The 116,783-nt window shown below is 35.0% G+C and overlaps 3 protein-coding genes and 4 pseudogenes across 4 annotated transcripts; 2 read left to right on the plus strand and 5 right to left on the minus strand.

The window, feature by feature from the left end:
* Positions 1–7,577: 7,577 nt before the first annotated feature.
* Positions 7,578–12,510, minus strand: LOC120177297 (annotated as a pseudogene).
* A 25,322-nt stretch (positions 12,511–37,832) lies between these two features.
* LOC120177298 lies at positions 37,833–39,330 on the minus strand (annotated as a pseudogene).
* Positions 39,331–39,874: 544 nt separating this feature from the next.
* Positions 39,875–49,191, minus strand: LOC120177145 (annotated as a pseudogene).
* A 3,051-nt stretch (positions 49,192–52,242) lies between these two features.
* Positions 52,243–55,439, minus strand: LOC120177144. The gene is made up of 3 exons (XM_039183372.1): positions 54,724–55,439; positions 53,673–53,759; positions 52,243–53,539 (listed from the first exon to the last, which is right to left on the minus strand). The coding sequence occupies exons 1-3, from the start codon at positions 55,054–55,056 to the stop codon at positions 53,102–53,104; spliced, it is 858 nt and encodes a 285-aa protein (XP_039039303.1). The 5' UTR covers positions 55,057–55,439; the 3' UTR covers positions 52,243–53,101.
* A 10,662-nt stretch (positions 55,440–66,101) lies between these two features.
* LOC120177214 (NADH dehydrogenase [ubiquinone] 1 alpha subcomplex subunit 9, mitochondrial-like) lies at positions 66,102–66,937 on the plus strand. The gene is made up of 3 exons (XM_039183434.1): positions 66,102–66,143; positions 66,445–66,565; positions 66,661–66,937. The coding sequence occupies exons 2-3, from the start codon at positions 66,454–66,456 to the stop codon at positions 66,885–66,887; spliced, it is 339 nt and encodes a 112-aa protein (XP_039039365.1). The 5' UTR covers positions 66,102–66,143; positions 66,445–66,453; the 3' UTR covers positions 66,888–66,937.
* A 20,445-nt stretch (positions 66,938–87,382) lies between these two features.
* On the plus strand, positions 87,383–89,706 carry LOC120177325 (xyloglucan galactosyltransferase MUR3-like). 2 transcript variants are annotated; one of them, XM_039183510.1, is made up of 2 exons: positions 87,384–87,796; positions 87,857–89,706. In XM_039183510.1, the coding sequence occupies exons 1-2, from the start codon at positions 87,614–87,616 to the stop codon at positions 89,417–89,419; spliced, it is 1,746 nt and encodes a 581-aa protein (XP_039039441.1). In that variant the 5' UTR covers positions 87,384–87,613; the 3' UTR covers positions 89,420–89,706. The 2 variants fall into 2 exon arrangements, with proteins under 2 accessions (XP_039039440.1, XP_039039441.1); XM_039183509.1 differs by having other exon boundaries at positions 87,383–89,706.
* Positions 89,707–90,270: 564 nt separating this feature from the next.
* On the minus strand, positions 90,271–97,912 carry LOC120177299 (annotated as a pseudogene).
* Between the last annotated feature and the right edge of the window lie 18,871 nt (positions 97,913–116,783).

Below are 116,783 nucleotides of genomic sequence, written 5' to 3' on the forward strand. Positions count from 1 at the left end.
TGGGTTTTATGGGTTGTAGTATCGATATTGTTCTTACACTATCTATACTATGAGTATCGATACTGTGAGTACCAATCTATGATTACAGTGCCAATACTATCAAAATACCAAATGATTCAAAACATCACTCGTTGTATCCAAATATCTCTAGATTGTTATAACATATACATTAGTAAAAAGAGGATGTATAAGTTGTCCCTCCAATTCAAGGGGTATTGAGGAGAATTACGATAAAAGCGATCAGAGTGTCACTACTCAATAATGAACCAGAGTTAGGTGACAGGCTAGCAAATAATACAACAAGTGAACAACAAAATCAATAATCGTCGTTAAATCATGAAACACATAGAGATCTCCTTAGAGACATAAATGACTAAAATAACCTTAAGTGCTAATGATCGAAATAGAGCAACTTAACAAAATTATAAGAAATAACAGACTAATAAACCTTTGCATAATGTTCTAGATGAAAGAACAAGTGAGATAGCAGCTAGTGAGGGGTTGACCTCACTTTAGTTGTCGAGCTACACTAGTGTGTAGTTAGGCTACCTTAGTTGACCTAGTGGGGCATTGTCAATGTTGTGTGGCCTTAGGGCCCTTTGATATGCTATGTAGTTGCATCAGTCCAGTACATCAAATATCCTTAAAGTTTGGCTTGATGGCTGTGTGTGACTAAGCCAATGCTTTAGTTGAGCGGGAATTGTAATGATGCTATGTGACACCGAGTTTCCCTCCATGATATACTTGATGGCTATGTGAGGTCGGGAAATCATTTATCAGCTTAGTGGAAATTTTATCGATTCTATATATGACACCGGGTTATCTAAGTTAACTAGTGTCTGATGGCTACATGAGACTAGATACTAGCAGAGTGTTGCGTTCAGATAATGCACAATAGTATTGTACGCACCATTTTTTACCCTGCGAATAAAAAAATTGGTTTCATACTTTTAAAAATGTTATTGGAGTCTTTGAAAAGATTTGTGAAATGTTAGGAGTCACCACCAATCAATTTTACGGTGCGATTTGAATACCTAAAATCGAGTAATTTTAATAAAATATTTTATTTTACCAAAAATAACAAATTTAGGGTCTGGGAAAACCAAAAAACGTGTTCGGGGGCACAATTACATGTGAGGAAGGGTTAACACCCTCACCACGCCCGTAAAAACGACGCGTACTTGACCACAAATATTTTTATCCCAACTTATACATGCACTTAATGTATTTTTAGGTTAACAAGGAAATTTTAAATTCTCAAAACGTATTTCGAATTCTCTAGCGGCCAGGAGAATTAAAATTATGCTCGAAAATCCTAAAAATTCGCAAATTAATCTATATAAAATTTCAAGGGTAAAGTCTTTCATGAGTGATTTCAAATATTCCCCAACGTCTAGAAGGATATTGAAATTTAACCCTATTCAAGAAGACACCTCGATTTTCATGAATCATGCTAAAACTCAGAACTTACAACTCTTTAAAATACCTCAAAATTTTCTAACGCCTAAGAAAATTTGGAAATATTCATCAAAGTTCAAATATTCATATGATATTGTTTTTATGAAAAATCAAAGATGCGTTCTCTCATTAAATGACCTCGAAATCCTCCAACGTCTAGAAATATATCGAATGCCAAATTAATTTGAGAATATACCTTGTTTAAAATAATGTGACGATAGTATACAAAATGTATGACATGTTTATTTAATCTAGATGCAACAAAATAACTGTGCACAACACACAAAGGTTCACTAACCGTTCACTAACTCTAGTCCTAACATTGAGTTCTAAGTTCTCTTACTAAGTCTCTAATAACAAACGAAAGAGATACAAACTAAACCTAAGAGGGTCTAACATATTCAACATCTTAGAACGAAAGAAACCTTTTCGAATATTATAATTTTATAAAATAAATAATAACAATTTTTATTATAACAAATGACCTTCGATGAAAATAAAATAAATTCGAAAGATTATGAATTGCCGACAACTCGAATTCTTCTTGAATATATTCATTTTATTAGTAAAATATGATTAACATTTTTTTTTATGAAACGAGGGTAGAATCGAGAGAATTCAATTCATCTAACGTCTAAGATGAAAGGAATTCCCCTCGGTTCATCCATATTCCTTGTTAAAAAAGAATAAATAGATTTGCACAACCCCGTAAAACATAATAGTACGTATAAAATTAATAATTCAAGTATACACACAACATTATAATACGTTATTAATTTCACGGAATACATTAATATGCACAGAATACAAAGACACAAAATATACAAAGAGAAATTCATGCGTGCTTCAAAGGCATTTAAAAAAATATATGATATTTATAAATTGATATAAGTAATAATGAAAAAAGTTGCCTTATATAATTATACCTAATATAATATAAAATATGTATGTATGTTTAAATGTTACCATAACTAGAATAATATACATGTATGTACATTAGGAAGAAGAGCAACAGCACACGTTAATTAAGGTAGCAAAACAAAACTTAAAATTAATAAAAAAAACTTACCATACAAATTATACACACCAGCTAAGATATACTTGCCATAATATATATATATATATATATATATACATACATATATATATATATATATATACATATATATATATGCTCATTAATGTACAAAATAAAACACGCTCATCTAACTCCATTATTCGAATGAAATAAATAATAGAACAAAGTAAAATAATGATTAAAATGTAAATGCATGCGCAAAATAGGGGTATGAGGGAAAATAAACCAAATATTATCATTAAGCATAAAAATGGGAAACAGCACGATGAGGACATCAACTCGAAAATAATAAAACGAAAATACACAATTAGTGACCTAAATGTAAAATGACGCTAAAAGTTCAGAGACCAAAGAAAAATTAACCCCTAAAGTCTAAGTATATCCCATTTTTTTTGTTTCAGATCATTTTCGATCTAAATACAAAAATAAACTTTTTTTTACACTCCCAACTCTTTTCTTTTGACTTACGACCGGCCACCACTCCGACCATCGTAGGTGGTGGTCGGATCAACCTAAAACCTAAAAGCTTCGATTTGACAGAATTTCTTAAAACTTCAGTCAGGTTTTAAGGAACACTTTTCAGAGAGTGCACAAGAACAGACTAATTGAAATTAAACTAATTTTAGTAATATACATGTATTGTATTGACACTTTATTCAGCATGATGGAGACATGGTAATGGCCGATGAGCTTGTCCAGAAAGCACCCCAAAATCGGTCTCATAAAATCTTTAAAGGGACCCTTGCATGTATACACATAATTATAGTGCAGGTTCTTGTTTCATTTTAGATTTTTAGCCATATTACAGAACCTTTTGTCAAATTTAAAGTTTTAATGTTTTTTGGACTTGAGTTATTAGTAGTTTGATTATTACTGGCTTTCATGTCGCATTTGCTAAACATGCGCACTAATGTTGTTCATGACTAAACTGTAAACTCTATTACAGTTGAAGTTTTATGGGATTCAATCATGTTCCTATGGGGTGGTTATTTTAAGTGTAAAACATGGAAATCTCTTTAACCTTCGTCAAATTTAACATTTGAGTATAATTTCCGATGTTTCTTCAAAAATACTTATCTCTAAATAAGTTATTAGTATGTTTAAACAAAATTTATTGAATGAATTTAGTAATAAATATAATTTTTTTAAAAAATTTAAATCCGAACAACTACGTTTTCAAAATATCTGTTGGAAAAGATGTGTTGAATTATTTGATGAATTTGATGATTGAATTTTCCTTAAATATGACTAGACCAGACAAACTTGATCTGAACCCGATTACCCGAACAAATTTATTCGACCTAATAACCGATATTAAACCGAACATGATGATCAAATTTCATCCAAAATCCGAAACATATCCGATCCAAAATTTAGTTGACACAATATGAACCCATATCCAATTTGACCTGAACCGAAATTAACCTAAATCGAAAGCAACCTGAACCGAATTTAACCCGATCCAAAATTAATCCGAATTGATAGCAATCTGAACCAAAAATCTATGTATACTTGATTAGACTTATAACCGAATTAAGCCTAAATGATAAGATTAACAAACAAGAAGATATATTTTTACAAGAATATATCAATAATTCTACATATACTTGATTACACTCATAACTAATTCAATCCGAATTTACCTGATCCAAAGGTTGACCCAAATAGAAAATCAATCGATCCGATATTGACCCGATCCGAAAATCAACTGATCCAATATTAACTTGACCTGAAATCTAACCTATCCGATATTAACCTAATCCAAAAATCAATTGATCCGATATTGATCATAACCGAAAAACAACTGATCTGATAGTCACTCAACCCGAAAATTGATCCACCCAAAAAATGACTTGACCCACTACCCAACCCAATTTAGCATACACTTGAATGAAATCCGAATCAGACTCGATCCGACCCAAATAAAATTAAACTTAATATAATCTAGATCCAAAATGACCCGACCCAAACCCGATCTAAATGAACCGTTTTCCATCTCTAAATATGACATGTATTTAAATATTTTGAATTAAAAATATATTGTGTGGATTTTTTAAAATTCAAATATTAATATTATAATGTTATATTTAATGATTTATATTCAATTAAAATATGAATATATATTCGATTGAAATATAAACATATTATTTATAAATTTATATTTGATTAAATACAAATATATTATTTATAAATTTACATTCAATTAAAATACAAACAAATTATTATAAATTTATATTCGATTGGAATACAATATTGTAGTTTCGAAATGATTATTTTTCTTTGAAAACCTATAAATATTGTGCTAACCTGCTAGGTTAAACCCATGTTTTTTTTTCAAGTTCAAAAGTTAGCATCTAGTTTTTCTCCACCAGTTTTCACAATCTAATAATGTGAAATAATTCAGAAAAAGTTTTTCTCCTATAGTTTTCCGGTGAGATAAAGGCAAAAGTATAGTTCGTGCTCTCTGTAGTTGATCATCTAGTTGTTATATCGTAGGAGACAGTCAATCAATGATCTCGAGTACCAAATGAATGGTCGAAAATATGTCTTAAAGAAACTGTGTAGTGACAGGCCTTAATTATTTATGATCAATTATCTATCGAATAGAGCATTATTTTCTATACTGATTTTTATTATTATTTAAAAAGTTTGATTTCGTTTGTTTTGTCTTCTCAGATGTGATTATAATCACAAATTGTTATACTTCTAACATTCTTAAGACATAATAAACTAATTCTCTATCAATGATATTGGAATATTGTTATCATTATGTTTCTATTTTATTCTCGGATTAATGATTTTATCTAATAATCTTAACACAATTTTTTCTTATTTTGCGAGATGAACAAATCCATTGAGCTCAATTGACCTACATTCAGGGACTTTCCCTACATCCATCTCCTTCCCTTGCCCTTGAAACTGACTCCCAATCTCTGAAAGGAGGATATATATATATATATATTCATCAAAATCTGAGCCGCACAGTTACCACATCTCGATATTTCCATGCATCTTATAGACACCTAATAAGGTATTCCATATCACATCGTATGATTTTATTGGCATGTTCATTATAAACTCTTCATCCTCGCTGAGATGGCTAAATTAGAGGGATATTGTCATTAGAAAAAAATAAGGGTTTGAAGTTCATCTAATTTTATTTAAAGATCTGGGTACTTTCCATAGTACCTTATAAAATTATCGTGTGATTAAAATGATTTGAAAAAATTCTCTGTCTTTCGAATAATTTCACTCATTTGTTTATTTTTAGGGCAAGTCGTCATTGCTTTTCAACGACTTTCCCATTGTAATATTTTTTTCATCCATGCTAATCGACAGTCGTCAAGAAGAACCAACGTCCTCCAAAATCGTCTAGAAAAACTCACAAGTTCTCTGCTTAGGCAATGCTCATCTGCCCAAAATTTCCACCTACCCAATTTAGTAGTAGGATTATTTATTAGGATAAGGTTGAGTATTTCCAACAACTCTTCACTTCATCTAATTTTGTAACCAATTATTTTATTCTGGATGCAATTGAGGAAGTTATAACACCGGACATAAATGTCAGTCTATGTAAACCGTTTAATCCAGAAGAGGTTATAGCTGCATTTAAAGACATTAATCCTCGAAACACATCAGGACCTAACGGTCTTTCGGATAGCTTTTTCTGGCTACATTGGAATCTTATTGGAGAGGATTTGGTTGATCTTTGTCTACAACTTCTCCGAGGTGAGATGGATATGTCCTTGGTGAATCGTATGGTACTGGTGCTAATTCCTAGGGTCAAAGAATCCAAGTGTATGAAACACATACGTCCCATCAGCCTATGCAATTTGATTTATAAGATTGTATCCACGGTATTGGTTAATTGCTTAAAGAAATCTATGCAATTATGCATAAGTGATAATCAAACAACTTTCCTACTAGGAAAAAAAATCTCTGATAATATTATAGTATCCCACGAGCTATTACATTACATGAAATCTATAAAGATTGGGATAAACACAAGAGTCGCGTTGAAATTGGATATTAAAAATGCATATGATAGGGTGGAATGAAGTTTTTACGAGGGGTTATGACTAAACTAGGTTTCAATCCTAGTTTTTTAATTTGATAATGTAGTGTGTCACAACGGTCACATTCTTAGCTCAGGTCAATGGCTCTCTCACCAATGAATTCACCCCTTCAAGGGGTTCAAGATAAGGGGATTCGTTATCACCATTTCTCTTTTTGTTCGTCACTCAAGATATGTCTGCTCTATTTCATAAAGCACAAATGACTAGTTTGATCAAAGGGATTAGAGCTTCTCTATGAGGTTCCTGAGTATCGCATCTTCTATTTGCAGATGACAACCTAGTCTTCTTAAAGAATTCCACGAGAAAGGCTAATTAAATTAAAGAGATTATAAATATACATACGACTGCCTCTAGCCAACATATGAATCTGGATAAATTCGTCCTATATTTTAGTCCACATACGATGAGAGAGTATTGTAATCAAATAATTACTATACTAGGTATTCAAAAAGTTGATTGCTTTGGTCATTATTTGGGACCCACTTCACATAAACATAAATAAAACTAGTACGTTTGGATATATGAGGGATAAGGTTCATGCACGAGTTATTGGATGGACAAAGCGATTTTTATCTTATAGGGTAGGGAAGTATTCCTTAAATCTGTTGCTCAGGCTTTACCACAATATATGATGTCTTGCCATCTACTCCCTAAACACTTGCTTAATGAGATCTCTGGCACCATGAGATGGTTTTGGTGGACCAAAAAGATTTCTGAGCTTGATTGGCTGCTAGCGGCATGTTTTACAATCTGTACATCGAAAACTTAAAAGTGGATTTTAGTAAAAGAAAAACTTGATTTCTAACCCTAACCCTTAGTATTTATTTATAGGAATAAATACTTAATTACAAAGCAAAACTAAACAGTGTAGAAATTTATTTTAATAAAGCTTTCTACTTTTAATCAAAGTGTGTTTCCTACTTTCCCAATAATTATATATTAATTTGTACCACTTTGAATTCGAGTCAAACTCTAACACCAATCATCTGAATTAGACGATCAAACACATTGGCCCTTTCAGCTTCAAAAGATTTCCAGTGGAGAAGACATTTATATATGGTAAATGCGGCAGTAGGTTTTCCTTGACTGAACCCAATATCTTTTGAAACGCAATTGATTAGTGCATCAATGTTCTCCTGTTGAGAGAATGGCAGAAAATATAATTGACACACTACAAAATAGAGAAGGCTTGAAGATACAAAAACCAATTGTAGGAACACATACGTGTTGGCGTTCAAGATTGGATCTTCGCGGTTTGCCATCAGTTTCTGCACCAACCTTCTTCACTGGAGTCACACTCTGTGGTTCCTGCAGTAACAACTCTTGCCGATGGTCACACTATAGAACCTAGAAAAGTATAATCAGAAGTATTAAAATCAGATATGTAACATACATTTGATTTGTTCAATTCATACATATGGTGCCCATTTTCCAAATTCTGCAAATTTTCAAAGCGTAATGGGAAACATCAACATAGTGACTAATGAAACAGGATAACAAAAAAATAATGCTATATTTTACCGGAGAGACTATAATTGGTGGAAGCTGTGATATCTTCTTAACATGTGAATTTAACAGCGTTTGCTGCCTCAAAACTTGGTTTTCAGATTCTATGTCTGAACTCTTTTCTTCAAGACTGCTAACAAAGAAGCATTGATAACAACAAAAAGGGGAAAAAAAGGGGGCAAGAAATTAAAAAATCAGCTCCAGCAATACACATGCAAATGAGCTCTATGCCAGATTTTGGTAGTTAACCGCAAGAATTTATCTAAAAAACTCTTTTTTCAGTAAGGGCACAAACTAACCTTTGCATAACAGTCTTCAGTTGAACTACTTTTGATTCTGCATCCAAAGCTCGTTTCAGCCTCTCTTCGCTTATCTTGCTTGTCTCTTCAAACTTTTTCTCTGTTTCATCAATTTTCTTTTCCAACGAACTCACCATTGCCTGTAGATATTCAGCGCATGAGAAATATAATTATGAATTAAGTGCTCTCTTAAAGAACAACCTCAAGATACCCTTATATTATCATATGTTCACTATATCTTTATGCAAATACAGATATTCGACAGCCTCATCACCTTCAGTTTTTCATTCTCATTTGTAAGCTTCTTGAGCATCACGGGATCCAGAACTGGAACCTCCTGAATTATTGGGACTATCTCAGCAGCCTTTTTGGCAGCCTTACGTTCCTTAGCATGCAATTCTTTGGTTTCTTTAAACTGAAGTTGTAAGTCTTGCAAAGCAGACTGTAGCTTTGCATTTTCTTGTGTTTTAGCCTCTTCCACGTCAACCTACACAGTAAGACAAGAAAGTATAAATTATTAGAAGAAAATATTAAAACTAAATTTAAATGGAATGCTTTTCTAATCTGAAATACCATCCAAAAGTGGCAAGAAATACAGCCAGGAATAACATAAGAACCCATAATAAAGCACATCAATAAAAAACAATCTTTTGATAGAAGCCAACTAGCCAAGCACACAATGCCTCAGTTATGCTTACCATTGCCTCTAATGAATTAGCTATGTTTTACCAGATACAACACAAACAGTGAAAAAGAAACATGCACATAACAAAACAAAAGAAAGAAACTAGCTACAGTTGATGTATTATCATGCTTACCCTCAGGGCCGGCCCAATACATGTGCGGGCGATCGCACAGGGCAGCAATGTTTCTGGGGCAACACGTTTCAATGGCGTTATTTTCTCTTCCCTCTCTCTCTCCTCTTCCTCCGCCATGGCCGCTTTCTTCTGCCTCTCTGCAACTTCAAACGCGAATCTGTTTCTCTCGTACGAGAATGGGAGCTTCTTCAACTTCGTCTAAGTCGACTTCGCAAGTGATTCGGCATGTTGCTTCTTCAAATCCGAAAGTCGCCGACTCGTCATCACCAGAGAACGAGGCAAAAACACCAAGCTCATTGACGCTCTGGTTTATACTTCCACTTTCTTCCTTGATTTCCCCTTTTTAAATGCTTATGATGATTTTATTAAGTTCCTTAGAGTTTCGCTTTTATCACTTTTTATTTGGAACTTGAAAGAAAAATAGTTTATTTTTTACCATATATTGAAAATCGTTCACTGGATTCTGGATTTTGGAATAAAAATCCATAGTAATTCTTTCCTCGGTTATCCTAGTTTATATGAATAATGATATTAGAAGGGGAAAAAGTGATTTCTTGAAATAAGATTTCCCCCTTCCAATATGAACGTTGATAAATTTTAATCGAGATTAAAAAAAATTGAATCTTTTTCACAAACGATTTTTAATTCAAATGCACTATGTATATCTATCTAGGTGCACTTAATAATATGAACTTTGTTTTGTGGTTGAAAAATTGGAAATTTCCTCTGAAACTACTGGTTGTTCTACTTCTTACTAATGCAATCCTCAGATGCATGAGATATTTCGAAGAATAACTATATTCCAGATTCATGAGATATTTCGAAGAATAACTATACCATAGATGCATGAGATATTTAGAAGAATAACTATCTCCTGCAGAATTCTGTTGGACTCTGCTGACATCTCATGAGGGTCTTAGGGATTGTAGCATGCGGATTAATCTTAGAAGTAAAAACAAAAAGAATATCTCACATGGACCATGCTTCAAGATTTGTTCCTGATTCAAGGTAGTAGCTTGTAATTGAAGATTGTTTACAACTGTCAATTGACAATGCTCATTCCTTTCAGGTACCTGTTGATCATGTTGATCAAATTGTCTTGGAGAAAGCTCTATCTGCACCGGTTGTTGCTGTTGCTTCACCTTCTGTTGTTCGGTATGTAGTTGATCCTTTTCCCAGCAACTGTAGACTGTCTCAAAATGTTTTTCCATTTGTTAATATGTTATAGAAGATGTTCTTCTATTGAGCTTATCTTCAGCCAGCTCATTATCCGTCTTGTAGACTTTTTGCACCATATAATTGGAATTATCATGGTAGCTTGACCTTGCACTGTTTCGGATTATAATTGTTTTAAAAAATTTATTTATGTTTTGTCTATTATACGGTATAAGAATAGGGGCATAAAATTATTATCTCACTCATGGCATTAAAACTCATTGGACCGGCCTTGCATACCCTCATTCGTTTCTCAAGCTGTAGCATCCATGTCAGTTCCTCAACTTTCTTTTCGAGTTTGTTCTTTGCAGCTTGCAAAGCTCCAGTTTCCCTAGCAGCCTGCAAATAAAATAATAACAAAAAACAGAGGGATGCATAAATAAATAAATTTTCCAAAGACTATAGATGGCAAGTTTTCCTCTCCATGCACATTGTGTTGCAATTGCTGCTTTCTTCAACTTCAGATGATGTGACTGGGCCAAGTACTTGCGACATTGGCTAAGTGCAATAAAAGTCATTCCAAGATTTTCTTTAAATAACTATGAAACAAAAAGAGGTTCAGCCACTGAAACCAAAATTGGAAAGGTAAAACAATTTTCAAAACATCAAACAGATGCAGTATGATAAAAGAGCAATTTTTTTTTTTTGATAGAAGTTGGAGGTCTCATTAAAAACTCCCTTCATATTCTTCCACATACTTAGAAGTATGTTGAAGAACACTGGAAGGGAGAAAAGAGTACCTCATATTTTATTAAATAGAAGACCAAGTACAAGTGGTAACACCGAACCAATACAGACCATATCACCTAAAAATCTTACATCTTCAAACAAAAAGCCCCTAAGTCTGTCTTCTAAAGTGTAGCTCATTGCGAGCAGCCATCCCCCGCATACCCGTTTGAATGGAAGCGGCAGAAGAAGACAATTCTTTATAAGCTTTCCTAGCAAGACGCATACGCAAATCTCTCTGGATCCTCAAACTGGCTGCTTTTCTTCTCATGCATTCGTAAACTTTGCGAGCAAGTTGTCCTGAAATCAGCAGGGACAAAAACTATAAACAGACACATAATAAGAAATGCTGTAATAGATAGTAAATTTGGTTAATTTTTGACTGCTACACCCAGAAATGCATCAACAGGAATAAATACCTCTGCTGACGGATTGAATCTGTAATGCAGATAGGCGAAGCATAATGAAGCTTCTGCGAGCTAAATAAGAACGAATTTTCCTCTGGATAATGCAAGAAGATCTTCCTAAGATTTCGGTCCTACGAGTATCTAATTCAGCCATCTGACCAGCCCTCAGAAAAACCTTTGGCTTACCAATCTGCCAAAAATAAAATGGCATCATTATGATCTATCCCAAAATCCAACTACACTCACACAGATGCATAAAACACTTGAGTAAACAATCATGAAACAAATGGATGCATATACAATTTGTTCAAAAGCAATGGATGAATTCCCACCTGGAGGATGCCTATTCTATACGTATGCATGCTACATGATGCTAATTAACATCTTCAAGCAAGAAATTAAAACACTAATAAAATTACAAAATATTGAGCACTTATAACATCAAGTTTGTGGCTTGAAAGCCAACATGTTATATCTGCATGTGACAAGTGTTTTGCCCTTTACTAGCAGTTGTTAGCTTTCAGGAATTTTCAAGTGCACTAGAAAGAGGGGAAGCTTCCGGGATTGTTTCCTAGAAAATCGAAACTTGAGCTGTTTACCCAATAACAAGTTAAAGTCTTCACCAATATACTTAGTGAACCTGGTACTAATGCAAGGAAACTCAATATACTGACTGCTTGAATATCCATCAGACATTTACCTGATAGCCTTTCTCTAGAAGCTTTTTGCAAGCAGCAACCTGTCAGAACTAACAAGAATAATGAACAGGTAAGGGTACAGTTTGGAACAAGCATCTCGACAGCAAAGAAGATTATTAACTGTACCTTCCATCCAAAATTCAGGTGCAAGGAGGCCGAATCGGTCTACAGATTCATCAAATAGTTTTCTAGTAGGGTATCCAGCACAGCTAATCCTGATTGCCTCCATAACACCCTGAAGTGACAAACAATGTGGATAAGTATGAAAGCAGTTCTAATTAAACACCAAATCTATATATCATTTCAACCTCATAAAATCATTCTTACCCCACACCGAAGTTGTTGCAGAACATTCTTATTCTCAAATATTGATGGCTTAAGAAGATTATTGGGCTTTACACAACGTATGTAATGTGGCTCAGTCGAACTGAGGTTTCAAGAAATGATTGTAATTGTTTCTGTGTAATACAAAAAAAAAAAAACGAGCATCTGTAGTCCATTAGACTGTGCGAAAAGGTAAATGATGTCCATTTAAGAAACTGAAACACCAGCACACCTTAAATCGAGAACCTATTGATGAGAATTTGGACGATTTGGAAGATTCCTCAACTAAAGGTGGAAATAAACCAGAAACAAAGGAACATTTAGAAGCACTCAAAAGGGCCTGATGTTCGGCTACAACATAATCTTTGTTCTTGTCCAAGAACAACTCAGTTTGATAAGTGGCCTGAAAAAGAACAATAAGAAAAATCCATTCACCTAACTTCTTAGTTGTGTTCGATGACATGAATTTATTACAAAGTGAAAACAAACATACGTCACCAGCATAATGGCAAATTGTGAAGTCGCTACGAGACAATTTGGGCTTGCTGGACCGCTTATGATTGTTAAACGTCTGATAAAGCTTCTGAGCAAATGTTTCATGCGTTGATCTCGGAAACATGCTTTTAAAATTTAGAAGGGGAACACACAAGATAGAAAATTTACTCAAATTTTGAAACCTCAAAAAATAAGTACATGTAAGCCATATCTTACCAAGCCTCATCTAGAAAGCAATTATGCCACCTGGTTTCTGGAACAGGAGAACAGGGAAAATAAAAAACATATAACAAACAAATAACTGTATGGACTATCTAACACTTTTGATTCACTGATGTGATTAATGAAAGCCCACCCAAATCTAGGAATATGATTGTTAAGAAATTTGGAAAAACCAATTTAATATATAGACTTACAGAGAGAGAGAGAACAAGAAATATTTCTTTGTGACTAGTGGAAAGGAAGAGAGAAAAATGAGAGCGCAGAAACACACGAAATGGATAAATTCTTAAGAAGAATAACGGTAGTTTCTCGAGCACAGCGATAACAGGGATTACAGTTACAGGCACAAGAGCACTCGAAGAAATTTGCACTAGAAATTGCCAAATTGCAGAGATAATTACTAAATCAAAACCACCGTCAAACAAGGATTAACTATTGCAAGATTCAAATGTTTGGATATAGAAAAGGAAACTATTTTCACACGATACTTAAAATATTTATATGATTCAAGTATAAATCAACTTATAGGGGTTTTTAACGTGACCTTCAATTCTTATAAAAAAAATATAAATCAACTGAACCATTACTCATCCATCATTTTCAAGCAGCTTGCTTGAAGCAGGTATTACTTACTACATTGCTTGCACAAGAAACTCTTCTAAGACATGTTAGGAAAAATGGAGCTAATATCATTCGGTTTAGTTATAAGTGACTAGTTTTGTTTATGCTAGACTATGCTGGTGGCTAAGCTTAAATATAACTACTTCCACATCTGACAAATCATCCATCTGTTGTCTAGACTTTTCTCATCATTCTTCCCCAAATTTCTTTTATTGTTTTTCAAGCTGAGCATTTTACGATCACAATTGATGGATCAGGTTGTTCCCCATGTTATAAAATTTTCAACAAGAATAAAGTGTCAAGGTTGCCCTTGGTAGTTAGCACATTATCTTCTATAATGCATGAACATAACATTACATTTAAGCAACATCCAACATGAAGTATAGAAACAATTTTGGCACTTTGGCTTATCAAACATCAAGGTAATTTCATTTGGCAAGGAGATGACCAAAAGATCTTGGAAAAGACCACAACATTAGATAGACTATTCATCATTATCAAACATCCTAAAAATGTTCCATGGAAACAAAGGATGCTAAACATGGATGCAACTAGAATTGAAATAACTAGACAAAAACATAAGGGAACGAGAAAATAGTTACAAGCATGCGTACAGTTCAAGCAGATGTGCCTTAACACAAATTTCTTTCAATAGAGATTATAGACAATAACACAATCATCTCCAGAGATTTACACATACTTTTTCCATAACATTCTCATTTGTCACCCACTCACACTACCATTTCTATCCCACCTATACACGTTTCACTTTGCCTCAACATAACCATTTGTGCATACTATTAACTATGGTTAGATAAAGTAGTTTGTTGCTTTGGCCTAACTAGTGATCTCCTCCAATCCCTGTGGAGACGATACCCACTCACTTTATATTACTTTTTCGATTGTGTATACTTCCATATAATTTTCACGTAAATTTATAAGCACTCACTGCGCAAACAAGTTTTTAACGCCGTTATTGGGGATTGGCAACTGAAAGTTTAATAGTTTTGTCATAGCATTTTTATTTTACTTCTTTATATATTTTTGTATATTTTACTTGATGTTTTTCTGTCTTTTTCAGGCCTAATTAGTGTATGACCCGAGGACATCCTGAGGAACCAGTAACAACAATTGAACCTGAGAATGAATGACTTTTTAGACAAATGATGCATGCTCAACGTGCTCATCGAAATACGTGTAGACTACAAAACCAAGTTGTTGGCCAAGTGGAGGATTAGACAAATCAAAATTTTGAGACAATTCCAAACGTTAAGAATGCTGCTAGGCCTCGTACTATTCACGATCACTTAAATCCTATTTTGGACGATCTAAATCTTGGTATTGTGGTACTCGAGATTCAGGTAGTCCACTTTGAGATCAAAATAGTCATGTTCAATATGCTGAATTCTATAGGGCAGTTTGGGGGTATGCCTCATGAAGATGCCAGACAACATATTCGTAACTTCTTGGAGGTGTGTGATTCCTTCAGGCAACAAGGAGTGTATGAAGATGTGTTGAAGCTTAAGTTGTTTCCATATTCTTTGCATCACCGAGCGAGGGATTGGTTGAGTGGAGTTTCATCTAGCTTGATGGAGTCTTGATATGATCTATGCAAAAGTTTTTTGATCCAGTATAATCCGCCGAACATGAACACTCAACTTAGAAATGACATAGCATCTTTCTGTCAAGCTGATGACGAGTTTATGTATAAATGTTGGGACCGATATAAGGGATTGCTTCGCAAGTGTAAAAATCATGGTTTTTGTAGAAATCAGAGTAATTCTCTGTAATTTCTTATTCTTTTCAATATGACAGATTACATATTTATATACAAAATATCTCTCTAAAGTAGGAAACTCTAAGAAAGGAAAAATAATAATCCTAGGATATGATCCTTTAAAATAAGGGATTGTAGAAATCTATTTACAAAATCATATCTCTATAGGAATGATAACAAATCATACCTCTATAGGAATGGTAACAAATCATATCTCTATAGGAATGGTAACAAATCATATCTCTATAGGAATGGTAACAAATCATAACTCTATAGGAATGGTAACAAATCATCTCTATAATTCCTACACTCCCCCTCAAGCTGGAGAATATACATTGTATAATCCCAGCTTGAATAGGAATTTATTGAAAATAGGCTTTGGCAAAGCCTTAGTAAGAATGTCTGCAACTTGTTCTTCTGAAGGAATGTATGAAAGTGTGGTTGTCTTTTTGTTAACTTGATCAGCAATAAAATGCCTATCAATCTCAACATGCTTTGTCCGATCATGTTGAACTGGGTTCTTGGCAATTTGAATAGCAGATTGATTATCACACAAAACTTCAAAGTGATCCTCTTGATTAGTGACAAGTTCTTTCAGTAGTTTAAGTAGCCAAATTCCTTCGCATATTCCCAATGCTAGTGCTCTAAATTCAGCTTCATCACTTCTTCTTGAAACGACATATTGTTTCTTACTTCTCCAAGTTGTAAGGTTTCCCCAAACAAAGGTGCAGTAGCCACTAGTGGATCTCCTTTCAGTAAGGTCTCCGACCCAACTAGAATCTATAAAGATCTTAACAGTTCTGTCTTGTGTCTTCTTAAACATTAAACCGTGTCTTGGAGTTTTCTTCAAGTACTTGAGAATTCTATTTGCTGCTGCCATATGCTCTTCAGTAAGATTAGTCATGTGTTGACTTATCACATTTACAGGAAATGCTATATCCGGCCTTGTCAAGGATAAATAAATTAGTTTCCCAACTAAACTTTGAAATTTCTCTTTGTCTACCAAGGACCCATATTCTTTGTTAAATTTCAAGCTTGCCTCCATTGGTGTATCAATCGGCTTACAACCAAGAAAATCGGTTTCTTTGAGTAAATCAAGTACATATTTTCTTTGGTTGATCACAAGTCCTTCTTTTGACCTTGCCACCTCCATTCCTAGGAAATACCTTAGCTTTCCCAAGTCCTTGGTTTCGAATTCCTTATTTAACAACTTCTTCAAATTGCAAATCTCTTCTTCATCATCTTCGGTAAGAATTATGTCGTCCACGTACACAATAAGGATAGCTTTCTTATTTATAAAAGTTACCTTGATGAAAAGAGTGTGATTGGCGAGGGATTGCTTGTAGCCGTTTTTTAGGATGACTTTAGTGAACCTCTCGAACCAAGCTCTGGGTGATTGTTTTAACCCGTATAGAGACTTGTTGAGCTTGCACACCTTGTTACTTCCTTCAACAGACTTTAAGCCAGGTGGCAACTTCATATAGACTTCTTCTTCTAGCTTGCCATTAAGAAAAGCGTTTTTTACATCAAGTTGGTGTAATTTCTAATCGTAATTTACAACCAAACTTAGGAGTACTCGAACAGTATTCAGCTTCGCCACAGGTGCAAAAGTTTTTGTGAAATCTATCCCATATGTTTGTGTAAAGCCTTTGGCCACTAGTCTCGCATTGTATTGTTGGATGCTACCATTTGAGTTATACTTTACAGTAAAGATCCATTTACAGCCAACAACCTTTTTTCCTTGAGGAAGGTCCGTAACAGTCCAAGTAGCATTTTTCTCCAGTGCATAAATTTCCTCTTCAACAGCCCTTCTCCATTTTGAATCCTTTAGAGCTTCAGCTATGCTTGTGGAACCTGTTCTTTATCCAAGTTTGCTGTAAATGCTTGAAAAGACGACATCAATGAATTATAACCAGCAAATTTTTCAATAGGATGCTTGGTGCACTGTCTAACCCCTTTTCTAATAGCAATAGGGAAGTCATCTAGAGTAGGGGAAGTGGACTTACTGATTTCTTCTTCTATTTCGGCAACTGGACCCAAATCCAATTCTCGGTAAGCATCAGATTGCAAAACAGCCTCATGAATATGTTTTCTTTTCCTTGTATAGAAACGGAGTTGTTTGATTGGTGTTGTTTGTGGAATATTTTGAATGGTAGTAGGTGTATTTTCAGGAAGGGTATTTAAAGTTGGTATGGGTGAAGTAGTGTTAGGTACTACCGTTGGATCAATGGGAGTAGATACAGGTGACAAATTTGTAGGTAAAGACAAAATTGGTGGCAATTCTGAAGGTTGAGAATGAAGAGTAGGAGGAGATACCTGATGTGGCTGAAAATCCTTCCATGTCTCCCCCTGAATTTCAGCCTGAGTGAAATAGGGATCCTGCTCATAAAATGTTATATCCATAGTGGTAAAAAATCGTTTTGAAGGAGGATGATAGCATTTATAACCCTTCTTAAGTGAAGAATACCCAACCAGTATACACTTTAATGATTTAGGATCTAACTTGGACTTATTAGGAGCAATGTTTTGGATAAAAATAGTACAACCAAATATTTTAAGTGGAAGAATGGAGGAGATAGGTTTAAAATGGGGAAAGTATTGCAAAAATATAGATTGAGGTGTTTGAAATTGTAAAACCTTACTAGGCATTCGATTGATTAAATATGTGGCAGTTAATAAGGCTTTCCCCCACAAATATTTTAGAACATTAGTGGTAAATAGAAGAGAACGAGTAACTTCAAAGAGGTGTCTATTTTTTCTTTCGGCAATACCGTTTTGTTGTGGGGTGTCAACACAAGAACTAATCTGAACTATGCCCTTTTCCTTGAAAAACGCACCCAAAGACTTAGCAAAAAATTTACTGCCATTATCAGATTTAAAGAGCTGAATTTTAGTCCCAAATTGAGTGAGAACCATGTTATAAAATTGGGTAAAAACACCTGCAGTTTCAGATTTATCTTTTAGCAAATAAGTCCAAGTTATCCTACTGTGATCATCAATGAAAGTGATAAACCACTTACAATTATCAGCATTCTTCACCCGAGAAGGACCCCAAATATCACTGTGGATCAAAGCAAAAGGGTGAGAAGGCTTATATGTAGAAGGAGAATAAGTTGATTTAGTATGTTTGGCAAGAGAGCAAACTTTGCAAGAAAAAGAATTTGGCCTTTTATGAATGAATAGAGCAGGAAAAACTTTTGCAAGATAGTGAAAACTAGGATGACCTAAACGATAGTGCCATAACATAACATTATCAACTTTTTTTAAAGCGGTGAAAGATTTCGAGATTTCGGTTTTAGTAGAGACAGGAAGAATGTAGAGACCATTATGCAAGCTGGCCTTACCAATCATCTTTTTCGAGTTCAGTGCCTGCAAAGTACAATCAATATCATTAAAAATTACAGAGCAGTGCAAGTCGGTGGAAAGTTTACTAACGGAAACGAGATTGCAAAGCCAGATTTGGTACGAAGAGGACATTTTTAAGTACAATCTGGTCATTGAGAATAACAGTGCCATGTCCTTCTATTTTGCATAAAGAACCATCAGCCGTTTTGACAGCTTTACCAAAGTTTGGAAAAAATTGCAAAATAAATCTTTATTACCAGTCATATGATCCGTAGCACCAGAATCGAGGATCCAATTAGGGGACGACTGGGAGGAGAAAAAAACTGTAGCATGAGGTTTACCTTCTGGTTCTTTCATGACCATATTACCTTCTGATTGAGCAGCAGAACCAGAAAAATTTTCTAGATTTGAAATGATCTCCGGAGTAGGAGAAGAAGTTGTGGACATCATCTAGGTTGGAAAGAAACCGTAACCTAAGCTGATACCATGTAGAAATTAGAGTAATTCTCTGTAATTTCTTATTCTTTTCAATATGACAGATTACATATTTATATACAAAATATCTCTCTAAAGTAGGAAACTCTAAGAAAGGAAAAATAATAATCCTAGGATATGATCCCTTAAAATAAGGGATTGTAAAAATCTATTTACAAAATCATATCTCTATAGGAATGATAACAAATCATATCTCTATAGGAATGGTAACAAATCATATCTCTATAGGAATGATAACAAATCATATCTCTATAGGAATGGTAACAAATCATAACTCTATAGGAATGGTAACAAATCATCTCTATAATTCCTATAGTTTTCACGATTAGACTCAAGTCATGATGTTTTATAATGGATTCAATGTACCCACGAGGATAATACTAGATGCCTTGGCATATGGGACTTTGCTAGACAAATCACCTGAAAAGGCTTTTGACATTTTGGATAGGATTGCAAGCAATGATTACCAATTGCCCTCTTTAAGGCTTGGAACTGAGAGGAAGGCACATGGAACCTATGGGTTAGATGGTAAGGACTCAGTGTCCACCCAACTTTTAGCTATCACAAGTATATTGAATAACTTTAATACTCCAACGAGGTGAAAGAAATGAAGGTAACTAGTTCAGCGTGTCTGTTATGCCATTGCAATCACCATGAGAGTGAATGCCCAGAAAATCATGAGTCCATAAACTTTGTGAGAAATTGCAACTGAGGCAACATCAACCCCTACTCCAACACCTACAACCCATAATGGTGTTAGCATCCTAACTTTTCATGGGGACATCAAGGAGCCAACAATGTTAGTCACTCCACTCGACAGCAGAATATCATTGAACCCCTGGCCTGTCAAACTAAAAAAGATTTGCCCAGTATTGAGTAAGCTACCACCAAAGCAAAAAGATTCGGGCAACTTTATTATTGTATTTTCTATAGGAGAAAACTCTGTTGGGAAGACACTTTGTGACCTTGGCTCGAGTGTGAACTTAATGCCTAAGTCAATATTTTTTAAGCTTGGGATGAGAAATGCAAGACCCACCTCCGTTATTTTACAACTAGCCGATCTTTCCCATGTTCGTCCTTAAGGGATAGTTGAAGATGTCATTGTGCAAGTGGAAAAATTTGTGTTCACAATGGACTTCCTTATACTTGATTGCAAGGTTGATACTAATGTACCTATAATTTTAGGGATGCCTTTCCTAGCCACTAGTTGAATCCTTATTGATTGTGAAAAGGGTGAACTCACTATGAGAGTTGCCGACCAATGTATGACTATAAATGTCTTTTGTACTCTCAAATTTGTTGATGACTCAAAAGAATGCCAGAACATTTTTGAAATGGATTCATTAATAAAAGGGGAAACTGATCAATTTTGCCACAACAATTTCATACAGCTGGCAGATTATGAGAGGCTCATTGAATAACAAAGCATCGAGGAGCCCAAGGAATTTTTATTGGAGGTGGAGCGATCTAACTTACTCACAGCTAGACTAGGTACGCACTTTGAACCTCTTGATTTTGATGAATTTGTTCCTCCTAAGCCCTCATTACAACATGTACCTATCATAGAGCTCAAGACTTAGCTTACTTAGGTGGTAATGATACTTTACCTATGATTTTCTCCTCTAAACTTACTGTTGACCATGAATGTAGTTTGCTAAGTGTTTTGTCACATCATAAGAAAACGTTAAGATGGACTATGACTGACTCGAAGGGGATAAGTCCCACCATTTACATGCATAAGATTATGCTGGAAGAATGCCATGGCAATTCTATTGATCCAAAAAGAAGGCTCAACCCTATTTTAAAAAAAGTGGTAATAAAAGAGATCATTAAGTGGCTTGATGCTAGGGTGATTTACCCTATATCCAATAGTTCATGGGTGAGCCTTGTGCAAAGCGTCCCCAAAAAAGGGGGCAAAATTGTGGTGAGCAATGAGAACAATGAGCTCCTACCCACTTACACCGTCATAGGATGGAGGAAACACATGGACTATCGTAAACTGAACAAAGCTACCAAGAATGACCATTTACCCTCCCCTTCATCAATCAAATATTGGACTGATTAGCAGACAAGGCATACTATTGTTTCCTAGATGGATATTCTAGGTACAACCGAATTATCATAGCATCGGAGGACCAAGAGAGGCAACCTTCACATGCCCATATGAAACTTATGCCTTTCGAAGGATGTCGTTTGGACTTTGTAATGCCCCATCAACTTTTCAATGTTGCATGCAAACTATCTTCTCCGACATGGTTGAGGATTTTCTAGATATTTTCATTGATTAATTCTTCGTTTCTAGAGATAACTTTGTGAAATGCCTTGGCAATATGGCACGAGTGCTCAAGAGATGTGAGGAGGCCGACCTTGTGCTTAATTGGGAGAAATGTCACTTCAAGGTGAATGAAGGCATTGTGTTGGGCCACATGATCTCGCACAAAGGCATTGACGTGCACAAAGCCAAAATTGACATGATTGAGAAGTTGCCTCAACCGACCTCTGTCAAAGGCATTAGGAGTTTTCTTGGACACGCTACTTTTATAGGAGATTTATCAAGGACTTCTTCATGATCTCCAAGCCCTTATACACCTTACTTAAAAAAAACCAACCCTTTGTGTTTGATAAATTTTGCCATGGTACATTCACAGAGCTGAAAAAAGACTTATCTCAGCACCCATTGTTGTCTCCCCCGATTGGACTTCACTATTCGAGTTGATGTGTGATGCAAGCGATTATACCGTGGGAGTTGAGCTTGGGCAACTCCAAGATAAATTTTCAATTTTAGTTATTATGATATTCGTACCTTAAATAAAACACAATTGAATCACACAACCATAGAGAAAGAATTACTTGTCGTGGCAATTGTATTTGACAAGTTTAGGCATACTTAATAAGCACCAAAGTAATTATTCACACTGATCACTCAGTTATAAAATATTTAGTGAACAAGAAGGATGCCAATACTAGACTCATTAGGTGGATACTATTACTGCAAAAATTTGACTTGGAGGTTGTAAATAGGAAATATATCGAGAATCAAGTTGCAGGTTACCTTTCTACATTGGAAAACAATTCAGAAAGCCATGACATTTTATATATTCAAGAGGAATTCCCTGACGAGCAAATCTTATATACCGCAATATTTGTATGGTACGCTGGCATTGTTAATTTTATTGTTAGTGGAATTTTACCTTATGATTTGAACAGCCAGTGTAAGAGGAAGTTCAAGCATGATGTCAAGTTTTATTTCTTGGACGAGCCATATTTGTTCAAGCAGTGTGCAGACCAGATGATCTGCAGATTCATCCCCGAGGATGAACAAAAGGACATCCTACACCATTTCTACATGACCCCATATGGAGGCCACTTTGGAGTTGTAAGAACCGCAACAAAGATACTTCAATCGGGCTTTTACTGACCTACACTATTCAAATACGCTCATGAGTTTTGCAAGGCCTACGATTGATGCCAATGTAATGAGAACATTACCAGATGACACAAAATTCTGTTGTAAAATATTTTAGAGATCGAGCTCTTTGACGTGTGGGGCATGAGACCCTTCCCATAATCCTTCAGAGATCTATACATCTTACTAGTCGTGGATTATGTGTCTAAGTGGGTCGAGGATATATTGCAACACTGAAGAATGACTTTAAGACCTTACTCAAGTTCCTACACAAAATTATATTCACCAGATTTGGAGCACCTAGAGCCATTATCGGTGACGAAAGCACCCATTTTGATAACAAGCTAATTTATAAGGCATTGTAGAGGTATGGGGTGCGACACAAAATTACCACATCATATCACCCCAGACAAATGGCCCAGCTTAGGTCTCCAATCATGAGATCAAGCAGATTCTCGAGAAGGTGGTGAACCCTAGAAGAAAGGACTAGTCCCCGAAGCTCAATGAAGCACTTTGGGCTTACCAAACAACATTCAAAACTCCACTAGACATGTCCTCGTTCAAATTGGTGTATGGAAATTTCTTCCATCGTCCTGTCGAGTTAGATCATAAAGCTTATTGGGCTATCAAAAAGCTCAATTTTGACACACAATTAGCTGAAGAGCAAAGATTATTGGAGCTCAATGAAATGGAAGAGTGTAGGGCACAAGCATATGAAAATGCCAAGCTTTATAAGGAGAAGAATAAGAAATGGCATGATCAAATGCTTCTTCCATGATATTTTCATATTGGTCAGCAGATGCTCCTCTATAACTCACAGTTATGACTCTTTCCGGGTAAAATCAAATCAAGATAGTTCAAACCCTTTGAAGTGCACCACATTTACCCTCATGGAGCTGTCGAAATCAAAAATATATAGATGATGGAACCATTTTTCAAGTGAACAACCAGCAATTGAAGGGTTACAATGGAGCTCCACACTTGTGTGATAAGTCGACGCTCTACCTGCAAGACGCCTGAGTTTGCCCTTCTAAGCTTTTTAAAAATGCCATGACATTTTGGATTTACTACTGTGCATAAATAACGCGTAGATTTTTATTATTTTCAGTTATTTTCATTATTTTTCATGTTTTCTTTTAAAGTTTTATTTATTTTCATCCAGCATAGGTGACAGCTATTCATGTAAGGATAAAATGAAAGACACGGCCTAATTATTGAGGTTTGGGCTGTAAAATGACAAAAAGGATAAAGTTTTTTTTTTAATTTTCAAAAACCACATTTATTCTTGTAATCATTATTTTCTCTTTCCTACTTTTCACCCTTCATTAATTACTTTCACTTTTATTTTCCTTTCTCTTCATTAAAAACCCCTCCACACATTAAACCCCCATCACTTTTCATTTTTTTCTCTTTCCAATTTATTTTTTTGTCTTCAACACCTCTCTTCCTTTTTTCTCTATCAAAGTTAAAACCCCATAGCCAAAAAACTTTAAGTTTTCCTTTAATTCTTTATCCATCCGAGCAACGATAGTGCGATCTCATCCGACAAATGTGAACCTTCCCTTCCCACAGTAGTTTCTCAAAGACGCGACAAATGAAAGGTTCCAAATTATACAAAATTGAAAAGTTTTCTTCAAGCAAGGTTTTATTTTCTCTGATATGGCCAATAGAGATTTAGGGACGGGTGTATTGGATGTGGTTGCTAGGTTGCAGTGACAGAAGTTTGCAAAGCACCCAGGCAATGTCAATACCTCCATCGTTAAAGCGTTTTATGCAAATATCTCAGACCCAAAGAAACAATCCATCTTCGTTAGGAGTAAACTTATTCGTTCTACACCTTTTGCCATTAACCGCTATTTTAAACTACAAGATGTTGTTATTCATCATTCAAAGCTTGTTGAGGAGGCTGACAATGAGGCATACCAAGGTGTGTTGGTGGATCTTTGTTTTTAAAACACCGAGTGAAATAGTAAGCAAGTTAGTTGGCGTACAGTGGATAGAGACCAACTCTAACCGAAGGCTAAGTTATGGAACTATTTCATGAAGACTAAGTTGGTGCATATATCCCACAACATGACAGTGGCTCTACCCCAGATGATGTTATTGCACTTGATACTTGTGGGTACGATAGACGTTGGAAAGATCATTATGGAGCAAGTGCATACATGTTTGAAACAACTGAAAAGTGCTTTGGTCTTTCCAAATCTCATCATAACACATTACCAAAATAAATGAGTTATTAAGATGAATTCGATGAATTCATACCATAATTGAAGGTCATCACAAAGGCAAAGCTTCCCGTGCTATTGAGATTCAGTGAGGACCGAACTGAGGAGACTGTGGAAGTTGGTGTAAACATAAATGTCGCAGAAAGATTAGTTGTTGCTACTGCTGAGTCTTTCAGGCATACAAGGGCACAAGTGGAGACTTTATCATGTGATATTCGAACATTCTTTGCTTACGTAAAGCAGCGAGGCTCAGTGATAGAGTCATACTTCAAGGAAATGCTCCCTCAATGGGACCAAGATCTCCCTATTTTCCCTGACTCCATACTACAAAAAAACTAAAAAAGACACAACATCATCGAATATCGCTCAATGCGATACCCAGTCGAGCCATAGAATGATAATCCACCTGCTAGCATGCCTAAAGAATATTAGCAAGAATAAGAACCCCAACCCCAAACTGAGCCTGAGCTTTCTAAGACCCCTAACTGTTGAGGCACATATTGCTGAGATGCTTAAAAAATCTATAATGTTGCATCAATCTACCTACACATGACCACAAGGCACCTGAAGAAGTCTGCAGGGCGGGTTGTGTCTCCATATGACAAGACTCTTCCAGATGCTAGTACTTCTTATGTTGAGCCAACATCTGAATCAGAGCAGCAAAGTCCTCCCACACTGAAGAAGCACCCCAAGCATAGCACAACCACCACGACATCACCACTATAGTCAGTCAAGGTACATTGCATTGCATTGCACTACCTATAGTATTTAGTCTAGTATTTCACTTAGTTTTTATTTTTTCATTGAGGAAAATGTTTCCTTCAAGTTTGGGGAGATAATGTCCTTATTAGGACATTTGAATTCATAGGGTTAGCAGAACTAATTTGTCATGTCATTTGTAAGTTTAAGGATAATTTTTTTGGAATAATTTGATTATACCCGATGATGATATTCCTATGGCTAAAGTTGAATGTATATGACTATTGTGAATGATTTAACCAACTCTAGGACTTGATTATTTATGATTCATTAATACACGATAATATTCTTTCTATGCTTAAGGAACTTATACATTTTGTATAAAAGAACACTTGCATATGTTGTAGCATAGAACTTTGGCAATGAGATTAAAGGCTGAAATTTTACTCCCTTAAATTTTGAATTCTGTTTAGTTGTGAATAAATACTTCGACATAACTATACAGGGACACTCCTATTTTTCATGACATTACTTGGATACTTTCTTTGAATATATGGAAGCCATGGCATACGAGTGAATGAAAGTAGTCATGGAATGACTCTACTCAATAGACTAGGGAATAAGGTATTTGTTCCACTTTGTTTTCAAGTCTAGGAAAGTATGTGTGATGGGTTGAATCCCCTCGTAAAAGAGAGAGAGAAAGAGAAAGGTTGTAAGGAAATGTGAGTGAAAGTTATGCTTAGAGGATGAATGAACTGTTATGGCAAAACAAGAGTGCTTGAGTAGAAACTTTCTAACTTCGTTAAGAATAGACTGGAAACAATCACACATACACAAGCGAAGGATCTTGGCCTAGGGAGCAGTACTTGACTTCTCAATTGGTCTAGCCTGTTGAAGCCAATTTTTCTGAGGGATGAAATTTTTCCTACATCACTATCTTGACCTAAAATTTGTCATAAAATATATTTTTATTCTACTAACTACTATCTATTGCTTGAGGACAAGTAATAACTTAATTTTGAGGGTGTGATAACTCCGAAAAAAGGTTATATTTAGGGTCTTTTTTACTTAAGTTGTTGATTTTCTTAAGGCACATTTAGAACCATATAGATGCCTTTATGATCATGTAGTTGTATGTGGTGGATTTAATTTGATGTGAAATTTTTTATTTTGCAAATGGTGCTGCTTTACGAGAAAGGTTGTGTCTGGTTGATGATGTGTAGGTCATAAAGCGAAAAGGTGTGCCAGGAAAATTGTCATGGAAAACTGAGATACTGAAGCATAAAAATACTGTGACAACTAGGATAGAATTTCTTGTCACAAAAAAAGACAAAAGAGCTGAAGATATTTTTATACAAGAGCCAATTGTCCATCCATCACGTGATTCCAGCTGCCAGCCACCTAGGAAGGGACCATTACCACTTTTGTACTCCCTTTTAACATATAGGGGAAGTACCTTAGAGTACCATTATCATTTTGGCACAAAATCCTAGGTATATTCCCTTGGTATAAATAGATTAAGACACCACAAAGAAATAGGATCATATTCTTGGGAAAAAGTGAGTGGAATCCATAAGCGAAAGATGAAACTAAGCTTCCAACTTTCTTTATTTTTCTCATCCCTTTCATGGTTTTCTTCTATTTTTAAGCTTAAGGTGTGGCGAGCTAGGCGTCCGAGAGGAGCTAGCACAGCTAAGGTGGTTTGTGGTGGCGGAGGAAGCTTTTGTAGCGCGCGTTGGGAGTTTTCCTCCACCCTTATGCTTTATTTTTATTCACATTTTATGGGTTGTAAGGAACGGATGATTTTCATGGATTATTCAAACCTCACTATGAACCAACTTTATTTGGTGGGGTTTATCATGGATGATTAATTATTTCTCTTTAATGGATGATTGATATTTTTATGTTTATTACTTTTTTTGTTTATTGCTTTTGATTGCTTAAGATTGTAGAAGCTATGAGAGTAGTATTTTCTTAAGTATACCAGTTCGAGAGAAACTAAGTTAATGATCTTTAGTGTTCGAGATAAACTAAAGGAAGATCGACGTAATCAATGGGTTTTAACTAATAACTAGAGCCTAATCCATCGTCAGAGATGAGGTTAGGATTTCAACGACTAAAAAGAGTAGAGCTAAATCGATAGGTTAGATGTTGTTGCTCAGGCTGAAAGGATTTGTTGTGGTATTCTCATCTGTCAAATCCCATGACTAGAGATAGCATAGGGATTCTCGTAGTAAACTCTATCAAACAAGTAAGACATAGAAGTTTAAACCATCCTGAAAGATAATACTTAAGATTCCTAAGTGACCCCATCACTTATTCCCGTAATAGCTTATTGTGTGAGGATTATCAAGACATCTTATTTAATTCCCAAGTTATCAATATTTTCATTTGACTGCATTTTAAACAATTAATTTTACCACAACATTATCATTTGACAACTATTCACACTACCATTTATGCCTCACCTATACACATTTCACTTTGCCTCGGCATAACCATTTGTGCATACCATTAGCTATGCTTAGATAAAGTAGTTTGTTGCTTTGACCTAACTAGTAATCTCCTCCAATCCATATGGAGACGATACTCACTCACTCTATATTACTTGTTTAATTATGTATACTTGCACATATTTTTGGGTAAATTTATAAGCACTCACAGTGCGAACAAGTATCGATACTTCTAGCCCAAAATCCCTTTTGTTTTTAGAATATGAAGAACAATATTGGTATTGTTCTTCTAGTACTGATACTAATGCCCAGAAATACCTTGTTTTAGCACGAAAATACTTCTCCAACACTCTCAAACGTCCTATTGAGATCCCTAAATATTATTAGAGTGTTATATCTAATAGTAGGGTTATAATAGGACCATGAATATACTAGACAACACCAATAACTAAAATTTACAATGAACATGCTTCATCACTCATGCAAGCTAACAAAACTCACCAAGTGATCTACATGTGGTAGAGTTGAGTTAAAAGTGAGTTACCTTGAATTTCTAGACTACTAGAAACACCCAAAGCTCACCATAGAGCCAACTTCTCATTTTCTTTGTTCTTGGAGTTTTCTCCAACTTCCCACGCTAAGCAAGAAATCAAACACAAGAGTTACTAGCATTGTTTGGGAAGCTTAGAAAAGTGTTTAGAACATTTCCGAAGGTGTGAATCTCTAAAAAAAATGAGTTGATTCCATTTAGGTTTCGAAAACCCTCACTAAACTTATTTTTGGTATGCATGACCAAAACTTGATCTTATGGCCTCAAATAAAAGCTCTAAAGATGATAGTTCTAATTCTTACCTTTATTTAAACTAACTAGGATTGCAAGTCCATCAATGTTTAGCCTTTGCTTACTCTTTGGAGATGAAGAAAAATGAGATGAATGAGAATGAAGAAGTCAAGGAAGAGTGGGGAAAAGGAGAATGAGACAACGTAAGATCATCAAAAATTAAGGGTATTCAACTTTTAAATTTCTAAGTGGTATAATTCTCCCCTAGGTCACTCTACCTTTTCCTAGCATTTAAAATACCCAATTTTTATCCTAGTTGGGCCAAAACCAAGCCTAACCCATTTCCAATTACGCCAAGCTTCTCTATAAGCATTTAGGGTTGATTTAAACACTTTTGATTTAACCCGTGATTTAAGGTTACAAACTCCCTATATTTTACATCAGAGTAATTCATAATAACAATCTTCTCACCTTTTGACCTGAATATAATAGGGTTCTTTTTGTAAAGACAAACTAATATTCTTTGTTACTTTAATAAAATGATGCATTTTCTTCATTCTACACATGACAAACATTTTATTTTATTCTTTATTACTTTATTACCATATTATGATTATTTTTTTATAAATATAAAAGTAGAGTTCTTGTCCACATCTCAAACATATTTTTTCCATTTGCAGGTCTCTAGATATCAATTGTTCAAATAATGATATTTCGAACCAAAGATTTATTTTGAAAATGATACGTGTCTAGAGGAATCTGAAGGTTATAAGGATGATGAGGAATGTGAATTAAACCCTGAACTTATTAGATTAATTAAATAATAATACAAATAGATATTTCCCTATCAAGATACGACTAAGATAGTGAACTTGGGATGAAGAAGATAAAAAGAAGGTCAAGATTGACACCTCGCTCTCATCAGAAACAAGGCAGGACTTCATAAATCTACTACATGAGTTCAAAGATATGCTCACTTGGTTGTATCAGGATATGCCTGGTCTGGATATTGACATTGTTGTGCATAAGCTACCAATAAAGCTAGATTGCAAGTTAGTACAATAGAAGCTTTGAAGAATGAGGTCATACATGTTGTTGAAAATAAAGGAAGAGGTGAAGAAATAATTTGACACCGGTTTATTATAGGTGTCTAAGTACCCTGAGTGGGTAGCTAATATTGTCAGTTCCAATAAGATTAGAAGGTATAAATGTGTGTCAACTATTGAGATCTCAATCATGCGACTCCCAAAGATAATTTTCTTCTTTCTCATATCGACACCTTGATCGATAATACAACCAGACATGTTCTTTTCTCTTTCATAGATGGCTTTTCAGGGTACAACCAAATTAAGATGAACTTTGAAGAAATGGAGAAGACAACATTTGTGACAATGTGGGGCACATTTTGCTATAAAGTGATGCCATTCATATTATAGAATACAGGGGTAACATATCAATAAACCATGGTTACCTTGTTCCATGATACTATACACAAAGAGATAGATGTATATGTGGACGATATGATTGCCAAATCACAAACCAAAGACAAACATATTGGAGTTTTAAGAAAAAAAAATTATGAGGTTAAGGAAGCGCCAATTGAAGGTTAACCCAGCTAAGTGCACATTTGGAGCCACTTTAGGGAAATTGCTAAAGTTCATAGTCTATGAAATGGGGATAGAGATAGATCCATATAAAGTTAAGCTATCCAAGAATTTCCACCACAAAAAACTCCAAAAGAAATCTGAAGATTCCCAGGAAGGCTAAATTATATTATCAAGTTCATCTCTCAATTAACTGAGAAATGAGATCCAATTTTCCACTTGCTGAGAAAGTAAAACTCTGGAATTTGGGATGACAACTGGCAAGGAGTAAAGTTAAACACTATATGCCAAATTCTTAGGTTCTAGTACCACTAATCCCATAAAAACCATTAATTTTGTTTCTAATGGTCTTTGAAAATTTGACAGGATGTGTAATAGCACAACATGATAAAACTGAGAGGAAAGAACAAGCCATTTATTATCTCAATAAGAAGTTTATTGACTTTGAGATTTGATTGTTCCCGATCGAGAAGTTATTTTATGTCTTGGTGTGGACCATAAAAAGACTAAGGAAATATTTTTTTATACCAAACTACCTCGTTAATATCAAAGTTAGATCCGTTGAAATACATGGAAACCTCATCTTTAACTAGAATAATGGCTAGGTGGCATATGTTGTTGTCTGAAAAATGACAAAGTTTAAGTGAACCAAAAGGTAGTGGCATTATAGACTTCTTGGCAAGCAGAGCATTGAAATACACAAACTAGTGAAATTTGAATTCCCCAATGAGGATCTAATATGTGTATCCACTTTAGAAGGAGATAAATTCCCAAAAGAATAAAAAATGAAATTTGATGGCGCTTCAAATGTCATAGGGCATAGAATATGGGCAGTACTTGTTTCACCTGAAGATGATCATTATCCTTTTACTAGTCGACTCACTTTCAAATGTAAAAACAATATGGATGAGTATGAAACATGTATATTGAGAATTCAGGTTGTAATTGAGCATAAAATTAAGATCCTAGAAGTATTTGAGGACACAGTCTTAGATATTTATCAGCTTCATGGAGAGTGGATGATTAGAGATTCAAAGTTGATAGAATACAAAAAAATTTGTTATAGATCTGATAAAATAATTTGAAGAAATTACCTTTACTTATCTCCCACGTGAGGAAAATCAAATGGTAGATGCCCTAACTACGCTGGCTTTAATGTTCAAAGTTAATGATCAAGCTTGAATGATACCCATCCGGATGAGTATAAGGAGAAGCCTCAACTTATTGTTGTCACATTGAGGAATATGAAGATAATGGTCTCCCGTGGTATTATGACATTCTTCAATATGTCATATATCGATCTTACCCAACTAAAGCTATTGAGAATGACCAAAAAAACCTTTAGAAGATTAGATATGGGATACATACGCGGTAGGGAAATCCTTTATAATAAGGGAAAAGATAAGATACTATTGAGATGCTTAGACAAAGTTAAGGACAAAAAGATACCAGAGGAAGTCCATGAATTAATATGTGAAACATATATCAATGGGTTCAAGATGATCAAACAAATCATGAGGTTCGGGTATTACCAATCTACCATGGAAGGGGATTGTATCAAATATGCCCAAAAAATGCCACAAATGTTAGATTTATGGTGATAAAATACATGTGACTCCTTTACCTTTAATGTAATGATTACCTTGTCCTTTCTCAATGTGGGGCATGGATGTCATTAGACTAATCACCCAAAAGATTCCAATGGACATCGATTCATCTTGGTGGCCATTGATTATTTTACCAATAGGTTGAAACTACATCATATGCTAGTGTAACTAAATGAGTAATATGTAGATTCCTGAAGAAAGAAATCATTTGCATACATGGAACACCATAGAGAATCATTTTAGAAAATGCTTTGAATATGAATAATGAATGGATGAGGTAAATCTGCATGAAGTTCAAACTCAACACCATAACTCAATTCCTTATCACCTAAAGATGAATGGGGCAGTAGAGGCAGAAAATAATAACATCAAAAGGATTTTCACAAAGGCGATCGAGGCATATAGGGATTGGCATGAAAAACTACCCTTCACCCTAGTGGCTTATCATACTTCTATTCACACATCGATTGGGGCAACAATGTTATCATTAGTCTATGGGATGGAAGCGATTTTACCCATCGAGGTAGAATTTCCTTCTTTGAGAGTAATAATGGAGCTGAAACTAGAAGTTGATTGGGTTCAGAATAGATTCAGTCAGTTGAATTTGATTAAGGAAAAAGATTAAGAATATTTGTCACGGTTAGATGTATCAGAAAGGATTATGCAAGCTTATAATAAAAAAAGTAGACCTCGAGAATTTCACGAAGGAGATCTAGTACTGAAAAATATCCTTCATATACAAAAAGGCTTTCGAGGAAAATGGATGTCAAATTGGGAAGACCCTTACGTCGTGAAAAAAGCCTTTTTCCGGAAGAGCCCTAATTTTGACTAAAATGGATAGAGATGAGTTGTCTAATCTTGTGAATTCTAATTTAGTCAAGAGGTACTACACATGAAGAAAAAACAAAGGAAAAGTAAAAGTAAAAAATAGAAGATAAAAGGGATTCAATATAAAACCCCAAAAAAAAAGTCTTAAAACCAAATGAGGATTCAAGTCAAAATTCGCAAAGACAACTCAAATATCTGGATTAGGTTAATGAATGGTGGATTCCCTTGACACCTCACAATTAAGGGAGAAGTTCTCATGCTTAGATATCCTTAGTACGATCTGAATCCTTTAGACACATGTTAATCTTCAGAAAAAAACTGCTAGTGAGAAGATATAATGATTCTTATGCTTGATATCATGGGTACTTGGTTTTTATTCTTTTTTTAATGTTTATCTTCTCTTTGAAACACCGACTCAAAAGGATTGCACATTCCTTATCTTTTGTTAATAAATCAGTTGATTATATTTTATTGTTTTTTTCTTAAGCATCATGCATATAAAATATTGATTTATAACATTTTTGTATAAAAATATTATTATGCCTTACTTTGAGAAGAGTTTAGAGATGTAAGGTTTCAAATAGGTGGTTACAGAAGTACAAGTGAGTCAACCCCTCAATAGCTCATTTTGTTGGTCAGGACGTGAACATGAGTGATTTCAATCCATCAAATCCTTTCTAGAAATCCATCAAAATGAAATAGTCTTAACATGACCTTACCTTCAAGGTTAATTTGAATAAGGGGATATACCGAGTACGATTTCAATCAATCAAGTCATTTCAAGAATATCGACAATAAGGGACCTATTTCTTTGACTAAATATAAAAAGACAAATCAAGGGCAGTAAAAGGCAGAGTGGTCATCATGACTAAGCTCCAATAGTACAGGGACTAAAACCTCCAGAGCACAAACGGTAGAGAAAATTTCATCTACTCGAGGACTGTTCACCAGAAGACGATGAAGTCTTAGTTGCCAAACATGCAAAATTGCATCAAACATTCATCATATCAAATTGCATTAGGTCATTATTAGGACATATCACATATGACACATATGGAATCGTAACATATGACTTGTTTTAGTAGATCTAGAAAATCCATCTCATTACCAAAAGTAGTTGATCAATCATTTTCAATCATGAAGATCCTCATCGTGAAGGAGAAACATCATCATTATATTTAACGTCGAACAAATCACCTAGAACGATCAGATTTCATCAACATGAGGAGCAATTTCGTCTTCAAAAGCAAATCATCTAAACGTAATTAACGTCCTCAACACGAAGAAACCATGTTGTCTTTAGACACAAAACCATTTTGTAAAACTTATATTTTGATATAAAAAAGGGGGAAATGTTTTTTTGGACTAAATTAAATTTATTCTAAGTTTTCAAAAATAATTCAAAGTCCAATCAAAACCTTAAAAGAGTATTTGACCAAAAGTTTTGAAACTTTCCAACACAGTTTCCCAAAATTTTCGATGTTTTTCAAGAGTTTTGAAACTATCTCAACAGTTTCAAAACATTCCCTAAAGTTTTGATACTTTGGCTTTAACGATCATATTTTTCTAACGGCTCTTTCAAAGAGTTTCGAAACTTCCTAGTTCGAACTTTATGTGCAGAAAGTCTTTCAATGGCTCCAAACCTTCCCATACGGCTAGAAATGGCTAGTAACTCATTCCAACATATAAAAACAAGTTCAGACACTTTAAGAAGGTTACACAACATCTATCTAACATTCAAACATAAGAGAAAAGTTTTTCATTCTTTATTTTCTTTCTCTTATAAATATTTTTGTTTTTGTGAGCTTTAATTTGTAAACAGCTTCCTTTTTAGAGGTTTTCTTGTTTACAATTCTTTTTCTTTATAAAGGGGTTTTGGTTCTAGCTAAGCTTTTGAAAAGCTAGGGAGTTTGTAAAGTTATCTCTTTATCCTTGAAAAGAAAGAACAAATTAGTGGATTTTTTGAAAAATCCTAGTAAGGAGCTTAGGTAGTGAATGTAGACTTCATTGAGGGAGTTGAACCACTATAAATTATTGTACATTTTTTCTATCTTTATACTTCTTACTCCCTAAACTTCAAAAAGCCAATTCACCCCTCTTGGCATATTTCGGTTGATCAAACTTCATAAAGCCTAACACATTCAAATACGAGTAGATGTCCTCATCAAGAGGAACAAAGTCATTTTCAGACCCCTTACCCTTGAGTAAAGGACTCAATATTCAGAGCGAACATCGAGGCTAGACAAAATATGTCTTTGATCTTTGTCATATTCCTGTCATAAGACAATGGGTAAGAAAGGCATTTGTAGACACTAATTTTTTTCGAGAACCTCGCTGCCTCTAGAGCATCCATTCAGCTTCTCATTGCCGTTGACATTGTGCCACTGCCATTTTCAGCAAATCCAACTGAATCAATCAATAGTAAAAAACCAGTCACCAAATCAAATCAAAAGATATATCAAATAAACATAATCATGGAATTTTGGGGCTTTAAAGATCAACATTTCCTTCACCAATGCTACAAAGGTAGGTTCATTGTGGTAATCATCGACCCATCAGCAAGACAAAATAAAAACAAGAGGATTTCTCAGAGCAATGGGATTCGGGAAAAGAGTAAAATGAAGAGAACACGAAAACATAAAAACCCCATTAAAAGAAAAGAAGAAAAAGAATTTACCTATCAAACTCGAATATCCTTGTTTCACCCGGAGCGAAAAAAATTTCAGAGATCAAAGGTAGCTCCTTTTCATTTTGGGTTTTATTTTTGAAAGAGTGTGAAGGGTTGGTATAGGTTTTGGTGCTTGGTTTATCTAGAGGTTTAGAGAGATGAGGTTTAGGGAGCCAAGAGGGGGCCATTAGTCCTTCGCCAGAGTCATTTAGGGAGTAACCAAAGAGGGTGTTTATCTCCTCTCTCGATTGAGATAACAAAATGAAGATGGGGGAGAATGAAGAAATGGCGTGGAAGAAAAGTGAGGCTAGGACTCATTATGTTTTAGTTCTTCGTTTGTTACATGCTCGAAAATTGTTGTATTTGTGCTTTAGGTCCCTTTAACTTAAGTTTATAATTATTAAGTCATTAGATCAATTCATTTGTGCTTGCAATAACAAGGATAAATATAAGTTGTATTTGTGCTTTAGGTCCCTTTAACTTAAGTTTATAATTATTAAGTCATTAGATCAATTCATTTGTGCTTGCAATAACAAGGATAAATATAATGATGGCTCCTGTATTTTTTATTTTGTTTTGATTTAGTCCTTATAGTTACATTATGTGTATATGTATATGTATATGTATGTGTATGTGTACGTGTACGTGTATGTGTACGTGTACGTGTACGTGTACGTGTACGTGTACGTGTATGTGTACGTGTATATGTATTAAATTTTAAGTAATATCTTAATAGTTATAAATATTTATTGTTATTATTATATATAGTATTTTATGTACATATACTTTTATTAAAGATGACCTTTTAATACTTGAATCTATGTATTATATTTAATAAGATTGACTGTTTAATATTTTGGATATTATAAAATTTTCAGTTGTTTAACTAACCTATGGAAGACCTCCAAAATTTGGAGTGCCTTTCTGAGGGTTATTCGAATAAAATTAAGATTTTATATAAATTTTTAAAAGTTATAAACAATGTTTCATCTTAAATAAAGATATTTATGTATATTTATTTTTCATATAATAAAATTACTTTAGTAAATATAAATATTCATAGTGTTTTTTTTATTTATTTTAGTATTTCGTTATTTATTTATTTATTTATTTATTTATTTATTATATTATGTGGATGTATCATGTATATGTCATTTATTACTATTGGATTCATAAAATAATACATTTATTTTCTCGTTTTTCAAAAGTATTCATAGACAATGTTGTCTCGCATCGTGGGTTAATGGAATTGAGTCCACCATAATTAGATTTCAATTTCCGTTAATCCACGTAGTAAGGAGACATAGTTTTTAAATAAAACTGAGTGAATTAAATCATTTTTTCATCGAGTCAAGTGTTTTAAATAAAAAGATTCACTCACTTTCTTTAATTCATAGAATTAAAATGATAGTAATTTAAATTTTGAGTTTAAATTTTTGAAAGTTCATCATTTTAAACAACATATAATTAATGGTTTCAATTTTGGGTGTTGTGAGAGTGTTCATCATTCCCCATGTATAACTGACTTCCGAATCCTTAAAAATAAATTTTTGGTAATACAAAGATTAATTTTTTGTCTTTAAAATGACTTTTTTTAATTTAAAAAGGTATTTTAGATATTCGACCTATCTAACAAAAGATCATGATGACTCTAAATTTTAAATTAAACAAAAATCTAAATTTTTTGAAATAAATCATAATTATTTTAAAATTTATTAGTTTTAAAAATATTACGACAGATATAATTGTAATAACTTTTAACTAATATTTAATATTAACATAATGTTAATTTATAATTTTTTATTTAATATAAATATGATTTTAGTAATTTATTTATAATATTTACACATTTTAGTATTATGTTTTGAATGATAATTTTCTACTCTTAATCATTGTTTAATTGAATCTAAACCCATCACTGTTACTAATTAAATCTAAATACATTTACTCCAAAAAAAATTGAAATACTTATTCTATCAATTCCACCTCGGGTCCGAATCAAACAGTAGAGGTGTCCATATTTGTGATCATAAACGAATTTTTTATAGTTTTATCATTATCGTCATGAAATTCATAGGCCAATCCTCCATGGCTAGTCACATCGATTCCGGCCATCTCCTCGTCCGATGAGATCCTCAAAAGCCCCAGCTTATGCAGTAGAAAAAACAATGGCCCCATGGTGGCGCTCACCCACCCCGTCACCACCAAAATCTGTATCAAATGTGCACCCAATAACCGTCCTCCGCCTCCCATGAATAGCCCGTGCGGTCTCCCAGGTTTCCCTGGATATATCTCGTTCACATAAGATTTCTTCGCAAACAATCCGGTGAAAATGATCCCCCATGCACCACACCCTCCGTGAAGCTGTGCCGCCTCCAACGGGTCGTCGTATTTCAACTTCTCGGCCAGCTTGTTGAATCCGATGAGGACCCATGACGCGACGAATCCGCAAATGATCGCTGCCCACGGATCTACGACGCACAACCGCCGGTGATCGCGGCGAACCCTCCGAGTAAACCGTTGCAGACGTCGGTCACGTTCCAGTGACCCGTTAGCAAACGTTTGCCGAAGAGAGTCGTCAGAGCGGCAGAACTTCCCGCGATTGTCGTCGTGACGGCGGTTCTTCCGATGGCACTCCATTGTCCGTAGAAGGGAGTATCTGTTTGTCCGTAAGTTTTCACGATGGTGAGGAATGAACCCGGATTGAAACCATACCAACCAAACCACAACAAAAATGTTCCTAGTACGACCAATGTACCACTATGTCCACGTAATGTCACAGGCTTGCCATCACTGTCGAATCGACCCATGCGAGGACCCTCAACCCATGCGCCCCATAATCCGGCAATGCCGCCGACCATGTGAACAACACCGGAACCGGCAAAATCAATCACCCCAGAACCGAACAGAAGGTGGTCTTCTCGAGCGGCGCTTCCCCAACCATCGGCAGACCAGAACCAATGAGACACAATTGGGTAAACCAAACCAGTCAAGAAGGAAGAATATATCAAATAAGCAACAAACTGAGTCCTCTCCGCAATAGAACCACTGGTGATCCCAGCAGCCGCAATGGCAAAAGACCATTGATACAGGAAGTAACTATAATCAGCCGACGGTATAGGGAAATTGTCGAGCCCGAAAAAATGTTTCCCGATGAAGCCATTGGAAGGAGAACCGTAAGCCAAAGCAAAGCCGAAGAGGTAATAGGATAAACCGCCGGTGGCAGCATCGAGGACATTGGTAAGCATGATGTTCATGGTGTTCTTGGCGCGTACCGAACCGGCACAAAGCATTGCGAAACCGATCTGCATGGAGAATACAAGATATGTTGAGAAAAGAAGGTAGGTGTTGTCAATGGCATACGTGGCGGCAACAAACATGTTCGAAACGGCGTCGAAGCCATTGCATATGTATTCGGCGGCAGAGGTGGCGTTGGCGTCAGTTCCGAGAAGAGGACGAAGATGGGCAGCAGAGCAGGTGAAAGTTGCCATATTGGATAGTGGGTTGCAGTATAGATTCCAGTGTTTTCAGGGTTTTAAGAGCCAAGAGTCTGCACATTTCCTTTAGACTAGGATATCTAAACAGAATTAGAGACTGTAACAAAATTCCGTTAGTTTCCTCATATGTAGGAATTATGACAAGTAAAGTAGCACACTTTGGATTTTAATCCATTCAAATTATTTGAGAAAATGAGATAACATTATGCATATTTACGAAATTTCTTTTTTATACATTGTACAGTATTTTACGTCATTACAAAATTATTAAAAAAAAATTTAACAAATTTTCATTCTCATTATTCGGAGAAATGAGATTATGCATAAACTTTTAACGAGACGGGCGGCCATCACTGCTCCTAGACCCACTTTTCTCTGGTTTGTCTGTCTCTGTTGTATAACTATAAAATGCCAACTAATACACCAAAAATCATTGGAAAATAATACTACAACTTTGGCTTCGCTGCTTCCTACTACAAGGCTCGACGACTTTAAGCTCACTTCATAAACATTTGAAGTCCCGCCTACAAAAACGCTTCGGCAATGAACATCACGACCATTGTATACACTAGTGTGTAAATGTAGAAACCCCAAGTTTGCTGTCTAGCAGGCGCATTCCATTCACACCGGAGGTGTCCATTTTCCGGTTACAAAGTCCTTATAAAAGGAAGATCTTTTTGAAACAACATAGAAGACTGCAACAAGGAAATAACACAAGATAATCAAAGCCAAAGATAACGGAAATGCTTCCAATTAGTGACGGAAAACATCCATGAGTTCGTATTAATCATGCAGAGAATGCTTTCTAAAAGCTGACCTGGTACCATTGGGATAATGAAGTTTGGTTCTTTCAACACATCATGAAGTGTTTTTTTTTTCATTCACTTTGACCCATTTGGATAAACCTGATACATCGAACCACTAGGTCCTTCAGAAAAAATAAGGCGGTAATGTGTAATGTAACCAAGATTAATGAGGATACGAGGTTGATTCCTTCGTTTTAGGAATTAATTTACCAAGCATATTCATACCGAGTTAAAGAGAAACAAAACCAATATTTTCGAAAATAACATGATGTGAAAGACTGCCTAACATACACTGATTCACCAATTTCATTCTAGCAGCGAAACGCTAGCAACACAAGCATTTAACAAAGAGAAAATTCGATGTGAAAGGTAGAGTGCAAAGTACATGACCTGCAGAATTGCCACGAGGAAAACCATCAGTTGCATCCTTTTCTTCCTCTTCAATGCTTTCCACATTAGCAGCTTCAGTCGCTTCTAGGAGATTACGGAGGATTTTGGTCTTAGACAGGCAAATCCCAGAACCAGCCTGTCAAATATCAAGGACAATGACAATACCATCAAACTCTAATATGAAAACGGCCTCAGTGTCTCTGACTCCAGCAAACCACGTGATTTTAACACTTCTTTAGCATAATATCATTTGAAACATAGCATTTAAAAATTAGACTAACAGCTACATGGTACGATCTCGATTTCGAAGAGCACGTACTACAAGTAGGCAACCAGCCATTTTAATATAATACAGCATACTTGCCAACGGCACATACAGCCATTTTATACCTAATATAAGTTATCTCTATGGCAAGCACACTCAGCTAGAATTTGTTCAGTTAATTTGATGCTTGGTTTCATCATAATCATCAATTCATAACCAACAAGGCTTACCTCATAACAGAGTTCAATAGCTTCAAGGGCATAGTATCAAATTGCGGTTGCGGATTTTGTTGTGGATGCGGTTACGGTGTTGCGGTTGCGGTTGCGGATGTTGCGGACGTTACGTAACGTGTTGCGGCTGTCGTGGACGTGATCTTTTCCTCAAAAATCACAATACGTCTAAAATATTATATTTATACATTTTACAGTTATCTTTTAATATACTAATATTAATATAATATTTTAATATTTAATTTTGAAAAATAAAAAATTTAATTTCATAGATAAAAAATTATTAAAAACAAATATAAACCATAGAAGTGTTATTAAAAATGCTCATTTTACATAACTTAGAAAGAAAGAAAATACATAACTACAAATATAAAAATTCTATATCTTACGATTCATCACAAAAATGAATGATGTGACGGATCTAAAGCATTTCCATCTTCTTCATTGTCTTGGTTTTGATTCCTTCATATTCCATGTGAAGAATACATCACATTATGTGCATCATAAGATGCATCATTGGTAGGAAACATGTATGATAAATGATGACCAAAAAATTTATAAATTGGATTTTGTTCAAGATAAGGTGGATAACATGAATTTGGTTGGTAAGAATGAGAACCACAAGATGATTCACTAATTTCATTATCATTTGTGTAGTTGAACTATATGATGATGAACTTGCAAATGAATCATAAAAGTGTTCTCTCATCCTCCTATGAGTTCTATCATCATCATCTCTTCTATTTTGTGATACATTTGTTCTATACAAACATGAATTATCATCGTAAGGATATCTGGACATACCTTGATCTCCATGAAAAGTAGTAGAATAAATGTTTCCATATTCTGGTTGGTACGTACCTTCATTATCACCGCCATGATCATCACAACCACCATCATCATTGTCGTCTTCATCATCATCATCATAACTTGACATCGATAGTTGAACGTTTTCCTCATTAGATGGAGTAGGTGAACTATTCATATCTTCACCTTGAGTTTCTTCATCAGTTTTATTAAGTAACTCCTCAGTCAACCATGAGAAATTTTGTTCACTATCAAGTGTAGCATTCTCTCTTTCTTCAATCTATGCATTTAGTAGGTCATTTTTTTCAAAAATATTTTTAAGATTAATCGGATTAAAACTCATTTCTAATTCTTGTGCACTTTTTCTTTGTATGTGTCTCAGCTTCAACCTCATATTATAATGGACATAAACCAATTTTTGAAGCTTTTTATGCTTGAGTCTATTTCTCTTTTTTGTATGGATCAAACTAAAAGCACTCCAATTACACTCACAATTTGAAGATGAAGTTGTTTGACTCAAAACTTTGACAGCGATGTGTTGAAGTTGCGGTGCACAATTTCTATAATTAATCCACTATTCAGCTACAAAAAACATAAATATTAAGATATAATTCATAAAGTATTTATACAAATATCTTTATTATCTACAAAACTATATAAGATAAATTCTTTTTGTTTACCAAGGTTAGTCTTCAAAATTGCAGCTTGAGCTAATGATGTTCCAAAAGAATCCATTTTATCTTGATATAGCAACAAATAAAAAATAAATGAATTAATAGTTTAAACATGATAATTTATGAGTTTTTTCAAACAATTTAAGTATATAAAATACATATCTGGTTCATTGCAAGAATTTGATCATTCAAGTTGGGTTATATCCTCTATGTGACATTTCTAACTCCATTCATAGTTTCACGAATCACTTCACTTGTAGAATTGCCTCTGTATAGAAATTATGGATTTAGAAAATATCCTACATAAAAAATAGCATAATAAATATCTAAACAAGATATCACAATTTAAATTTAAAAGTTTTATAACGTACCAGCAAATGTAAATCATTATGAAGTTATTTACTCCATCGTCTATCAATTATTTCCCAATATTTATGGTAATAGAGACAATCCCTTTGAATCGCCAACTTTGCTCTGTCAATGACTTCATAAATAAAACACATAGTTGGTTTTTCATCGCCATCACACATCCTTAATATTTTAACCGACTGTTCTTGGATCTTTAAGATGGCACCCTTTTTTCAAAATTGTGTGGAGTTAATAACTTCTATCATCTCTAATTCAGCTGGTTTTATTGCATATGTGAACCTTTTCCATTCTGAAGAAATCACCATTTCTTTAATTGCTTGTTTGTTTCTAACAATGCTCTCCAAAGCAATGAAATTGGTAGCAAATCTAATGATCCCATGACGTAAGAGTTCTATACCTTTAGTATACCACTTCATATAATCAATTTTCCATGTATAATTGTATATAAATGAAGTGATCTTTTTTGCTTGATCTAAGACACTTTTCACACGTTTTTGTTTTCAATTTCTTCAAAAATAAGATCCAAGCAAGATGCATAACATGTTAACCAATACAAGTGTCTTCTCTTTTGCATCAACATTTTACCACAGCTTTGATTGTTGCTTCATTGTCCGTAACAAATTGAACAATAAATTCTTCACCCATTTCATCCACCATTTTGTCCATTATATCAAAATAATACTCAGCAGTACGAGAGGTAACACTGCTAGCATCAATTGATTTTTTAAAGATGGTACCTCTAGGACTATAAATCAAGAAATTGATTATATGTTGATTTCTAGTCCCTTTCCACCCATCACACATAATGGTCACACCTCTTTCTTCCCAGATATGCTTAAAGTCATTCTCCCATTCTTGTATTTCTTCGTACTCTTCATCCAAATACACTCCTGTTACCTCATAAGCTGAAGGACCCCTAACTGATTTTCCAACTTCATCTGCAACTTGAAGAATAGGTTGTAGAAATGGCGAGTCTGCAATTCTTACCGGTAAAGCTTCACGCAATATTAACTTTGAAATTGTTTTCCCTATCATTTTTCTTGCATTTTTCATAAAGCTTTCAGTGAATTTTGGTTGCTTCGAACTCTTTGATTTTTCAAGAGCGGGATCCATATTTGCTAATCTAGCTTCAAGAGATTCAAAATTACTCCACTGATGTTCCCTCCCACTTCTTCTTGAATCAACAATACTAAATGATCTACTAAAGTCTCGAGTCTCAGTAATACTACCTCCCCCAGGTTCATAAACTGACTAGTAATACTACCTCCCCCAGGTTCATAAACTGAATCTTGACCAGTTTTTGCTCTTCGGCGTTGTCTTTCTTCCCATTCAATTTTGAATCTTATATTTTCTTGTCTTGTAATAGTTAACTCCTCGTCATCTGAATCACTATTACCATAGTTTCCATGATCTCCTAATCTTATTCATTCCTCCAATTCTTCTTTTCTCTTCTGCTTCAAAGCTTTTTCATTATGATATTCCTTAAGTTGTTGAGCAATGTTTTTCCTAACTTCAGCGAGACATTTTGATAAGGTGCTACATTTCCTTCTTCTTCTTCTTCCTTTTTTTTTTTTTTTGCAACTAAATGCTCTTTCAATCTTGTTATTATTCCTTTGATAATTTTGTCACATAATTTGCATCTGATATTATTACGATTGCCTTCAACAGGTTCTCCCCACCTCCAACTGTAATCATCACTACGAGTTTCACCTTATTTACTTTTTGAACGTGGCATTTTTATTATAGCTGCATATAATTAAATAAGCTAATAAAGTATTCAAAAAAAAATAATTATAAAACTTAAAACTAACAATAAAACAGTTTTAAAAATAAAACAAATATTTAGACAACAAAATATGAATGTAACTGACTATTAATTAAATATTTAATATAATTATTTCATAACAATCATATAACAATCATAAATTCAACTTTTAAGATAAGTTTAGTTTTTGAATTAAGTAATAAACAAAATAATAATAAAATAACTTACTTACAGAAAAAGTTATTTTACAGAAAAATAAATCAACGAGTCACTCCACTATAGAGCATCTTTCCTACTATGTAGACTAACCGAAAGATCTTCAAAGAAAATCCACCACCATAGAAACTATTACTTTGGTTGAACCCCAATGAACAAACTATCTTATAACAAAGATGAGAAGTACTCTCACAACTTAGTAAATATGAAAATCTATTGCAGCATAAAGGTTTTGGGCCCTAAGTCAATGAAATTGTGCCTATCAATTTTAGTGTCCTCAATTATTTGCTTTAGTGTTCTATCTCTTACACACACTATTACTTTTTTTTTGTCTCTTACACATACACACTATCAAGGAATATATTCCTTTTCTTATTTTATTTATAATATTATTTATTTATTTATTTGCATTAGTCTGATCCCAAATTATGTAATCATTAGGGCTGTAAACGAACCGAACGCACACGAACGGAGGTATGTTCATGTTCGTTCATTTAATAAATAAACGAACACGAACATAAACGAACAAAAATTTTTTTGTTCATGTTCGTTCATTTAATAAATAAACGAATATAAACGAACACGAACATAAACGAACACGAACATAAATGAACACGAACATAAACGTTGGAAACCCTACCTTCCATTGTTCTTTCATGAAAATAGTCGACAATGCAAATCAACTAAATCTACAGTGATAGTAAGAAGAGCTGATTAGAAGTGATGAAATGTTTGAAGATTCAATATTTTGATCGATCTTTTAAAGATATTAATGATTCACACGACTTTAATTTAACGATATAACATTATCTAGTGGTCCATGATTACATATGAACAATCATTTCCACTACGTTTTTCTAATAAATTCGCCGGCTAAAAGTTTGTGACATCAATGTCAGACTTTAGTGAGGTTTGTTAATAATGGTCATTTCCGTTGGCAGAGTAGAAAATTTAACAGCATGAAGATTTCGAACGGTACAAATTGGACTACAAGACAATAACATAGATCTGAAATCCCTTCGATGCTACATATCGTAACTGATATTATTGCTAAACCACCATTCAAAATTTTAACGTAACCTAAGTTCTCCACAACTAATGTCACACAAGAACTATGAAAACAAAAGTTCATTACAAAGTGTATTTTCTACTTATTAATGGGTTCTTCCTGAAAAACTCATTACTTCCGCTATTACACTCTTTTGCAGAAATTACATAAAAACCTTTGTTTTGTTTTCTGGAAATTCTATATATTTTTCTCTTTACTGATGCTCATATACTTCCGATTGTTACCTTTATTTCCCATCTATTTCTAGAAAGAGTATAATGTTTTCTTGAGTTTTAGATGGAAGATACCAGCAATAACTTTACATATCAACTATTAAGTCAAATAAAATAGAGAAAGAGATGAAAGACCTGTAAAACTTCAGATTGCACTATAATATAACTTGTTTGAAGCTTCAGCGATCGTCTCCGCTCTCTAGTGAACACTAGGGTTTGGGAAAAAAGGGGGGAAATGAATATAGGTGTGAGGTGCCTCATGAGTTAACATATTGGATTTAATCTCCAAATAAAATTGGGTTAATTATGGAATTGGTCATCAGAATATCAGATTAATTAATATTTTAAGATACTTACAAATTGGTCACCAAATTGATTTAAGAAGATTGGATTAAACATAAATGAATGAACATAAGCGAACATAACCGAACGAACATAACCGAATGAACATAACCGAACGTTCACAAACGTAAATGAACGAACGAGACATATGTTCATGTTCGTTCATTTAATTAAACGAACACAAAATCTTGTTCATGTTCGTTCATTTAATAAATAAACACACATAAACGAACTTCCCGTCGCACGATTCATGAACGGTTCGCTGAACGTTTAGTTCATTTACAGCCTAGTAATCATGCCTATCAATTATTTTATTTTTTGCGCCTCTGCCTACACGCACACACCATCACTTTTTTTTTTTCAAGGAATATATTCCTTTTTATTTTATTTGTAATATTATTATTTATTCTTTATATTATATTAGATAAAATTTTATAATTTCATAATAAATAGATATAATACATATTATTATTACTTTTTTTTTGTCTCTTACACACACACATAAACGAACTTCCCGCCGCACGATTCATGAACGGTTCGCTGAACGTTTAGTTCATTTACAAGCCTAGTAATCATGCCTATCAATTATTTTATTTTTTGCGCCTCTGCCTCTACACGCACACACCATCACTTTTTTATTTTTTCAAGGAATATATTCCTTTTTATTTTATTTGTAATATTATTTATTTATTTATTCTTTATATTATATATTAGATAAAATTTTATAATTTCATAATAAATAGATATAATACATATACTATTATTACTTTTTTTTGTCTCTTACACACACTATCGAGGAATATATTCCCTTTCTTATTTTATTTATAATATTATTTATTTATTAATTTGCATTGGTCTGATCCCAAATTATGTAACCATGCTTATCATTTATTTTATTTTATTTTATGCGCCTCTGCCTCTACACGCACACACCATCACTTTTTTATTTTGTCAAGGAATATATTCCTTTTTATTTTATTTATAATATTATTTATTTATTTATTCTTTATATTATATATTAGATAAAATTTTATAATTTCATAGTAAATAGATATAATACATATACTATTATAGTATTATAAAGTGAATTCTCTCTTATAAAAAATTTATATAATAATAAATAAACATATAATTATGATACTTAATGTTAATATAAAAATTTAATTTAAAATTAATCACGTCAATTTTAGATATGAGAAAAATTCAATTTAAATTTAAATTAATTTAATTTTAAAATAACGTTAATAAATAATTTAATTAATTCAAATTTAAGTAACTAATTTTAAACATAACTATTACGATATTATTAATCATATATATTTATAATCTAGTTTTAATAATTAAATTTGAACAATTCATCTATGTAATTTTATATTTCAAATAATTTAAAGTTTGTTGCGGCATTGCGGCGCAATTTATAGCGTGTTACGGTGTTACGTAACGATTTTGAACGCAACAATCGTAATGCGGTTCTCTTATCGTGTTGCGCCGATATTACATCACAGTAACCTTAAAAAACATTACGATGTACGCTGCCATTGCGGCTGCAATTTAGTATTATGTTCACGGGTATAATGGTTGTTCATATCCCATGGTAAAGGTGGGCAAATTTCTGAGAACATGTTTGAGAGTTAAGGAAACTTAACATAAGGCATAAAATGAATACAGTATAAATCATATGGTTAACAAATAAGCATTTTGATTCATAAAGGATAAAAGCAGAACGGATATGATATCAAGATGAGCCGAAAACATGTCAGTTTCACAGAAGTCCTCTATAAAATCACAGGACATAACCTCCGCATAGAGTAGCAAAACATGCCAATGAAGAATTCTGTTTTTATCCAACACCGGGTTCCTTAATCCGGTAAGTTCTCTATGCATTGCATTCCCAAGCTTCAGCCTTCTATCTTCAGTAGCAGAAACAAGTCCCTAATCAAACAAAAATAATGTAAGATCCAAACTCCTTTTCCCTCTATTTTTAATTAAGAAAATGGATTTTGCAGAATCCAAAAGTAGAAACCTTAGCCTCTACAACAGCATTGGAAACTTTAGCTTCACGATGTTCCCGTTCCAGCTTCTTTAAAGCAATCTGCTTTCCCAGTTTCTTCAACTCCTCATTACTTGAATCTTTTTCAATCCCACTTTCACAATAAGATTTCGCCTCCGGTAACAGATTTAACGACAAACACGCCTTGGCAGCTCGATAATAAGCCTAAATATAAACATTCCAAATGACCCAATTTTTTAACCACCGCAAAAGGGAAGAACAAAAACTGAAAAATAGTAGTACCTTAATGTTAGCAGGGGAGAGTTTAATGGCATCTTGAGAATCAGTGAGCGCACGGCGGAAATTCCCGAGTATTAAATTTACATGAGCTCTATTTGAGTACAAAACAGAGGTGTCCTGGTCGTTTAAAGCCTTCTGGTTGATAGCTCTAGTGTAACAGTCGATGGCTTCTTGGTAATGCTTTTTCCTTTTTCACCAACTCGTTGCTGTTCTCCTGGAAGAACCATTTTTTTCAAATAATTACAGATTAGAGAAAATTAAAGAGGATGAAAAAAAAAAGCAACCCTGAGCTCGAGAGCAGTTGATTCTTTGAGGGCGGCGATGGCTTGAAGATCGGCAATCTCAGTTTCAGTTTTGGGTTCAGAGCCTGCTTCCATCCATAGCGCCATCTTATTGGTTTTCTAATACTCGTTATCGCTGTCTGCTGGAAAGGCGAGATTTTTAGGCATGGCAGCAATAGAGATTTCCAGAAAGGAGAATTAACGACGACAAGAAAAAAGGGTAAACTATACAGATAGTCCTCCAACAATTGATCACTTTTACACTATTTTAATTTTATCCTAATTCTAAAAATTTGATCCTCAACATTTCAATACTCTATCAATTTAATCTCTATAAACCATGTCCAATAGCAACAACCTTCCCATCCTCTACCTTCTCTCGGCTCTGCAGCCTCATTATAAAACTTCCTTAACTAAATTTGTCGTCGATTAAACACCATAAACTCTTTGAAACCTCTTATCAAGGTTTAATCCGAATCATTATTCCACTTGCTCTATCGAAGAATCAAATTTGTAATAAATTCAAACCTTATTTAAGAGATTGACGATATTAAAATTTGGAGTTGATCATCAATAGTGGAAATACCATCAACAACGACAAGCATTTTGATTTAAGTCTTGTGGAGCTTTGATTTGGACCTAATGCATGCGTTGCTTCAAGAAAAATAACAAACGGGACTACCCATTTTAATTCAAGTGGTAGGGTGTTAAATTCTCACTCGTTTTAACCTATAGGATTTTTGTGTTAGAAGTATAAGCGTTCGTCTCTTTGGATGTATGCAATTACTCCTAGGCTCAAAGAAACCGTAATTTTAACATTAAAAGCTTAATTGTTTAATTTTATTATTTTTATGTCATCTTTCATTGATTTTTTAACGGATAGGGACCAATTTATTAGTTTTTTTAAGTCAAATGATAATTTTATATCTTTTCATAATTAAGAGACTTAACAAAAACTATTAATATAGTCGGAAGATTATCTGTGCAGTTAACCCCAAAATGCAACTCTTTAGTAGAGAAAACCAAAGTTGCTAAACCCCTTTAGCAAAAACCCTACTTGCCCTGTTCTTGTAATTAATTTTGTTCATAATTTTATTGTACGTATTAATCATTTATTAATGTGGAAGTCTTCCTATAATAAGCATATATTATAGATTAAATTAAAATATTAAATAAATCAATTTTATCTGTTTCATCCTCTAATACATGCAAGATTATTATTATACAATATATTATTTTATTATAAAGTTATTACTAATGAGAAATTCTTATTTTAATAAATGTATATTATAGATTGGGTAAGAATAATAAATTAATTTTATCCACTTCTTCTATATTATAATATTTGAAATTGATAACTATTTCAATATGTAATTAATTTTATTTTATGAAGTATTTTATTGTAAATAAGTGTAACTAAGCATGCATAATTAATATCATTTTAATATAATTATTTAATACTATTTTATCATAATATTTAAAACATAAATGAATAAATTTCAATAATTTAATTTATGAAAAATAAGAGTATAAATGGTATATAATATGAAAAATATTAGCAATAAAATTAACTCTAATAAACATTTAATTTTGATGGAATGATATTTATTTTAGATTACAAAGTGAAATGAATTTTAGAGCAACGTTAATTATCTTTTGAGATTTTTTATTATTAATTAAAGAGTGATATTAATAAATTTAGATAAAATTAAAATTTAATAAAACATTAAAAATTTAATTTTATTATTATATTTAAAAAAAATTATGACTCGCTTTTATCACGTCAAATTTCACAACAACAATAGACAAAGTGCTTAACTGTGTGAAATTTTATATACGAAATTGAAATAAAAATTATATAAATAACAGTAAAAGACAAATTCACAAATCAAATTATTTTAGCGGTTAAAAGAATTATTGTTATTTATTGTTATAAAAAAATTATTTTTATTTTTAGAAATTTTGAGTTCTAGCATCAGCAATTGCAATAAGGGTGATTGAACATTCATTGTCAAATGATTAAGAATATTTAAAACATATATTGTTTTATAATCAAATTAACTTAATAAAAAACAATAATGAATCAAATTTAATTCTTATTCCAACTAAATATTTAATCATTTGTTATGCATGAACCAAATAATCTCAGTGATTAAATATATATGGTTATCTCTGCAAGAATGAATAAGCGTTAATTTTCAAATAATTGAAAATATTTCGAAACAATTAACTACTGTGTATTCACCGAGACTAATACAAAACAGTTTATATATCATATATTTCAATTAAATTATTATAATTTCACGAATTATAATTATATTATGTTTATATCACACGCAAACACATATGCGTGCACACACTTTTTTTTTAAAAAAATAATGAGTGCACACATATATATGGGTTAGATCCATTTATACTATGTAAATCTAATAAGTTTTTACATAAACTTATAGTTATTATATTTAAATAAATAAATGACTTAGATTTAATTAAAATTAATAGCTCATAAATAAATATTTCTTTAACTCACAATAAAACAATATTTTTCCTTGTTAAGGTTAGAGTTTTATATTTTATGTTTATGGTTTAAGGTTTGGGATTTGTGCTTTTGGGTTTAGGATTTGAGATTTGGGATAAAAAATTATTTTATCATAAAAGAAATATTTGTTTATGAATTATAAATTTTAATCAAATTTAAGCCACTTACTTATTTTAATCTAATATTAGTGTAAAACTTGTTAATTTTACGTAAGTGTAAATGGAACATATCCCTATGTCACAACAATCCTTAGAGTAGTCCCGAGTTCGCATTTCGACTTGAAATCGTGATGCAATTACCATTTTTTTTGGTTATTTTGATATGAAACAATTCAGAATTATGTAATTATATAAATTAGTTTATTTTTCAAATCATAGTACAACTATTTATATCTGCTAATCTCTATATCTTTGATTGTTTAAAATATAATGATATCCTTCACCTAAGATAAAGCTAATTTAATTATAGGAAAAACCTCAAATTATAAAATTATTATTGTTCATGGTTTTGTTATATTTTTGCTTCTTGCTATTTTCATGGAATTAAAAACTCATTTTTAGAAGTCAAATGCATAAGAAATTAACCAAAAGAATTGAAAGTTGGGAAAAGATTAACGAATAACGACCATTTCTGTACAGCCAGTTGCTGTTTTACTGTACAATTGCACACCACCAAAGCTTCTATTATAATAGTCACTAAATCAATTCCAAAAGGCAGCCATCTATCCCTAACTTCTCGTTCCTTTTAGAAGAGTTCGGCACAAGGACTGGATTTACTCCTCTATAATGCACAAGCCTATGCTAATAAACTACGCACGAGTCAGACGATCCCAAGAGGTTTCAATATCAAAGAAAATCATACCAGTGTCGTAAGACATGTGATTGGAAGAAATTGAATTAAGTTCTGCAGTAAGAGATTTCTTCGGGAAAGGACTGGTCGTCAAATAGAAAGCTCTCGAGCTCATTGAAAACCAATTTATGTCCCTCTTTTACCTCCTTGGATGCTTCTTTCTCGTTTGTGCAGTTTTGAAGCTGTAAATAATCAACAGAAGGCTGTTGATTGCTTTGACCGACGTTGTTGATCAAATTCAAGTCAGAATCCGAAAAGTCATGATTTGTTGCCGGTTGATTCTGATTCTGAAGGCAATTGCTATCATGGTTCAAGCTCGACTGAAGAATAGGCTGACCATCTGCTGAGGATTGAGATGCTGTTGAATTGGTAATGACACTGTCCGTAACAGGCTGTGAAGAAATAGGGTGTGTAGATGTCCAAAGATTTGAACCAGAATGAAGATTTGGCCACCCAATGGGATTTGAATTCCTTTCATTTGATATTGTAACAGATGCGGGATTCTGCTGATGCTGTGAAGCAATAGGAGAAAAGTTTTCTGATGGAACATGTGCAGAGCGTTTTATTGTTGGGGCAACTTCCATTCTTTTCGACATGGTGTTGGAAGGGACAAATTGGGGACCCAAGTTACTAACTTTAATACCTCGATCCCGTCGAATTACTGTATTATGCACCCCCTAGTAACTGACGTGAAACTGGATGCGGATGCATTGTGCTATTTAAAACATGTTGGCTACCCAAATTTAGATGATGTGGAACTCCATATTTGGTAGATGAAGAATGAACTATGGATGGCCGTTGGATGTGAATTTGAGGTATGAAATTCCGAGTAGCTTGAGTTGGAATCAGCCTAGAAACTTGATTTTGCAGTGCATACTGCATATTGTCACGTCGTGGAGCTTGGTTAAGTTGGGGCATTGCTGTAGAGTGAGAGGTGACAGGAGCTTTTGTAACAGGTAGTGGAGAATTTCTCTCATGCCTGAAAGTCTTCCTCAAAGTCTTCCACTTCTCCACTTTATCAGTGGCATGACAATGATCAGTACTAGAGGTACCTGAGTGCCAATAACCACATGGTGCTCGCGAGTCACAAACAAAGCAATGGCACTGAAATTTCAGAACGGCATTCGTTGTTTGTATTAGAAATGCATGTTAAATTCAAGAGCACCAAACTAAGAAACAGTCAACCATCACAGAAGTATAAAGTTTCAAGTCACTTTACGAAAAGTTAAGATATTACCAATTCACAATGCTGTTCATGTGAGGTTGAACTGAATGGAAACTTAGCACAGTCATGTCGAGGATGGGGGTAATCTCTGCATGCAATCTGCAACCATATCAAAGAGAAATGAGAAAGCTATCACAAATATGGTAACCCTTTTTTTTAACAAACAAATACGGTAACTTTGAGGCAAGAGATAAAGTCTTCAATGTATAAAGCAAAAGGTAAAGGAGTAAGTTAAACATTAATAATATTTAATTTTTTTACATAAATGCACCCTAAGATCACCCCGGATACTAGACTTCTAGATAAACCATGATAGTATTGGACCATTTTGTCCACTTCTACAGCAAAAAACTATCAATCTAACAGACGATATCGTGTTGTTTAAGACAATTTGGGCACAAGGGTATGTCTTAAAGTTCTCGAACCAGGCATTTTACCCTACAGCAACTCAACCCTGTAACATTCACCTCCAGTAAAAACAACCGATCTCCACATCTCATTTTTCTCCAAAAACTAATGGTATAGCTCTTGTATGAGAAAATGACTATGCACCGGATGCTTGCATGTTTCGAAGGCTAAATCCTCACTTGTGCATTCCAGTTGACATATACAACACACACTGATTAACCCACGAAGGTGTTTCAGCAGGTTGAAACTTGAAAGAATAATAAAATGCATATCACATCTTTAACCAACATGAACATTCAAAATTGCTGGAGCAAGAACACATCCTAGAAAAAATCCAGAACCGCAATGAAAACATACAAAAAAAACCCAATAGTTTTAAATCAATTTAACACGCAATGCTACCCAGAAATTCAAATAACTTTCTAAAGCAAAAGCAACCCTAAAACTCAACACCAAGTCACCAAACAAAGCCTTCGTTCACATTGAAAGCACATGAACTAAACAAAGCCTTCAATCTCAAGGGAACACAAATTTAACAAAACCGCCGTAACCGAAAAAGAAACCGCTTGCCTAATTTCAGCAACAAAACATTGAAAAAAATATTCAGCGTACTCGGTCAAAAGAAAAAATTGCAAAGAAATATACATTAATTCACCTGCCCTTTTTGGCCGACAATAAGACACTCATCGGAGTCTTTTTGGGGTTCATTAACATCCGACGACGCCTTATCTGGGTCACCATCCAAAACGACACAATCACCATCGTCCTCCTCAGCAACCTTCCTAACCACTGAATTCGGTGACTTTGACTTGTTAGTGGAGTTGACTTCCCCGACAACCATCAAGTCATCAGGACTGTCGAATACCTTATCAACGGCTTCCAGAACTTCCGATAACCAGTTGCAATCGTCCCCCTTGGGATCCTCCCAAGCCGGAGTATCCTCCTCGTCGTCGGAGCTTAGGTCAAAAATAATAGGAGACGCCTCCATAAAAAGTAGATAAAATTTTGGGCTTTATTTTGCCAAAATAAATAAAGTAAGAGCAACCTTCTTTTATTCAAGAGAATTGCTGGGGGCTTCTAGCAATCTGAATAAATAAGAAAAACAAGCGAAATCAAAGGGAAAAGCAGGGCTTGGATACATGAATAATTCAGTGATTTGGGGTTTAAAAAAGGTGGGGGAAAGAACTGGGGTCTTGTTCTAAGAGAGAGAGAGAGAGAGAGAAACTGAAAATAGATTAGGTTAGGACAGAGGAATGTAGGGTTTAGGAAGTGGAATTTGTAGGGGAATTAATGTCGAAAAATTAGGGTTTTTTAAAATATTGATAAGATTTTGTTGCCCCTTTTTTTGGGTGTAAGAAATCGAAACTGGAATTGAAACAGTGAAGTGGACTGAGAAGTGTAGGGAATCGGACGTGGCTTGGCTTTAATATTGGGTTGGGTACCGTGAAATCGAAGAAAGAAAATAAAAGAAAACTTAGGGGTACAACTGACATTTCATTGCAATGGCGTTCGCACGACGTACCGTCTGTCAGTTACACAAATACCCATCGCGCGATATATTGACTCCCTTCTCCTTTTTATTTATTAGGGAATAAAACAGTTTCAGCCCTTAAATTTGGAAATTCTTCTCAAATTAATTTTGATCCCTTTTTCCGGATGGTCTTTGAATTTCTTTTTCCAATTTTACTTCTTTTTAATGTTTTAAAAGTGGGTTACATTAATTAATTTTAAATTATCAAACCATTGAAAGAATTATATTAAAAGCATTAAGTATAAAAATTAATATAAATAGAAAAATTAAAATCCTTATGAAAAATATGTAGAATAGTGGTTCACGATGGCATAGAAAATAAAAAATATAAAAATTAATCGATAATTGGTGACTCATTCTCATGTAAATCAAGAATCACTGATTGATTTAAATTAGGATAAGGTACACCATAATCATTTAACTATAATAAACCAACGCATAACGGGGTGAGAAAAATAGAAAGCACCAGACCATTGGGCCAAAATATACATTTAATTATATTTATACAATAAATAATATATATCTTATATTTTAATAAATTTTTCTTTAGACAATAAATAATATAATTAATAAATTAAAATTAAAAATATTTTTACATTAACAAAAAATATGAATATATAAAACATATTAAAATAATAATACGAATATAATATTTTTTACATTAACAAAAATATGAATATAATATATTTTATTTTAAAAATATTTATTAATATAAAAATATCATATTCGTATTATATTCAATAAAATTTAAAAAAAATTGTAATTAATAAAATATATATATTCATATTATATTTTCAAAATTTAAGAAAAATATAATTAATAAAATATTCATATTTTTAATGTAAAAATATTATATTCGTATTATATTAATAAATATTTTTAAAATAAAATATATTTCATTCATATTTTTTTAATGTAAAAAAATATTGTATTCATATTATTATTTTAATATGTTTTATATATTTATAGTTTTTATGAATGCAAAAAGTATTCTTAATTTTTATTTATTAATTATATTATTTATTGTGGATAACTAAATAGATGTCTTGGTCCAATGGTATGGTGATGTCTACTTCACCTAATAGGTCATTGGTTTAAATCCCACTTTCCCCCTTATACATTGGTTTTTTTTTTCAACAAGAGGGTGACACACTCTTATTAGAGAAAAATAAATCTATTAAATAAAAATAAATCTATTAAATAAAAATAAATAAAAATAAATTTAGTCCCCTAATCGAATGATGATACATGTCATTATTTTAATTTATTAAAATGAAGACCAAATTAAATATATATATATAAGTAACATAGATCAATTGTGTAATTATATCAAAATATTTTTAACTATCGCGTCACATGTTCTGTTAACTGATAACGACAGGTGGCTTAATTGAAATGTTTAAATATTTAGATAGTATTTTGATCAAATTTAAACATCAGTGGTCAAAATGATTTTTAACTATAATTGAGTGGTCACCCGTGTAGTTTATCTTTAAATTTATCTAAAAGAGTCTTTCTTCGGTGAGAAAGAAAGTATATACGTGTGTATATCTCTTCTTTTAGATGTGAGTAAAATTTGGCTTAATCCAAAAAATTGATTTTTTATTCGATTCAAATTAATTTTGGGTTGTAGATTCATACACTTATGTTATTTCTCAGCGATGATTTTCTGCATACGTAAGGACTTGAACCTGAAATCTTGCTTAAGCGATATCAATCTACTAACCACTTAAACTAATCCCCGTTGGTAAATATATATGTATTTAGATGGTTCTATAAAGTTGTTTAAATTAAAATCAAATTGTACCATAATAGTATAAATATTTATAGTTAAATCTAAATCGAAACTCTAACAAATTGACTCGACTCGACTTACATTTTGTAAAGTAGACTCGAAAAAAATTCAAATCAAGTTTGAGTTATGAAATAGAAATTATGTGATGAAAAGAAATATATATTTAATTTTTGGGTAAATTATAAATTTAGTAATTGAACTTTTCTCTCTCTTTTATTTCACTCATTTTACTTTAATTTTTTCAATTTCCTTCATGAACTTAAAACATTGGGCTATTTTGGTCACTCAATCGTTTTGTCACTAACGATGTCATAAATGGGCTTTTATATAAATACAAAATGACGTCATTTTGGTAAAATATAATTTTCTAAAAACATCGTCATTTTAACGTGTTAACTATTTAACGGCATAATAACAAAAAAAATATAATGTATTAAGTTCAGTGAAAAAATTAAAAACTTTTAAAGTTTAGTAAGCCAAATAGGAAAGAGAGTAAAGTTTAGTGATGAAATTTGTAATTTACTTTTATGGTTTTTTTTTGTATATAGCATCGAACGTGGTTAAAAAACAATATTTTTTCTTTAATATATATGGTGTAGATTGTGATGATCGAATCGTTGTTATTTGCCAAAATTCCCTTTAACTAGTGATTCAGCTCTGCTTCATGTTCTGCAGGTTTCATGGTTTCTAACACTTCATCTGCTCAATCAAACTTAGATTCCTTCAAATGTTTGCCAAAAAGATTCAAGTTTTTTTCTCATTTTTCTGACAAAATGTGTATGTAAAACAATGCCCAGTGATAATTGGATAGAAGGGATAGCCGACGGTCATTTTCATCAAAATTTTAAAATATTATATATTTTAAATAATTATTTATTAATAATATGTTTTTATAATTTTATAATATTGCCGTCTCTTAAAATTTTAAAAGTTGCCACTGATATAAAATTTTGCTTCCATAGAAGCCGAAGAGCCGATGCGTTTGAGTGTTCAATATAGGTGTGAAAATCTGAGTATTTTCTTTCCTGGCCATTGCGTTTTTTCAATGGCAATGCAATGGCCGTTGCATAGACCATCTCGTCGAATTTCCAATAAAAATAGCATACTTTCTCCTCTATGGAAGTTATTGCCTTTGCCATTTTTCTCATAGGAAAGTGTTACTGCAGAGGCATTGCTTATAGTTTACAAGATTATTGCTTCATGTATTCTGGAAATGTAACAATTCACCTTTTCTTTAGTGTCTTTTTTCAGAGAAGTGGTTGACAATTACAAAAGAAATAAAGGATATAAATGAGAGTCTTTTACCACTTCAATTGATGACTTATCTAATACACATGATGCATTATCCAAACTTGATATTAGTAATTTTTTGGGTAGAGTTCGCTTAATCTCCTCCTCTTATCTCCCTTCTATTTTTAGCATTTCCCTCCCCTTGTCTCTCTCTTGAAGGACCTAAAACTTAGCTAATCAGACAACCAAATTAATAGTAACAATAATTATGATAAAAGCAAGTAAGAGAAGATCTCTTCTGTTTCTGTTCTGGTTATGTTTGATGCTCTATTGCTTATTTATTTCATGTTTCATCCGGGTTTCAATCCAATCAACTTTCCATTTAGAAAATGTTCTGTTTTGATTCTCATTTCCTTGTAAGAACTTGTATCTGTCGGGCACTTTTAACTGATTGGTTTGCTCTTTTCCCAGGTACTGGTAATTCAAATGCGTAGACTTCATGTAAGGAAGATGCAATTTCATTTTATTTGATTTTGAAACATATGTATTGGAAAGATTCATGGTTTGGGTAGTTAGAGAATCTGAGGATCAATAGGTAATAAAAGGACACCCGTTTCTTTGTGTAATTCATAAAAAACTTTGCTTTAAGAGGATGGTATCTTGCAGATTCTGCAGAAATGAAAATGTTGGGAAATAAACGAGAACAAGTAATTTCCCTATAACCAGATTAGTGAGAATGCGAAATAAAAGCGAAAAAATAATACCCGAAATTGATAACGGAGTTCAGCCAATTTTGCTTACGTCTCCTGACTGCTGCAGATCTTTTACTAAGAGAGAGAATTTACAGGTGTTTACAAAACACTCAATACTCATAAGAAAACTCTCTAGTATTGGGAGAAAGAAATGCTTTGGGATTTTGGGATGATTTTTAAGCTAAATGTGTAAGGGTATTTATAGTAGAAGCTTAGGGACTAATCTTTGAAAATACCCTAAAGTGCAATGACTAAAGTGTAATTAACTCATTTAAAAAATCAACATATGCTGCACCGAATGTTGAAAACAATTTTTGCAGCTCAAACTTTGGTGGCATTCGGTGCCTACCATTGACTTTCAACAATCTCCCACTTGAAGACTGGTTTTAACCTGTCTTCACACCTCAATCAATGCAGCAATATTTCTGGTCTTGATACTCTAGCATGCCAACTGAAGTTGAACACAACTTCAGTTTGTCCGTTGTCACCGTCTTTGTTAACATGTCTGCCGGATTTTGAGATCCACTAATCTTTTCAGGTTTCAAAATCCCATCTTCCAGAAGAGACCGGATAAAATGATATCGTAATTGTATGTGCTTCGTCCTAGAATGAAAAGACGGATTCTTTGCTAGATGGATAGCACTTTGATTGTCGCAATACAAGACATTGTTTTCTTGTTTCTTGTCTAACTCTTCCAAGAAACTTTGGAGCCAAACCATCTCCTTGCTGGCTTCCGTAACAGCGACATATTCTGCTTTAATTGTGGAGAGAGCAACTATCTTCTGTAGTTGAGAAACCCAACTAACTGCAGTTCCTCCTAGAGTATAGACATACCCTGTAGTGCTCCTTCTGATGTCAACATTTCTGGCTAAGTCAGCATCTACATAGCCTGTCAGTATCGTATCTCCACCTTTGAAACAAAGTGCTTTGTTTGTGGTACCCCGCAGATATCTGAGGATCCATTTGACTGCTTCCCAGTGTACCTTGCCCGGATTATTCATATACCTGCTAACAGCTCCCACTGCTTGAGCAATATCTGGTCTAGTACAAACCATGGCATACATCAGACTTCCAATTGTTGAGGCATACGGCAGCTTCACCATGTGTGCATGTTCTTCCTCCGTCTTTGGTGATTGTTCTTTGGAGAGTCTGAAATGAACACCTAAAGGTGTACTTACTGGTTTAGCATCTTGCATGTTGAACCTGGAAAGTACTTTTTTGATGTACTTAGCCTGTGATAACATCAAAGTCCCCGACTTTGTGTCTCTCTTGATCCTCATCCCAAGAATCTGCTTCGCCCAGATCTTTCATAGAAAACTGCTTCGACAATTTTTGCTTCAAGTTTATAATCTCTTGCATGTCTGAGCCTGTAACGAGCATGTCATCAACATACAACAATAAAATAATGAAGCTGTTGTCGAACCTCTTGATGTAGCAACAATGATCTGCTTGTCATCTGATAAAACCATTGCTACTCATGAAGTTATCGAACTTTTTGTACCACTGTCTAGGAACTTGTTTTAAACCATACAAGCTCTTCTTCAACCTGCATACCAGGTTTTTCTTGTCTGCCTCTATGAAGCATTCTGGTTGCCTCATATAGATTTCTTCCTCCAAATCACCATGAAGGAAAGTTGTCTTTACATCTAACTGCTCAAGATGTAAATTCTCTGCAGCTACAATTTTCAACACCAGTCTGATTGTAGATAATTTTACGACTAGAGAGAAAATTTCATTGTAGTCAATACCTTCTTTTTGCTGAAAGCCTTTGACAACCAATCTTGCTTTGTAGCGTTTGCTCCCATCGTGCTCTTCTTTGATCCTGTAAATCCACTTGTTATGGAGCGCTTTCTTTCCTGGTGGTAATTCAGCTAATTCCCACGTCTGATTTTACATAAGCGAGTCCATCTCATCTTTCATGGAAGACTCCCACTTGACTGAATCCTCCACCTGCATTGCTTCATCATAGCACTCTGGTTCACCATTGTCAGTCAGCAACAAGTAGTGCAAATAAGGCAAATAACGCTGGGTTGGTTTAGGAATTCTGGAGGAGCGTCTTAGTTCTGGTGTGTCTGGTTCTTCTTGAACTGCTTCAGGACTGATCTGAACATCATTTCCAGAAATCTCCTCGAACTCAGCAAATTCCTTTGTTTCAGCTTCAATATTTGAGCTACTTGATTCTATGGTTGACCTATCTTTGTACATCATATTCTCATTAAAAATGACATCTCTGCTTCTGATGATCTTCCAATTTCCGTAGTCCCAAAATCGGTAACCAAACTCATCACCACCATAACCAACAAAGGCACATTTGTTGGACTTAGCATCAAGTTTACTTCTTTCAGCAGAGTCTATGTGTACATAAGAAATACAACCAAACACTCTTAAGTGTGAAAGGTTTATTTCTTTCTTGCTCAAAACTTCCTCCGGTATTCCACCATCCAAGGGAACTGCGGGCCCACAGTTGATTAGGTAAGCTGCAGTGTTGATAGCTTCAGCCCATAGAAATTTGGGTAATCCGACATGTATCCTCATGCTTCTGGCACGTTCATTCAGAGTTCTGTTCATGCGCTTTGCTACGCCATTCTGTTGCGGTGTCATGGGAATTGTTGTCTCCATCTTGATCCCATTGTTTGCGCAGAAATCTCTGAATCTTCTATTTTTGTACTCTCCTCCATTGTCAGACCTCAACCGCTTGACTTTCAAACTAGTCTCATTTTCCACCATGGCCTTCTATTTTTCTGAAGGTATCAAATGCTTCTGATTTCTTCTTCAGAAAATAAACCCACACCTTCCTTGTAGAATCATCGATGAATGTGACATAATATAATGAGCCTGCAAGAGATGAAATTGGAGATAGTCCCCATACGTCAGTATGAACCAACTCTAACTTTTTGCGTTGGGTGTCTTGCCAATCTGTGCAAAATTGACTTTCTTTTGTTTACCAAAGATGCAATCCTCGCATAGTCCGACATCTACACTCTTTAGATCCGACAGCTTCCCTTTTGACAAAAGTTTCTTCATCCCTTTCTCGCGCATATGACCAAGCCTTTGGTGCCATAGGTTTGATTTTCCATTAGCATCTGTTACTGCAATGATATTCTCTAAATTTGAGGTTACATAGAGAGTATCAGACTTCTTACCACGAGCAATGACGAGTGCTCCTTTGGTAATCTTCCATTCACAGCCTGAAAAAGTTATACTATATCCTTCTCCATCAAGTTGTCCTACAGAAATCAAAATTTTTTTTAGGCCAAAAATATGTCTTACTTCTTTTAGCGTCCAGGTGGTCTGGTTTGGCAACTTTAATCGGATGTCTCCTTTTCCGACGATCTTCAAGGTTTCATCATCAGCTAGATGAACCTTCCCAAAATCACCATTGGCATAGTTCTTCATGGTTTCTCGGCATGGGGTGGAGTGGAAAGATGTCCATGAATCCAAGATCCATGATTCAATCGGACTGTTGACGCTTAGAATCATGGCATCACCTATCTCCTCTGTCACGTTGGCAGATTCCTGTGCGTCGGTATTTTTCTTCGGTGCTCGACAATCTCTTTTAAAGTGACCCTTCTTACCGCAGTTATAACAGGTAAAATCTTTATTTCCCGTTCTTGATTTTCCCCTTCTGGATTTGGATCTGACACGATTTGAATTTCTTTTTGAAGTTCTCTCTCTAGACTCCGTGTGCAAGGCTGAAGAGGTTGATGCTTCACCCGATTCTCTCCGTCGAATTTCTTCGCTCAATACCAGATCCCGAACATCGTCGAATTTCAATTTACTATTTCCCGACGAGCTGCTAACTGCTGTGACAGTAGCATTCCAACTGTCTGGTAGAGATGATAAGAGAATTAACGCTCGAACTTCATCATCGAATTCAATTTCCACTGAACTCAACTGGGTTGTGATTGTGTTGAGTTCATTTAGGTGTTGTGCCATCGATGCCCCTTCCGCCATTCGCAAATTAAATAATCGCCTCATCAAATAAACTTTGTTTGAGGTCGATGACTTCTCATATATACTGGAGAGAGCCGCCATAAGACCTGCCGTGGTCTTTTCCTTTGCTATGTTGAAAGCAACATTGCGGGATAACATCAGTCGGATAACTCTGAGGGCTTTTCTGTCGAGAAGAGCCCAGTCTTCATTCTTCATGCCCTCTGGTTGTTTTCCTAAGAGAGGTTGATATAGATTTTTCTGGTACAGAACATCTTCAATCTGCATCTTCCAAATGCCAAAGTCCGCACCATCAAATTTTTCAATTTTCACCTTCCCTTCGTCTGCAGCTATCGCTCCCACTTGAATCTAGCTTCGTTTGGATCGTTTCTAACAATTCTTGCGAACCACCGTGTATTAGAACACCTCCGTCGACAAATTCGTATCGCCAACAAAATTTCACTATTCACGAAATTCACTATTCATGTGAATAGTAATGAATAGTAACCTCGCAAAAAATTGACAAAATTCACAACAAAAAGCTCTGATTACCAGTTGTTGGGAAATAAACGAGAACAAGTAATTTTCCTATAACTAGATTAGTGAGAATACAAAATAAAAGCGGAAAAATAATACCTGAAATTGATAACGGAGTTCAGCCAATTTTGCTTACGTCTCTGGACTGCTGCAGATCTTTTACTAAGAGAGAAAATTTACAGGTGTTTTTATAAAACACTCAATATTCACAAGAAAGCTCTCTAGTATTGGGAGAAAGAAATGATTTGGGATTTTGAGATGATTTTTAAGTTAAATGGATAGGGGTATTTATAGTTGAAGCTTAAGGACTAATTTTTTAAAAATACCCTAAAATACAAATACTAAAGTGTAATTAACCTATTTAAAAAATCAACATAAGCTGCACCGAATGTTGAAAATAATTTTTGTAGCCCAAACTTTGGTGGCATTCGGTGCCTACCATTGACTTTCAACAGAAAAAGTCTGAATCTTTTAGTGGTAATGGCTGACAATTTAATGGAGGAGAGGTTTGAGTTTAATTGGTGAAATAAGCAGTGTAACATAAGATAAAAAAAATAAGTGTTTACAAAATGGAAACCAAGGAAGAAGCTGAAGGACAGGAAGACCGGTCTCGATCTTCCATTTGGGAAATAAACCCTGATTTTCAGGAGGCTGTGAATGAGGTTGTAGAAACGCAGAATCCAGTGCAGCCTGGAAGCACTGGTCCACCAAGGCTGCCGCCATCAGGGCACAGGCGCGCTCGGAGTGAATTCCCAACGTCAGGAAACTGGCGTAGCAATAGTTTCCATAGATTGAAAACTCAGATGCAAAAGGCTTGGCAATGGGGTGGCCATTTGAGGGATGATTGGTACCACTCGAGCTTCAACCCCGAGGTTTTGGCAAACCAGAAACGCCAGTGGTACCAACTCAGCTCCAAGTCTATGGTATTTAGACTCGGCTCTTTTCTTATTTCCAGGTTCCATTTTGTGTATGCATTTCCTGTAGTTTCGGATTGGCTATAACTTATTCTTGAAGAACAATTATAACCTGAACCATTACTTAAGGATAAGTCTCACATTGCTTCCTTTTCTTTGTGAAATCATTTTCTTTGCTCAGATTTTAGATGTTGAGGTAAAACAGGCAGTTAGCATTAGTCAAACGGGATTCTGATATATATCTGCGCCTTTCAGAATTCTGATCTTGAAGATGTTGTTTCTGGATCATATTAAATATAGGCAACCCGAATCAATCTTCGAGCACTTCATTATTGTTGGGATTCATCCAGATGCTAATCTTGGGGTCATGGAGGAAGACTTTTCTAGAAGGAAGAAGTGGGAGATGGAGATGAAAAGATCTGGAATCATAGATGTTAAGCTGATACAGCATAGGGGGCCTCCACTTCCGACATTCGAACCTCAGGTCGACTACATAACTAAATAGAAGGAGACCCTTTTTTATATTTTCAACAATATATTATTCTGCTCCTTAATTTTCTGCAATTTAACAATTTGTGTTTCTCCTTGCAAATAAAGGCAGTGCCATTACAGAAGCAAGAACTTGGTTTGTCAGTCCTTGTGTGTTGTCTTTTCTTCTTAAATTTACTTGATTCTGTTCATAAAAATGGTATCAAAAGAAAATCATCTTCAGAGTATATGCATTTGATCAATGATAATGTATTTCTTTTCATATTGGCAGACATCATCACTGTTCTTTGTTTTTCTTTTCTGTGATTAACACTGCTTTTTAAATATCCTCCTGGGAAGAGGTTAGCTATGCGTATGAAGGACTTAGCCAATTTTTGTTTTCCCGGAGGTGTTAAGGTTTGATCCGTTACTTTTTGGTTGTCTTCTATATTTCGATCTGATCCTTTTTTTTTAATTAATTTAGAATGATTATAAAGCAGTTGTTACGTTACGTAGGCCTTTTGAGCGGTTATATATTTTTCATTGTTCATTTTTGTTAATATGTTGCAGTTTTGAAGTGTATGAAATTTTTTTTAATAAGAATTAAAGGTCTCATTAAAAATCACCTCACAATTGTTAAATTTATAATAATTCGAAAAAACGAAAGGAGAAAAAAAATAACTCATATTTTATTGATAAAGGGAAAAATCCCAAAGTTACAAGGATTACAACCAGCCCCAAATACATCCCTACCCTAGCAAGACAAGACAGCCTCGAGGTGTATGATTTTGATAGTTTCTTGTAGCTTTTGTCAATGTACTGCATTTCTTTTTCCTTTTTCTGGGTATTAACATTTATGGACTTACAACATTTAAATTTTGTTATGGATTAGTAAATGTACTTTTACCCATTGCGAAGGTAATATTTTAACCCTTGAATTTAGACAAGTGCTACAAGCAAGCTGTTCTAAGTTAGTGCAGCCTTTTTTCTGTTGTCTAATTATCAATGTTGACTATATGCATGGCAAAAGAGTTAGATATCAATGGAAGGCATGTTGTGCCATTGATTCCTTGATCTTGACCCTAATTAACACGTAATTAATTATTGTGCATCTAGATTCATACTCATCTTTCTGTTCTTATGGTCACATACATTGTTGTTGCTTATTACTGTTTAACATTGAGTTATAGATTAACAGCTCATCATTTGATGGTTTTAGGCAATTGCCATGCCTAGAGAGGTATTACTCAAAAAAGTGCCATTTCCACTACCAAATCCTGACATCTTCAACCTGGATCAAGTACTAGCATTTGCAAACGATACTGTTGTATCAGAAAACGGTCAGTTGAATTTTAATGGCTATGCCAGTAAGTTTTCCTTGTTCCAAGATGTGTTCATATCATTAACCCCCTTGTTTTTTTGGTGAGTTTTGCAGCTTTAACTTTTATGGATTTGGGTGTTTTACCCCATAAGTTGAAGGGATACCCGGTCGAGTTTCTTATCCAACACCGTAAGGGCGGTCCACAATTTGGTTCTCTAGTGAGTGAAAAAGTTAATCCAGATTCTTATCCTCAATTTACAATGGGTTTTCTGTTTATTCCTAAAACGCCTCTGATCTGGAAAAGCCTATTGAAAGACAAGAATGAGCGAAAGAGTGCATAGTTGTAGTCTCCATTTTGTGAAAAAATCAAAAGAAGCAAGATGTAATAAAGTTTGAGATGCTTGTTTAGTAGGCTTTTTTGGAGGGAGGGGGGCTTGTTTTTCGTTGGCTGAAACTAGGAAAATGAATAATAAGGCCCTTTAGTTTTAGTTGTGGGAAAATATTATCCTCATTTGTAATTTTATTTTTTGTACTTGGGAGGCTATCTCCTGTTAAAAGACACTTGTTCCCAACGCATCCCAAATTAATTTAACAATGTGAAGTGGTATGGTATACACCAGATATCAGTTTAGGATGGATCAGTGCTGATTGCTGGGGCAACAATTGATATTGTGTATCGTTAGGATTATATGTTTCTTTTTTCTCTTTTAGAGACTTACTCATTGATGGAGGCGCTTGAAAATTCAATTCACCCCTAAATCCATCGCACTCACTATTGTCTTATACGTTAAGAAAAAAACCATCATTTGAGTGGGATTGATTAGAATTACAAGTAGTGAAGTTGGTGATGCATCAAGATTTCCCTTTCTTCCGAGAAGAGGGCTGATGATCATGATGATGCATCCCAATCGCTCATTTATTTCCTGTTCCATAGGTCACATGGAGTTCACAACCACAGATTGTGAAAGACAAGACACGTGTCGAAACATGGATGGTGTTACAATATTATATTAAACCCAAAAAGAAAAGAAAAAATAGTGTGTTTTCCCAGTTGGATGTAAGTAAAACAAAGAGTTCCCCACCCACGATCAAGGCAAAGGGATACACTATTTTCCTACCAACCAAACACCATCTTCCCTACCTGTTGTCCTCCTATCTTACATCAACTCGTCCTATTCATTTTTATCGTGAGAGACACCTTCACATGTATTCCCTCCACCACTTCATTATTCTACCAGTTCTCTAAAATCATCCCATCAAAATGTAAGTCCTGAATATACATTAGAAATCATTTATTTACACTGATATAGATTAAAAAATTGGTTGATAAATATATTGTTGCAGAATACGACTATCGGATAGAGAAAAAATGCAACTGATAATTTGAGAAAATAAAAATGAAGATAAATAAGACATAAATTTTACGTGAAAAACCCCTAAATAATATAGAGTAAAAATCACGGGCAACGGTAGAAGAATTTCACTATGAGAAAATAGCAATTACGACTTCTCTCGATTTAATAAGGAGAAAACAATAACAATTCTCTCTTGATAAAAAATGAGAAAACAATTCTCGAGAAGAAAACTCTCTAAATTCTCTAGTATTGGGAGAAAGCTAGAATGATTTGGGATGATTTTGAAGCTAAATGGGTTAGGGTATTTATAGTTGAAGCTTAATGACTAATCTTGTAAATACCCTAAAGTCCAAGGACTAAAAGAGCAATTTTCTCATGCAAAAAATTCAACAAAATCTGCTCCTACCATTCGGTGCCTACCATTCTTTTTTTTTCAATAATGCACTTTCGGTGTATTAAGAGTTTTCAACAATCTCCCACTTGAAGATTTGATTGAAACAATCATATCTTCACATCATTCTTTCTACCTTGTACCATCATGTTGCTTACGTTTCTGACAGGCCACAAGAGGATCGACACCAAGTAAATTTATCGGCATTGATCGTCTTCATCATGAAATCTACTATGTTGTCTTTGGTATGAATCTTCTGTATATCTACCGTCCATTCTTCCACATTTTCACGAATGAAATGGTACTGAACTCGTATGTGCTTTGTCCTTGAATGAAATGTCGGATTCCTTGCTAGATGCAAGACGCTTTGACTGTCACAAAACAAAGAGACATACTCTTGATTGTGCTCAAGCTCCTTCAATAGCATCTTCAACCAAATTGCTTCTTTACTGGCTTGTGTAGCTGCTACATATTCTGCCTTTGTTGTGGAAGTAATCACAACTGACTGCAATTTTGAAACCCAACTTACAGCTCCACCAGCAACTTTGAACACATATCATGTTGTAGATTTGCTTTTATCCAAATCCTCTGCATAGTCAGAATCGACATACCCATTGATAAGTAAGTTTGATCCTCCGTAACATAATGCAACGTTTGAGGTCTCTTTTATGTATCTCATGATCCTCTTTATTGTATTGCAATGCTCTTTGTCTGGATTCGCCATGTATCGACTAACCACTCCCATTGCTTGTGCAATGTATGGTCTTGTGCATATCATAGCGAACATTAAACTTCTCACTGCTGATGCATACATACGACACTCGAGACATCTCCATCCTCTCTTTTTCACTGCTATGGCTCATACTAGAGGATAATTTGAAGTTAATAGGAATAGGGGTAGAAATTGGCTTACAATCTTGCATGTTGAATCGTGACAAGATCTTCTTCAAGTAATTCTTTTGTGAAACCAGATCTTCCTATTACTTCTGTCTCGGTGAATTTGTATCCCTGGAATCTTGTTTGCTGATCCCAAGTTCTTCATTTCAAAATTCCTATCCAGTTGTGCCTTTAATTCTTCAATATGATCTTTGTTGGGTCATGTAACCAACATGTCATCCACATACAACAACAATATAACAAAATCATTATCAACAAACTTCTTGAAATAAGCACAATAGTTTGCATTAAGTCTGTTGTATCCAAGCTACATAATGAAGGAATCAAATCTCTTATACCAATATCTTGGCATCTTCTTTAGACCGTATAGAGATTTGTTCAACCTGCAAACCAAGTTCTTCTTTTCTTCTTCTTCAAAACCTTCAGGCTGGAGCATATATATCTCTTCTTCAAGATTTCTATGAAGAAAAGTTGTTTTAACATCTAGTTGCTCTAGATATAAGTTCAATATAGCACACATTGCCAAAACTTCTCGAATTGTTGTTAGTCGAACCACATGAGAAAAGATTTAATTGAAATCAATACCTTCCTTTTGAGCATATCCTTTGACTACAGTCTTGCACGATACCTCTCAATTTGATCGTCACTATTTTGCTTGATTTTGAAGACCCATTTGTTACTAATTGGCTTCATTACTTGTGGTAGTGGCACAAAGTCTCATGTATTATTTTTTATAAAGGGCTTCAATTTCTTCTTGCATCGCCATCATCCATAGTGAAGCATCTGAGCTGTTTATTGCCTCCTGGTATGTTGATGGCTCACCATCCTCTGTTAAAAGGCAGTATGCAATATTTCCTTCTATAACATAATTTGAGTGCCAATTGGGACGTCTTCTCACATGGTCTGATTGACGAGTTGTTGGAGCTTCAGAACTCTCTTGTTCTTGTTCATCATGTGCTAGTTCTGCTTCAGAAGAATCTCCTTGTTTAAACTCTTTTTCCACATGTATCTGTGTAGTCTCTGACTTTACAGCGCTATCATCATCTTCTTTTCTTTGTAGCTTACCTTCTACAAATATAACATCCCTGCTGATGATCACTTTATGGGTAGTGGGATCCCACAAGAGATACTCCTTTACTCCATCAACATACCCCAAGAATTTGTATTTCCTGGATTTTGGATCCAACTTTGAAATTTCTTGGGAGTTGTACATCATGTACACAATACTTCCAAATACATGGAGGTTTAAATAATTAGCTAGTTTACCAGTCCATATCTCTATTGGTGTCTTCGGCTCTATTGCAGTTGATGGAGGTCGATTCACCAAATAACAGGAGATATTGACTGCTTTTGCCCAAAATGATTTTTCTAGGTCTGCAGCCCTCAACATTGCTTTTGTTCTTTCTAACAAGTTTATGTTCATCCGTTCTGCCACTCTATTTTGTTGAGGAGTGTTCGCCATTGTGAACTATCTTTTTTCCTGCAAAAGTCATCAAATTCTTCACTTGTGTATTCTCCTCCATTATCTGTTCTGAAAAACTTGATCTTATTTCCAAAATAAAGTTCCACCCGCGCTTTGAAGTTTTTGAAAGTTGAAAACACGTCTGACTTCTTCTTAATAGGGTACACCCAACATCTTTTGGAGTAGTCATCAATAATTGAGACAAAGTATTTTGCTCCGCCTAGGGATGTAACTGGTGCTTGTCATACGTCAGAATGAACCAATTTTAAAACATTTTTACCTCTAGAATTTGACTTGTTGAATTTTAACCGGTGTTGTTTACTTGTTATACAATGCTGTAACACCCCAACCCGTACCTGACCCGAATACGAGTCTGAGGTGTCACATTGACTTTTCAAACTTTGACTCTTGACAAAATTCAAAGAAAATTTAAAACTTTCATTAAAATAAAAGCGGTTTATTTACATAAATTGACCAAAATAACCAAAATCAATCAGCGCATATTCAACTCAATCAATTAGTACATGCCAACTATATTCAAAATAACCAAACACATTTAAATCATCTATTTTCTGATATGAAATTTTGTAAGGGATATGCTGATCTGTCTTACACTTCTTCGCTTCTATAACCTACGTGTGAAACAATCACACGCTAAGTCTATGACTTAGTGAGGCATTAAACTTATAAAGGAAACTTTAAATGCTTACACATGTATGAACATATCACTTCATGATATCACACAATCATTATATATAATATAATGTACACATACACACATCACACATTATTTCCATGATTAATATTATTCTATTATCCATATTATTATCATTTATATCATTTAATCATACCTATTATCAACATATGACTCATTCAAATCATACACACATCATCATATCAATCATATAATACAATTCATATCACAAAAGCATATACTTCACAAGTACTATCTTCATTGTTATCTCTTTGTTTAGCCCATGCACACTTTTGAGAACTATAGATATGTGAGTCTATTGAAGTTGTGCACTATGCTGTCACCACAACTCGTATGAGGTCCCACTAGGGGCTATGAAATTTGTCCCGAATGACCACTATGAAATGTCCCGAAAGACCACTATGTCCCGAAGGACCACTGTAAATCCCTCGACTCTTGGCATGCCAACTATACCTCTAGCTCTCTTTACACATAATATGGACATTAGCAATATATCATGTCACATATTCATATAATCACATAGTTCACTTTTACATGTCTCTTATCTCTTGTGACCATATAATCACATCACTTTGTATCATATTCCACATATTCATATCACATAGTTCATGTCACTTGCATGGTTTCTCATAAACATATATATCATATCTTATTCACATATATTTCTCATATAACATATATTATATGATTCATATTTTATTCTTATATAATCTTGCATATCATCTATATTCATTCACTTAATCTCTTATATTCATATATCACATATGCATATTATTCATTATATAAACATATATTCATATAGCTTATGTAAATATATATATATATATATATATATATATATATATATATATCACTTATATCGGTTTTTATATCTTATCACACTAACATATATTCATACCTACAACAATATATAATTCATAACAAAAACATGTTCATGTTCATGAATTTATGCATAACACTATAGGAAATAGACTTGTCGAAAGTCTTATTTCCATTTTATATCATATACGATCTAATATGCACTCACCTTGGCCTCACTTGCTATCAATTACTCCTATGGCTTACTTTCTCTTCTGGATCAATTCTAATCTTTCAATCATTCCAGAACTTGCTCTCGATCGATATCTACACAATCATATATTTATACTATCAGTATCCAATCGACATACTATGATCTATCGCTTCTTAGACTGAAAGAAATATTTATTCCATTTCCCATTGAAGTACATCGGTACATTCTACAGTGTATCGATGCATCCCTTAACATGTGCATCGATGCACTACCCATGCATCCGTACACAAATCACATTCGATGTTTAATCTTAAGGAGGTTCATCGATGCACTAATTGTGCATCGGTAAACTCAAGGCATTCGATGTTTCTTCTTTAAAGAGTGCATCGGTACACATTGAATGTGCATCGATACACTTTGGCCATAATTTATTTTTACGCCCGAAAATCATCAACTCTTTATTTAATTCTTCTATTTTAAGCCCCTATCATGTCATTAAACTCAACTACCATTACTTAAACCAACTTGTATTCATATAAACCATCTAAATCTTCCATATCTCATCATGATTCTTAAAATTAAGAATCTTACTAAACTTTCAACTTTGTTATTAATCATTTCTAACTTTATAAATCTCTTATTCTTAATGATGACAAGTCAAATTCCTTCTCAAATTTCACTTATTAACTCTTTTCCAGAAATTCATCTAAAAACTCATTTTCTTTAATCTCTTCTATATCTTTCATCTTGTTGTTTTAGAACAAATTAAGCTTTCCTTAAGCTTAATTATCATCTAATAATCATAACCCAACCTTAAAATCAACAATTAATCAACAAACAAAGAAACTCACCTTTGAGCTTGGAGATATGGGAGGAGAAAGAAGAATAAAGAAAACTCTGGAGAATTCTCTCATTTCCCACATGGTTCCCTTATCTTATAAAAGGAATATAAAATTTTCCTTGTCAAATGAACCATTTTCCCTTTAATTCCTTTAATAATTACTAACAACTTTTAGGAAATATTTTTAGATAAATCATTGAACTATTCAATTATTCTACTTTAATCACCAAATTCTGAAATATTTCAATTTGGTCACTAACCCGGTATTGAGGATGTTACAAATGCTCACACAAAGTAAGTGATACTTTTGTTAAGCCTGGAAGTAGCTTTTGCTCCACAAGGACTTTCATTTCTTGTTCTGACATGTGCCCAAGTTTCTGATGCCATAGCATTGCAGAATCTGAACTACATGAGGCAACAAAGGCTTCTTCTTCTAGCAAAGTCTCTCCCTTCAGCATGTACAAGTTTGTTGCTATCTTTTCGCCTTTCATCAGCACAAGCGCTCCATGAAACACCTTCATGATTTCTTTCCGTGTTTCAATCTTGCTTGCATTATTATCCAACAATCCATAGGATAATAAATTTTTCTTCAGACCTTTCACGTGCCGCACATCTCGAACAACTTTAATTGTTCTAAACATCCTCAATATCAGGTTAGTGAATTAAGTGTAAGTTTTTTTAAATTCAATGACCAAACTAAATAAATTAAAAAGTGAGGGAATTAATTGAAAAATATTGGTGTAGGACTAATTAGTAAATAAAGGAAGAGTAAAAGGATAAAAGGTCATTGAATAAAGAGATTAATAAAATAATAAATGGGGTTATATTATAACCCACGTGGGGCATGAGTAGGAAACAAATGTTTCCAGATTTCTCTCATCTCTTCTTCATTCTTTCTTATCTTCTTCACTCTTCTCTTCTTCCAAACGTGAAGACCCAAGTTTAAGGTAAGAATCTGAACCTTGGTTGTTTCTTTGATTTTTAGCTTGGAAATTGAAGTTTGTATGTTATATAAGCTAAAGGAAAGCTTATATGACATTAAAACAACAAGATAAGTGTTTTAGAAATAGATTTGGAAAATGGGTTTTTAGATGAAATTTTGATATGAATGAGTTTTTGAAGTTTGAATAAGATTTTTGACTTGTCAAGAAGTTAATTAAGGAATATGGAGTGTTAGAATTGGATTTAAAACATGTTGAAAATTGGGTATGATTTTTAGCTTTGAGAATTTGAATGAAGCATGAGAGATTTTAAAGTATTGGAATTGATAGAAGTTAATTAAAATGGTTGTAGTTAAGTTTAGTGGTATGAAAGGAACTTTGTATGAGAAATTTAGTGAAGAGTTGATGATTTTCGAGTTTGAACAGTAAAATTACAGATTATACAGAGGGAATCGATACCCCTGGGGGGGAATCGATTCCCCCTAAAAGAAAAGTTGAAGTTTTGTTCATTAAATAAGTCTGTTATTAGTATCAAATTACAAGGGTTAGGCTTCTGAAAATTGTCTCAAAATTTATGTTTATGTATATATAAAACGTAATCCTATTCCGGAACAATAGAAGAGTTAGGATTGAATCAACGAAAGCGAGGCCAAGGTGAGTGCCTATTATAAGTATAGTACAATGGAATAAGACTTGTGATAAATCTAATTCCTATGTTGATTTTTATAGAACAATAGTTATGAACATGCATACATGATAATTATTATGATACATGCATAAGGTATATATGCTCATATGATTCGATAAATGATATATGTGAATAAATTCAAATGCACATGTGATATGATAAGTGACATGAGAACATGAACATATGAAATATAAGAATGATGCCCATAGTATACGATATGAGAGCTATAGGTATAGTTGGCATGCCAAGAGTCGAGGGTTTCATAGGTCATTCGGGACAATTCATAGGTCCTTCGGGACAACTCATAGGTCCTTCGGGACATATTCACAGGTCCTTCGGGACAAATTTCATATGCCACTCAGTGGGACTTATACGAGCTGTGGTGAGAACAATAGTGCACAACCTCAATGTACTAGAATACCTTGAGTTCTCAGTAATGTACATGGGCTTATAAAATGTTATCAAAGGTAATTACATTATTATTGTTGTATGTTACCATATTGAATTATATGTTATAGCATTTAATGGATAGATCATATGTTCATATTCATAAGGAATGCATCATTATTATATTTATATGCCTCACTAAATCTATGACTTAGCGTGCAAGTGATTTACACGTAGGTACAGAAAAGTAAGAAGATCGATCCTAAGAGCAGAAACACAGCATACCATCATTAGAAGATCAAATCAGAAGTAAAAACAAAGTATGTATTTTAGTTATATAAAGTGTGTTGGCATGTAATAAGTTGTTAGTTACAAACACTCTGATCGACTTTTCTAATATTTTGAATGTAATTATGTAAACGTATAGTAATGAACAGTTAAATTTTTACGAGTTTTATGTATGTTTTACGGAATTACTGTAGCAGGGGAATCGGCTCCCTATTTGCATTCTGAAAAATTTGTGTAATCGATAATGTAGCAGGTTACTGTTCACGTAATGTAGCAGTTATTGTTCACGCACTATTCATACGTATTTTACTGTTCATAAATACGTTTTTGCCTACAATTTTATAACAAACATAATTCAATAGTTTATTATCGTATTTTCTTAAAATAAGTTCAAATGTTTTGTTGTTTTGTAAGCAAAAGTGTTTTAAAAAGTCAATGTGACATCTCGGACTCGTATTTGGATCGGGTACGGGTTGGGGTGTTACATGTTCCATCATATATCTTCAATTTGATGGTTCTCACACCAACGATTTCTAAGGCATGATCATTTCAACTATACACAATCCTCCTGAGACATGTTTATAATGATGGAATCATTCTCTTCTTGAGGTCATGTGATATATTGTTCCTTAATCAATTAGCCATATATTTGCAAATCTCTTTCTACCTTCCACGGTGGTTGACGCTTCACAACATAGAGCATCTCCATCATCTGAAGTCTTTGTTGTATTGCCTTGTGTATTGGAGTTTTTACATAGACTCTAACAATCCTTCTTCAAGTGACCCTTCTTTCCACAGTTGTAGCACTTTAAATTCTTCTTACTTCTCAACTTTGATATACCATGTTTGTGACTGCTGCTTTGGCCACGTTCTGTTGATCTCCCTCTCATTGTTGTCAACGCTTCTGCTTGTTGCATATTTACTTGCCTGTCTTCCTTGTTCTTGTGCCGATTTGCTTCTTGTAAAACAGCAGCTGCAACGTCATCGAAGACTAGACTGGTGACATTAGTGTTTGTCAAGTTGATGATGAGTTGATTATACGAATAAGGTAGACTTTGAAGTAGAAGTTCATCACATTCTTGTTCTCCTATTGTACAACCTAAGTATGTAAGTTGAGAAAATAAAGTGTTCAGTATGTTTAAGTGCTCCATCATTGAAGTAGATTCTAGCATCCGTATAGTGTATAATTTCCTCTTAAGGAAAATTTTATTGTGCAACGATGTGGCCTCGTACAATTTGGTAAGATGATCTCATATCTCCTTAGTTGTCTTCTTCTCATCGATGCTTGACAATACTTCATCTGCTAATGCTAGATGAAAGTTTGCTATAACATTCCCGTCCATTTCGATCCATTTGTTGTCATCTGTGAAATCTACCGGTCTTTCACTTATAGCAGCTAGACAACCGTTTTTCATCAGGATGACCTTCATCTTCAATTTCCACAATGAGAAATTTCTCTCATTGAACTTTTCAATATCAAATTTCGTTGTCATAGCTTCTATTACGGATAACTCCCACTATTTCACTATCGTGAATAGTTCTCTGGAACTTTCAAAGAATGAGTATACCTTCTTACTTTTTATGTTGGAGGATCAACCTTTTGGTGGCAACCACAAAGACAATAAGTATATATTACACACTCAAATCTGGCTCTTGATACTAATTGTTGCGGCATACGACTATCGGATAGAGCAAAAATGAAACTGATAATTTGAGAAAATAAAAATGAAGATAAAGAAGACACAAATTTTACGTGGAAAACCCCTAAATAGTATAGGGTAAAAACCACGGGCAAAGGTAGAAGAATTTCACTATGATAAAATCAGAATTACAACTTTTCTCGATCTAACAATGAGAAAATAATAACAATTCTCTCTTGATAAAAAAGAGAAAACAATTCTCGAGAAAACTCTCTAAATTCTCTGGAATTGTGAGAAAGCTAGAATGATTTGGGATGATTTTGAAGCTAAATGGGTTAGGGTATTTATAGTTGAAGCTTAAGGACTAATCTTTTAAATATCCTAAAGTCCATGGACTAAAAGAGCAATTTTCCCATGCAAAAAATTCAACAAAATCTTCTCCTACCATTCGGTGTCTACCATTTTTTTTCAACAATGCACTTTCGGTGCATTAAGAGTTTTCAACATATATATTAATAAATATATCAATTTAAATTGACATGAAATTGATAAGTTAAATTATTAAAATATAATCATAAAATATTTATGAATATAAAATCTACTTGATTTTACTGTTGTGAATTCTTAAAGGATCTGTTGTTGTTATAAAAATTTAGAGGTTATGAATGCAAGTGTACAATTATATAATGTTAACAATTTATTTAGTTCATGTAGCAGAATTAATGAATCATTTAAGAAATGCATTAATGTTTACATATTAAAATATAGCAATGTGTGGGAGTGCATATCGGGTGTATGAATAGAAAGTATAATGAGATTATGAATTAATAAAAGAGCCGGCCTAGGTGCTTGCCACTAAAATGGTAGTAAGAGAATGCAGGCTAATCTTAGTCTACGTTGACTACTTTTAATTATTTTATTTTATGAAACTAATTGGACTTTGCATTTGAGTTTGTTCAATTTGATAAAGCTGAATTTAATCATTGATTTTTATAATATTAACAATGCAATTAAATATATTACTATTAATTGGTTTTTAAATAGTTGAGGTGATTGTAAGATAGTATTTGTTTAGAATATCTCTTAAATACACGCATATCTTGTAGACATAGTCGCTCGAACTCAATACCTCGTGGGAGAATAACACTTCTTTTTTAATAGAACAACAATACTACTTTCGACTATCGGAGCTACTTGATGAGTTCATATTACCATTAATTGTTCGGGTAAAGTACATAAATGGTACCTCGACTATAGGGTGTTGCTTTGTTTTGTCTCTCGACTATTAAAAGTTACAAAATGATCTTCTAACTATAGGGTGTTGTTTTGTTGAGTCATCCAACCATTAAAAGTTACAAAATGGTCATTTGACTATTCATATGTTGCAAACTCGTCATTTTCTATTAAAAAAATTGGTGGCTCAGACATTAACCTATTAAATGGATATGATAAAATCTTATCTTAGAACTATCTGAGTTGTATTTCATGGATCTATACTTCGTTTATATTATATCGTCAAGCTAGTGCTTGAAAGCAATGGTGGTACCAATAGACATCATTAAAATATTATTTTATTATATATCAATCAATAAGTTAACGTACAACTCAAATAACCGTAAATTTTTTAACACAAAAGTACAAGTTTTAAACATATGAATAGTAAAGTGATCATTTTGTAACTTTTTTAAAGTTGAGGGACTCAACAAATCAATGTCTTATAATTAGGGATCATTTTGTAACTTTTATAATTAAAAGATTCAACAAAGGAATACCCTATAATCAAGGGTTTATTTGTGCACTTTACCCTAATTATATATATATATATATATCTAAAATATTAAATTATAGAAACATTTAACAACAGTATCGAGTATAATAAATTATTAGCATTGTATGATTAAATGAACAATTATTGTTGTTAGAATTTTTTGGTTCGAGCACTATCTATTATAATAAAAATAATTAAACATTTATTATCATGCAATCGAAAATATTTAATGTAAATATTATTTTATAATTATCTCAATTTAATAATAAAAGAATATCTTGGAAGTATAAGTTTAAATTTTCGAAAGAGAATTAAAAGCATAAGTAGATGTTAATGTAAAATATAATGAAGTTTGGCAGGCTGTTGAGTCCATGTTGAGGATCTTGCCTAGGGATGGGCATAGGTCCGGTCGGGTCTGATTTTTAACCCACCTGATTTGACCCGAAAAATTAATTTCTCCACCTAAACCTGACCCGACACGGAAGAGAAAAAATTTCACCCGATCCAAATTTTTTAAATTATTTTTTATTCGAAAAAAATTAAAAATACAAATCTAACAAAAATAAACAAGTTCAAATACAAGATAATTAAATTACAAGTCCATAATATAGTTTAACAGGTTAAAGTTCAAACATGTTCGGTCTTCATTCCATCAAAGTTATATTTTTACATATATATTTTTGAAAACCCTAATAAAAAACCTAATAAAACTAATATTTCACACACACACATATATATATATATATATATATGGCGTTTTTCCTAAAAAATCACCGGTGACCGGTATATTTATCGATCTAACATCGGTCAGACTATATTTCCCGATCTAATACCCTTTGCAGTAAGGTGCGCCCCTTGCAGCGCGCTATACGCTGATTTGGACACCACGTGGGGTAAGGCGCGCCCCCTGCGACGCCTTATACTGACATAGATACACGTGTGTATGGCGTGGGACAGGTTGGTAATTAAGGGTATAGCGCGGCGCAGGGGCCGCGCCTTACTTGTGATTCTGACACGTGTCAGAAAGGCGCAGCCCCTGCGGCACGCTATACCCTTAATTACCAAATTACCCCGCCCATTCACACCCACCATCCCCCTATAAATACGCCATTCTCAATCACTTTCATCACACCAAATCCTCTAAACTTCTCTCAAATACTCTTATATTCTCTTATTAAGGTATATTTTATTATATTTAGTATTTTTTAGTAATTTATTTAATTATTTTAATTGTTTAATATTTTATTTAATTAATTTTTTTACAGATATAAAATGGAAGGCGGTCTACTTTGGTTGGATGGAAATCATATATCTCGACACTTTGCTGATACGGTAACATTTTAACGTTTTAATTTAATTAATTAATTTATTTAATGCATGATTATTAGTTTAAAAATTAATTTGTGTAATTATTTATATTTTAGGAGAGAGACCGTATATTAGATCCTTTTATTATGAACCTTAAGTTAGTTATACTACTAGTGTAATGTCGTATTTAGTAGAGGTTGGATTCAGTCACCTAGGTAGATATCAGGGTCACTGTAAGATAGAACCAGACCTTATTTCTGCCTTAGTAGAGCGGTGGAGGCCGGAGACCCACATATTTCATCTTCCGTGCGGAGAGTGCACGATCACGCTTGAGGATATTTCTATGCACCTGGGGCTTCCGGTGGATGGAGGTGTGATATCAAGGATAGCTTCCGGTTCTTGGACTACTTTGTGTCGGGTTAGTCTAGGACGTGTCCTGAAAAATTTTAACGGTGGACGGATACCGTTAAATTGGTTAGATGCCAATTTTCGAGAGTTAGCAAGGACGCATTCGACGATGAAGTTAAACAGTATGCACGAGCATGCATACTACAGCTGATAGGAGAGTTGCTGATGCCGGAAAAATCGCGCAAGCAAGTTCACTGTATGTGGTTGCAACATCTTGGCGACTTTTATCTGGCCGGATCACTCAGTTGGGGCTCGGTAGTTTTGGCTTGCCTGTACAGGGAGATGTGTCGGGCCATTGACTACAAGCGTAATGCTATCAGCAGATGTCTCCTGCTGCTGCAGTCTTGGGCATAGTATCGATTGCTCTTTTTATGTCCCGTTGTCAAGAACCCATTCCTATTTCCGCTACTACTGAGGTAATTATAAAACTGATTTTGTATATTAATAATTTTATACAGTGAATAAGAAATTATTTTTCTTGTATAGGTGGTCTACTGATAGGAAAAAACATCAGGAGCTACCTGATGATTTAGAAAAAATTAGGGTGTTAATCGATCAGAAAGTTGGCTCACAGGTATGAATTTTAATGTTTAAAAATCGATTTTAGATTATAGTTATATAATTAGATTATTATTTTGATAAAAATTATATATATTTGTTTTAGTTTGAATGGGTGTCATATTCTACTGATGATGTGAGGGCGGTGATCCCACCTGAGTTGAGGGGCCCATCAGATGTTTGGATGGCGACGATCCGGCAATTTGGTTGTTTTCAACTAATTCCGGAAGCACCTCGCAATATGGACGAGTTGCATAGCATAGATAGACGCGACAAGACAGATACAGATTGACTGGTGAGGCATCATGCGTGGGTCGTGTGTTGGGAGGATCGACATTGGCGCCTTCCCCGTAGAGGGCCCATTTTACTTGACCTCTTGATGGTTGCTGACGGTTATTACGAGTGGTTCAATAGTAACGGAAAACCGTTTCTGCTTCCCGAGGATACACGAGGGTAGACCTTTCCATGACGTCGACAGAGACATTCACCGACAAAGCACCATCGTCCCCGACTCGTAGACCGAGAGTAGGTACTTCCGATTCATCCTCAGCTGCACCAGCAGGACCTTCACAGCAGCCACCGTATCCAGCGACTTATATATCGCAACCATATATGATACCGCCACCGCCTTTCCATTACCAGATGTCGTCGCCGTCGCCTTCACCTACTTTTATAACCCCGCCGCCGCCACCATCACAGATGACCCCTCCTGGAGGCTATTATAAGTCTATGTTTGTATATCTGACTTGGGGTTCATATGCTGGATATTTGGCGGGTTCAGCCTCATCACCCATAGCCGCAGCACATACACCTCCTATACAGTTTTCACACTCAGCGATGTCTGGGTTTTATGAGTTTTCCCAGTTTTGGCAGGCCGGTGGGATAGTCAGTCATACACCTCTAGGGTCCTTATTCTATGGAGGTGCTTCATCGTCATCAGCTCCTCATCAACCTAATGTACCTACTCAGGACGACGACGACGACGGTGATGACAGCGAGGAGTCACAACCAGTGATACGAAGAAATCCTCCTTGAGACCGACAGTCACCGCCCTGCGAAACACATTCGCGTCGCAGACATCGATAGATTTTATTTTTTATTATATTTGTATTTAGTTTATTGGACTTTTTAATTGTATTTTTTATTATTTCTCATTTAATACTTACTTTATTTTGTTAAATTTGTTTGACTTTTTTAATGTATTTCAGTTAATTTTATTTATTACCATTTAATATCAGTTATTGTAATTTGATTATCATTTACCATTTAATACTTATTGTAAGTTTGTTGTATTTAAAATTATTTTGAAATATCAAATTGTTTGATAACTTTCTTAAGTTTGTCACTTATTATCTCTTTTATTATAATCACATATAATGCAAACGTCCAATCTCGTATTATTGTATCGTTTTTTAATCTTCATCAGCGATTATCAAATGACATTAACTTGAAGTAAATGCAAATTAAAGTACAAGAATTATTATTTGATAAACAAATACATCATTTCCTCATCAATTGTTATTTGATGGCAATAGAAGTGGACATGTTTTTCTAGTGTGTCCTAGGTTTCTATAATGCCCACATCTTCTGTCTTGTTTATATCTTTCTCGAATATCCATATCGCAATGAATTCGATTGGATTTTGGATGACCACGCTCCCTCAATAAACTCCGATTTGGTACAATCGGAATCCAATCTTAAACCTCATCAGGGTCTTTGTCATTACCTATAGGGGAAACTCAAATTCGTATACCTTAAAAAATTCAGATAGTAGGTATACGGGATCCACAAAATGGTTATAGTCTTGACGTGTATGCGAGCAAACTGCTATCACATGAGAGCATGAATACTTAAGAGCTTGAAAAAACCCGGAGTCGCACATTCTGTCCCTTAGATTTACTCTTAACGATACATCTTCAATCCCTTGAAGAGGTCGCGGCAACTCTGTGACACGAAACATTTCATGCCTTCTAGAGAAGCTTGTTACAGACATCCCATTTGATGCAGAAATTTTTTTCTGTAGATGTACAACTAATTTAGGGTGATAGACATGACCGCCTTGCATTCAGGTTTGAGCTTGTCCCCCGAGCTTCGCAAAAAGCGCCCCCAAACAAAAATATATAGTCTTTACCAAAGCCGCTATTAGTAAGTGACGTGCACCCTTTAAAGTTGAATTGATTGCCTCTGTCAAGTTGGTCGTCATATGTCCATATCTATATCCACCATTATATGCGTTCGTCCACATTTCTTTATCGATGAGGCTGATGTAATCATATCCTTCCTCGTTCTTCACCCGCAAATCTTGAAGCATTGATTCAAACATTCGAGGAAGTAGTTCGTAACCTGATCAAAAAATGTATAACTTACTAACTTGCTTTCTTTGCAAAATTAAAACAATCAAAAGAAAACAAAATTACATCAGTTTCACTTACCCATGCACACAATTAATTGACGCTCATCATTCTTCTTGTACCTTCCATGGTAGTTTGCAGCAATGTGTCGGAGATAATACCTATGTTGGGCAAAGGGTGGTTGCCGCATTGGACCCAAAGACTCCATTGCTGCTTTGATCCCAACTTCACGATCTGAAATAACACATATGTTTTCCCTCGTGATAACACGTGCACGTAAATTTCAGAGGAAAAAAAGACCAAGAATCTGTATCTTCTCCTTCGACAAGAGCAAAAGCAACTGGAAGAATGTTGCGATTGCCATCTTGGACAACAGCTAATAATAAAACTTGCTTGTATTTTCCATACAAGAAAGTCTTGTCGATCTGGACCACATGCTTGCAGTATTTGACAGTATTAATGCACTGTAGGTAAGTCCAAAAAACCCGGTAGAATTGGCATCGATCGCGGAGAACTTGATCATTATGGTATGCATAGGAGGTTTCGAAGTCCACAATTATCCCAGGATTCAACCTCCGCACCAGCCTAAACCAGCCTGGAAGTTCGTTGTAAGATGCATCCCATTCGCCATGAAGTTTGACAATGGCATTTTGGTTTGCCAACCAAGCTTTTTTATAGGAGACAGTGTACCCATACTACGATTATATAGCTGAAATCAACACAGCAACAACTATATGAGAGCTTGCTTTTACCATGGGCATGATGACTTGGCATATCACTTCAGAGTCCAAGTTGGGATGATCTTGGTTGACCCCTCCAGCACAACATGTGTGAGGACCGTTGTATACTGTTAGTTCTCATTTGTTGTTTTTCCTTTTCCTCTTCGATACACGAACCATCCAACTGCATCCGTTTTCGCGTCGGGCATAGTAGCATATATATTTTTCGGTCGTGGATCGGTTGACTCTGGATTGAACAGAATTACGGATATTGTAATTTTTTATAGCCATCATCGATTCTTCTTTGCTTGAAAACTTCATGCCAAAAGATAACTCACAATTATTTATTGATGAGTAATATCCATAGTCACCAAGATGAGGTATATCCGCAAATTCTAGCCCGTACATTGCACCATAATCAGCTTCATACATGTGTGTAGGAGGGTCAGTTTGTGCCACATTTTCTGGAACTTCATCATTATCGGAGTTGAATTGCGGTGATTCTGGGTGAATGAATAGTCTAGTCTCAGCATCATCCGCACCAGGCTCACGAAGCTGTTATTCTGGTGGAGATGATGATTCCTCCATGCTCTCCACATTTAGGTCGAAGAACCTACTACTTGCACGCCTTCCCCTTGAACTGGAAGGCATATCGACATTCAGAGCAAAAAAGCTCGCAGTCGAATGCCTCCCCCTGGAGCTTGAAGCCATCGTGTCAAATGGAAACTGCACAGATGGTTGCGTCGATGGCATCTCCATATTAAGGTCAAACGGATTTGCAGATGAATGCCTTCCCCTTGAACTAGACGCGATGTTACCATACAGATTGTTCGTCGACCCACCTCGGTACATATCGTAAGGAGTTGCGGATGCATGTCTCCCCATTATGGCATTAAAATCATTACACATTATTGTCGTCGGGCTGTCAACTTGATCAACTTGTTCAACCAGCCCATAGTGGGAGCTTAATGATTGACCCCGAACGACACGCACTTGAATAAAATTTGCATACATCTCAATATCGGCGTCTGAATAATTACTTTGAGCTTCAACCATCATTTCAACATCATCAACGTTGTATAAGTTAATGACAACAATGATGTTGGAAATCTGTACTACAACGACGACATTCTTCTACTACTTCCAACATGAATCTTCCTCGAAATCTTCGTTATCAGCTCATCAAGAGTTATGTTTCTCTTCAATGATATTTTAACACGCTCATTTGATACGAAAAAACGCCAGTTTTATCTTCTCGAATTTCACAATCATAATAAACAATAGCTGAAAGTCGCGCCATTCTTTGAGTTTAAAAGTACGGCAATATTATATCTGAAAAAAAATAACTGAAACAATGCTGATTAAATAAATAATATATGAACGAAAATATAATAGAATAAAATTTTTACACATAAAAGTAAATAATTTAAATAATATAATTTTATATTATTACCTATACCGCAAAACTATTTCGACGTATATTCCCGCTTTCTAATTTTACAAACACAAAAATTAATTGACAACAATTAGTATAATATTTTTTCAAATAATCATAATAAACAATAAATATAATAAAAAATTTATCACAAAATTACCTTATAATGAAAAATCGCACGAACTTCTGAATAAAATATGAGAAAATTGTCAGAATTATTGACTCGTTGACAGAATTGTTGTATTAATTTATAAGTTGAGAGGAGAGATGTGAGGAGATGTGAGGAACTTAACCCGGGGAGAAGGGTATTTATAGCCGAGAAAAGTTTTAACAATTATATAAGGCGCGATACCTGTCCCGCGCTATATATAATTATAAAGGTCAGGAGCGGCTCCTGACCCGCGCTATACCCTACGTGGCGTAAGGCGCGCTATACACACTTGTATCCATGTCAGCATAAGACGCGTCGCAGGGGGCGCGCCTTACCCCACGTAGCGCCTTATCCCACGTGACGCCAAATCAACGTATAGCACGCTGCAGGGGGCACCTTACTGCAAAGGGTGTTAGATCGAGAAATATAATATAATCGATGTTAGATCAATAAATATACCGATCACCGGTGATTTTTTTAGGAAAAACGCCTATATATATATTGAAAATCTTCACATATATTCTTACATGTATAAAAATCCTAATAACAGTTCAAATATTGTTCTTATCTGAATCAAAACAACCGAAAATAAGGTCCTTGAAGTGTTGAAAGTGGATGAAAATCTTGAAGGTATAAACTAAAAAAGAAATATTAAAATATTAGTTAGTGATAATGCATGTCTGCACATGGTAGGGTAGAGTTATTTTAGTGATATAGAGTCAGATAACTAACATAGAAAAACGTATATTAAATTTATAAGTATCCGAGTCAGATAGGGTTAATTTGACCTTAAACTCAACTCCGATCCGACATCAAATATATTATATATAAAATACGATTTAATTCGATCTGATCTAAACTTAAATTTTTAAAAAAAAAACTGACCCTATTTATTCGAATCGGATTGAAACCCGTCTGTCTCCATTTTATGCCCATCCGTAATCTTGACTGCCAGTTGGCCTCCTCACATGCCCATTTCGGGCTTCGGATCGCTCTAGCACGCACCTCAACAACACTTATATCTTTAACCATTATTATTAAATCACTCAACTATTTTATTTTTACTCCGCTTTAATCAAGTAATTGTTTTGTTTTTAAATTATATTTAACGCCATAATTAATTTACTTAAATATTTTCCTAGAAAACCCCGTTATGTCATTCTAAAAAAATTAGCGCCTCATCAGATGGTCCCACGTGGCCAGATCCCATCGGCACCGACAACAGAGACAGCCCCTCGGCTCGGCTCGGCTTTATAATCCCCAGGTCTCAGTTTTCCTCTCCATTTCCCACCCGCAAAACTCTGTCAAATTATTTTCCAAAGAAAATAAAATAGAATCACCAGTGAGCCCTTTTTTCTCCTTAGAATCAAGATTTTCTCTTCCACATTTGCAGTTAGTTTTGTCGGTGAAATTCAGTCAAAAGATCGGTAACCATATCACGGCAATCTCTCAATTTCGCTACCTCGTCATTCTGGCTGATAATTCCCTCTACGCTAAATTCTCATTTCCCTTTTCCCTTTTGTTAATTTTTATGTTTCTTTATAGAATTTTAGTGTTTATTCAGGCGTAAAGTTCTAGTCTTCTTCTCTTTTGGGATCTGTGGCCCAAGCTCAGGTCTTACTGTAACCGCTGGATTGAGATTTAGGGTTTTGGGATCTTTTTGCCTTTTTTCAATCGATAAAGCTGGCTTTTGTGTTTTTTTTCCTTTGGGATATTCGGGGGATCTGTTGATCAGCTGGTGATCGAACTCTGATGAGACGCCGTCCTGTGGCGTTGGATCCTTTCGAAGCAATGGAGAAAGGTTCCCATAAAAATCAACAAACCCGACTCTGTTTCTTAGCTTCTTTATCAGCTTTCTTCTGGATTTTGCTTTTGTATTTCCATTTTGTAGTTCTAGGAGGGAGCACCACAGTCCAGGACTTAGTTCCATCACCACCGATCAAAGTAGACTTAGTTCCATCACCGCCAATCAAATTAGACTTAGATCCATCACCGCCAATCAAATTAAATTCTCCCCTCACTAATTTCCAATCCATCCCTGCTCGGGTGACCTATGCCCGTAAAGAAAAGGAGAAACCACCAGTGGTGAAACCCGTTAAGAATACGGCTAGTGAAAGGGTGGTGGATTACCCTTTTATGAGAGCTTTAAGAACGGTGGATAACAAGAGTGATCCGTGCGGGGGGAGGTACATTTATGTGCATAAACTTCCTCCGAGGTTCAACGAGGATATGCTTAAGGAGTGTAAGAGTTTGAGTCTTTGGACTAATATGTGTAAGTTTACTAGCAATGAAGGGCTTGGCCCACCACTTGAGAATGTGGAAGGGGTGTTTGAGAATACCGGGTGGTACGCCACGAATCAGTTTGCTGTGGATGTGATATTCAATAATCGAATGAAGCAATATGAGTGCTTGACCAATGATTCATCCATTGCAGCCGCAATATTCGTGCCCTTTTATGCAGGGTTCGATATTGCAAGGTATCTTTGGGGATATAATATCTCGAGGCGTGATGCTGCATCCCTCGATTTGGTTGATTGGCTGATGAAGAGGCCTGAGTGGGGTATAATGGGAGGGAAAGATCATTTCCTGGTGGCTGGTAGGATTACATGGGATTTCAGGAGATTGAGTGAGGAGGAATCAGATTGGGGTAATAAGCTTCTGTTTTTACCTGCTGCGAGGAATATGTCAATGCTGGTGGTTGAATCAAGCCCCTGGAATGCAAATGATTTTGGCATTCCTTATCCAACATACTTTCACCCTGCCAAGGATGAGGAAGTCTTTGTATGGCAAGATCGGATGCGAAAATTGGAGAGAAAGTGGCTCTTCTCTTTTGCAGGTGCACCTCGCCCCGGAAACCCAAAGTCAATAAGAGGGCAGATTATTGACCAGTGCAGGAAGTCGAATGTCTGCAAGTTGTTGGAATGTGATTTTGGGGAGAGCAAGTGTCATTCACCGAGCAGTATAATGCAGATGTTCCAGAGCTCTCTGTTCTGCTTACAACCTCAAGGAGATTCATACACTCGTCGATCTGCTTTTGACTCAATGTTGGCTGGTTGTATTCCTGTCTTCTTCCATCCCGGCTCGGCATACACACAGTACACTTGGCACCTTCCGAAAAATTATACAACATATTCAGTGTTCTTCCCAGAGGATGATATTCGTAAACGGAATGTTAGCATTGAGGAGAGGCTTAGTCAAATCTCTCCTGAGCAAGTAAAGATCATGAGAGAGGCAGTCATAAATCTCATCCCAAGTTTGATATATGCAGATCCTCGCTCTAAATTGGAGACTCTTCGAGATGCTTTTGATGTTGCTGTGCAGGCAGTGATCAATAAAGTTACAAAGTTGAGGAAGAACATTATCCAAGGCCGGACCGAATATGATAACTTTGTGGAGGAAAACAGTTGGAAGTATGACTTATTAGATGAAGGACAGCGCGAGGTTGGAGCTCATGAGTGGGATCCTTTCTTCTCAAAACCGAAGGATGAGCAGCAGAGAGATCAATCTGCTGTAGCTGGCAAAAATTCTTGGAAGAACGAGCAGAGAGATCAATCATAAATCTAAGTTGATGAAGCAGGAATTGAATCAGACTCCCAGTGGGTTCCTTGTAAGTGCCGTGTGCATCAACTATAGATATTGCCCACCAGGCATATGGAGAACTTAGTCTTGTTTCAAACCAAAATATATATGCATAATTTCTGCACTCTTATACAGTTTTCTGTTTTTGAGCTACCAATTTTGTTATTGATTGTTTCTATTGTATTTGTAGCTGAGATTGTCTGTTTAATGTTCCTGTCTTATACAATAAATAATAGCTAATGATATCAGGATTTTGCTTGAGGATCCGTTTTCAAGAACACCTTATAAATACGAGGAAAGTATATTTATTACATATTTGAATTTGATATATATAATATTAAAAGTTTGATGATTAAAATATAAGTGCCCTAAAAACTCAGGGACTACCAATGTAGTTTACCAGTTTAAATTTTTTTAAATTTTCTTAAGAAAGCGTGTTAGCCTGTAACTATCGACATTTTTGGTTGGATTTCATTTAGAACAAAAACGTGTTCTGGGTCTGAGCTGGATGACTCTAGAAATTACATGAACAAATAAGAGTAGCCAGCATATCACAGACGGACTTGGACTTGAGCTTCCCACCGAAAGATTTGGATGGGGAAAACTGATAATAGATCTGGGTTTATGCTCCTGATTCAAATGTCTATATCTCAACAAGAAAAAAAATGATTCATGGGTAGTAAAAACTTCTACGATTTCACTTCTATGTGGCAGTGGAACCCTTGTGTCTGAATATATTACATTAAAAACCAAGGCATTGCCGCCTTTCAAAACCTGTAAACTGAGATTGATGAAACTGAGAACCAGGAAGGTTCAAACTTATGGCTTTAACTATTTTGTATTTGTTTTCTGCTTTTGTATGTTGCTAGCAGCATGTCTTGTTCATCCTGTGTGGTCGACTTGAGAGAATGATGTTCTAGTTGGGCTTGCTTTTTTGTCTCTGGCTCCTTCCTTGTAATCTTGGAGCTGTAGATTATGAACTTTAGTAATCCTTAAGATATGAACATTATGAGAACAGAAAATGAACATTATGAATCCACATACCCAATCCGGTAGCCTCAGATGTCCTCATGATTCTAAGCCTCTTCACGGAACTAACGAACATCCTGTATCGAAGCAGAGAGTATTCATATGCCTAGACTTGAGATGAATGTTGGATCCAGGTATATATGTTTGATGCAAGGATGATCAAATTCTAAATTTTTTCATATACTTGGAAGATCATACTCATGTCGAACTATGTGTATGTAAAGTAGGAAAACTGAAAAGATACATACTCCCAAGGTACATCGCCAACAAGCATCCAGTCACCCTCTTTGTCCTCGTAAGTAAGCGCAAAGTCGGATGATACATCCAGCAGTTCCGAAGTTCTTGTTAATTTGTTTGTCATGCATGCTCCAGCGCCCTTGATCCTAATCACGGAAATCATAAAAGAGAAACAGCTTCCATTATCATCTAATAGAAAATTCTAGTCTTCTGTTCTGTGTTGTTTGAACCAGGACATTCTTTACAGTGGAATTCAGAGGGCTAAAAGTTCCGGTCTAATATTTTCCTATTTCGACACAATGCTTGAAAAACAAAAGGGACGCTTGTAAAATTTGCTTCACATGACAACTCATGTCCGCATTTTGGTTTTATATATGCAGTGACAGGCTTAAGAATTCATAATCACTTTGGTTAAAGTTCCAAATATCAGTTGAGATATGGTCATCATACAGCTTTACGACATCCCTGCAATCGTACTTAAATATGCACTTACTAGTTAATTCGTCTTTGCCAACTTGACTGATGCCTTGGGTCGATTCGAGAAACATGTCTTCCAGAGTTTTTGCCAACTTTTGATAGGATTCATGGGCATTCAAATCAACCTTCCTTCCAATTGGAATTCCATCCATATTCACCTTCACAAAAAGAGATTGTCTGAGCTTAGCTAATCCACAGCTTCCAACGGTACCCTTCTCGACTATAGATATTTCATTTTTACGGTTTTCGTTGTCGAGTAAAATCCTTCCATGGCCGGTGCTTTTGCTTGGTCAGCCATGCTATTCATTCTATGAACTCCGACAGGAGGCCACCCCACAACTTGACTGTTTCAAATTCATGAAAAACAAGAGATGTTAAGAGGGAAAACATCAGCAAAGAAAAGGTTCAAGAGCTGCAACACATGATTAACACCCAACCATCACAACCAAACGGTATGTTAACATAAAAAATGGCTTTCAGCTAATCAGTAAGTTCCAAAAAGGTCAAAACTAAATAACAAGTGTACAGATTCAAACTGGTCTTGATGGCATGAATTGTGCCATGCCTCAGATAAAGCTTCATTAACAAGGCACCGTATGTACAGTTTTCTATATAAACCAGTGCATTATTAATGCCGAAACAACTTTATTCCATCGATTTCCTGAGGATTGGTTGGCTCTTAAGGCTTGGTTCAAGAACTCTGCAATTTGATCAACTATATAAATATTGGGACAATCACCTGTTTTCTGCTTTACTTAGTTAGCAGAATGATGAACTGAGAAAGATATAACAACCATTCATTTGATTGAAAGATACTATCATCAAGTAAAGAGGAACCAAGTAATGAATTTGGAAACTGAAGATCATGACCGTGTGATCAAATCATTTATATATTAAAAATAAACAGAAGCATTAGACGACTCATCTTAACTAGACTGCAAACAACCCCAAATTCATACAAAATCTTTAACAGAACTTAGAATCAGCAGCAGCCATAGAATTTAAGCATACCTAAAGCCATTAGCAGCAGCCATAGAATCAGCGGTCCTCTAGGCCTTAGCTGCGACATTAGCTATACATATCGAAGACGATGAAGAAGAAGAAGATGATGGAGAAGCAGCAGAAGGAACCAGAGAAGGGAAATCTTTAGCAGTTAAAATCCTAGCAAATTAAGCATCCTTTGAAGCGTGATGTATCTTAAAACCACTACCAAGGCTCAACCCAAGGCCCAATTCCAACTCTGACTGATCATCGGTGCACGAAGAATCCTCTGAGCTATCAATTAATACATGAGGGTTCTTTTAAAAAGAAAGGGTAGACTATGAGATGAATACCGGCTATCAATTTTATTTCGTTTTAATACGTTAACTTTCATTTTTTTAAATCATATCTACTGCTTACTTTTTATTTTATTTTAGTATCTATCGTTAAAAACTTAACGACATAACTAACGTGGAGATCTTTAATTTTTTAATTTTTACCAGCTATCAATTTTATTTCGTTATAATACGTAAACTTTTATTTTTTTAAAATCATACCTAATGTTTACTTTTTATTTCATTTTAGTATCAACCGTTAAAAACTTAACGACATAGCTAACGTGGATATCTTTAATTTTTTAATTTTTAAATCATTGTTTAAATTATTATTTAAACTTGCTCAGAAACTGGTGAGATGCTCCACCACTCATCCCGTCTACATTCGTCAGTCGTCATATCCGTCAGTCGACGAAGCTCAAACATTCCATATCATACATTTTTAGCCCCCTTAACGTGATTTCGGCCTCCGTTTCAATAGAAAACGTCTCAATCTCCTAAATCGATAATGGACTCTTCAATTTCTTCATCTTCCGATTTTCATGGTCTATCATCTGATGGGCTTGAAACTAGACTATATTAGTAGAATTCTCGTTCTGTCGTGGTCTACCGTTCAGATTGATCGTCCATCCACCAGAACTATAACCGTTGGGAAACCAAAGTCCACATTTGTTTTATTGATTTTTGTTTCCTTTTGTTCATCAACTCTTCACCATCATCGTTCTCAAGCTATTGTCGAGTGTCACGGATGCCAAACGTCGGGAAATCTTATTTCTCTCTTCTCTATTCTGCTTGTCGGCTTTCTCTTTTCTCTATTATACTTGTCCTCGTTTGGTTATGATTTTAAGGGTAATAGGTTGTGTTGATTAATTAAATAATAATTTAAAATTAAAAAATAATTAAACATTTCCACATTAGCTATGATTTTAAGTTTTAATGGTAGGGTACTATAATGAAACAAAAAATAAATGTTAGGTATGATGTTGAAAACAATGAAAGTCTAGGTACTAAAATGAAACAAAACTAATAGTTCAGATGTTAAACTTGTACTTTACCCAAAAAGAAATAGTTGGATCTTGAACCTAATTCGACCCGGTAGTTTATTGTGGAATCGCTAGATTTGAAAGGAGAACATGGCGGGCCCAAAACATCAGCAGGCTTGATACGTCCGAGAATGGGACCCACCCACTATTTTGTTAACCACCATAATACTATAATAGTGTGGGGGGCAATGTCTAAACCAAATCCCAAAAGCACACGAATTTTGAACGAAGACCACTGCTACACCTCAATAGCTGAAACGTATAAAACTTAAATATATGAAAACTATAAAACGTAGACAATTTTAATTTAATTTTCATATTTTCAAAAAATGATAATAATTAGCTGGTAACGTCAAGTCATCAACCATCCACTCCACATATGAGTGAAATTAGGTGTTTTATGGAAAAATCACCCTAATATTAAAATATTATCTATCTAACACTCATTGACCAAAATTACTCGAACTAACACCCAAATATTAAAAACCCCACCTAAGGCACGTCGGGTGCACCGCGCCTCCCATAAGGCACGTTTGGTGCACTGCGCCTTTCCCCTCACGAGCCGCCTCTGATTGCCACCGTGTCCCACCCACCTCCATCCCCCTGCCACCCTTACCTCAATTAATTGACTGAAAAAATCAGAATTTTTCATTGAAGTGGAAACACTTTCCCCCTTTTCCAAAGAATATCTGCTATGCCATTGTGTCTCATCCCATCAAATATATAGCGTTATGGGAACAGTTCCCTGACTGCCAATATATAAAAAATCTCAATTTACATAATTGTCTAAGAGGCTCGTTCAAAGGAAAGCGATTTCCCTTTTTTCAAAGAGTCTCTGTCATGTCTTAGTGTCGTCCTATCAAACATAATTGACGAAAATAATTGCCCGAACTCTCAAACTCTCTTAAATTCTCAAACTCTCTAACTTTCAAACTCTCAAATTCTCAAAATGACTCATATTTCAGCTGTTGTTTATCGTGATGGAGAAATTTGGGAAGATAAATTCGGGGTTATTTTTCAATCAGATCATTATATCCTCATTACCTTCAAGAGAAACATAACTATTAAGGAATTAGTAACAAAAATCTCAAGGAAGGCTCGTATTGGAAATACTAGAAGACTGTCTAAACTTCAATACAAAATTTTAATTGAAAATTTTCCTTTGACATATACAACATTCGACTTCTCAATCGATGAAGATATTGCTATGATGGTTGATACTTCCTATCAAAATTTAGACTCTATTACATAAATGTATGACATATTTATTGACGTTTATGCAGTTCATGGTATGTCATTATTCTCCCACTATGAGTTGCCTCAACGAGTTCATCAAGTTGACAGACTAACTCAAACAATCTATAATGATTTCATATCATTAATGGAAAATCCACCTCCTAATACCATTCAATCAAGTTCAATAGGGAGGCATTCATCTACCAACTTCTTTGATGTCAATATGGATATGCCTTCTAGTTTCATGGGGAGACATTCATTTGCTAGCTTCTTCGACCTCAATATGGATATGTCTTCCAATTTAGGGAAGACATTTATTTGCTAGCTTCTTCGACCTCAATATAGAGATGCATTCAACACAACACTCAATTCATAACCCATATGATGATATTCTTTCAAGTTCTAGAGTAAGGCATTCATCTACGAACTGGTTCGACCTAAACATCGGAATCACAGATGGACCCTCATCTCCACCAGAAAAACCTCTTCGTGAGCCAGGAGTGAATGGTGATGAGATTGGAATATTCGTTGAACCTGAATCACCACAATTCAACATGGACTCTGATGATGATGCATACGAAGTTTCCATAAATTTATTTCAATACGAACCTCCAGCACACATGTCTGAAGATGATTATGACGCGATGTACGAGCTATAATTTTCGGATATGCTTAATGTTGGAGAATAAGAGAGTCATTTACCAATAAACGATAGTGATTTTATATCGTGAAATGGAGTTCACATATAAAGAAAAAACAATTATGGTAATAAAGAATTACAATATTTGTAATTCAGTTGACTCCAGAGTCGGTCGATCTACCACCGAAAAGTATGTATATTATTATGTTGAACGTGATAACGGTTGTAACTGGATGATTCATGTTTCAAAGAGGAAGAGAAAGAATGGAATATGGGAACTAACAAAATACAGTGGTCCTCACAAATTTTGGGCACGAGAGATCAACCAGGACCATTGAAACTTGGACTCCAATGTGATTTGTCAAACTATCATGCCCATGGTCAAAGCAAGCTCTCACATAACAATTGTAGTGATGATTTCTGCAATATAATCTCAATATTGGTACACTGTCTCCTACAAAAAGCATGGAAGGCAAAATATAATGCCTTCATAAAACTACATGACAAGTGGGATGCATCATACAACAAACTACCTAGCTGGTTTAACCTGCTGTGAATACTAAATCCTGGGACAGTAGTTGAGTTCGAAACTCGTCATGCATACGAGAAAGATCGAGTGCTTTGAGATCGATGCCAATTTTATCATTTTTGGGTTTACCCACAATGTATTAATACTATAAAATACTGCAAACCCATAGTCCAAATTGATGGTACATTCTTGTATGGAAAATACAAGCAAGTTTTATTATTGGCAGTAGTTCAAGATGGTAATCGCAATATTTCCCGTTGTCTTTTCCCTTGTTGAAGGAGAAGATACAGAGTGTTGGGAATTTTTTCTAATAAATCTACGGTTACATGTTGTCACGAGGGAACATGTTTGTTTCATTTCAGACCTAGGAGTTGGGATCAAAGTAGAATGAACTCTTTGGATCCAATGCAAAAACCCCTACACATCCAACATCGTTTCTGTATCCGACATATTGCTACAAACTACCACGAAAAATACAAGAAGAATGATAAACGTCAATTAATTATACACACGGATATGTTACTTTTTTCGATTTTGTTTCTCAGTTATTTTCATCTAATTTATTTCTATATCACACTAACTAGTACATATGACGACTTAGGTTATGAACTCTTACCTCAAAGGTTCAATGACATGCTTCAAGAATTGCGAGGAAAAAATGAGCATGGATACAATTAAATCATTGAAATCAATAATGAAAAGTGGAAAAATGCATACAATGATGGATATAGATATGGACATATGACAACCAACTTGGTCGAGGCTATCAATTCAACCTTAAAGGGGCACTTCATTGACCAATAAATGCTTTAGCTAAAATGACGTATTTTCATTTGGGTCAACTTTTGCAAAGTTCGGGGGTCAAGCTCTTACATGGATGCAAAATGGTCATGTTTATCACCCAAGATTAATAGTAGATCTACAACAAAAAGTTTCAGCATCAAACAGAATATCGGTGATAAGCTTTTATTGCACCAATGAATTATTTCATGTAACAGAGTTTCTATGATATCTTTAAGGGATTGAATCTAACTCTTTCAGAGTTAATCTACAAGAGAGGTGGTGTGACTGTGGGTTTTTTCAAGCTCTAAAATATCCATGCTCACATGTCATAACAACTTGCTCACATTCTCGTGAAGACTATAAACGTTATGTGGATCCAGTTTACCAACTTTCAGAAGTATTCAAGGTATATGAATATGAGTTTCCCCCATAAGTAATGAAAAAAATACCCAAATGAGGTTCAAACTTGGCTTCCAATTGTACCAGATCCAGACTTATTAAGGGGTCAAGGTCGTCCAAAATCTACTCAAGTTCATTGTGATATGGATATTCGAGAGACATCAAAAGAACACAAAAGATGTGGGCATTGTAGAAACCTACTCCATAATAGAAAAAATTGTCCATCTCTTTTATCATCACGTAATCGATGACCATTACTCATGTACTTCTATTTTCTAATGTTTTAAATTATGTTATTTCATTTTCTTTCAGTATCAATTAATGTGATTTGAGCTTATTTATACCAAAAGATGCCCCTTAACGTAAACATTACACATAATAAAAAACTTACTTAATATAAAGATAAAATAAATGAAAATATTAGAATAAATAAAATATTATCAACATTATCTATTGATGCCTCATTAAATATATTTCGCATGGTGGTGGTTGTCTACTTCGATGAGGGTTTCTTATAGAAGGTTTATCTTCCTCTTCACTCTCATCGTCATCATCGTCTTGATTATCATAATCATTATCATCGTCACTCTCAACTTTATTTTCTCGATAAGCGATGGACGAAGATGCAGGACCTCTGTAGAATAAGGACCTTGGAGGAGTATGATTAACAATCCCACCACTTCTTGAGAACTGTGAAAACTCTGAAAAATCATAAATGGATGTATGCGATCCATACTGCGATTCATAATACGATTCATACTGTAAAGTAAATGTTGGATCCATAGGTATAGCCATATAATATCAGCCATGGGGTGTTATAAAACCTTGTGGGCTCTATACGTAGCCATGTAGTGGAGGTATCTGAACTAGCGAATATGACATCTAAACCGAATGTAGTAACATCTGAAAGTGGGGTGGTGTCATCTGAATCAATAGGCTAGGGATGTAAACAGGTTTCAATGGTTGCTGTTGTGATGGTTCCGGTGGCATAACTGAGGACGACCCGGATGCGCCTGCTTTGATCAACGAGTAGGGGGATAATAATGTTGTGACGGTGGACGTTTTTCTCGATGACGATAAGTTACCCCCATCTAGGGATGGACATGAAACCTGACCCGACCCGATCGGATTAGGTTTTTATAAAAAAATTCAGGTTTAGATCGGGTCGGGTTCTGGTTTAGGGCGAAAAAATCCGACCCGACCCGGAAAAAATATATAATTTTACCATATATATTTAGGAATAATTACAATAATACCCCTATATATATATTTTCAATTAAGTTCATGTTTTTATTAAATAAAAATATTTTTTTTATTATTTCGGGTCGGGTCAGGTCGGGTTTCTAAGTCATATATTCGGGTCGGGTCGGGTGAAACCTTATTTTGGTCAGGTGGAGGCTCTCTTGATCTCGGGACGGGTGGACCAAAAATCCAACTTGACCCATGCCCATCCCTACCCCTTTCGTGCTCCCTCGGAAAGTTAGAATGGCTTCTTGTTTGTATTAAATCATTCAATATAACCATTTGAAACCACGATACCATTTTCTAATATATACTCTCGAGGGCAAGCGTTGATGTCAGTTCTCCCACATCGCTGACCAATCTCTATGCTTCACCAACTAATTAACCTCTTTTTTGCCTCGTCTATCAACGTTATGCATATTGTCGAGATTTATTGGTGCCTCAAGAATATATTGTGTGCAACCAAACTGACGAAGCATACAGTTAGTTGGATGCCACTCAATAATAGCATAACAAATAAGAGGCACAACCGACAACCATACGTTCAATTGCTCACTCAAGTCAGATGGGATGCAAGTCCTCATTTCATCGTTCAAATAAGGTAACCATTTGAACAAAAAATATATATATCTTATCAAAGTTTAAATGATATTCAAATTATATAAAGATAATTAAATGAAAAAAAATTAAAATTAAAAACGTATCTCTACACCAGTTTTATGGTCAATGAGTAATCAGATATCTTCTAATTCTTGTGGGATATTACGATGATCTTTTCTATTTGATGACCACCCATTTAATATAATATATATATATATATATATATATATATATATATATGTTATTTTATAATAATCAAAAAACATTTTTTAAAAATAAATTTAGCATTGAAATTACCTTGATAGTAATGGAAAGACAAAAGGCTCATTCACGATTGGACATAAAAAAAGGAATGTGATACCATGCCCACGATTGAAGAAGCATGAGACAGCCACCAATAGAAGATTTACTATATTTCATGGCTTGACACATTTCTCTAAAAACAAATGACAACACTACAGAGCCCCGACTTAACATGTTGGCTAGTTGAAAATCAATAAGATGTCGCAACCACATACAATAGACCTGGTTTCAAGACTTTTCAGGCATCAATATCCCTCCAATAATTTGTAATATGTATGCTCGGGCAAATGCTTTTGCCTCGTCCTCGGAATTTTTTTTTCGCAACTCTGTAAAATTTCTTTACAACCATGCTAACGTTATTCGACCACCATTGAAAGTCGTCAGGGCATCACCAAGATACTCTTTGCACAGATTCTCCCAATCATCATCCGCTGCACCACAAATGGCAGTTTCATCTACCGGGAGCCCCAACTGCATTGAAACATCCTCCAGGGTAATGGTGCACTCCCCACATGGAAAATAGAACATGTGTGTCTCTGGCTTCCACCTCTCAATTAGTGCAGAAATAAGAGTGAGTTCAAGTTTAGAATCTCCTTCAATTTTTTCTAAGTAACCAAATCTAGCCGTAGATAAATACTGTCATATATTCCTTGGTGTATTCATCTTGTTGTTATGGATAAAAGTTATAATATTCAATCAATTTCCTAATAAATAAATTCTAACCATTAAAATTTGAACTAATATTTCAAGAATTATTTAAATAAATTCTAATAAATAAAAACTAACAATTTAAATAATATATGATTGATTTTCTAATATTCAAAAATTTAAAAAGAATATAGTTTTGTATTCTGACCGTATCGACAAAATGACTTGAAATATGATCAGCATCCAATTGCAACATCCCGTCTTCCATTTCTTTTAACTGCAGATAATAAATATAAATTAAATAAGTTTACAATTAAATAAAAAATAATATAAAATAATGTAATAAAATAATAATAAATTTATTAAATAAAAAAATAATAATATACCTTATTGGCTAAAACTTGATGGGAAGAAGATATAATTTTGGGTGTGGTTTGTATAATGCCAAGGGGTGGTTTATATAGGGATGAGAGGGAGAGAAAGAGACATGGGAACGGCCGGGTGAGAAAGTTGGGCGGGAATCGGAGGAGGCACGCCACATAAGATGCGCCTTAGGTGGTTTTTTAAATGGGTGTTAGTTCAGGCTATTCGTTGAATGGGTGTTAATTATGAAATATTGTAATATTAAGGGATTTTTCGGTAAAAAGCCGTGAAATGAGGAACACGTGTATGGAATTGAGGGTTTGATTATTCATTGCTTTTTTGGGTCTGATTTTGACTTCGTATGGTCGTGTCTTCAGACCGGAAGACCATTTCCACTTTGCCTCTCATTTCTTTTATTACTCAATTTAATATCTAAAATATAAATCTTAAGAGAACAAATAAATAAATAAATAACATGAAAAGATCCATCAATATTCAATCCTCTTCTCTATAGGAGAAGGTTCTATTTGTTAAGTGGGAAAGGTGTAGAAGACTCACCTGTAGAGTTTGTTATTGTGGTAAAAAGACTTCTATTGGTTGCTACCCACGAGTGAATTATGATATTTTTTTATTTATTTTAAATAATTTAAAATAATTTCAACATAGTATTTATTTATAATCTATTTTAATTATTGATAATACATACACATTATGAACATAACTACTTGAATCTAAAACTTTAAAAGAAAGATTGTTCTCTTTTAACTATTTAGGTCATACTGATTCTTACTTGAGTACAGTGTTTGTCTTTATTTATATATGTGACGGCCAATATATTCGAGTCAGATTTGTTTTGTTCCACTTTGTTCCCGGGCCAAACATCCCTTTGAGATGCTACATATTTAATAAGTGGCCTCCGGTTACTAATAATATATAGAGGTGATAATCGTTGGATCATGTCAATTCAGATCTAAACTATGTTCAGTTTAGGTTTAATTCAGGTAAGATTAAATCTAGTTAATTTTACTTCCTCATTCAACACTTATAAAAAAGAATTCGAAGAATAAAGTTCTCACTTGTTGATGCTGGAGACCGTAGCCGAGGGCATTTAGTTGTACTATTTAATGACAATATCTTTTCTGTGTTTGATCTTATCAATCTCAGTAGGTTACAGGTAGCTTAGTATCAAATATCCTTACCTGGTAACAGACAGAACAATAGTCATGGAGAAGCGTGATTAGATGGAAGGGAGACCAACAATCATGGAGTAACGTGGAGAAAAATATCAGAAGATAGACATTCACTGGACGATGTTCGTTGAGAACCTTAGCAGGCGGGTTTCTAGAAGAGTATTGAGAGAAGTCTTCAACCACTATGGTAAGGTGACCTAGGTGTTCATTCCTCAATCGAATAGGAAACCCAGGTACAAAGACTGCACTTTCGCTTTTGTACTTTTTGTGTCTAAGAATGATTTGGATGAAGAAGTCTGAATAACGGAAAAGTTGATGGTTGAGTTATCATCGTTTCAAAAGAAAAGTACCCTCCTTAGTCCCATGGGAGGTATATGAAGAAGACAGTTGGTGCTCCAGTGAAGGGAATGGGTGAAGCAAAAATGGAGAAGTCGATGGTTGGTGGTTAGACTGAGAAAACCAGGGATTCAAGATCTTTTGCTGATATGCTCGTAAGGAAAGAGGTTGTCGTCGTTGTTGATGACCCGATTTCTAACTTAACAGACGATCAGGATCACGCCGATGAGGTTGAACTGGTTATCAATCCAGTAGAGGAGCATGTGGAAGATCGGGGAAAGACGAAAGGTTTGCAAGAGTTCCATATTCCAGCTGAGGAAATGGAATGGATTGAAAACTCGTTAGTAGGGATGTTAAAAGATAATTTTGAGGTGGAGTTCGTTCAAAGAGCTCTGGTGAATAAGAGGATAAACGTTAGGATTGCTAAATCGGGCAACTCGTATGGTTCTTGCATCATTACTTTCGATTCTCAATCTGAGCTGGAGGAAGCATGGGAAAGGAAGAATGAAGGATGGACCTTCTGGTTCAAACATCTTGCACCTATCAAAGATGGGTCTGGTCATGCTGTTGCGTTCTTTTCTTGTCACTTGGAAGGGATTCCTCTTCATTTATGGCACGAAATTTTTTTAGCACCTTGGGAAACTTTTGTTCAGTTGGAAGAATGCACGAGGAAAATAGAAGATCTTTAAACAGCAAGGTTGGTCATTTAGGCTGCAAATAGGTTTGATTTCCCAGTTTCACTGAGCATACGCGCGTGTAGAAGAGAGTTCACAATCAAAGTGATAGTCTCATATTTTCAGAAGGAAAGTTCCAGTATTCCTTTTGAAGAAGAGCCTTGTGATTATGTAGACGTTTGGGGCTCGGAGGCTAACGTGGATATAGATCCTATGGTCCCATATGGGATTGAAGGCCAGTCCAGCTAACGGGGAAAACCAATGTCGAAACTTCGATTTCTGTAGGTGGTGTTACCCCCGAGGTGGCGACGACAGTTCCAGAGGATTTACTTCTAACTTGTGTTCATGATGACGATTGGATTTCCAACTTCTCTATGAGTAATGAGGTTGGAATATCGGCTACTGGCACATTTAATGTAAATAGCAGAGCGGGACAAGGTGGGGACCAGTTGGTAAATGATGAGGAGGCTTGTTCTCCTGTATTGGGTTCGATATTAGTTGGGCCGAAAGAGGGAGGGAATAGGTATCTTGGGATGGGCGATTTGTTGGGCATATTGGAATTGGATATTGAAAATTTATATGGGTCTGATTTTGGCTTTAGTATTTCTAGCCTGGAGGCCATGAATTTTATTTTTGCAAACTCTGTTGAAATTGTGCCTGAAAGTTTTACTTCTAGACTCTGATTGCAGAATAAATCGTCCATTCATAATGCTAGGGAGGGGCATTCTCACGATTTCTTTTCTCAAGTCTTTGTTGATTCTCTACTGGTTTATACAAGAAGTGGTACGATGGTTCCAAGGGAGGTGATCAGAAGAGAAGCGCGCATGCAAATCGTTTCGGAGTTGGTTTGCCTGGAAGCAGTTGTGATGATGGGGCACTTGAGGAGGCCAAAGTAGTCTGAGAAGTGAGTAATTTCCTCAATTTATCTTTTAAAGGTGGTAAGGAAGTTGTGATCGGTAGGGTTCAAGCAATAGAGAAGCAATTGAGGCGGACGGTTTCACCGGTTGTGGAAGTGATTGAGTTAAAGGGTATTTTACTAATTTTAATGAATTTGTCAATTGTTACTTGGAATGTTAGGGGTTTTGGGATGCCAGAGAAGTCTAGAGATGCTAACAGATTAATATGGGTGTCGAAGGCAAAACTTGCTTTGTTTCAGCAAGTTAAATTGACGGATGTGAATATGGCGTTGTGTAGGAAAATATTGGGTAGAGTGGATTTTGATTGGGCTTTCTGTCCTGCTGTTGGTTTAGTTGAGGGTCTTCTTTGTTCGTGGGATCCGATATTTTTTAAAAAGTCGTCGAGGGTCATCAATCGAAGATTCGTTGCTATTTTAGGCGAGATCCCAAGCAAGAAATTCAGATGTGGGCTTATAAATGTTTATGGCCCTCTGCTGACAGTGAGAAAGAATAATTTTTTTATAGAGTTGAAAGATTTTATGGATAGACATTCGGTTCCGTTGGTGTGGGGGGGGGGGGGGAACTTCAACGTCTTTTTATCCCCGACTGAGAAGATAGGTGCGTCGATTAGCGTTAGGGTATTGGATTGGTTTAGAGAGTTCATGCAGTAAGTTGGGTTGACCAATCTCCCGGTGGTGGGTGGCACTTTCACATGGTCTAACAATTGTGAGAATGTTGGTTTTGTTAGACGAGACTGATTTCTTGCTTCAAACGAATTTCTTATTGTCTTCTCGTCAGTAGTTCAAAAAATGATGCCAAAGTCTATTTCAGACTATAATATCGTAGTCTTCGAAGAGATCACCACCAACTAGGGATGAAAACCATTTCGATGTTTCAATTTTTGGCTGGATGAAAAGGATTTTGTGACTTCCATTATAGCAGCTATGAAGAACGCGGAGGCTGGGGCTGGAAGCAAAATAATAGGTCGGATGTTTAAATCGGCAAAGGTTGCAGCGATAGAGTGTCCAAGGAGTAGTGTTTAGGTGATTAGTGATCTAGAAACTAAAATCAGCACACTTGAATTGAAGCTTCAGATCAAGGGCGATAGGTAGGATGTTTATTCGGAACTAAGGAGTCTAAAGTGCAGGTTGTGGGAAGAATTCCGAAATGAGGGGAGGTCATGGCTTCAAAGTCTAGAATCAAGTGGGTATCGGAGGGGGATTGCAACACAAGTTTCTTTCATAATTATTCGTCCTCTAGAAAAAGATTGAACTTCATTGTTTCTTTGGTTGAGGATGGGGCGAGTGTAGATGATCTTACGAGAGTGAAGTGTGGTTCAAACATTCTTTAAAAAGGCATATGAAAAACAGTCGATCTTGGAAGTGACAGATTTTAATCTTCCTTTTTCGAAACTTGAAGTGGAATATGGAAAATGAAATATTTTAAGTTCTAAAGAGCTTTGATGGAAATGGTACCCCGGGCCCAGATGGGTTTAATTTCAATTTCTTCAAGAAATTATGGTCAGTCCTAAAGGATGGAATAATGCGTTTCTTTGACGATTTTTATAATCACAACGTTCTGGAAGCTTCTTTGAATCATTCTTTTATCTCCTTAATCTCTAAGAAAGTGAATCCTCAGTCGCTTGATGATTATCAACCGATAAGCCTGGTTGGTGAGGTATATAAATTGCTAAGGTCCTTGTGAATCCTAGTTCGCCTTCATTCCGGGAAGGTAAATTATGGATTGTGCGTTAATTGTGAACGAGATAATCGACGCGTTGAGAAAGAGTGGTAGGCCGGGGTGGTGTTCAAGATAGACTTTAGGAAAGCATACACTCAGTTGATTGGGGTTTTCTCTTGCGGATTTTGAAGGAGATGGGCTTTGAGGATTAATGGTGCAGTTGGATCTTTGGTTGTGCATCCACCGCTTCAATCTCAGTGTTAGTTAACGTTTCCCCGATGCAAAGGTTTCAGCGTGCAAGAAGCCTTCGTTAGGGGTGTCCTTTATTGACACTCCTTTAATCTAGTTAATGAAGCCTTGAATCTGATGATCGTAAAGGGGGTTGAGGTGGGTTTATTCTCGGGGTGTGTGGTTGGCAACAACTCTTCGAGTGTTGAGGTTACTCATCTTTAATATGCTGAAGATTTGATTATGTTCCGCGGGGCCTCAACAACTCAAGTTTTGAATGTGAAAAAGGATACTGAGTGTATTTTTAGAGCTTAATTTGATGAAGTGATCGGTTTTTGCGTTAAACCTGAACAAAAATGAAGTTTAGGAGTGGGTGAACTCTATGGACTGCATGGAGGGTAGTTCCTTGTCGAACTATCTTGGTTTTTCACTGGGGCTTCTCGAAATCCGTGCACAATGTGGGAGCCGATATTGAGAGAGTAAAGAATTGACTGACGGGATGGAAATCACCATCTCTTTCTTTCGGAAGAAGAATAGCTCTAATCGAACCAGTCTTGTCCAGTCTTTCGATTTATTTTATTTCACTATTTAAGTTGCCAGCTTCGGTGTATAACAAATTAAATAGTATTTTTACAAGATTTTTGTGGGTGATGTTTTTCCAAAAAATCATCTTTTTAATTTAATATTTTTGATCATACATCGGTCAGATTATATTTTTCGATCTAACACCCTTTACAGTAAGACGCGCCCTCTGCACCGCGTTATACGTTGATTTGGTGCCACGTGGGGTAAGACGTGCCCCCTGAGGCGCACCTTATGCTGACATGGATACACGTGTGTATGGCGCGGGGCAGGGGCCGCGTCTTACGCCACGTAAGATATAGCGCGAGGCAAGGGTCGCGCTATTCGCCTTGCATTATTTTCCCAAACTTCTCGGCTTTAAGGCATCGTCTCTCGACTATAAATAGCCGTCTCCCGTAAACTCTCTCACCAACAATCCTTTGAATAAGTAAATAACATCCGACAATCATCTTATATTTGATTTAGAAGTTTGCTCGATCTTTCGTTATAAGGTAATTTTGTTATAATATTTATTTTATAGTTATATATGATTATTTGAAAAAATATTATACTAATTGTTTTCAATTAATTTATGTGTTTGTAGAATTAGAAAGTGGGAGCATACGTCGAAATATTTTTGCGGTGCAGGTAATAATATAAAATTATAATATTTACGTTTATGTGTAAAAAAATTATTTTGTTATATTTTTGGTCATATATTATTTATTTAATCAGGTTTGTTTCAGTTGTTTTTTTGCAGATATAATATTGTTGCACTTTTAAACTCTAAGAATGACGCGACTTTCAGCTATTGTTTATTATGATGGAGAAATTCAAGAAGATAAAACCAGCGTTGTATTCGTATCAAATGAGCGTGTTAAAATATCATTCAAGAGAAACATAACTCTTGAGGAGCTGATAACGAAGATTTCGAGGAAGATTCATGTTGGAAGTAGTAGAAGAATCTCGTCGTTGCAGTACAAATTTTCAACATCATTGTTGCCATTAATTTATACAGCGTTCGAACTATCGAACAATGATGATGTTGAAATGATGGCTGATTCTCAAAGTAATTATTCAGACGACGATATTGAGATGTATGCAAAGTTTGTTCAAGTGCGTGCTGTTCGGGGTCAGCCATTAAGCTCATACTATGGGCTGGCTGAACAAGTTGAACAAGTTGACAACCCGACTACAGTAATGTGTAATGATTTTAATGTCATAATGGGAAATTCACATCATGGTGCCGGCATATCAACTTCAATGGAGAGACATTCATCCGTAACTCATTACGATATGTACCGAGGTGGGTCCACGAACAATCCGTATGGCAACATCGCGTACAGTTCGAGGGGAAGGCATTCATCTGGAAATTTCTTTGACCTTAATATGGATATGCCATCGACGCAATAATCTGTGCAGTTTCCATTTGACACGATGGCTTCAAGTTCCAGGGGAAGGCATTCGACTGCGAGCTTTTTCGATCTCAATCCAGATATGCCTTCTAGTTTAAGGGGAAGACGTTCCAGTAGTAGGTTCTTCGACCTAAATGTGGAGAGCATGGAGGAACCATCATCTCCACCAGAATAACCGCTTCGTGAGCCTGGTGCGGATGGTGCTGAGACTGGACGATTCATTCACCCAGATTCACCACAATTCAACTCCGATGGTGATGATGATGTAAATGAAGTACCAGCAAATGTGGCATAAACTGACCCTCCATTACACATGTATGAAGCTGATTATGATGCAATGTACGGGCCAGAATTTACGGAGCAAATGTGGCATAAACTGACCCTCCATCACACATGTATGAAGCTGATTATGATGCAATGTACGGGCCAGAATTTACGGATATGCCTCATCTCGGTGACTATGGATATTACTCATCAATAAATAATGGTGAGTTATCTTTAGGCATGAAGTTTTCAAGCAAGGAAGAAGCGATGATGGCTATCAAAAAGTACAATATCCGTAATTCTGTTCAGTCCAGAGTCGACCGCTCCACGACCGAAAAATATATATGCTACTATGCCCGACGCGAAAACGGATGCAGTTGGATGGTTCGTGTATCGAAGAGGAAAAGGAAAAACAACAAATGAGAACTAACAGTATACAACGGTCCTCACACATGTTGTGCTGGAGGGGTCAACCAAGATCATCCCAACTTGGACTCTGAAGTGATATGTCAAGCCATCATGCCCATGGTAAAAGCAAGCTCTCATGTTGCTGTGTTGATTTCAGTTATACAATCGCAGTATGGGTACACTGTCTCCTATAAAAAAGCTTGGTTGGCAAAACAAAATGCCATCGTCAAACTTCATGGCGAATGGAATGTATCTTACAACGAACTTCCAGGCTGGTTTAGGCTGGTGCGGAGGTTGAATCCTAGGACAATTGTGGACTTCAAAACCTCCTATGCATATCATAATGATCGAGTTCTCCGCGATCGATGCCAATTCTATCGGATTTTTTAGACTTACCTACAGTGCGTTAATGCTGTCAAATACTGCAAGCCTGTGGTCCAGATCGACGGGACTTTCTTGTATGGAAAATGCAAGAAAGTTTTATTATTGGCAGTTGTCCAAGATGGTAATCGCAACATTCTTCCAGTTGCTTTTGCTCTTGTCGAAGGAGAAGATACAGATTCTTGTGCTTTTTTCCTCCGAAATTTACGTGCACGCGTTATCACGAGGGAAAACATCTGTGTCATTTCAGATCATAGAGCTGGGATCAAAGCAGCAATGGAGTCTTTGGGTCCAATGTGGCAACCACCCTTTGTCCAACATAGGTATTGTCTCCGACACATTGCTGCGAACTACCATGGAAGGTACAAGAAGAATGATGAGCGTCAATTAATTGTGCGCATAGGTATGTGAAACTGATGTAGTTTGTTTTCTTTCGATCGTTTTAATTTTGCAAAGAAAGCAAGTTAGTAAGTTATACATTTTTTGATCATGTTACGAACTACTTCCTCGAACGTTTGAATCAATGCTTCAAGATTTGCGGGCGAAGAACGAAGAAGGATACGATTACATCAGCCTCATCGATAAAGAAATATGGACGAACGCATATGATGGTGGATATCGATATGGACACATGACGACCAACTTGGCAGAGGCAATCAATTAAACTTTAAAGGGTGCACGTCACTTACCAGTAGCGGCTTTGGTAAAGACTATATATTTTTGTTTGGGGGCACTTTTTGCGAAGCTCGGGGGACAAGCTCAAACCTGGATGCAAGGCGGTCATGTCTATCACTTTTGATTAGTTGCAGATCTACATAAAAAAATTTCTGCATCAAATGGAATGTCTGTAACAAGCTTCTCTAGAAGGCATGAAATGTTTCGTTTCACAGAGTTGTTGCGACCTCTTCAAGGGATTGAAGATGTATCGTTAAGAGTAAATCTAAGGGACAGAACGTGCGACTACGGGTTTTTTCAAGCTCTTAAGTATCCATGCTCTCATGTGATAACAACTTGCTCGCATACACGTCAAGACTATAACCATTTTGTGGATCCTGTATACCTACTATATGAAGTTTTTAAGGTATATGAATTTGAGTTTCCCCCCATAGGTAATGACAAAGACCCTGATGAGGTTCAAGATTGGCTTCCGATTGTACCAAATCCGAGTTTATTGAGGGAGCGTGGTCGTCCAAAATCCAATCGAATTCATTGCGATATGGATATTCGAGAATGATCTAGACAAGACAGAAGATGTGGGCATTGTAGAAACCCATGACACACTAGAAAAACATGTCCACTTCTGTTGCCATCAAGTAACAATTGATGAGGAAATGATGTATTTGTTTATCAAATAATAATTCTTGTACTTTGATTTGCATTTACTTCAAGTTAATGTCATTCGATAATCGCTGATGAAGATTAAAAAAACGATACAATAATACGAGATTGGATGTTTGCGTTATATGTGATTATAATAAAAGAGATAATAAGTGACAAACATAAGAAAGTTATCGAACAATTTGGTATTTCAAAATAATTTTAAATACAACAAACTTACAATAAGTATTAAATGGTAAATGATAACCAAATTACAATAACTGATATTAAATGGTAATAAACAAAATTAACTGAAATACATTAAAAAAAGTCAAATAAATTTAACAAAATAAAGTAAGAATTAAATGAGAAATAATAAAAAATTACAATTAAAAAGTCCAATAAAGTAAATACAAATATAATAAAAAAAATCTATCGATGTATGCGACGCGAATGTGTTCCGCAGGGCGGTGGCTGTGTCTCGAGGAGGATTTCTTCGTGTCATTGGTTGTGACTCATCGCTGTCATCATCATCACCACCATCATCGTCGTCGTCGTCCTTAGTAGGTACATTAGGTTGATGAGGAGCTGATGACGATGAAGCACCTCTATAGAATAAAGACCCTGGAGGTGTATGACTGACTATCCCACCGGCCTGCGAAAATTGGGAAAACTCATAAAACCTAGACATCGCTTAGTGTAAAAACTGTACTAGAGGTGTCTGTGCTGCGGCCATGGGTGATGAGGCTGAACCCGTTAAATATTTAGTATATGAACCCCAAGTCGGATCTGCAAACATAGATCCATAATAGCCTCCAGGAGGGGTCATCTGTGACGGTGGCGGCGATGGGGTCATAAAAGCAGGTGAAGGCGGTGGCGGTGATATCTGGTAATGGAAAGGTGGTGGCGGCATCATATATGGCTGCGGTATGTAAGTCGCTGGATGCAATTGCTGCTGTGAAGGTCCTGCTGGTGTAGCTGAGGATGAACCGGATGCACCTGCTCTCCGTCCACGAGTCGGGGGACGATGGTGCTGTGTCGGTGAACGTCTCCGTCAATCTATATCTGTCTTGCCACGTCTATATGTGATATGCAACTTGTCCATATTGCGAGGTGCTTCCGGAATTGGTTGAAAACAACCAAATTGTCGGAGCACGCGATCAGTGGAGTGCCACTTAACGGTCGCATAACAGATCAAGGGGACCATCGCCATCAAAATATCTGATGGGCCCCTCAACTCAAGTGGGATCACCGCCCTCACATCATCAGTAGAATATGTCACCCATTCAAACTAAAACAAATATATATAATTTTTATCAAAATATTAATCTAATTATATAACTATAATCGATTTTTAAACATTAAAATTCATACCTATGTGCCAGCCTTCTGATCGATTAACACCCTAATTTTTTCTAAATTATCAGGTAGCTCCTGATGATTTTTCCTATCAGTAGACCACCTATTCAAGAAAAATAATTTCTTATTCACTATATAAAATTATTAATATACAAAATCAGTTTTATAATTACCTCAGGAGTAGCGGAAATAAGAATGGGTTCTTGACAACGGGACATAAAAAGGGCAATCGATACCATGCCCAAGACTGCAGCAGCAGGAGACATCCACCGATAGCATTACGCCTATAGTCAATGGCTCGACACATCTCTCTGTACAGGCAAGCCAAAACTGCCGAGCCCCAACTGAGTGATCCGGCCAGATGAAAGTCGCCAAGATGTTGCAACCACATACAGTGAACTTGGTTGCGCGATTTGTCCGGCATCAGCAACCCTCCTATTAGCTGCAGTATGCATGCCCGTGCATACTGTTTAACTTCATCGTCAGACGCGTCCTCGCTAAACTCCCGAAAATTGGCATATAACCAATTTAACGGTATCCGTCCACTGTTAAAATTTTCCGGGACACGTGCTAGACTAACCCGACACAAAGTAGTCCACGAACCGAAAGCTATCCCTTATATCACACCTCCATCCACCGGAAGCCCTAGGTGCATAAAAACATCCTCAAGCGTGATCGTGCACTCTCCACACGGAAGATGGAATGTGTGGGTCTCCGGCTTCCACCGCTCTACTAAGGCAGAAATAAGGCCTGGTTCTATCTTATAGTGACCCTGATATCTACCTAGGTGACCGAATCCAACCTCTACTAAATACGGCATTACACGAGTAGGTATAACTAACTTAAGGTTCCTAATAAAAGGATCTAATATACGGTCTCTCTCCTAAAAAATAAATAATTACACAAATTAATTTTTAAACTAATAATCATGCATTAAATAAATTAATTAATTAAATTAAAACGTTAAAATGTTACCGTATCAGCAAAGTGTCGAGATATATGATTTCCATCCAACCAAAGTAGATCGCCTTCCATTTTATGTCTGCAAAAAAAATAATTAAATAAAATATTTAGCAATTAAAATAATTAAATAAATTACTAAAAAAAACTAAATATAATAAAATATACCTTAATAATAGAATATAAGAGTATTTGAGAGAAGTTAAGAGGATTTGGTGTGATGAAAGTGATTGAGAATTGGGATATTTATATGGAGGGATGGGTGTGAACGAGCGGGGGTAATTTGGTAATTAAGGGTATAGCGTGGGGCAGGGCCCGCGCCTTTCTAACGCGTGTTAGAATCACAGGTAAGGCGAGGCCCCTGTGCCGCGCCATACCTCTAATTACCAACCTACCCTCGCCCGTTCACACGTGTATCCATGTCAGTATAAGGCGCGCCTCAAGGGGCGCGCCTTACCCCACGTGGCGCCAACTCAGTGTATAGCGTGGTGCAGGGGGCGCGCCTTACTGTAAAGGGTGTTAGATCAGGAAATATAGTCTGACCGGTGCCTGATCGGGAATATTAAATTAAAAAGATGATTTTTTGGGAAAAACGCCTTTTGTGGGGAGGCTCAACGAATAAGAAAAGGATACATTGGGTAAGTTGGAATAAGGTATGCAAACCAATAGAATTCAGAGGACTAGGTTTTGTGGATCTAAGGCATAAAATTTTTGGTCTCATCGGTAAATGGTGTTGATGGTTCTGTTCTGAGTCCTTGTCCCTGTGGAAATAATTATTACTGCAAAATATAATATCACCTCATCAACTATCTTTCCCCTGGATTCGTAGTCGTGCGAAGATGCTTCGTGGATTTGGCGTGCAATTCTTTCCACTTATATCGGGGTTGGAAATGAGTTTTCTTTGAAGAATCAATTCCAATTACAAGTAGGGAATGGTGTTCTCATTAGTTTTTGGCACGGTAGATGACTAGGCAACTGATCATTGAAAGATAGGTTCCAAGGATTTTTGTTTTAGCTCTAAATAAATAAGGACAAATTACGGAGTTTGGGGAGAAGGCTGATACTACGTAAGATGCTATAGCAATATCACAAATATACGTATTGTGTCAAGTAATAAAGTGGAAGCTAGAAAGCTTCGAATTGAACCCACAGAGAGCATAACATATTACAATAGAGTTAAGTGAAAAATTTCTATAATAATGCTGAAGTAAAGCTAACAGTAATTAAAGAAATCAGGGAAATAAATGTTACACAGTGCTATAATGTTAAGGAGAGCATTCAGTCAAAAATCAAATGGGTTAGGAAGATAATTGGTCGCTCTTACTATAACTATGCATGTACCCATACATTCATATATCTAGAGTTGATTAATAGCATTTAATAATAATAAAAATCAACCTTCATTCATTCAAGTAATTAAACAATTAACAATATTGGATTATTGGCAGCATACAGCTCAATATGTTAAATTATTTCTCAGCAAAACCAATTTTGAACATAAATAGCATGAAATATTAATAATATTCATTTCCAAACATCATCAATAAGAAATGCATAAAGATAATGTTATTTCTAAATTATCTTAAAAGTGTGGTAGGACATAAACGTACAGTTTAAACATAAATCATAGCAAAAAAAAAATTTAAACAAACATTAAAGCTTAGTACCAAAATAACATCCCAAAAGTTTAACAACACATCCCAAATGTACTTTGTTACTTCCCTATCTCAAGGATAGGAACCTCCAACATCGGCGTCTTCCCCATAAGAAGATAAGGATATACCACAGTTTCTTTCTCATTATATAAACCACTGTCATCTAGCCCAAACTATTTAGCTATAGTGTCAGAGTTAATATAAATATATTGTCCTAAAAGGTAGGATCTGATTCCTATAGTCCACATTGACTCTCGTTTTGAATACATACCGCATTAGAGTAGAAAATGTGGACCAGCTGATGATAGACAATTGGTTTAAGGTGAAACAATTTATTAAATTTCCCTTATTTGAGAGTCGGAAGGTACTCAAAGTTAATATCTACCATGTCTTGAATAGAGGGAATACGTTCTTCCCGGATTTTGTATGTTCGGAAAGAATCCATGTACCTATGGTAGAGTTCTTCTCTATGACGACCAAACATATTATTTAGAATAATCATATTGGGATCGTTTGGATTTGGAGGGTAAGGAGGAATAGGATTAGGAGGTCGGTTAGAACGACTCGAAGAAGTCCTAGGGCGTTTTGGGTTGGACATGGTTTAGGAATCGGAATTGGATGGATAACTTGCAAATTTAAAAACATGTATACAATATAATCAATCCCAAAACTCAAAAAAGTCTGCAATAATTCAAGATTCTCTAAATCGAATCCTAATGGGAAAATTTTGAAAACTTTTTGAAAATAATATTTGAGAAATCATAATACGTATAGTTTTCATGAAAATAACACAATTAAATCAAAAACATCAATAATTTTTTTATTTCAAAATTTCAGAGAAAATCTTGAAAAATTGTTTGTTTTTGACGAAATTGATTGTAAAATATAGTTTAGAATCATACTATAATCAATGCTCGATATAATTTTCATCCTAGAACTAATCTAAACTAGTTCTAAAATCAAAATTTGATAAATAAAGGTTTTTGGAAAAATACCTTGAAAAATTCGGATTGAGTCGAATGTGATGATGTTTTGCACGATTTAATGATATTAGCAGGATTTGGAGATGTAATGCTCGAAGATTCTGACTTTAAAACGTTGATTTTGGGCAAATAGAGAGTATAGGGTGAGAGAGGAACGAATGGCAGCAAGCTTGGAGTATTTGGGGTTTTGAGAAAATGAAGAAGAAATAGGGTTTTTAACCAAAAACCCAACGGATGCATCGGTGCACATTCAAGGAGTGCATCGGTGCATCTTCATGATGTATCGATGCACATTCAAAGGGATGCATCGATGCACTTTCATAGTGTATCGATGCATTAAGCACAAAAATGTCAAAAATCAGTTTTAAACACTTAAAATGCTAAATAATTTAGCTCTAGTGGTATTGGCAACTCATATATTGAAAATTAATCGTGTTCAATTAATCAATTTTATCATTAAACTACATTTGAACATATAATCAATTTTCACCAAAGATTATAAACTCCCCCTAACTAATAGCAAAGAATGCAATTAAAATTATTAATTTTATAAGCATTTTCAAATATATTTTAAAACTGTTAAAATTATTTTAAACACTAAGTGAAGATAGGCCAGTTAAACCTAATTCTCTCCCAAGTGTCCAAAATCTCTCTTTGTCTAAAGGTTTTGTAAAGATATCCGCTAATTGATGCAAAGTATCAACAAATTCTAGAACTACATCTTCTTTAGTGACATGGTCTCTAATGAAGTGATGTCTAATTTCAATATGCTTAGTTCTAGAGTGTTGGATGGGATATTTAGTGAGACAGATAGCACTAGTATTGTCATACTTGATAGGAATGGTACCTACTTCAATTCCACAATCAAAAAGTTGTTGTTTCATCCATAAAACTTGTGCACAACAACTACTGGCTAAAATGTATTCCGCTTCAGTGGTAGATAATGCAACACAAATTTGTTTCTTTGAAAACCAAGAAATCAACATATTTCTAAGGAATTGGCATGTACCGGAGGTGATTTTCCTATCTAATTTGCATCGTCCATAATTCGTATCAGAGAAGGCATGCAAGCTAAAGCTAGAATCTCTAGGATACCAAAGTCCTAAACTAGGAGTTTCCTTAAGGTATCTAAAGATTCTCTTAACAGCTAATAAATGTGATTCCTTAGGACATGATTGAAATCTAGCACATAAGCAAACACTAAACATAATGTCCGATCTACTTGCGGTTAAATAAAGCAAAGAGCCAATCATTGACATATATAATAACATCCACACATTTACCTCTTTCATCTTTGTCAAGCTTTGTAGATGAGCTCATTGGAGTGTTATGAGGTTTCTCATTTTCCAGTCCAAACTTCTTGAGCATATATTTGACGTACTTAGCTTGATTGATGAAGATGTCATCTTTTCTTTGCTTGATTTGGAGTCCCAAGAAAAATGAGAGCTCTCCCATCATGCTCATCTCGAATTCACTTTGCATTAGCTTATAAAATTATTGGCAAAGAACATAATTAGTAGAACCAAAAATTATATCATCAACATAAATTTGAACTACTAATAAATCTTTACCTTTATTCTTTAAAAACAATGTAGTGTCAACTTTCCCTTTTGAAAAACCTTTTTCAATTAAAAAAATTGACAATGTTTCATACCAAGCTCTAGGAGCTTGTTTTAAACCATAAAGCGCTTTTGTCAATTTAAGAACATGATTTGGAAATTTTGAATCTTTAAAACCAGGAGGTTGTTCCACATACACTTCTTCTTTTATAAAACCATTTAAAAATGCACTTTTAACATCCATTTGATATAATTTAAATTCATTGAAACATGCAAATGCAAATAACATTATAATTGCTTCCATTCTAGCTACGGGAGCGTATGTTTCATCATAGTCTATGCTCTCTTCTTGAGTATACCCTTGAGCAACAAGTCTAGCATTGTTTCTCACAATATTACCAGTTTCATCAAGCTTATTCCTAAATACCCATCTAGTACCTACAGTAGATTTATTACTAGGCCTTTCAAGTAATGTCCATACTTTACTTCTCTCAAATTTATTTAACTTTTCTTGCATAGCCATAATCCAATGTTCATCATTTAATGCTTCTTTAATATTCTTAGGCTCTATGCATGAGATAAATGCAATATAATTACAAATATTTCTAAGAGAAGATCGAGGTATTACCCCT

Source organism: Hibiscus syriacus, unplaced genomic scaffold (assembly GCF_006381635.1).
Source record: "Hibiscus syriacus cultivar Baekdansim isolate YM2019G1 unplaced genomic scaffold, ASM638163v2 tig00112285_pilon, whole genome shotgun sequence".
In the NCBI taxonomy this organism is placed as follows: Eukaryota; Viridiplantae; Streptophyta; class Magnoliopsida; order Malvales; family Malvaceae; genus Hibiscus; species Hibiscus syriacus.

Excerpts from the sequence above, each read along its gene's own strand:
- LOC120177214 (XM_039183434.1), top strand. The coding sequence starts at position 66,454 with ATGCCTAGAGAGGTATTACTCAAAAAAGTGCCATTTCCACTACCAAAT. Across the intron at positions 66,566-66,660 it reads TACTGTTGTATCAGAAAACG|CTTTAACTTTTATGGATTTG; the intron begins GTCAGTTGAATT and ends TGAGTTTTGCAG.
- LOC120177144 (XM_039183372.1), bottom strand. The coding sequence starts at position 55,056 with ATGGAGGCGTCTCCTATTATTTTTGACCTAAGCTCCGACGACGAGGAG. Across the intron at positions 53,760-54,723 it reads TTGTCGGCCAAAAAGGGCAG|ATTGCATGCAGAGATTACCC; the intron begins GTGAATTAATGT and ends ATATGGTTGCAG. Across the intron at positions 53,540-53,672 it reads ATGAACAGCATTGTGAATTG|TGCCATTGCTTTGTTTGTGA; the intron begins GTAATATCTTAA and ends CTGAAATTTCAG.
- LOC120177325 (XM_039183509.1), top strand. The coding sequence starts at position 87,614 with ATGAGACGCCGTCCTGTGGCGTTGGATCCTTTCGAAGCAATGGAGAAA.